The sequence below is a fragment of the Lithobates pipiens genome, unplaced genomic scaffold (genome assembly GCF_037356315.1).
Source record: "Lithobates pipiens isolate NorthernLeopardFrog02 unplaced genomic scaffold, aLitPip1_a1.2 Scaffold_22, whole genome shotgun sequence".
Taxonomy (NCBI): Eukaryota; Metazoa; Chordata; class Amphibia; order Anura; family Ranidae; genus Lithobates; species Lithobates pipiens.
This window is the reverse complement of record NW_027507784.1, coordinates 138,926,720-139,070,898: the sequence shown is the minus strand read 5'-3', so window position 1 is coordinate 139,070,898 and position 144,179 is coordinate 138,926,720. Positions and strand designations below refer to the sequence as shown.

Here is a 144,179-nt window from a genome sequence, read left to right as displayed (position 1 = left end):
ATAGCAACATAGGAATTGCTCCAAGGACTGATTGGCTTGTTCTGTGGCCCCATTAGACTGTGGGTGATATGCAGAGGAGAAAGCAAGCTGAATTCCCACCTGTGCACAAAAGGCTCGCCAGAACCGGTACACAAACTGACTACCCCTGTCCAAGACAATCACCTTAGCCCATGTAAGCAAAAGATCTCCCAAGCAAAAATGGATGCCAGTTCCTTAGAAGTGGGCAACTTCTTAAGTGGAATACAGAATCAGTCTACCACCATGAGGATAACTGTGTTGCCCTGGGAGTTGGGTGATTCCACAATGAAATCCATAGACAGGAGGGTCCAGGGCCTCTCTCCATTGGGTATGGGCTGTAGAGTGCCAACTCCAGTCTCAGAAGCATCAACCTCAAGGATAAAAGGTAACGTAGGATCAGAATGTGCCAACACAGGAACAGAAATACAGGCAGCCTTGAGACTCTCAAAAGCCTTAATGGATTCCGGAGAGCAACTCTGTGGTTTACCATCCTTTCTTGTCATCTCAGTCTGAGGCTTAACCAGAGATAAGAAGTTACGAATAAACTTCCGATAATAGTTGTCAAAGCCAAGAAAACGCTGCAGAGGGTGTAAACCCATGGGTCTAAGCCACTGTAGTACTGCTGAAAGTTTTTCTGGGTCCATCAAAAAAACAGCAGTGGAAATTACATTCATAATGGAATTCGCATTTCTTCAATTTACAATAGAGATTCTTCTCTCTTATTTTCGACAGACATGTGGTGGCTCTCCAGAGACTTGGAAAATATGAGGATATTGTCAAAATAAACCACCACATATAACTGCAACAAATCTCGGAGGACATCGTTAATAAATTCCTGGAAAACTGCCAGTGCGTTACAAAGGCCAAAAGGCATTACGAGGTACTCATAATGGCCTGTTCTGGTATTAAACGCAGTTTTCCACTTGTCGCCCTCCTTAAACCTCACGAGATTGTATGTCCCTCTCAAATCAAGCTTCGTAAAAACCGTTGCGCCCTTGAGGCGGTCAAATAACTCCATAACCAATGGAATCGGGTAGGCATTCTTAGTTGTGAAATGATTGAGACCCCTATAATCAATACAAGGTCTCAGTTCATCACTCTTCTTCTTCACAAAGAAGAAAGCAGTACCAGCAGGAGACGAGGATTTGCAGATGAAACCTCGAGAAAGTGCGTCTGCAACATACTCCTCCATGGCCTTATCCTCCCAGACCGACAAAGGGTAAACTCGGCCACGAGGGGGTATGGCACCAGGTTGAAGGTCAATTGCACAATCATACAACCCGTGTGGAGACAAACTACTGGCTCTAGGAAGACGTAAGGTATTACAAAACATGTTGAGTGTAATATGTTGATTCCATCACGCTTCATGTGACCCTCATGCATGGGTGTTATATGTTTTATTTTTGCTTGATTTTACTTTGTAACCGTTTTTTAAATATGTGCTTTCTGGGTAATATCATCATGTAATGTGGCCGCTAGTGGGTTAAACCATCGGTCCTTTTTTCTATAAAATTGTATTTTTTGATATCAACGGTAATTCACTATTGGAGTCCGTTTTCTTTTTTTCCCCCTTTCTACCCACACTCGTGGCCGGTCGGTCCAAGTGTGTGTGTGTGTTTTTTCTTCTCAGATCAAGCTGATTTACCAGCTGACAAGCTGTCTTTCGTTCGGCTGAGCAAGTTGGATCCCTTCCCGGTGAATCACGCTGGATTGCAGTGGAGATTGGTGAGTCCGTCTGTCCATCATTCAGCACACCGCCCACCGTCGTTCGTGTCCCCTCGTTCATTTCCAGATTCTGTTAGCGGAATTTGTGCCTTCAGAAGCTCCAAGTGTCCCCGCAGAGGACTATGTCTGCCTGCCCAGTTTACTCCACTCATACAGGAGTCCAACCGATCCGGTAAGGACCCTCAGATACTACTATTGAAAGGATTTGTTTCCTGCTGATTACCGCTGCCAGGGTTCACCTGCATATCTCTCCCATCTGCAGTGTTTCTATCAAGGACATTGTAATCTCTTTGGGCTTATTGCACGTTAATCAGAAAGGACAATTTAACTGATGGGTTTATTTTGATTTTCTTTATTGTTATTCATTTTTTTCACTGTGACTTTCACTTACACATTTAGTAGTGTAACTTTATTTTTATATTAAACTACTGGCTTGACCTTTGTCAAAGACATCGCTAAAATTGCAAAACTTCCCAGGCAGGGAGGAGAGTAAAGAGGTGCACAAGACCTTGACTACTTTATGAAAGCATGTCTTACTGCATTGTGGCGACCAGTAGAGAACCTTGGCACAGAGCCATTTAAAAGAGGGGTTGATCCTCTGTAACCAAGGATAACCAATAAGCAGCAGAAACTTAGGTGAAGAAATTACTTGGAATTGGATTATCTCATGAGTCTCAGTCTCATGAGTCACATGGGCAGGCTATAGAGGTCTCCCATCAAGAGCCTATGCCAATGGCAAGTGGGATGTCACGCAGCTGCAGCGGAATCAAGTGCTTCGATAGAAAGGCACCTGAACAGGCCTGCAGCCCCAGAGTCAATTAGAGCCTGTATCTCGACAGATGACTTAGCCCAAGATAGGGCAACCAAAAACAGGGATTATCCTATTGGATAACTGGGAACGAAACAATGCCACCTAAGGTCTGTCCATGACAGGACCTCAAGGTTTGGGCGTTCCCTGGATAGGTAGGACAAGACTTCAAAAAGTGACCTGCCTGGCCACAATAAAAGCACAATCTCTCCCTCCTCCTAAGGGTTCGCTCAAATGTACAGGAGTCTTCCGCAAGCGCTCCTTAAAAGACAGTCTTTCTCTGAATCTGGAGTCAGTGAGGATGGCAAAGGTGATCAACTGCTCCAGCTCAGTGGTTATATCTCGGGCTGCTATATCATCCTTGATGGTTTCTATGAGACCATGAGTAAAAGCAGCCACGAAGGCCTCATTGTTACAGGCAGCCTCTGTTGCCAGAGTACAGAATTCAATGGCATAATCGGCAACAGTTCTCGTACTCTGATGGACATGAGGCAGCAGAAGTGGAGCGTGCAGGAACCTCAAATACCCTTTTAAAAGAAGCCACAAACTCAGGGTAACTCAAGACAACAGACGTCTCCCATAAAGGGTTTGCCCAGGCCAAGGCTCTCTCAGAAAGTAAAAAAAAATGAGAAAAAAATATATTTTTTTCTTAAATTTCTAAAAAATAGTGGCAAAAAATGTAAACTTATAAAAAAAATTCATATCTCTTACTAAACACCCCAGACTGTCTACTTTCCAAAAAAGGGTAATTTCGGGGGTGTTTGTATTGTCCTGCCATTTTTGAGCCTCAAGAAATTATCCTCTTCGGCCCCTGAAGGTTTACCCCCCTTCATGACCAGGCCATTTTTTGCAATTCGGCACTGCATTACTTTAACTGACAATTGTGCGGTCGTGCGACGATATACTAAATAAAATTTATGTCTTTTTATTCCCACAAATAGAGTTTTATTTTGGTATTTGATCACCTCTGCTGACATATAATAAAATACTGACATTTTTGAAAAAAAAAAAACAATATTGTTTACTTTATGATATACTGTAAAACAGTATATACCCAATACCCAGTATATACCCAATACCCAATAAAAAATTTAAATAAATCTAATTTATTCATCAACTTAGGCCAATATGTATTCTGCTACATATTTTTGGTAAAAAAAATCCCAATAAACGTATATTGATTGGTTTGTACAAAAGTTATAGCATTTACAAACTATGGGATACATTTATGGAATTTTTATTTATTTATTTTTTTACTAGTAATGATCAGCGATTTGATTTTTTTTTTACATTTTTTTTTAGCAGGACTGTGACATTGTGGTGGACAAATCAGACACCTGACTAACTCTTTGGGGGCCAGTGACTCTTTTGGGGACCAGTGACATCAATGTAGTGTTAAACAAATGCACTGTCACTGTACTATTGACACTGGCAGGGAAGGGGTTAACACCAGGGGTGATCAAAGGGCTAAGTGTGTCCCTAGGGGGTGCTTTCTAACTGTGAGGGGGATGCTTTGGCTGAGGGAAGACAGAGATCAGCTAGCAGAAACACAAGATCTCCATCTCCCCCTCTGGCAGAATGGCGATCTGCCTTGTTTACATTCTGCCTCTCCTGAGAATGATCTGCAGGTCCCGCAGGACATCGAGTTCACCGTACCTGCTGTGTCCCGCTTGGACACCGTGGGTGGCACAAGTGCGCCCCATACCCCATGCACAAAATCATTTACAGGTACATGATTTCGTGCAGGAGGGCTGCCCTGCCACAGTATATCTGTGTGGGTCTGTCCAGAAGGGGTTAGATAGGCTGTCAGTACATCAGGATTGATTGATAATTTTTCTGATATACAGTATATTTTATTTACTATAGTTTGTGGACTTTTTGTTAATTTAGCAAAAAATAGAAAATCCAGCGGTAAATAAAAGAAAGCTCTATTTGTCTGTGTGAAAAAAATTATAAAAATGTCATATGGGTACAGTGTTGCATGACCATTCATTCAAAATGCGACAGCGCTGAAACCATAAAATTGGCCTGGGCAGAAAGGGGTAAACGTGCCCTGTATTGCAGTGGTTCAAAACACTTTAAACGCCATAGGTGCATTTGTGTTGCATTTCAATAGAAGTGAATGGAGGCAAACTCTGCAGGCAGCTCTTATTTTTGCCTCCCCGCAACCAGGGCTGCTGTTAGAAAACATGGGGCCCATACAGCCTACACGACAGGGCCCCCTCCCTTTTTCTTTTTTTATTACATTATTTGAACAGCCTTGCTGGAGGGCCTTTGGTAAAATATCAAGGGTCTAATCCCTTGATGGCTCACATTTGAGACAGAGAAAACAACTGAGAACAGAGATTTCCCATTCCCGTTCTCTGCAGCCTCAGCTTCACTGGGGAGTGAATAAATGGGAAGCGCTCTGAGGCTCCCTGTTCATTCACAAACTGAAGCATAGTAAACACAATTCACTATGCTTCAGTGATAAATGGACAAAATTTGTGATTGGTGCCAATCGCTCACTGTGTCAATTCAGGAGGGGAAGAAGTTGGTAAATAGGACGTATTTACTGCGCAAACCCTCTCTCTATCCTCAAATATCTCCCTGTGCACTCTCAGCAGCTGGTGGTGGTGGAAAGGAGGTAAGCTGGCAATGATGCAGGAGAGGGGGCCACACAGGAGGGGGCCTGGACAGCAGGGGGGTAGGGATGCAGATACCAATCCTCCTGCATTGCATTCAAAAGAAGAAAAGGAGGAGAATCTGGCAAAGCTGCAGGGGGAGCCACAAGAGTTGGCAATAAGGCAGTACAGCAGTCGCTCCTGCTCAGCAGGTGCCTGGACCACCCTTTTGAACTGATGGGGCCTGAGTCCGGTCCAGGGCTGGCTGTACTGCTTTAACAGTGGCCCTGACTGCAATGCAAAGCAACACTAATGCTGCAGTGTGAACACCTCCATCCACTCCCTATTTTAACAATTTTAAGTGGCATTGATAGGTGTTTGGGAAGCGTTAAAAATGCGACCTAACTGTGATGTTCAATGTGTGAAAGAACCCGTACTGTGGCTTCCGTGGGTCATTGTGTAGCCACTTGCCCTGTCAAGCCAAGAAGCCAGGGTCTACAGGAAGAAGCTGTTGTTTCCTTATTGAACCCTGACACGGCCAGTAATTTCATGGACCTAAAACTAGAATGGCCTTTTTTTCTTTTATACTGCAATATTTTTATTGAGTTTCAAATGGCACAGACGGCCTTCCTAGTGGGGAGTAGAAGGCAAATCATACACCTGGGTATAGTCAAAAACAGTGTTACAACAGATTGTCCTATTGGAGCAGTTTGCTTAAGTAGAGTACAAGAAAAGTGTGCTTAGATGACTTGAAAACAGACAAAATCCAATATATACATATCACATATTCGATATTCTTGTCTGGAGACTTTTTCCTTTCCTACACCAAGTCTATATAGGAATTCAAGGCATAAAATAGATGTGAGAGGTAACATTGTCGCCAGAAGAGAAAAAAAAAGGAGGGAGGTACTGTAAGTGTAGCGAGAAAGAGAGATAGTTCCCAGTCTGCACTACACCCCTTTGAGATATCAGAGCCATGGCTGCCAGGTTTTGTTTGAATTTTGACTGGGTGTTATTGAAGGTACACTGGCTTGTAATTAATCATTATCCAATTCAATGTTCATGTAATGTAACCAAATTAATTCACCAACTCTTTCCAACATCTAGTTATGGCAATTCTAGCAACCAGAATAATAAAAGATAGCAATTGTTTTAGGTGTTTAGAAGTCTCAATGTCCAGTTTTTGGAACAGAGCTATTTCTGCAATCCAATCTGCGAATGAGTGGAAGACAGTATTTAATATCTGCAAGGCACACTAAGAATACTTAGTGATGCCTTGTGGACTATAAAATGTCCATGGAGACGTCCAAGAGCTCAAATATATATTGCATCAGTACCTGCTAAGATTCTGTAGTGACATCCTTATATATTCCTTCTCCTACTCAAAACATGATCATGTCTGCTTGGCCCACACTGCAGGAGCATTTCCTCTATGCTAAACATTCTACATGTTCCTTTCACCAGACTCAAGTTGACTTCTTTGAATACCTTATTTTGACACTGGCATCTCCATGGATCCAGACGAGGTACAGGCAGTTCTTCAATGGACACTACCACAAATCCAGACTCTACTGCCTTTAAATTTGAAGTTTGATGCCTCCAATATCTCTGTGGAGGCAGTACTTTCCCAGCATTCCCCATCTTCTAGCCTAATTCGTGTGCCTACTTCTCCAGGAAATTTCCTTCTGTAGAGAAAAATTATGCCATGGGCAACCAGCAACTACTGCCTGTTAAGTGGGCCCTGAGGAAAGGTGAAACTGGCTAGAAGGGGCTAGGCATCCATTTGCCATATACACTGATTACAAAAACATGAAATACATTGGAGCAGTTAAGCACCTGAATTCCAGACAAGCTCCTTGGTCTGTTTTTTACTTGTTTTGATTTTCAAATCATCTACAGATCTGCTCCAGAAAACAAAGCCAATGCTCTTTCGTGCAGTTTTCTTCCTTCCATAGAGAGCCCTACAGAACCACAGAGCATACTGGCCCCCACTCAGGTTGTGAGAACCCTTTCTCCAGACCCTACTTCTTCTTTCAGCAAAGCACAAAGACAACTCTAGGAAACTTACCTGACGGTAAAATGTTTGTACCATCTGACCTCAGATCTGGAGCTCCAAAACCACAGGGCATCCTGGCATGTTAAAGATGATCTTCATCATTTCCCATGACCTATGGTGGCTAACTCTGAGAAAAGATTTGACCAAGCATGTTCAATCCTGAAATTTGCACTGGAGCCAGGTCCCCTAGAACCAACTGTGTGTGCTTATTAATGCCACTCAGCACCCCAGCTCGACTCAATAGATTTCATTGTAGAACTCACAAACTTTCTGGTGTGTACAGTTATATGGGTCACTGTAGACCAGTTTGGTAAAATGGCCCACTTACCCAAGTTACTATCTACTAAACAGTAAGCTCCCTTATTTGTATAACATATCTTTGTTGCCTCATTCACACTTTGGGCCATTTGTGATTACCAATGGCAGACAGTCTGTGTCCAGGGCGATCCTCCGCAGGTAATCACTGGGTTACATTCGAGCTTCCGGGATCAGCTGCAGGTGCTGCCAGGCTCCCATTGCTTTCGATGGGGCATCCTGCACAAAAATCTCCACTGATTCTCCAATGAGAATCGCAAATGGGCCAATTTGCAAGTATGAATGGGGCCTAAGTTACACTAAATCCATCTGGAAATCATCCATGTCCATGTTAATTTCGACGATGACCAGCTCATATTTTCAAGGTGAGTCACCTAGTATGACTGTCCACTTAAACGTTTTCACTGAAGGTACCCTCACAAAAATATGCTTCTAGATTCATCTGGCCATATCGAATTGTTAGATCTTGTAAGATCAAGCCTGTTTTGCTTTACCTCAGATTACTGCCTTCATGTTTCCTTATTGCATCTGGTGCATCCTTTGACTTCTGTGACCTCTCAACCTCTGGCACTTGTTGCGGTCAGGGAGAATATGAAGTGAAAAAAGGGTTTGACTCCTGGCAGGTTGGGAACTCTCTCCATTAATCAATCCATCTGAAGAGTTATGGCTCTCAGGAATGTTTCTGGATTCCACTTCTTCAGTTCACGCTCAACATTTGATTAGAATTTCCACCAATCTCAGCCTGAGAAACCATCTCATATGGGTCCAAAGACCCCTCCTCAAAGGGTTTAAAGGGTTATGTTAGACAGTCTGTATTGCTAGCTGCAACCATGTCTTAATTAATTAATTTGGCTACACCATTTAGCAGCCTGTGCTGCTGGCTACAGCCCTGTCTTTCTGAATTGTGGGGTAGTAATTCTGGCCACATGGCTCAAGTTCTGGGAATAGTCTATGGCTCAGGAGCCAACCTATTTAAGTCTTTTCTGTTTGTGCCTCAGTGCTTGTGATAGCATTTCTTGGCTGATCAAATGCGTGCCTGGGTTACCGTTTTTTGGACAAACCATCATCTATGTTTATAGGACTAATCTCTTGTCTGCTGGTCCCCTGACCAATGGCTACATTCATCAGATTTGTCTCTTATCTACTGCCTGTCTTGATTCTTGGCTACATTTATCACACTTTTTTCTCCACTTCTTTAGCTTCAAACACTTAACGCTGCCCTACATTCTCCTGCAGACCTGTAGCAGCACCCATGGCCAGGGTACATAGTCTGAGTCTTGGGCCATCCAAGTACCAGTAGATGAACTACTGTTAAGGTAAAGGTAGCTGCTAAAGTGAAAATAAGGGTCAATATATTCTTGGACCAGGATGTTTTCATACACAGCCTTGCAGGTATAGAGAAGTCTAGCATTTGCTTTCTTTGCCGCCAGTAAAAGCCAAGTGGAGAATACACTACAAGCAGTTAGAAAAACAATCAGTGCAACAAATATCCCAGATAACTATTCAGAAAAAAAAAACGAACTATCAGGGCCTAAGTACACTTTTCTGATCCTGACTAAACACTGGCCAGTGGATGCTAGAGGTTCCTTGAGCAGTGAGAAGTGGCAAAAAATCTGCCTTATGTTGCCTGGACACAGTGGACTGTTACAGAATTAATGTCACTTGACAGAGCAACTAGTGTGGGACCAAAGGTGCATCTCCAATTGTCTCTCCAGTAAGTAACCACTAATACAAATGATTTATTTTAGCTGTTTGGAAGGGGGAAATTCTTCCCATTGACCCCTATGGGAAAGGGGAATTCTTTCCTTTGACCACAAATGTGGGGTTCGTTTGAGGCCCTAAAACATGTCATATGATTTTACGAGTAAGAAATCTCTTTGTGCCCATTTCTGAACATGGGTCCTTTCTTCTTCTGCCCCCCCCCCCCCCTTTCTTTGAGCACCCCTTGCAGGCTTTACTTAGAAAAAGTTAATTATATGGTAACCTCTTGTACAGGTGTCTTTGGTCTGGTTCATTCCTCTTCTTTTTGCTGCCCAGAGCTTCGCCAGAGCTCACAGAAAGCAGATTGAATGATGCTGGGCTGGGTGCAACCCCAAAAAAGTTGCACCACATTGCTGGATTGCTGGATCTGTGGGGGACAGAAATGGAAATCGGGTACGTTTTAACACCGGAGCAGTTTTTTTTATTTTTAACATTCCTTTAACTTTAACAAGGTAGAACTGGACTTTAAATGAAGAGGAGTGACGTGTTAGTGATTTATTGATTGTCACCGCCTTAATTTTGGCACAGCATAAGACCTCTTTCTATTAGGTCCATTAGCTGTAAGACTACATAACAGCTCACAGTGACACTTATGCAGAAATGCACCCCAGATACTTTAATTTAGCATAAAGTTAACATGTTCTTTCTGCTAACAAACAACACCATACTGTAACAGAAATTGTTTCCCCATCTATTTGTCAGTATCAGAGGTCCCTGAGTATGGTTTAGTCATCTACTTTGGCATGAACCCTTTGCTGTACATCTTAAATTCCATGGAAGCATCTCTACAGCTATTTATGGGCCCTGCTCCAAAAAGCCTTTGAGCTTGATGACCAAATCCCATATTAAATTACTGCTAAGCAACACTGGCCCCCCTCTGTGTAACTGCATGGGCTGCGACAAAATCCATTGACTGCAAAACGACAGAAGTAGACCAATCACAGGCCACTAAGAAATAGAATTACCAAACAGCCCACCATCAGTTAGGGAATGCCACCCCTACTCTTTAGAGGAGTAAATGCAGTCCAAGTCATTAACCTATTCAGTGAAAGGCAGGACCTGCAAACATTTAATTAACTAAGTTAGGAAGTCTTGAATAACACTCACTAAATAAAAACAGCAGTTCAATGTTTTAAATGCATAAGAAAGGAAATATTTGAACATATTTCAAGTGTTAAAGAAAATGTAAGACTGATTTTTTTTTCCAGTTTGCTAAAGTTTTTATTGCAAACTTAAGATTTATTTTTGTTTCAGGTTAAAGTATTAATTTTTACAGTGTTTTGTATTTAAAAACAAATTTAACATGTTGCATGAGTATTTACTCCTTAAACTATACGTTTATTTTATTTTAGGTGTGTGTATGTATATATATATATATATATATATATATATATATATATATCCCTCTTCGGGGTAGGTAGATAAATGGCCAAACTTAAATTACTCTAAACTCGTAGGTAAATAAAAGGACCAGAATCTTCGCTAAGTGGAAGAGTGGGTTTGATACTAAAGTTGCAGTGCCTCCACCCAGGACTGGGCCTCTGTGAAAAGAAGAGATTCCCTTCTTGGGAAAATAACCAGTAATGTAATCAAAGTACTTGGGAACAGAGGAACTACTGCAACGAGCATGTAACATTAACCATAAGCATATAGATGCATGCCAGTATGGAAAGAATGCAAGCTTTATATAAGAAACGATTAATAATAATAATACATGCATACAAAGTGCAAAACGGTATTATCAACAAAAGTCCTGATGGAATTGTGCACATATGTTGCAGCAAAGCTCAGTTGTAGGGGTCCCTGAGGATAAACGTAATGCAGTCACAGTGTCCATCTTGGTGTTGGAGACCTGAAGATCAGTGGTGGTGGGGAGATCCTCCAACCCTTAATCAACCAGCCTGGAACTCAGAATGTCGCCAGCATAAACCAAAGTGTGGCACTGGAACTCAGTCAGCCTATCTACTCTGTGTCTTAGTCCCTATATTTTGTAATCTGTCATGCACCTACTAATCAACTGAAAGGTGACTACTACATACTCACAGTAGCACAGACCTAGTTACCTGACACTGTGCCTATGATAAAATAATAGGACAGAAATGCTTCTGGTCACCAGTCTCTAAATATATGATATATATATATATATATATATACACACACACACACACACAGAGTATCTCAAAAAAGTGAGTACACCCCTCACATTTTTGTTTTTTTATTATATATCTTTTCATCTGACAACACTGAAGAAATTACACTTTGCTGCGATATAAAGTAGTTTGTGTACAGCTTGTATAACCATGTAAATTGGCTGTCTCCTCCAAATAACTCAACACACAGACATTAATGTCTAAACTGCTTGCAACAAAAGTACACCCTTAAATGAAAATGTCCAAATTGGGCCCAATTAGCCATTTTCCCTCCCCGGTGTCATGTGACTTGTTAGTGTTACAAGGTCTCAGGTGTGAATGGGGAGCAGGTGTGTCAAATTCGGTATTATTGCTCTCCCTCTCTCATACTGGTCACTAAAAGTTCAACATGGCATTTCATGGCAAACAACTCTCTGAGGATCTGAAAAAAAGAATTGCTGCTCTACATAAAGATGGCCTAGGCTATAAAAAGATTACTAAGACCCTTAAACTGAGCTGCAGCACCATGGCCAAGACCATACTGCGATTTAACAGGACAGGTTCCACTCAGAACAGGCCTCCCCACGGTCGATCAAAGAAGTTGAGTGGCCATGCTCAGCGTCATATCAAGAGGCTGTCTTTGGGAAATAGACGTAGGAGTGCTGCCAGCATTGTTGCAGAGGTTGAAGGTGTGGGGGGGCAGCCTGTCAGTGCTCTGACCATACACTGCACACTGCATCAAATTGGTCTGCATGGCTGTCGTCCCAGAAGGAAGTCTCTTCTAAAGATGATGCACAAGAAAGCTTGCAAACAGTTTTCTAAAGACAAGTAGACTAAGGACATAGGTTACTGGTACCATGTCCTGTGGTCTGATGAGACCAAGATAAACTTATTTGGTTCAGATGGTGTCAAGTGTGGCAGCAAGCAGGTGAGGAGTACACAGACAAGTGTGTCTTGCCTACAGTCAAGCATGGTGGTGGGAGTGTCATGGTCTGGGGCTGCATGAGTACTGCCAGCACTAGGGAGCTACAGTTCATTGAGGGAACCATGAATGCCAGCATGTACTGTGACATACTGAAGCAGAGCAAGATCCCTTCCCTTTGCAGACTGGGCCACAGGGCAGTATTTCAACATGTTAACAACCCCAAACACACCTCCAAGATGACCACTGCCTTGCTAAAAAAGCAGAGGGTAAAGATTATGGACTGGCCAAGCATGTCTCCAGATCGAAACCCTATTGAGCATCTGTGGGGCATCCTCAAATGGAAGGTGGAGGAGCGCAAGGTCTCTAACATCCACCAGCTGCGTGATGTCGTCATGGATGAGTAGCAGAGGACTGCAGTGGCAATCTGTGAAGCTCTGGTGAACTCCATGCCCAAGGGGACTAAGGCAGTGCTGGAAAATAATGGTGGCTACCCAAAATATTGACACATTGTGTCTAATTTGGAAATTTTCACTTAGGGATGTACTCCCCCAGAACCTATGGGCAACAATATTAAACTATTGAACTTAGGACCACTTCATATATTCTAGTCTGGGTTCAACAACTCTCCCATGGACATGCCATGTGCCTCAGACTTTCTCAGTCTCTCTCCACTTCCTTATCGGTGAGTGACAGTCATGACTCTCTGCTCAGAGCAGAGGGGGGGAACTGAGTAATCAGTGGTGTTTGAACACTCCGTTCTCACTGCAAAGCCGACAAGGACAGATGCAGCATCGGATTGATGCTGCATCCACCTATGTAAGTAAAAACCTCCATCACAGCTGCTTACTTACTGCTACTTACGTCAGGAAGACAGCTACATCCTACTCTGAAAGCATACTTGTATAGAGATGTCTCTCGAGTGTCTTCTGTATTGGAAGATGACCCTATTCAAGTATATAACTGCTCAGTGCACAAGTATGGTCAGCACTGATAGATTTGCAGCCAGATCGTGTAAAAAAGCTTTCTTGAAGTAAATAAGCAGGTGGGGGCTTATAGTTTGAATAATTTAGGAGGACTGTTATGGGGTATTAGTGGTCCTTTTAAGCAAACATGGTCAATGCTCCATAATAAACTGTAGCCACCAGGAGCAAAGCAAGGACCTGGTACTTCCAGGTATGGAACTTGATTTTCTTCATCTCACATGATGAGGCTGGTATTTGCTGAGTGATAAGAATTCAGATAGGATAGGACCAAGAGGTAAAAGGTAAACGGCAGGACTGGAATTCCAGTGTTGTAGAAGGATACCTGCAGCTGAATCTCACTTTCAGAGTCAGAGTGGTCCTCACTGTACCAGTTCTAAACTTCTGAAATTCAGACAAAATATACCACAAAAGCTGAATTCACCTTTGTAATGAAATTCACTATGCAGTCAGTCTAGTACTTTAAAAAAATGCTGTATAACTTTAAAATGTGTAATTTAATTTAAATGCCATGCCTGTAAGTTCATCGGGACATGTCCACAGCCTGGCTGAAAAAAAGAGTTATAGGAGAATAAGTCGTTTTTCAGCCAAGTATGTTGGGCATCACTGGAAAAAAAGTGTTCTCCCTCTGTCAAGTTTTGCACATGTGCAGTGTACTCTCCTGCTCTTTTTGTAGTAGCATTAAGGAGGAAGGGGGTAGGTTGCACTGCAGATGCTCGCGCCTCGAATGTTGTCGATGAGCCCAACACATGGGGCATCCCAGTTTACAGGCAGGATGGCAAAGAATTACTTGCAGGTATGTGAAAAGCCAGGACAAATGCAAGCAGTGATGGATAAGAAAGGGGCAGTTCTCAGTAGGTAGCACATAACAGCGCTTATCTCTTGCAGCGATGCCAGTGTTCTCCAGGTCCAAGTCATTGGTACAGCTGTCCTGTTCCATTTTAGCGCCAGAAGCAGAGAAGCAGTAGCACATTTGTTTATGGCCTACAGTGTCAAAATCTACCAGACACTAAAATCCTGCCTGGTAATTGCAAGCAGCATCCACCCAATCATAAAACAGTATTCTCCCTAAGCCCTAGTGGCACCCTGCTGAACTGAAGGGGCCCAGGCCTGGTATGGAAGTACTACCTATAGCTCCTGACTTTCAGAAATGATAAAGAGGGACACCTTTTACTACACAGCGTGTAAGCAAAGCACACGTCTCTGCCACAGCCAGCTGATTACACAGATCACATAGATCTAGTATGCTAAAATGATTGACTAAACCACACGAGCATTTCTGACATCACTTTTACCTTTATATTGGCTTTTAAAAGTAACAATTGCTGTTATATAGAGGTTTGCTAAAAAGTTTAATGCCGAATAAGACTTTTGGTAGAGAAATAGTACATTTGGTATAGAGATGTACACATCAGACCAAAAAGAGGAGAAATAAGACTGCGCAAAAGGACCATCCCTTCAAATAATGCACAGTTGAAAGCTATACATACATGATGGTTTTTACACTATGGTGCCCTCATGTAATCATTGAAGATCACACATTTCTGGAATAATGACTCCAGACAATACACTGTGTAAAGCAGAATGCACATCTGGTGCCTTTCTTTTTCCCTTTAATACATTTTTAGTGAACAATTTTAAGGAATACAGTGGGTAACTGTGATTAGATATACATATACAAGTGTATTATCAATGACTTGCAAGTCAGTAGAAGTTGTATGTCAAACTGAGAAATTATAGCCGATAACAAAACATTTACCTTGCCAAAGAGTGCATTAATTATGTCATAACAGAAGAACAATGTGGATAAAATTAAATGGAATCTGTGTGCCTTTACCAGAAAACTAGGCGCTGGCAAATGAAATGCTTATATATTGGGTTCACTATACAAGAAACAAAGGGATACATAAATAGAGATCATCCCCGTGGAAGAGCCTAAGTAAATAGAAGAAAGAGAAAAGACGGGGGGGGGGGGGGTGTGGAGGGGTTTTCGAAAAGAGGAAAGTGAAAAAGAATACCAGAAGCACCCCAACTGGAGCCCTGGGGTCTCAGTGCTCATAACAATGCATAACTGGCCTTTGGTATAGTAGGGTGAGAATGTTGGATCCACAGAGTCCATATTTTAATAAATTACTTGTGCATATCTAGAATACTGGAGAGCTTCTCATGTAAGAAAGAAGTCTAAGTGGTGGCAAAAAATTGTTATTTACAAACTCTTGCTATTGTTTGTTTTGCCACCAGTAGTACATAAATGGCCAATTCGAACTGAAATTTGGTAAGGCCCTGGAGGTTTCAGGTGTAACAGGACATACCATCAGTCTTTTTGGCAGGGGTAAGTTAATAATGATCCTAAAAGTTTAAGGACTTTTGTTCAGAACCGGAAGAGCATAGGGCATGTCCACGATATGTAGAGGGCATCTCCTGGAGCGGAGCAACCCCTGAAAGAGATGCCAGGAGCAAATGGGTGAAGATGTACCAAACAAGATGGGACCACGTACCACCTCAAAACAGTTTTAAAAGCTGATACGATTGTGAGGATATCATTGCAACAGGAAGTTAGTGTGGTGCGAATTTGTGACCAGCTTCCCCTGTCTTTAGTGCTTTTAAGGTCCCTTTCCCTTCTGGAAACATAAGCATGGTTGTTAAGGTTTTGGAGGTTATTCAACTGTGAGTAGAAAGTAGATATAAGTTTGCTAGAGAGAGATGTCTGATGACAGATGTGTTCAAAAAATGACAGGTTGTCAGGTCTCTATTAATGAGCATCAAAGTTAGCCAATGTTTGATTTGTAGAAATCAAAAGCGTTCAGTGTGGAGGGCTTGATATGTGTCTCTGATTTCAGTCCAGGTATAAACAGAACAACCAGTGAGGAATGAATGGACGCAGTGAAACTTGTGGGAAACCCACCAATGAAAGGCCCTAGGGGACTCCAAACCTGGAGAAAACAGCCAGCTGTCTAAAAGGGGAAGGAGTGGCAGATGTGGGGAGATTAGACCAATAGAGTATTTAGTGGAGTCCCATACTTAGAGGAAATGGGAGCGAATGAATGCGGGTCTAGATTTTGCAGGAAGCCACAGAAGTGAACAGAGAGAAACCAGAGATCAAAAAAGCATTTCCAAAGTGACCCATAGGGGTGCATGATGTGCAGTATAAAGGGTGATCAAAGAGACGATTAGAGCAGCTACAAAATATTTAGAAAAGTTTGGGACCTCCAAGCCTCTTTTGTTCCTGTGTATGAGCATAGTGTGTTTTTCGAGACCTGTTTTTTTTTTTTTGTTGGCCCAAACAAATCTCAGACATAGTTTGGGAATTATTTGAGAGCATAAGAAGAGATAGGGATGGGACGGGTGTGGAATAGGTATAAGAGCTTTGGGAGAATTGTCAATTTTTACAGCATTTATTGTTCCTATCCCTGAAAGATGGAGGTGAGACCATGATGAGTAGAGCTTTTAGGGAGCAGAAGGTTGGAATGTAGTTAGCTACGTAGAGTGTGTGATTTGGTGATGCAGATTCCTACATAATTGAGATGGGCACTAGGCCAGGCGAAATTATAGTTTTGTTTTAATAAGCTAAGCTTGGCCAGGGGGAGGGAGATATTAAGGGCAAAAGATTTGTCTTCATTCCTCAGCAGGCTGGATACAGAAGAGAATTGTGTAAGAGTGGAAAAAAGGACTGGCAACATGGTGTGAGTATGAGTCAGAGTTAAGAGCAGATCGCTGGCAAACAAGCTGAATTTGAATGATTGTTGGCCAACCATGACCCTTTTGATGTCAGGGTTGGATCTAATAGGGTGTAATAGAGGCTCAAGGGCCAATATAAAGAGGACATAGGGGGCACTCCTGGCATGTACCCCTATGGATCGGGAAAGAAGTAGATTGGCAAGAAAGGTAACGAACCGTGGCCGAGGGTTTATGGTACAAGACCTGTAACCAAGATGTGAAGGCAGCCGGGAGCTCCCATTTGTCCAGGGAATAATAAATATACTCCCAAGAGAGGAAGTCATATATCCAGTCCGAGGACCACATCGGGAGCTCCAGCTCCATGTGCCTTTTTCCTGTCTACAGACATGTGATCTCTACACTGTAGTTACATTCATACAAGGGATGCCTGCTAAAATATTACTGTCAGTGGAAATTGCTCATAACTAATCTATTCAAATGAATGTGAAGTATTTTGGGCTAAAGTTCTTGCTGTTGATTGATTTCAATTTTTTTGCCAATCATTTGCATGGCAGTTGATGTTATGTTGTCAAAAAGGTATACACTCACTGGCCACTTTATTAGGTACATCTGTTCAATTGCTTGGTAACACAAATTGCCAATCACATGGCAGCAACTCAATGCATTTAGGCATCTAGACACGGTGAAGACAACTTGCTGAGCACCAGAATGGGGAAGAAAGGGGATTTAAGTGACTTTGAACATGGCATGGTTGTTGGTGCCAGACAGGCTGGTCTGAGTATTTCAAAAACTGCTGATCTACTGGGATTTTCACGTAAAACCATATCTGGGGTTTGCAGAGAATGGTCCGAAAAAGAGAAAGTGGTGGCTGCATTTGATGGGTTTTTTTTAGTTTGTTTTTTTCAGTTTGTTTGTGCCCCCCCCCCCCCTCATAAATTTTGAGCACCAGCCACCACTGGTGTCTATGTGTATATGTGTATATATGTATAATGTGTGTGTGTGTGTGTGTATGTATACTGTATGTTTCATTTGTGCCTACTGCCAATAAACAGAAGTCGATCTAACAATCCTATGCCCCTGAAAAATCCACAGCCATTCGGAGGCAGCTGAATGGTGAACTGCTGAGCCCGGCCTCGGATCAGGCAGTAGGGCAGGTCTGGGTGCGTGCCGTGATTTGGCACACATCAAGTATGGCTTTTATTCACACGCCCCACTGCCAGATCTGAGGCCAACCACAGCCGTTCACTATTTCGCTGGCTCTAAGACTCACTTGCACAGTTCAAAGATGGAACAGTGGATTTTTTTTTCTAATTTAAAGGCCTTTAAATTAAGGTGCAAAGGTGTGTGTAAGGGGACACTGATAGAAAGTGACACACTGGGGGGGGGGGGGCTCTGCCATAAGGTAGGACTCTGTGGACTGTGATATATAGGGAGAATGTTAGGACTATGGTGTAAGGTAGGGTTGATGTGAGCGTGGCGTTCATCCTGACTGTACTTGTTGTTTTGTATGTTACTTACTCCTGGCATAGCGGCCACCTGTAAGCCTGGGGGCCCTATAATCTTCTATTGCCCGGGGGCCCCATGAGTTGTCAGTCCGCCCCTGAGTGTACCCATCTTCTGATGGCTACTTCCAACAAGATAATGCACCATGTCACAAAGCTCAAATCATCTCATCACTGGTTTCTTAACCACTTGCTTACTGGGCACTTAAACCCCCCTCCTGCCCAGACCAATTTTTAGCTTTCAGCGCTGTCACACTTTGAATGCCAATTGCGCGTTCATGCAACACTGTACTCAAATTATATTTTTATAATTTTTCACACAAATAGAGCTTTCTTTTGGTGGTATTCAATCACCTCTTGGGTTTTTATTTTTTGCTAAACAAACAAAAAAAGACAGAAATTTTAAAAAAAAACATTTCATAGTTTGTTATAAAACTTTGCAAACAGGTAATATTTCTCCTTCATTGATATTCGCTGATGAGGCTGCACTGATGGGCAGTGATAGGCTGTACTGATGGTCCCTGATGGGCTGTACTGATAGGCACAGATAAGGTGACACTGATAGGCACTGATAAGATGTCACTGATGGACCCTGATAGGTGGCACTGATAGATGTCACTGATGAACCCTGATAGGTGGCACTTATAGATGTCACTGATGGGTGGCCCTGGTAGTTGGCATTGATAGATGTCACTGATGGGTGGCCCTGGTAGTTGGCATTGATAGGCAGCACTGGTGATGAGGCACTGATTGGTGACATTAATAGGTGGCACTGTGGGCACTAATGGGTGGCACTGTGGGCACTGGTGGGTGGTGCTGGTAGGCACTGGTAGGTGGCACTGGCAGGTGGCACAAGTGGGCACAGATGACTCTGCAGAGCTTCTCCACGATCAGGACTGATGTCCCTCTCACAGCCGCCGGTGATTGGCTTTTTTTTCTCTTCACACTATCAGTGTGAGAAAAAAATTGCTGATTACTGTGCTCTGTTTACATCACATGATCAGCCGTCATTGGCTGACAGCTGATCATGTGGTAAGGGGTTAGGATCGACTCCTGACTTTGATCTGTGATCAGCCGAGTCTCATAGACTTGCTGATCACAGAGTGCATCGCATGCGCCCTGCAGGGGGCACGCAGGCCGCTCGAGCACAGGAGGACGTCTACTGATGCCCTCCTGGCAAAGAAGGTCCACGCTGTAGCCGTCATTCGGCTATAGCATGGATGGGAAGAGGTTAAACATGACAATTAGTTCACTGTACTCCAATGGCCTCCACATTCACCAGATCTCAATCCAATAGAGCAACTTTGGGATGTGGTGGAATGGGAGATTTGCATCATGGATGTGCAGTCGACAAATCTCCATGTCAATATGGAGCAAAATCTCTGAGGAATATTTCCAACACCTTGTTGAATCTACGCCACAAAGAATTAAGGCAGTTTTGAAGACAAAAAGGGGTCAAACTCAGTACTAGGTGTACCAGGTATACCTAATAAAGTGACCAGTGAGTGTATTTAAATGGAATGACAATCACCAATGTAGTTTGCCTAGACAATGAATATCGGCAAGCAAATAAAGCCAGCTTACATGGATTGAAATTCAGCCAGTTCAGCCGGGAGTGACCAAACTCCAATCCATGTATGGAGACAGTGGTTGGATAGAAATCGATCTACAAATCGACTTTGGTACAACTAGTCTGTGAGATAAAATGCTGCTTGATCAGTGCTGCAGGCTATAGCCATCAGTGTCGATCACTGTATTCTGATGGTGAGGAAGTCTCCTCGCTGCCAGAACACAATAGCTCAGTGGGAGTGATTCACCCACCCACATCACATGTGGATGGGTGAATTGGGTCATTTTTTTTCCATTCAACCTGCTGGCTGAATGAATAAAACTGAATCATTTATGGCAGGGATCTCAATCTGGTGGCCCTCCAGCTGTTACAAAACTACAAGTCCCATGAAGTATTGCAAGGCTGACAGTTACAAGCATGACTCCCACAGGCAGAGGCATGATGGGAATTGTAGTTTTGCAACAGCTGGAGGGCTGCCAGTTTGAGACCCCTGATTTATGGGCTGATTTATTATTAAATGCCACCGTCAGCAAGGAGTCAATTTATGTGAGAATATATCTGACTCAAACAATGTAAGGCTTTTTTTTCAGTCCCCTATACTTTATTGCTGGTAGAATGAAAAGGAATGTATTTTTGGTTACTACTAGCAACGTAGAATAAGACCAATTTTTTCTCAGACACACTAATATAGGCTAAAGTACGTCAAGGGTTGTGAAGCTCTTACAGTGAGAATAATTCCAGGAACACACTGTCACAAATTGTCATTAATGCTAAACTAAGCAATAAAATCATCACACCATCATCAATCATCCAATGCATCTGTGATGCGCGTGTTAAAGTAAACTGTAATGACAGAAATATGAGTTTGGAATTGCTGACCTGCTTCTGACTATGGTGCTAGTTTGGCTTTTATCCTGTTCACCAGCTTCAGTACTTTCCTAGTCATTGATGAGCAACAAGTAAGGAGAAATAAGCTTTATCTTCATGCTTGTTCTGGGTCAGTAATTTGGGAAGTGTGAATGCGGGTGGACAGGATAACGGCCAAACAACTACCTTTTATGAAGCAAAAGGTTTATCGCACCAACTAGCAGAAGTAAACCCATAGATTAATGCCCTGTATGCACGATCAGACTTTCCGACAACAAAACCGTGGATTTTTGTTCGAAGGATGTTGGTTCCAATTTGTCTTGCATACACACAGTTACACAAATGTTGGCCAACAATTACGAACATAGTGACATACAAGATGTACGTGATATCTCCATTATGAGAGCTAGTTATATCTCCTGCCCGCACTTGATTCCGAGCATGAGTGGACTTTTGTCAGATGGACTTGTGTACACACGATGGGAAAGTCCGACAACAAACATTTGTTGGCGGAAAATTTGAGAACCTGTGATGCCGCGTACACATGACCGGACTTTCTGGCAGACTAAATCTGATCATGTGTGGGCTTAATCCGATCGTTTTTCATTAACAAAATATGACGGACCTAGAAATAGAACAGGTTTCAAATCTGTCAGACGGACTCCATTCCTATCGGAATAACCGTTTGGATACTGGCTATTGAACTTCCTTTTTTAGTCCTGTCTTACATCATCACATTCAAAACGAACAGACTTTTTCGAACGGACTTAGTCTGTTCGTGTGTGGCCAAGTCCGTTAGTTCGGAAAGTCCGTCAGAACTCCGCCGAAAGTCCGTCGGGAAGATCGTCGGACCTAGTCAGCCAGAAAGTCAGGTCGTGTGTACGCAGCATTAGCCAACATTTGTTGGTGGAAAGTCTGACAACAAATGTCCACACAAAAGTCCACACAGTTGGACTTTCCGCCAACAAGCTCACATTCAACATTTGTTGTCTGCAAAAATCTGATCGTGTGTACGGGGCATAACCAGTTTCAAAAAACAGATACATTTCCTGCACATGCTGAAATGATATTGTCACATTGGTTGTGCTCTCTACCAAACTGTCAAACCATGAATTGGCTGGTGTCATAACTGACCACATGTGCAGCATCATGGCAGTTGAAGATTAAACAGAGGCCAAGGTGGCAGCTTCCTTAGCTGAAAATGATAGGAGGGTTTACTTCCACTTTAAAGCGGAGTGCCACCCATTTTTTAGTTTATTAAAAGTCAGCAGCTAAAAAAAGTGTAGCTGCTGACTTTTAATAAACAGACACTTACCTGTCCTACGGTCCAGCCAAATTGGGTGCCCAGAACTTCGCTCCTCTCCCCTCCTCTCTGCGGTGCCATCATAGCAACTGTGTGCACCCGGAGAGGGGCCACCTAGGGCGGGAGGAGGAATTGCCTAGGCGGCTGTAAAGAGGTGAAGGAAGTGGGACAGGAAGTGCCACTAAAAAGAAGGTACCCACTCCCCTCCCCAAAAAAATGACATGCCAAATGTGGCATGTAAGGGGGCGAGGAGTGCTTAAAGTGGAAGTTCCACTTTTGGGTGGAACTCCGCTTTAAGTAGCAGTCGTCAGTTGGGTGACATTGATATTTCCCTTCAGACAGGTTTTCCTTTAAAGTTAAAGTTAAACCCGAAAATTCTTCCTTTGTAGTGAGGCTGTATCTACACTGCAAGGATCAATTGATTGTTTAGTCTAGGGAAGGTAAAAAATAGGATTTTTATATACAGCTTACCTGTAAAATCCTTTTCTTGAGAGTACATCACGGGACACAGGAGCTTCATTACATAGTGGGTTATATAGGCACCTCTGGTGATTGGACACTGGTTAACCCCCAATTAAGGAGAATTCCTCCCCTATATAACCCCTTCCAAATGGGAGGCATCTCAGTTTTGTAGCAAAGCAATAAGAAACCATGTGAAACCCAAGAGGGGCAGGAGCACTGTGTCCCGTGATGTACTCTCAAGAAAAGGATTTTACAGGTAAGCTGTATATAAAAATCCTATTTTCTTGATCATACATCACGGGACACAGGAGCTTCATTACATAGTGGGATGTCCCAAAGCAATGCTCAGTTTGAGGGGAGGGAGACACAGATCAGAATTATAGACCGCCAAGGACCGGAGGATCTAAACTGCAGCCTGCAGTACACTGCGCCCAAAGGCGATATCCTCTTGCCCTCTGACATCCACTTGATAAAATCTGGTGAATGGGTGGACTGATGACCAAGTTGCAGCCTTACAGATCTGAGCCAGGGAGGCCTGGTGATGCACTGCCCAAGAAGCACTTATAGCCCTCTTTGAGTGCGTTTTCACTTGAAAAGGAGGACTCTTCCCCCTTACACTATAGGCCTGAAAAATAACCTCTCTAATCCACCTTGAGAGAGTGGATTTTGATGCCGCCTGGCCCTTCCTAGGGCCTCCCGGCAAAATAAATAAACAATCAGTTTTTCTTATCTAAGCAGTTGCCTGAAGATAGATACTGATTGCCCTTACCACATCTAAAGTGTGCAAAGATTCTTCTTCTGTGGACTGTGGGTCCGGAAAAAAGGATGGTAGGATTACATCTTGATTCAAATGGAATCCTGAAACCACCTTAGGCAGAAAGGACCTGTTGGGACGCATTACCACCCGGTCCTTATGAATAATTAGATGCGGTTCCTTGCTGGAGAGAGCTGCTAGTTCTGACACTCTTCTAGCCGAGGATCTGGCTACCAAGAAAACCAATTTTTTTGTCAAAAGAACTAATGAAGCCTGATGCAAAGGTTCAAATGGTTGCCTCTGCAAAGCCGAGAGAACCAAATTCAGATCCCATGGGCATACCGGAGGTTTGACTGGCGGCCTTATCCGCATAGCCCCCTGGATGAAAGCCCGCACAAGGGAATGTGATGCAAGTGGCTTCTGGAAAAACACTGACAGGGCCAAAATCTGCACCTTGCGGCCAAATTAATTTCTAGGCCTGACTGGAGGAAAGCCAAGATCCTGCTAGTGACATACTTTCTAGGATGCCATCCCCTGGGTTCACACCAGGAAACATATGCCTTCCAGATTTTGTAGTGAATAAGCCTGGAGGCCGGCTTTCTGGCATTGACCAGAGTAGAAAGGACTGGCCCCGAAAGCCCACGATCCCTCAGAATGTGGGTCTCAGCAGCCAAACCGTTAAACTCAGACTGTGTAAAGCAGGATGGTAAATTGAACCCTGTGAGAGCAGATCTGGCCAGAGAGGGAGGATCCATGGCCTGCCTACTGCCAACATGATCTCTGCATACCAAGGTCGCCTGGGCCAAGCCGGTGCTACCAAAAGAACTGACTTTGTTTCCCTCTTGACTCTTCCCAGGAACCGTGACAGAAGCGGGTACGGTGGGAAGGCATAAATTAGATTGTACTGATCCTAGGGAACTGTCAGAGCATCTGACCCCTGAGCAAGTGCATCTCTTGTCCCTGACACGAATTTGTCCAGCTTTCTGTTGAATCTGGACACAAACAGATCTACGTCTGGAGTGCCCCACTTGCGACATATGTTCCGAAACACGTCGGGGTACAGAGCCCATTCTCCTGGGCACAACTGCTGGCGGCTCAGAAAATGCGCCTGCCAATTTTCCACTCCTGGAATGAAGACTGCAGAAAGGCATGGAACATGCCTTTCTGCCCAGGCAAGTATGCGATTCACCTCTCTTTGTGCAACCAGACTCCTGGTGCCACCCTGGTGATTGATATAGGCCACTGCTGTGGCATTGTCGGACTAAACCCGAACAGGGAGACCCCGTAGTCTGTAAGACCAGTTTATGAGAGCCATATAAACTGCCCGGATCTCCAAGACATTTATGGGCAATAGCTTCTCGATCGCAGACCATTTCCCCTGCGAGCACGTCTCTTCCAACACTGCTCCCCAGCTTGTCAGGCTGGCATCTGTAGTTATAATCTTCCATGGAAGAGGAAGAAAAGTTTTGCCTTTCAGCAGATTCTTGGTTTGTAACCACCAAACGAGACTCTTGCATGTCCCTGGGGATAGACACATAGGAAGATCCAAGGCCTGGGGCTTCCTGTTCCAAGCCGCAAGGATGCATCTTTGCAGAGGCCTTGAGTGGAACTGGGCGAATGGAACGGCCTCGAAGGAGGTGACCATTTTCCCTAACAGTCTCATGCACAACCGAATGGGGGGAAGATCTTCTGCCCAGAATTAGGAGCACCAGACCCCCTATAGCCAAGGCTTTTGGCCTTGGTAGAAACACCCCGCCCTGAGCTGTGTTGATGACCATGCCCAGATACTCCAAACTGGTAGCAGGCTGTAGGGACAACTTTTCTAGGTTTATAATCCAACCTAGGCGTTCCAGGTGTTCTAGCGTCCTGGTAACACTGTGGTTCAGGAACGCTACTGTTTTCTCTGAGAAGCAAATCGTCTAGATAAGCCATGACAGTTATACCATGAGCTCTTAGGTTTGCCAAGAGAGGGTCTAGAATCTTTGTGAAGACTCGAGGAGCCGTAGTGAGACCGAACGGCAGGGCCACAAATTGAAAATGGCGCTGATCTACCGCGAACCTTAGATACTTTTGGTGTGCGGAAAAATTGGCACATGGATATGCATCCTTGCTATCTATCGATGCCATAAACTCTCCCCCTTGCAGGGAGGAGACCACAGAGCGTATTGACTGCATTCGGAAAGACCGGATGCGTAAAAACAGGTTCAGATCCTTTAGATCTAGGATAGGTCTGACACCTCCATTTGGCTTTGGAATGGTGAAGAGATTCGGGTAAAAGCCTGAACCCTGTTCTTTTGGGTCCACTTCCACTATCACCCCCTGGGATAGTAAGTGATCTAAGGCCAGAAATGGCGGTCTTTGCTTTACTGGATCCCTGGGGATCCTTGACCTTAGGAAGTGAGAAGGTGGAATCTCCTGAAACTCTAGCTTGTAGCCCAGCGATACCGAGGAGGTTACCCACTTGTCCCGGATCTCTTCCTGCCAGGCTTCTGCAAACTGCAGGAGCCTTCCCCCCACTCGGCCGAGCGGGGGAGCCCCCTCACAAGGAAGCTTATGGGCTCTGCTTGGCAGGCTTGCGCCCCCAAGTCTTTTTCTGCCCCTGGGCATGGCCTTGAGCCTTTCCTATAGAGGGAGGTTGGGAAGGCCGTCGCCACTGCTTAGAGCTTGATGCCCTGGGAGAAAGAGAACGCCTAAATGATGGACGTTTGCTCTTTTTGATTGGAAGGAGAGTAGATTTACCCCATGAAATTTTTTTGGACGAACTTGTCTAATTCTTCTCCAAATAAACATTCCCCCTTAAACAGGAACCCAATCAAATGCTTCTTACATGATAGCTCAGCTGCCCAATTTTTTAGCCAAAGGGCCCTTCGCATGTGTACCAACAGGAGAGACAAACAAGATGCTTGTTGGACAGAATTCAAAATCGCATCAATCATAAAACACAGAATTTGAGGTATTTCTGCATAATTCTCCACTTCCTCACTGGGAAGAAGGCCAAGCATCTGCTTAACTTGTTCCTTGAGGAACTGACACAACCCCACGGCTGCGACTGTAGGTTGCACTACAGCGCCAGTCATGTAAAAAGAGGCTTTCAATAATGTTTCCAGCTTCTTATCAGTTGGATCCTTAAATACCTGAGCATTACCCAAAGGACAGGTCAGGTTTCTATTCACACAAGAAACAGCCACATCAACAGGTGGGACCCCCCATTTCTTGGTGAAACTTTCCTCCAGAGGATAAAGCATAGAAAACCTTTTAGGAGGAGCAAACAGTTTATCAGGATGTCCCCAATCCTCATACAACAATTTATCCATTAAGGGATGAATTGGAAAGGAAAAGGCAGTTGTGGGATTTTCCTGACCCCCAGGGAAGAAACAGAGGATGTGGCGACTTCAGCAGCGGGCATTCTGAATGTGGTACGCACCAACTCAGTATAATATTAAACCTGTTTTCTGAGTGCCTGGGAGGAGGGGACTCTCTCCTCTTCCTCTGACTCATCCGACTGCTCTTGATCCCTGTCCCAAATAGGGATCTCTCCTCATTGTCAGAGGTGTCATCTGGAATCTCAGCAGAGGGAGGGGATCTACCCCTTTTTCTGCTATCTTTTAGGGAAGCTGAAATAAAATTCATGATTCTCCCTTCAAAACCCTCCAATGTAGCTGAAACATTAGGAGAGGCTGCAAAACCTGACAGGGGCACTGACTAATCATGTGAGGCTGGCTCCAGTCTTGCAGGGGGGATGGTAATCTACAGGCATTTTTAGAACCCCTAGACCCTGGCAGTGATTTACCAGTGCCTTTGTTACCTCCCCCTGAGACCCTCTTACGAGGAGACATAGTCCTAAGCTACAAAGCAGATGTACTAGTACAAAAGTGCAATCACTGTTGTGCTCCAAGTCTCACAATAATGGGATTTTTATATACAGCTTACCTGTAAAATCCTTTTCTTGAGAGTACATCACGGGACACAGGAGCTTCATTACATAGTGGGTTATATAGGCACCTCTGGTGATTGGACACTGGTTGACCCCAATTAAGGAGAATTCCTCCCCTATATAACCCCTCCCATCTGGGAGGCACCTCAGTTTTGTAGCAAAGCAATAAGAAACCACGTAAAACCCAAGAGGGGCGGGAGCTCTGTGTCCCGTGATGTACTCTCAAGAAAAGGATTTTACAGGTAAGCTGTATATAAAAATCCCATTTTCTTGATCATACATCACGGGACACAGGAGCTTCATTACATAGTGGGATGTCCCATAGCAATGCTCAGATTGAGGGGAGGGAGACACAGATCATAGATATAGACCGCCAGGGACCGGAGGACCTAAACTGCAGCCTGCAGTACACTGCGCCCGAAGGCGATATCCTCTTGCCCTTGTCAAGATATGAAGACATATGTAACACATCTCTGTATATAACCCAGAGTTCCCCTTCAATATAAGAATGTATTTCTTTATATAATGTTTTTTAATTCTTCTTGGGTATTCTCAATATTGCAACACATATCTTGTTATTCACTTGTTATTGTTATTGTTATTACTTGTTATTTGCTTCACATGAGATTACTGCCAGTAAAATGATAAAGCATATTATTCCCAGAAATGATGTTCAAATGTTTTTATGGAAAGACCCTGTTTATAACATAACTTACCAAAAAGTCAGAATGACCTTTAAAGTTGTTATTGTGTTATGGCGAAAATGACCATGTGAAATATGAAATAGATTATCTTGGAATGTATTGTGTATTTTCTATTTTCACTCTTTCCCACACATAGACTGTAATGTTATAATTTTCTTATAAAAACGCTGTTACAAATTGAGTAATTTCATCACTTTCCCTTTGGAAAGGAAGTGACGTGATCCTCTGTACGGAGATTGATTTTCTGAGTAAATATACATTGAGACGAATGCAACTTCGTAAGATGTCCTTTATTTCAAGGCTGTACATAACACCCTCTGACATCCACCTGATAGAATCTGGTGAATGTGTGGACTGATGACCAAGTTGCAGCCTTACAGATCTGAGCCAGGGAGGCCTGGTGATGCACTGCCCAAAAAGCACTAACAGCCCTAGTAGAGTGCGCTTTCACTTGAAAAGGAGGAATCTTCCCCTTTAAACCATAGGCCTGAGAAATAACTTGTCTGATCCACCTTGAGAGAGTGGATTTTGACGCTGCCTGGCCCTTTCTAGGGCCTTCCGGCAGAATAAATAAGCAATCAGTCTTCCTTATCTGAGTAGTTGCCTGAAGATAAATACTGATTGCTCTAACCACATCCAAAGTGTGTAAAGATTCTTCTTCTGTGGACTGAGGGTCCGGAAAAAAGGATGGTAGGATTACATCCTGATTCAAATGGAAACCCGAAACCACCTTAGGTAGAAAGGACCTGTTGGGACGCATGACCACCCGGCCCTTATGGATAATTAAATACGGCTCCTTGCTGGAAAGAGCTGCCAACTCTGATACTCTTCTAGCCATAGATATGGCTACTAAGAAGGCCAGCTTTTTAGTCAGGAGAACTAAAGAAGCCAGATGCAAAGGTTCAAATGGTTGCCCCTGTAAGGCCGAGAGAACCAAATTCAGATCCCATGGGCATACCGGAGGTTTAACTGGCGGTTTTGTCCGCATGGCCCCCTGGATAAAAGCCCGTACTAGGGAATGTGATGCAAGCGGCTTTTGAAAAAATACTGACAGGGCCAAAATCTGCACCTTGATAGTGCTTATGGCCAAATTAATTTCTAGGCCTGACTGGAGAAAGGCCAAGATTCTGTTAATGACATACTTTCATCTCCTGAGTTCACACCAGGAAACATATGTCCTCCAGACCTTGTAATAAATAAGCCTGGAGGCTGGCTTTCTGGCATTGACCAGAGTAGAAAGGACTGGCCCTGAAAGGCCACGGTCTCTCAGAATGTGGGTCTCAGCAGCCAAACCGTCAAATTCAGACTGCGTAAAGCAGGATGGTAGATTGGACCCTGTGAGAGCAGATCTGGCCGGAGAGGGAGGGTCCATGGCCTGCCTACTGCCAACTTCATGATTTCCGCGTACCATGGTCGCCTGGGCCAAGCCGAGGCCACCAAAAGGACCGACTGTCTCCCCCTTTGTCTTCCCAGGAACCGCGACAGAAGCGGGCTCGGGGGGAAGGCATAGATCAGATTGTACTGATCCCAGGGAACTGTCAAAGCATCTGACCCCTGAGCAAGTGCATCTCTTGTCCTTGACACAAACTTGTCCAGTTTCCTGTTGAAGCTGGATGCAAACAGATCTACGTCCGGAGTACCCCACTTGTGACATATGTTCTGAAACACGTCGGGGTGCAGAGCCCATTCTCCTGGGCACAACTGCTGGCGGCTGAGAAAATCCGCCTGCCAATTTCCCACTCCTGGAATGAAGACTGCAGAAAGACATGGAACATGCTTTTCTGCCCAGACAAGTATGCGATTCACCTCTTTTTGGGCCACCAGACTTCTGGCACCGCCCTGGTGATTGATATAAGCCACTGCTGTGGCATTGTCGGACTGAACCCAAACCGGGAAACCTCGCAGTCTGTAAGACCACTCTATGAGCGCCATGTAAACTGCCCGGATCTCCAAGATATTTATGGGCAGTAGTCTCTCGGTCGTAGACCATTTCCCCTGCGAGCATGTTTCCTCCAATACAGCTCCCCAGCCTGTCAGGCTGGCATCTGTTGTGATAATCTTCCATGGAAGAGGAAGAAAAGTTTTGCCCTTCAGCAAATTCTTGGTTTGTAACCACCAGACAAGACTCTTGCGCGTCCCTGGGGATAGACGCATAGGAAGATCCAAGGATTGGGGCTTCCTGTTCCAAGCCGCAAGGATGCATCTTTGCAGAGGCCTTGAGTGGAACTGGGCGAATGGGACGGCCTCGAAGGAGGCGACCATTTTCCCTAACAGTCTCATGCACAACCGAATGGGGGAAGATCTTCTGCCCAGAATCAGGCGCACCAGATCCCCAATGGCCAAGGCTTTTAGCCTTGGAAGAAACACCCTGCCCTGAGCGGTGTCGATGATCATACCCAGGTATTCCAACCTGGTGGCCGGTTGTAGGGAAGACTTTTCTAGGTTTATGATCCAACCTAGGCGTTCTAGGTGTTCTAGCGTTTTGGTGACGCTGTGACTTAGGAACGCTGCTGTTTTCTCCATGAGAAGCAAGTCGTCTAGATAAGCCATGACGGCTATGCCCTGAGCTCTTAGGTTTGCTAAGAGAGGGTCCAGAATCTTTGTGAAGACTCGAGGGGCCGTAGCAAGCCCGAACGGCAAGGCCACAAATTGAAAATGGCACCACTCTACCGCGAACCTTAGAAATTTTTGGTGTGGGGAAAAAATTGGCACATGGAGATATGCATCCTTGATATCTATTGATGCCATAAATTCTCCCCCTTGCAGGGAGGAGACCACAGTGCGGATTGACTGCATTCGGAAGGACGATGTGTAAAAACCGGTTCAGATCCTTCAGATCCAGGATAGGTCTGACACTTCCATTCGGTTTTGGAACGGTGAAGAGATTTGAGTAAAACCCCGAACCCTGTTCTTTCGGGTTCACTTCTACTATCACCCCCTGGGATAGCAACTGATCTAAAGCCAGAAATAGCGGTTTTTGCTTTACTGGATCCCTGGGGATCCTTGACCTTAGGAAACGAGAAGGTGGAATCTCCTGAAACTCTAGCTTGTAGCCCAGAGATACTGAAGAGATCACCCACTTGTCCTGGATCTCTTCCCGCCAGGCTCCTGCAAACTGCAGGAGCCTTCCCCCCACTCTGCCGAGCGGGGGCGCCCCTTCACAAGGAAGCTTTTGGGCTCTGCTTGGCAGGCTTTTGCCCCCAAGTCTTTTTCTGCCCCTGAGCTCGGCCTTGAGCCTTTCTAGTAGAGGAGGACTGAGAAGGCCGTCGCCACTGCTTAGAGCTTGATGCTTCGGGAGAGAGAGCACGCCAGAAGGAAGGACGCTTGCTACTTTTGACTGGAAGGAGAGTAGATTTACCCCCTGAAATATTTTGGACGAATTTATCTAATTCTTCTCCAAACAAACGTTCCCCTTTAAACGGGAACCCAGTCAAATGCTTCTTGCATGACAGCTCAGCTGCCCAATTCTTTAGCCATAGGGCCCTTCGCATGTGAACCAACATGAGAGACAAACGTGATGCTTGTTGGACGGAATCCAAAATCGCATCAATTATGAAACACAGAATGTGAGGCAATTCTGCATAATTTTCTACTTCCTCACTGGGAAGGAGCCCAAGCATCAGCTTAACCTGTTCCTTGAGGAACTGACACAACCCCACGGCTGCGACTGTAGGTTGTACCACAGTGCCAGCCATGGAAAAGGAGGCTTTTAATAAGGTTTCCAGCTTTTTATCAGTTGGATCCTTGAATACCTGCGCATTATCCAATGGACAAGTTAGGTTTTTATTCACACAAGAAACAGCCGCATCGACAGATGGGACCCCCCACTTCTTGGTGAAACTTTCCTCCACAGGATAATGCATAGAAAACCTTTTAGGAGGAGCAAACAGTTTATCGGGATGTCCCCAATCCTCATACATCAATTCATCCATTAAGGGATGAATTGGGAAGGAATAGGCAGTCTGTGGGGCTTTCCTGACTCCCAGGGAAGAAACAGAGGATGTGGCGACTTCAGCAGCAGGCATTCTGAATGTGGTACGCACCAATTCAGTATAATACTGCACCTGCTTTCTGAGTGCCTGGGAGGAGGGGACTATCTCCTCTTCCTCTGACTCATCCGACTGCTCATGATCCCTATCCCGAGATAGGGATCCCTCCTCATTTTCAGAAGAATCATCTGAGAGAGGGATTTCAGCAGAGGGAGGGGATCTACCCCTTTTCCTGCTATCTTTCAGGGAAGCAGAAATAAAATTCATGATTCTCCCTTCAAAACCCTCCAATGTAGCCCTAAGGGAGTCCTCAGTGACATAAACCGGGGCTGCGACATTAGAAGAGGCTGCAAAACCTGACAGGGGCACTGACTCGTCTTGAGAGGCTGGCTCCAGTCTTGCAGGGGGGGATGGTAACTTACAGGCACTTTTGGAACCCCTGGACCTAGGCGGTGATTTACCAGTGCCTTTGCTACCTCCCCCTGAGACCCTCTTACGAGGAGACATAGTCCTAAGCTACAAAGCAGAGGTACTAGTACAAGTGCAATCACTGTTGTGCTTAAAGTCTCACAATAATATATATGCTTAAACTGCACAACCTGATGCCGAGTAGGTGTCTAAGGTTTGCCTGGATCCAATCCCCACGGATGCTTACTGCCCACAGCTCCTGTGTCTCCAATTACAGCCCCCTGACGCTCTGGGCTTTTTAAAATTGCCGCCTGGCGCCTGCGCAGTGTAGCGCCGTGCACACTGACGTGCACGGCTCGCAACCACACCCCCCCTCCTCCATTAGGCCGGGAATGCGCCCGGCGTGCGTGCACGCGCCCGCGCGCGTGCACGAGGACCGCGGGATCCAGGGGGGGGGAGGAGAACCCAAACAGAGCTGTGTGGGACCCCCGAACTGCGTGGGACCCCTGTTTACCTTGTTGTGGCAGGGACTGCAATGGAGACGTGAGTCAGCTGGAGAACCAGGCTTCACTGAGCGTGTGTATTGAAAGGCATGTAAGTATGCATCAGGCTGCTCTTACTCCCTCTAGTGGTGGAAACCAGGTAAGACATACAACTACTCATAATGAAGAAATCCATTCATATATTTATATATACAGGATTAACTTCCCTTACCTGTCCCCGCCGCAGGAATTGCTGAACCAGACAAATTCCAGCCTTCACCCATCACGGCGGGTATTGTTAGCCAACCTTCAGGTTTATCTGGGGCTCTTTCTCGGAAGAACCTCCTACCTGGGCCATGTAGAAAGCTCTGCCAGAAACTTTCGTGCGCTCTGTATAAACAGTACACCAAGTCTGGTTTTCCCAGAGCCCAGTCTTCCAATGGAGAGGACTTACAGGCAAAACCTCGCTTCTTCGGCTGACGAGGCCCGGGTACCATACCATCTTGGGAGTCAAATATCGGCCCGAGGTATGGATCCGGTTTGTTGTAGCCCTTAGGCCCTCGCAGGGACCTGCATAGAGCTAAAGTTTTACGTGACCACCACCATAGACACTGGCGAAAAAACTGAGGTGCCTCCCAGATGGGAGGGGTTATATAAGGGAGGAATTCTCCTTAATTGGGGTCAACCAGTGTCCAATCACCAGAGGTGCCTATATAACCCACTATGTAATGAAGCTCCTGTGTCCCGTGATGTATGATCAAGAAAAATATATATGCTTAAACTGCACAACCTGATGCTGAGTAGGTGTCTTAGGTTTGCCTGGATCCAATCCCTTAGGATGCTTACTGCCCACAGCTCCTGTGTCTTCCACTTACAGCCCCCTGGCGCTCTTGGCTTTTTAAAATTGCCACTTGGCGCCTGCGCAGTAAAGCGACGTGCACGCCAACGTACACGGCTCACAACCACACACCCCCCTCCATTAGCATGGGAGCGCGCTCAGGCCACGTGCACGAGGACTGACGGTCGTCCAGGGGGGAAGGGGATTACCTACGGAGCCGCGCGGGACCCCTAGACCATGTGGGACCCCTCTTTTACCTGTATTGTGGCAGAGAATGCAGTGGAGACGTGAGTCATCTGGAAGAACCAGGCTTCACTGAGCGTGTGTATCTGAAAGGCATGTAAGTATGCATTAGGCTGCTCTTACTTCCTCTAGTGGTGGAAACCAGGTAAGACATACAACTATTCAAATGAAGAAATCCATAATATATAATTTATATAGGATTAACTTCTCTTACCTGTCCTCGCCGCAGGAATTGCTGAAAACAGACAGATTCCAGCCTTCACCCATCACAGCGGGCAGAGTTGTGCCAACCTTCAGGATTTTTTGGGTTCCTTCTCAGAGGAACCTCTTACCTGGACCTTGTAAAAGACTCTGCCCATGACTGTCTTTACCGCAGGCCAAAAGGGGCATCTGCCCAGGGCCCTGTCATTGTTGGGGGGCCCTGCGCTGCCCGCCGAGTTCGGCCACCTCTGGTGCTGGTCGCATGCTGGCTCCTAATATACACGCGCTCCTCTTTCATCCCTCTGGTACACACATTGCTCTATGAGAGAAAAGGAGGAAGGGGGCGGGGACTCCACACAGAGGAAGCTGCTTCTGGGACTGGCACTCTGTACGGACATCAGAGGACAACATGCTGTGTCTGTGAGTAGCACTTGGGACAAAGGAAAACTCTGTACTGGAATGGGGGGGCTTTGTGGGAGGACAGCCTTGGAGAGGAGCTCTGTCCTGGAACCTGGGTGGGAGGAGAGCTGTGAACCCACCCGACTCTGCACCCACCTCACTCTGCACCCACCCCCCTCTGCACCCACCCCCCTCTGCACCCACCCCGCTCTGCACCCACCTCAGTCCTGCACCCACCTCAGTCCTGCACCCACCTCAGTCCTGCACTCTGCACCCACCCCGCTCTGCACCCACCTCAGTCCTGCACCCACCTCAGTCCTGCACTCTGCACCCACCCCACTCTTGCAATCTGCACCCACCTCCCTCTGCCCCCACCCCAAGCTTCATCAACCTCAGTCCTGCACTCTGCACCCACCCCACTCTGCACCCACCCCACTCTTGCAATCTGCACCCACCCCACTCTTGCAATCTGCACCCACCTCACTCTGCACCCACCCCACTCTTGCAATCTGCACCCACTCCACTCTTGCAATCTGCACCCACCTCACTCTGCACCCACCCCACTCTTGCAATCTGCACCCACCTCACTCTGCACCCACCCCTCACTCTTGCACTCTGCACCCACCCCTCACTCTTGCACTCTGCACCCACCCCTCACTCTTGCACTCCGCACCCACCTCAGTCCTGCCATCTGCACCTTCCTCAGTCATGCCATCTGCACCTTCCTCAGTCATGCCATCTGCACCCACCTCAGACCTGCCATCTGCACCCACCTCAGACCTGCCATCTGCACCCACCTCAGACCTGCCATCTGCACCCACCTCAGTCCTGCCATCTGCACCCACCTCACCCCTGTACTCTGCACAAAGTGCACCCCTCAATGCTAGCGCAGTTTGGCCACACCCGCAATTTGCACTGTAGTAACCTCTAGAAACTAATCAGTGAGCAATAATGATATGCAGTAACCTCTAGAGTCCAATTAGTGAGATTAATGATGTTCTGTAACCTCTAGCAACTAATCTGTGAGCTGTAATGATGTGTTGTAATCTCTGGCAGCCAATCACAATCACTGCCTGATCTGCTGCCGTAAGCTAATTTTGAGTCTAGCTGGGGGGGGGGGGGTCCCAATTAAAATCTTTGCCCCGGGTCCAATCAATATTAAAGACGGCCCTGACTCTGCCAGAAACTTTCGTGCCACTATATAAATAGTACACCAAGTCTGGTTTTCCCAGAGCCCAGTCTTCCAATAGGAGAGGACTTACAGGCAAAACCTTGTTTCTTCGGCTGACGAGGCCTGGGTACCATACCATCTTGGGAGTCAAAATATCGGCCCGAGATATGGATCCGGTTATCATAGCCCTTAGGCCCCCGCAGGGACCTGCACAGAGCTTTCTTCATAGCACATGTTTTACGTGACCAACCACCTTAGACACTGGCGAAAAAACTGAGGTGCCTCCCATATGGGAGGGGTTATATAGGGGAGGAATTCTCCTTAATTGGGGCTTAACCAGTGTCCAATCACCAGAGGTGCCTATATAACCACTATGTAATGAAGCTTCTGTGTCCCGTGATGTATGATCAAGAAATGTATTTACCTGATCCTCCTCTTCCCTATGCTCTGGTGGTGATGTCCCTCTGCATCCTCAAGTTCAATGCAAGGCAAAGGGACCCTACGTCATCTTGATGACACCGGGACCATAGACCACGTTCTAGCAGTGTGGGTCAAGTGAGGATTGGGTAAGTGAATCTACTTTTCCTAGACCTAAACAAGAATTTCAAGTTTCTCAGAGTTTTGCTTTAACTATTACAGACAGTGGAGGCCAGTCCATTAGGGTGCCCGGGCGCTGCCCACTCTCTCCCCCCCCCCCCCCCCCCCATATGAAGTGGATAGATTCAAGTATAGCATGAATCTATCCACGGCCACCCCCTATTCATGTGTCCAGCCCCTTTCGAGTCACTGGGCACATGAATTACAGCGGCCAGGTTTTTTTCTTTGAAGCACCTGATTAGAGCCATAGGCTCTAATAGGCTTCAAAATAGCGTGGGTTCAGGTCGGAGAGCATGCATCCTGAGCCCACCCAGGTGTGTTGCAACAGCGAATGAAGATTCACTGTTGCAACACTGATCCTCCTCCCGGCCAATCGGGAAGTGGGTCTGGTACCTGTCACCCAATTGGCTAACAGTCCAAGGGATCCTATTGGGTGCCTTACAAGGAGGAGAGAAGAGACACATGGCGTCTCTATGAGAGTAAACAGAGCCACTACCGGGACACATCTTGCTGCCATTCACCCGCTGCCTGACCCACCACTAAGATGGGGTAAGTGCCGGGCACACAGCGGGTGGGTATGCTGGATGAATGATTGCCTCGGTTATCCTTAGGGTCCTCCTAGTGGGCATTGAAATCAATGGGGCAGCACGGCTATACCGCCGGCATATTGCTGCTGCAGCAGCGCTTGGCTGTGGTTTTAACCCTTTTTCGGCCGCTAGCGGGGGTAAAAGCGCCATGAAATTGGCAGTAAGGCGCTGCTAAAAATAGCAACATTTTACCACTGATGCTGCTCCCTGCCCCAGTGTGAAAGGGGCCTAAATATTATGGCACTTACATGTCCAGGGAGCCCGTGATGGCGGCACCCAACCGATCTTCGAATCGACTCCCGGGTGTTGCCACTGCCATTCCTGGTAAGGGAACATGGTAGTGAACCCTTTCGGCTTTACTGCTGGTTCCCTGCTGTGCATGCACGAAGTGCGTCACACTTTACAATCGTCCCAGCAGTGGGGGAAGGGGGAAGGAGGAGGGGGCCGAACTTATGGGAGATTGGGCAGCAGCCCATCTTCCAGAAGTGGGGAAGGGGACCTGTCATAAACAGGTCCCTTTCCCCCCTCCCCCCTGAAAAGTGGCAAATGGGACGAAGGGGGGGGGGGGGGGAAGCATATAAGCAGAAGTTCCACTTTTGGCACTTTAAGCAGACGTCTGAGGGTGCCAGGAGGGGAGAGCGGTAAAATCGAATCCTCACAAGTAGTTGAACCCAGTATCTCAACCTTGAAGGCCAATGGCGAGGCTCCAGTGACTTGCCTGGCAGGGGCACTGGTGTGGGCACAAGTGACACCTGACTCGTGGCTTGTGCGGGTGGTTTCAGGTGGTTTTAGTTCCACATGGCAGCCAGCATCTCTCCCCTCCCCCCTGCTTCACACTAGCATGGCACAGTAAGCACACAGTGCAGAGCGCATTAAAGCCCCTCCCTCTCCTCGGCTCTGCTGTTTTCCTGTACAGTACACAAAGACAGGAGGAGGATGGACACAGCTTTTCATGTCCCGCACTAATCTGAAGTCTGTACTGATTGCAATATACATGAGACTTGCAGGGGAGGGGACACAGGGAAGGAGAGCAGGTTTGCATAGAAAAAAATGAATACTTGCAGTGAATTGGGGGGGGGGGGGGGGGTTTGATAGGGTGACCAGATGTACCCGGTTTCAGGGGACAGTCCCCGGATTGAGGACACTGTCCCTGGACCAAGTCTGTCCTCGGTTTTGTCCCCGGATTTGACTTCAACAGAAGCTGGGGCAATTTTCAAAGACAGTCAGTGCAGAATAATAAAAAAAAAAATCAGAATTACCCACCCCCACTCCTACTAGCTTAGGGGGTGTATTTTTTCCATTATCTGTGTCCCTTTCTGATGATGATGTGCTGGTCAGAGCGGACTATGTAGTCAGTTTCTGGCAGATGCCCATTCAGCTCTGCTCACATGTTCTTCTGCCTTGGCTCAAATCCCGGCCAGCCGTCTGCCTGCGGGTAATCCTGGCCTTCCCTGGCAAAGTCATTTTCCTCCGCTCCCTACCCAGTAGTAGCCGGGGTCCGGAGAGCGAGACCTGAGAGACTGTGAGGCAGGTGGCGGCGGCGATGGGCAGAGAGAGGCAGCTGAGCTCAGCTGTCGATGTCCAGCAGCAGGAATAGAGGGGAAGCAGATCCAATCATGGGGCTGCCAGTGCCTTCAACACAGGTGTGCTTTGGGGGTGTCTAAATAGACTACATTGCACTGTGTCTGTCTCTCTGGCATAATGGATGCTATCAGAACTCACAGACAGCAGGCACTTATTGGTCAGAAGTTAACAAAATCAGCACCCAGCAGCCATGTTATGTGACACACTGTGACAGAGCCAGCCAGAGCCATGATAGAGTGCCCGCTGCCTGTGAGTTATCATAATGCTGATGATTTTAACCAGTTGCCCGATCGCCTGATAGCAGATTTACTGCTACAGGGCAGTCACGCTGCGCAGGATCACTTATATACGTGATCCTGCATTTCTGGATATCAGAGCCAATCAGCGGGTCTGGCAGACTCGCCTAGTGGTCTGCCTATGTAAACAAGGCAGTTCGCCATTCTGTCAGTGTGGAAGACATTGATCCTGTGTTCCTGCAAAGCAGGTACAGGGATCTATGTCTTCCCTTAGTAAAAAGCACCTGCCCCACAGTGAGAAAACACTTGTTAGGTACACATTTAACCCATTGATGTTATCCCCTTCCCAGACATTGTCATTAGTACAGTGACAGTGCATATTTTTAGCACTGATCACTGTATTAGTGTCACTGGACCCCACAAAGTGTCAAAAGTGTCACTAATACTGTGTACACACGAGCATAATTTCCGACAGAAAAAGTATTTTCATTGGATATTCCGATGGTGTGTGGGCCTCATCTGACTTTTTTTTTTGAAAATTCTGATGGACCTAGAAATAGAACATGTTATAAATATTTCCAACGGAACCAATTCCTATTGGGAAATCCGCTCGTCTGTATGCTGTTCTGATGGACCAAAAACGAAGCATGCTCTGAAGAAAGTACGAGAGGGCAGCTATTGGCTACTGGCTATTGAACTTCCTTTTTCTAGTCCCATCGTACGTGTTGTACGTCACCGCGTTCTTGACAATCGGACTTTGGTGTGATCGTGTGTAGGCAAGACAGTTTCAGCAGAACACCGTCGGAAAAACCTTCGGTTTATTCCGACGGGAAGAGCGGTCGTGTGTACGCGGCATTAGTGCCCGATTTGTCCACCACAATATCGCAGTCCCGCTATGAGTCACTTATTGCTGCCATTACTAGTAAAAAAAATAAAAAATGTCCCCGGATTTCATTTTAAAAATCTGGTCACCTTACTCATGAGACCACAGGACATGGTTCCAGTAATCCATGTGTTTGTCTGCTTGTCTTCAACATACTGTTTGCCAGCATTCTTGTGCATCATCTTTAAAAATGGCTTCCTTCTGGGATGACAACCATGCTGACCAATTTGATGCAGTGTGCGGCGTATGACAGGCTGACCTCCCACCCCTTCAACCTTTGCAGCAATGCTGGCAGGACTCATATGTCCATTTCCCAAAGACAACCTCTGTATATGACGCTGAGCACGTGCACTCAACTTCTTTGGTCGACCATGGCGAGGCCTGTTTTGAGTGGAATCTGTCCTGTTAAACCGATGTATGGTCTTGGCCACCAGGCTGCAGCTCGGTTTCAGGGTCTTGGCAATCTTCTTATAGCCTAGGCCATCTTTTTGTAGAACAACAATTCTTAATTTCAGATCCTCAGAGAGTTCTTTGCAATGAGGGGCCATGTTGAATTTCCAGCGGCCATTATGAGAGAGTGAGAGTGATAACACCAATTTTAACACACCTGCTCCCCATTCACACCTGAGACCTTGTAACACTAACAAGTCACATGACACCAGGGAGGGAAATGGCTAATTGGTCCAACTTGGACATTTTCACTTAGGGGTGTACTCACTTTTGTTGCTGTGTGGTGAGTTCTTTTGAGGGGACAGCAAATGTACACTGTTATACAAGCTGTACACTCACTACATTACATTGCAGCAAAGTGTAATTTCTTCAGTGTTGTCACATGGAAAGATAGAATAAAATATTTACAAAAATGTGAGGGGTGTACTCACTTTTGTGAGATACTGTATGTGCATGAGCCCAGAGCTGGACTTGCTAAGCATGTCCTTGTGCACATAATGCTTGTTATGCCCCATTCTAGTTTGTGAGGTGTAATGAGGAGTCCTATCAGTGCTGAGAGCCTACACCCGGGGAATGTATTCCTTACCTCTTGCTGCTCATCTTATACAAAAGATTTAATACTTATGGTGTGGAAGAGGAAGGGGCATCCATGAGGTATCTGGGACATTTTCTTATAAAGGAAACAGTGAACCCGAATCTGCCTGCAGCACCACCTTCCATAGGATGGGGTGAAGTATATTCTTGTGCTGTGTACTTGTGTGGGGAACTGGTTGTCTCTATACACTGTATCACCCCCTAGTATTTGTTGGGTGACCGGGTCAGTGGGACTTCCGCTTTACCTCCTGAATGCATTCGTGAAGCAATAATTGTGCTCTACTGCTTTGTTTCACAAAGCTAGTATGGGAGTATGTGGGGTATAATTTGCCTCAGAAGTTAAAGCAGAGTAATAACACTGATCCGCTGAGGGCTCCCCCTAGTGTCTAAACTGCAAAATGCTCTAAGATGTGTTGGGCTTCAGCGGACAGTTTCAGCGGACAGTCTGACGAACAAAGTTTTTCGGAATTCCCGTAAGACAGTCCGCCGAAACTTGGTTTGAGCGGACAGTCCGCTCGTGTGTAGGCTTGTTCGACAAACTAAGTTTCGCGCATGCTCAGAAAGGATTTACACGGCGAAGGTTGCATTGCAGTGTATTGGACGTCGTATTTTTCGTCCCGTCGTACGTGCCGTTCACGTCATCGCGCACGCTTTCAGCGGACTGTTCGTTCATCGTGTGTGGTCAAGTCCGTTCATGCAAATTTTGAGCGGACTGTTTGTCGGATTGTTTGACGAACAAAGTTGGGCGAACAGTCCGCCCGTGTGTACGCGGCCTTACACAGACATAGTCTGCTCTATGACCCCTTTCGCACTGGGGCGCTTTGCAGGCGCTACAGCGCTAAAAATATCGCCTGCAAAGCACCCTGAAACAGCTGCTGCTGTGTCTCCAGTGTGAAAGCCCCGAGGTCTTTCAGACTGGAGCGGTGCACTTGCAGGACGTTAAAAAAAAAACTCCTGCTAGCAGCATCTTTTTTGGAGCGGTGAAAGAGCAGCTCCTGCCTATTTAAATCAATGGGGCAGCGTGGCTATAGCGCCGGCAAAGCGCCGCTGCACCGGCACTTTGTGGGCGGTTTTAACCCTTTTTCGTCTGCTAGCGAGGGTTAAAACGTCCTGCTAGTGGCCGAATAGCGACGCTAAAACAACGGTAAAGTGGTGCTAAAAAATAGCGCAGTTTTACCACCCGGCGCCCGCACCGCACCAGTGTGAAAGGGGCCTGTGGACGGTCAAATGTAAACGGACCGACTGTCTGTCTAACCCGACTGTTATCTGATCCGCCAGATGGACGGGGAACGGATCCCGCCTGTTTTTAGCAGATGCCCATAGAGCAGATTGGAGGGTCCAATTGGGTCTGCCCGATAAATTGACAGGTGGTCCTGACTGGTGTGAAAGGAGCCTTAAAATATCCTACCTACTTTCTGGATGAAATGTCAGAGATCCCGACAAAAAAAAATCTGCAAATGTGTGCTCAAAAAAAAGCCACAAAAATAAACACATGGCAAAAAGTCCCATCTTTCATGCGTGAAACCCAACGTAATATTGTGCTATAATTATCCACTTAAGCCCCGGACCAATTTGCAGCCAAAGGACCAGGCCCCTTTTTGCGATTCGGCACTGACAATTGCGCAGTCGTGCGACGTGGCTCCCAAACAAAATTGGCATCCTTTTTCTCCCACAAATAGAGCTTTCTTTTGGTGGTATTTGATCACCTCGGCGGTTTTTATTTTTTGCGCTATAAACAAAAATAGAGCGACAATTTTGAAAAAAATTCAATATTTTTTACTTTTTGCTATAATAAATATCCCCAAAAAACATGTAAAAAAACATTTTTTTTCCTCAGTCTAGGCCGATACGTATTCTTATACATATTTTTGGTAAAAAAAAATTAAAAAAATCGCAATTAGTGATTATTGATTGGTTTGCGCAAAAGTTATAGCCTTTACAATATAGGGGGTAGTTTTATAGCATTTTTATTAATATTTTTGTTTTACTAGTAACGGCGGCGATCAGCGATTTTTGCTGTGACTGCGACATTATGGCGGACACATCGGACATTTTTGGGACCATTGTCATTTATACAGCAATCAATGCTATTTAAATGCATTGATTCCTGTGTAAATGACACTGGCAGTGAAGGTGTTAACCACTAGGGGGCAGTGTAGTGTTATGTATGACGTTATGTGTGTTTTTTTATTGTAGGTGGCATGGCCTGGCATGTGACGTCACTGATCGTCCTTCCCTATAAAAGGAAAGAGACAATCAGTGACAGCCACACAGGGAAGCACAGGGAGAGGTTTGTTTACACAGACCTCTCCTCGTTCTTCAGCTCTGTGACCCGATCGCGGGACACCAGCGGCGATCGGGTCTGCTGGTCCCACGGCCACGGTCCCGGAGCACAGGGCGCTTCCGACCCACGGCTGAGCACTTAAAGAATCATGTACCGGTACGTGATTGTGCCCTGCTGTGCCATTCTGCCGACGTATATCGGCGTGAGGCGGTCCTTAAGTGGTTAAATTATATATATATATCATGAATGTAACAAGCATTTCAAGCATTTGCCCATCCTTCACAGATTCTGACTGTATTTTGCTTAATTTAGTGACCTCAGCGGCTCCATCTAGCAGCTATAATGCCGTATTTTCCAGATTGGAGTATTCCAGGAAAATGATCACATTATGGGCACTAGATGGTGCTGATGCTCATAGAAATCAACGTATTAAAGTGATACTAAAGTCTCGTTTTTTGTTTTTTTTCTTTAAAAAAAAACAAACATGTTAAACCTACCTGCTCTGTGCAGTGATTTGGCAGCCCAGATCCTCCTCTTCTTGGGTCCCTTGCCGACACTTCTGGCCCCTCCCTGCTATTGAGTGACCCCACAACAAGCAGCTTGCTATGGAGGCTCCTGAGCCGCTGCTTTGTGTGTCCATTCAGACACAGAGCCACGGTTCAGCCCCGCCCCCTCTCTCTCTTCAAGTACCACTGTAGCCAAATAAATATATCCTTTTATAGATTTTACTTATAATTGACCACTATCACCCCCTTCCTGCCTAGGCCATTTTTCAGCTTTCATTGTGGTCACACTTTGAATGACAATTGCGCGGTCATGCTACACTGTAACCATATGAAATTTTTTATAATTTTCTTTACACAAATAGTTTTCTTTTGGTGGTATTTAACCACTTCAGCCCTGGACCATTTTGCTGGTCAATGACCAGAGGTCTTTTTACAATTTGACACTGCGCTGCTTTAACTGGTAATTGCGCGGTCATGCAATGTTGTACCCAAACAAAATTTGCGTCCTTTTTTTCCCACAAATAGAGCTTTCTTTTAAAGGTATTTGATTGACTCTGCGATTTTTATTTTTTGCGATATAAACGTAAAAAGACAGTTTTAAAAAAAAAAAAATGATATTTTCTACTTTTTGTTATTAGAACAATCCAATAAACTCAATTTTAGTCATACATTTAGGCAAAAATGTATTCAGCCACATGTCTTTTGTAAAAAAAAGTTAATAAGTGTATATTTATTGGTTTGCGCAAAACTTGTCACGTCTACAAACTAAGGTACATTTTCTGGAATTTACGCAGCTTTTAGTTTATGACTGCCTATCTCATTTCTTGAGGTGCTAAAATGGCAGGACAGTACAAACCCCCTCCAAATTACCCCATTTTGGAAAGTAGACACCCTAAGGAAATTGATAAGAGGCATGTTGAGCCCATTGAATATATTATTTTTTGCCCCAAGCGAATAATGACAAAAAGTTGTCACTAAATGATATATTGCTCACACATGCCATGGTTATATGTGGAATTGTACCCCAAAATACATTCTGCTGCTTCTCCTGAGTACAGGGATACCACATGTGGTTGACTTTTTGGGAGCCTAGCCGCGTACAGTGCCCCGAAATCCAAGCACCGCCTTCAGGAGTTCTAAGGGCATACATTTGTAATTTCACTCCTCACTACCTATCACAATTTTGAAGGCCATAAAATGCCAAGATGGCACAAAACCCCCACAAGTGACCCCATTTTAGAAAGTAGACACCCCAAGCTATTTGCTGAGAGGCATGTTGAGTCCAAAGAATATTTTATATTTTGCCGCAAGTTGCGGGAAAATTATAAACTTTTTTTTTTTTCACAAAGTTGTCACTAAATGCTATATTGCTCACACATGCCATGGGCATATGTGAAATTACACCCCAAAATAAATTTTGCTGCTTCTCCTGAGTACGGGGGCCCCGAAATCCAAGCACCACCTTCAGGATTTCTAAGGGTGTAAATTTTTGATTTCATGCCTCACTACCTATCACAGTTTTGAAGGCCACAAGCTGACCCTATTTTGAAAAGTAGACACCCCAAGCTATTTGCCGAGCGGCATGGTGAGTATTTTGCAGCTCTCATTTGTTTTTGAAAATGAAGAAAAAAAAAGAAAAAATTATATATTTTTTATTTTTTTCAATTTTCAAAACTTTGTGACAAAAATCAAGGTCTGAAAAATACTCACCATACCTCTCGGCAAATAGCTTGGGGTGTCTCCTTTCCAAAATGGGGTCACTTGTGGGGATTTTGTGCTATCTGGGTATTCCATGGCCTCCGAAACTGTGATAGGCAGTGAGGAATGAAATCAAAAATTTACACCCTTAGAGCCCATTCACACTGAGGCAGCACGACTTGCAGCGCGACTGCCTCAGGCGACTGGGATCCGACTTTAACGGCGGCTTGTGAAATGACTCCTGTATAGAAGTCAATGCAAGTCGCCCCAAAAGTCGTACAGGAACCTTTTTCTAAGTCGGAGCGACTTGTGTCGCTCCGATTAGAACGGTTCCATTGCATAGAGCGGGACGCGACTTGTCAGGCGGCTAAGTCGCCTGACGGGTCGCCCCTGTGTGAACCGACCCTTAGAAAGCCTGAAGGTGGTGCTTGGATTTTGGGGTACCGTACGCGGCTAGGCTCCCAAAAGGTCTCACACTTGTGGTATCCCCGTACTCAGGAGAAGCAACAGAATGCATTTTGGGGTGTAATTTCACATATAACCATGGCATGTTTGCGCAATATATCATTTAATGACAACTTTGTGCAAAAATAAATAAATAAATAAATAATAATGGCTTTTTTCCGCAACTTGTGTCAAAATATAAAATATTCCATGGACTCGACATGCCTCTCAGCAAATAGCTTGGGGTGTATACTTTCTAAAATGGGGTCATTTGGGGGGGGGGGGGTTGAACTGTCCTGGCATTTTATGCACAACATTTAGAAGCTTATGTCACACATCACCCACTCTTCTAACCACTTGAAGACAAAGCCCTTTCTGACAATTTTTGTTTACATGAAAAAAATATTTTTTTTTGCAAGAAAATTACTTTGAGCCCCCAAACATTAAGGGCCGGTTCACACTGCGAGCCGCGGCGAGGCGTCTCCGACTTCCTCGCCGCGACTTGCAGGGGGGGTCAGCGGCGACTTGCAGAGGACTTCTGCATAGAAGTCAATGCAAGTCGCCCCGAAGTAGTACAGGAACCTTTTTTCTGAGTCGGAGCGACTCGAGTCGCTCCTCTCAGAACGGTTCCATAGCACTGTATGGGGGCGACTTGCGGGAGCGAGGCGAGGCGAGCCGTGTCGCCTCGCCTCGCGTCGCAGTGTGAACCGGCCCTAAGTATTTTAAAGCAAAGGCCCTACAGATTAAAATGGTGGGTGTTTCATTTTTTTTTTCACACGGTATTTGCGCAGCGATTTTTCTAACGCATTTTTGGGGGAAAAAAACACACTTTTTTTTATTTTAATGCACTAAAAATCCCTATATTGCCCAAATGTTTGATGAAATAAAAAAGATGATCTTAGGCCGAGTACATGGATACCAAACACAAATGCTTTAAAATTGTGCAGAAACGTGCAGCGGCGACAAACTACATACATTTTTAAAAGCCTTTAAACTCCTTGACCACTTTAGATTTACAGAGGAGGTCTACTGCTAATATTAGTACCCTCGATCTGACCTTCACGGTGATACCTCACATGCATGGTGCAATTGCTGTTTACATATGACGCCAGACCGACGCTTGCGTTCGACGTTGTGCCTTAGCAGGGGGGGGGGGGGGCAGGGGTGTTTTTTCTTTTTTATTATTATTTATTTTGCTTTTTTATTTTATTTTTAAACTGTTCCTTTCATTTATATATTTTTTTATCATTTTTATTGTTATCTCAGGGAATGTAAATATCCCCTATGATTGCAAAAGGTAGTGACAGGTACTCTTTTTTGAAAAAATGAGGGTCTATCAGCCCCTAGATCTCTCCTCTGCCCTCAAAGCATCTGACCATGCCAAGATCGGTGTGATAAAATGCTTTCCCAATTTCCCAATGGCGCTGTTTACATCCCGTGAAATATAAGTCATGAAATGCTCGTAGCTTCCAGTTTCTTAGGCCATAGAGATGATTGGAGCCATTCTGGTCTCTGATCAGCTCTATGGTAAGCTGGCGGAACCACCGGCTGCATTCTCAGGTTCCCTGTTGGGACAGGAGAGCCTGAGAAAACCATGGAAGACGGGGGGGGGGGACATTCCCTCCCACTGCTTGTAAAAGCAGTCTAGAGGCTAATTAGCCGCTAGCATTGCTTTGACATGATAGCAGACCGCTGGCTGAAAAGAACGATACCAAGATGATACCTAAACCTGCAGGCATCATTCTGGTATAAGCACTCAAAGTCCAGCAACATACCAGTACGTTGCTGGAACTGGTTGGGCATATATTGTAATTTTTTTTTCATGCAGCCTGTGGGCTGAACGAAAAAAATATATTGATCGGTGGGTATGCCTACCATTAAAATACGTCCCTTCATCCACCCACTTCTAATGGTGGGCATACATGCACCATTTATATATGCCGAAGCACGGGGGCATCCTCCCGCAAAAGTTAGGAGCAAATCGCTCCTCCACCCCTTCTGCCCCCATGCTTCGGCATATATGCTCTTTTTTTTAACTGTGGTGGTGAAATCACCTCCAACAGTGCTGGAGTCACAGCTTTATGTATCGTGGGAGCAAACTCTGTTGCTGTAAAGATGAATAAATCTGCGCTGCAGCTGAATGGCGTACCTGCTAAGCAAATGATGGTTAACAATAAAACAAAGTAACATTACAGTATAACAGTAGGACTAACCATACCTGCAAAGCAAATACAAAAAAAAAAATAAAAAAAAACATTTAACGCAACCTGTGCCTAAAATATATATATATGTCGAAGCACGGGGGCATCCTCCCGCAAAAGGTAGGAGCAAATTGCTCCTCCACCCCTACTGCCCCCATGCTTCGGCATATATGCTCTTTTTTTTAACTGTTGTGGTGAAATCACCTCCAACAGCGCTGGAGTCAAGGCTTTATGTATCGTGGGAGCAAATGTTGTTGCTGTCAAGATAAATAAATCCACGCTACAGCTGAATGGCGCACCTGAAAACAAAAAAATGGTTAACAATAAAACATTGCAGAATAGAATACAGTACAAAGGAGCAGAACAATAGAGAGAGAATAGTGAGAGAGAGAACAATAAAACGACAACTATTTTTGTTTTTTTTGTTTTTTACTTTTTTTTTTACACTTTTTTATGTAACTTTAACAGTTCTGTTGTAACGGTTTCAGAGGTTTGGGTCTCTCAAAATGCGATGGCATCTTGGGAGACCCTGTGAACGCGTGCCTAGCCTGTGCAATGCTGTACCCTACTCTAAAACTCAACTAGTTCATGGTAGTGTTCAAAACACTCACCAATGCAAAGAACAGGATTGTCAGGACAGAGGGGACAATAATGACGGGTGTCATGCCTATATCCGCGCTTTCTGCAGACACTAAATTTTCCTTGGGGGGCTCGTTGGGTAGGGGTACGCGGGAGGACATAAGGATAATGCCTCTCATGCAGCCGGCTTACTGCATTTGGTTGGGGAAGGTGAGGTGGAGCACCATCTGGATACAGAAGGGCTCTGACCATATCCTCCTGGAATTTAAGGAAGGATCCAGTCTGTCCTGAAGCTCTGTGTAGCACATAAGCATTCAGCATAGCCAATTGGAATAAATAAACCAGCGTCTGGCCTTACGGGCAACTAGGTACGGCGACAACAACTGGTCATTGAGGTCCACCCCTCCCATATTAAGGTTATATTTGTGGACACAGAGGGGTTTCTCCACAATACCAGTCACCGTATGAATTTGGACCGTCGTGTCTGCATGAAGGGAGGCAAGAACAAAAACATTCTTATTATCCCTCCACTTCATATCGAGCAAATTATTACTCCGCAAGCAGGCGCTCTCCCCCAGCCTAAGACGGGAATCTACAAGCCGCTGGGGAAAGCCCCGGCGATTAGGTCACACGGTGCCACATGTTCCAATCTGCTGATCAAACAAATGACTAAACCAGGGGTGTCCAAACTACGGCCCTCCAGTTGTTCAGGAACTACAATCCCCATCATGCCTAGTCATGTCTTTGAATGTCAGAGTTTTACAATGCCTCATGGGATGTGTAGTTCTGCAACAGCTGGAGGGCCGTAGTTTGGACACCCCTGGACTAAACAGTGGCACGCTCATGTAATAATTGTCCACATATAAATGGTACCCCTTTCCGAATAAGGGTGACACCATGTTCCACACTATCTTGCCAGTGCTTCCTATGTAGTCAGGGCAGTTCTCCGGCTCTACGTGACTATTTTTACCCTCATAAACCATAAAACTATGTGTATAGCCTGTGGCCCTGTCACGGAGCTTATACACCTTGACCCCGTATCTGGAGCGCTTGTTGGGAATGTACTGTTTGAATGACAAGTGACCAGAAAACTTAATCAGGGACTCATCAACGCAGACAACTTGATGGGGAGTAAACAAGTCTGCAAAACGTTGGTTGAAGTGGTTTATGAGGGGCCGAATTTTGTAGAGCCGATCGTATGCAGGGTCTCCACGAGGACGATAGAGTTAATTGTCGTTGAAGTGCATGAACCGCAAAATCTGCTCGTATCGTGCCCTAGACATGGAAGCAGAGAACACGTGCATATGGTGAATTGGGTCAGTGGACCAATATGACAGCAACTCACTCTTTTTGGATATGCCCATGTTGAGGGAAAGGCCCAGAAAGATCTTAAATTCGGAAACCGTGATTGGTTTCCAATGTCTGGCATGGGCGGACTGGGGAATAATGGCGATGTGTTGACCAGCGTACAAATTGCTTTGATCCGCAATAGATCAATAGAGATCTTCGGTGAAAAACAGTGGGTAAAAATCAAGTGGCGTAAAATTAACGGTTTCCACGTTAATTCCCGGGTTGGCCAGTGAATGGGGGAAGTATGGGTTCTGCAGAAGTGGTGGGCACCCAATCACTTGGCGAATTCTGCAGGAAGGGCACTATGGGCACGACGGGCCTGCCTTTGTCTTCTTCTTGGTGGCACCGGGACACTATTTGTGCTTGCCACCTCGCCAGCTTGAACTGCACTTATGGGACTCGCCGCGTCACCACGTGCTACTGCAGTGCTGGATGTACATCCAGGGTGTACTAGGCCCCTGGTGCTTACCAGTTCACCAGAAGGATGAGCAGCACTAGTACTTCTCTGCTCCATACGAGGGACCTGCGATTTTGGGAAACCCAAACTGCTGGGGACGCTAGTATAGATCAGATCAGATATTGATACGTTCAGATACTATATTACTAAGGGAGGTGCATGCTTTGCGTGTGGGTGTTAGCGGTACTGGCACTAACTTGACGCTGCCTGGGGCGACGCAGACCCTATCTGACCCTAAAACCTAACTGATATCACCCGCCGGGTGATCAGGGGGTAAACCTTTATTAGGTAATAAATGGTGGGTGTCCTGAAACAATAAAAAAATAACTAACTAACTAGCGTCACCAGGGCCGTCTTTAATATAGATTGGGCCCTGGGCAAAAATTTTCTTGGGCCCCCCCCCCCCATGCAATTTCCCTCTCCACCTACTCTGAGACATACTATAAATAGTACCTAAAATCAGTTTTCTGTATCAGATCAGGCAGCAATTGCGGTTGGTTGCCAGCAGTTACAGCTTATCAGTACTGCTTAATGACTAGTTACTAGAGGTTACAGCACACATTACGGCTCACTGATTAGTTGCTAGAGGTTACAGCACATCACCTCCTCACAGCAAGGGAGCATGATATATATATAGGAATGCCACTTTTATTTACATATCAATGCCGCCAGCCGCAGCTATTTACTTAGTATTGTTGCTAGGGGGGATCGATGAGAAGAACGGAGGAACCCCAAATGGGAGATTAGTATTAACAGGCTCCCCACATAGTACCCTGGTCGAGACCCTGGAAGCGGACTCATTCCAGTGTAGATGCCCTACAGTAAAAATGATGTTAAAGCTATGGGGTACAGTTAAAAAAAAAAAGGGATATAGCGAAATAACAAAGTATACGCCTCTATGGAACAACAAGAAGCTACAGGAAATATGGCGGGTTGGAAAAATTGCAGATTGGGAAAAATGTGGCATTGTAAGGCTAAGCCATCTATATGGCGGCAGGGGTATTAAATCTTTCGACCAGCTGCAAAGAGAATTTAAGATATCACAAAATTCATTCTATGCCTATATACAAGTGAGGCATGCTTTAAGGACCCAGTTTGGAAACCTGTTATTAACATGGGAGGAAATGCCCTTGCTATACCCAGTAGCACAAGCAGGACCCACTAAAGGATTAATATCTAAATTCTATGCCCAGCTGGGTGAACAGATTAATAGTGAGAGGAAAGGGAGGGTTGAGAAAGGGAAATGGGAGCAGGACCTAGGTAATATAACACGAGTACAGTGGAAAAATATCCTAGCGGCATGCCCAAAGGTCTCGGTCTCTCCTCCTCAGAGGATTTCCCATTTAATGGTAATTAATAGAGCATACTATACTCCCCAGAAATTATTTAAATTTGGTAAGAGAACAGATGACTTTTGCCCCAGGTGTGGGGGGTCAGGGAATTTAATGCACATGCTTTGGAAATGTCCCAAATTATTTAGATACTGGGAAGGAGTGGTAAAGATAATAAGCAGGGTTTTTGGGACGGTAATAGAGTTAAATCCCATAGTGTGCATTTTAGGCTACAGAGAGGAGGAAGTAGAAAGGAAGGGAATAACAACGGCAATCCTAAGATGTTTATTTCAAGCTAGAAGGATGATAGCTAGGAGATGGCAATCAAAGCTACCCCCTACAGTAGAGGATTGGACAAGGGCGGTAAATGACTATCTATGTAAGGAGAGGGCAGTATATGCAAAACGAAATAACCTAAAGGAGTTTAATAGGAACTGGCGAAAGTGGATAGAAGTGATGCATACCCCAGTTTAAACCATGATAGGAAAGGGAAGAGGGGAGGGGGAGGGGGGATGGGTAATGGGAAGGAGTAGGGTAGGGTACATTAAAGGTTTGGGAATCATTATAACACATTTATGCTATACTGTAGGATAAAAGCACCAATATATATATAAGAGGGGAGGGGAGGGGGGGCGGGGTTGATAGAAAGGATGGGAGGGAGGGGTGGGGTTATAACAATAGGAAAAATGTAGGAATTGCAAAAATAGTGATGGTAGGAGAAGGGGGGATATGGTTCTGTTTAGATAATGTGCTTTTGTTTTTTTTGTTTTGTTTTTTTGCTAATTATATGTGATGTATGGATGTATCTTCATGTCCCCCTTCCCTTCCTAGAGCTCTAAAACTCAGATCTCGGAAGGGAAGAAAGAGGTATTTGAACCCTGGTAATGTTATTTTAAAATGTGGTCTGTATAAATGTGAAAATTTAATAAAGATTAATAATTAAAAAAAAGAAAAAAAAAAAAAAAAAAGAGGTTACAGCACATCACCTCCTCACAGCAAGGGAGCATGATATATATATAGGAATGCCACTTTTATTTACATATCAATGCCGCCAGCCGCAGCTATTTACTTAGTATTGTTGCTGCTATTTACATATGAATGCTGGTTATTTATATGTAAACACGGGGCCTGCAGGTGAATCACCTGTACACAACAATAGGGCAGAGCTGGGCAGCATTAGTAGCAGCACTTCACACAGATATAAGGACACAACACAGGAATAAAATTTCAAAGGACAAGGGAATTTAAACTGGGATAGTTGGCAAGTATGAGGCAGCTGTTTTGGTCCCCACAACAATGACAGGACCCAGGGCAGCTGCCCCTTTTGCCCTGTCTTAAAGATGGCCATGTGCGTCACCCGTAACAGTTATATGGTGATCACTGGTGAAAGGGTTAACTAGGGGGCAATCAGGGGGTTAAAACCTTTATGCGGTAGTATATGGGGGTCCCTGACACTATAAAAAGCTGCGGCAAGCCTAAATACCTACCTGCCTAACTAGCATCACCTGTGACACTAATACAGCGATCAGAAAAACGATCGCTTAGTGACACTGGTGACGGGGGGTGATCACAGGCTTTATTGGGGGGGTTAGGGGGTACCCTAGACCTAAAGGGGGCTAACCCTAACTGCCCTAACAGTTATTGCAGTCACAAATGATACCAATGCAATAATAAAAAATAAAATAAATGCAATTGGTGTCACTGTGACTGGGGGTGCAGGGGGTGATGGGGGGTGAAAAGTGTGCCCGGCGTGTTCTACTGTTAGTGTAGTGTGTTGGTGCAACTTACAGATCCTCTCTCCTCGGTGCCGGAATGAAAAAGACCGACACCGAGGAGAGATTACTTCACTTCCTCTGCCTGTGTTTACATTACAGGAGAGGAAGTGATATAGTGGAAGCATTTCATTTGTCAGGAGCGATTGCGAGGGGGTGGCCATGAATGAATTTGCCCATTTGCCTGCCCGTGCCATTCTGACGACGTACATCGGCGTGCAGCGGTCGGCAACTGGTTAAAAAAACAAAAATGTTAAAAAAAAAAAGTTTTTCTTTCTGTCAGTAAAGGAGCGCTGATGAGGCGGCACTGATGGGCACTAATAGGCTGCACTGATGAGGAGGCACTATTATTCTCCACTTATGGGCACTGATAGGTGGCATTCATAGGTGGCACTGGTGGGCATTGATCGGTGGGCACTGATAGGCAGCATGGATAAGCGGCACTAATGGGCATCACTGAAAGCCAACACTGACTGGCATCACTAATGGGCACTGATTTCTGGCTGTGGTGGGCACTGATTGTTGGCACTGGTGGGCATTGATTGCTGGCACTGGTTAGTACTGGTTGGCATGGGTTGCTGGCACTAGTGGCGCTCTAATGTAACATCTCTCACTGTCCCCTGCAAGGAAATGCCGCAGATCGGCTCTCCTCGTCACACACACTGTGAGTGTGAGGTGAGGAGAGCGGATTACCGGCACTTCCTTGTGGTTGGACACAGCCGATCACATGATTAAAGACCCGCGTCTACTTGACTGCATCTCCCCCCCCCCGACCAATTTTAAGTGCTGATGCACTTTGAATGATAATTGCGCTGTCATACAACACTGTACCCAAATGATCTTTTTTTCACACAAATAGAGCTTTCTTTTAGTGGTATTTAATCACAGCTGGGATTTTTATTTTTTGCTAAACAAACAGAAAAAATTAAAAAAAAAGTTAAAAAAATAAAAATAAAAATCATGTTTCATAGTTTGTTATAAAATGTTGCAAAAGGGTAATTTTTTTCCTTCATTGATATGCGCTGATAGGCTGCACTGGTGGGCACTGATGGGTACAGATAAGGTGGTACTGATGGGTGGCACTAGTGGGTGACACTGATGTGCAGCACTATTGATGAGGCAATGATAGGTGGCACTGATGGGCACTAGTAGGTGACACTGTTGTCTACTGCTAGGTGGCACTGGCAGGTGGTACAGGTGGGGACTGAGGAGCTGGCAGCAGCTCTCCGTGATTGTTCCTCTCACAGCCGCCGGTGATCAGCTTTTTTTTTTCTCCTCCCGCTGTCAGTGCGAGGAGAAAAATAGCCGATTACCAGCTCTGTTTACATCACGTGATCAATTGTCATTGGCTGGCAGCTGATCACGTGATAAAGGGTCGGGATCGACTCCATACTCCGATCTGTGATCCAGCGAGTCTCATAGACTTGCTGATCACAGAACGCACCCTGCAGGAGGCACGCAGGCCGCCCGGGAACAGGAGGACGTCAATAGACACCCTCCCAGCAAAGTAGATCCGTGCTGTAGCCGTCATTCGGCTATAGCGCGGATCTGAAGAAGTTAAACCGGTAGGGTGTTCGGGAGGCCCCCTGTCGGGTAGGGTGTTTGAGGGCCCCCTGTCGGGTAGGGTGTTCGGGGGGCCCCCTGTCGGGTAGGGTGTTCGGGGGGGCCCTCTGTCGGGTAGGGTGTTCGGGGGGGCCCCCTGTCTGGTAGGGTGTTCGGGGGGCCCTGTCATCTCTAATGACAGCTCTGATCCTGAGTGTGAAAAGTGATCTCTCTTCCCTCAAACCAGAAAGGAGGAGAGAAGAGAAAACACTGACAGGTCATCACAGCACAAGCCGGGTCCAGCTGTCTATTCCCCTCCTCCACACACACACATGGATCCAGCCGAAATTTTGGGGCTCCTTACACAACTTTAGGTCTGGGGCAGGAGAGGGGCCCCTGTGATGAGGACAAAGAGGGGCCCCTGTGATGAGGACACAGAGGGAACCTTCTGACATGTCCTACGCCCATTGGTTCTCTGTGGCAGACTGAATATCTTTGATTCCGTCTGCACAAATCCCCTCCCCTCCCCCAATGGCAGCTGGTGAAGTTTTAGGATGGGGAAGCAAGACCCCGCCCTTCCAGATTTGGTCCCTCCCACTTCTAACAAGCCACACCCCTTGTAGAATCCACATCATATACCAGGCTGCACATTATACACGGGCTCTGCACATCATATACCGGGCTGCACATTACACACAGGGCTCTAGTAAAGCAACCTGTAAATCGCACATATCAGCATTCTGCAACCTGTAAATCACACATATCTGCATTCTGTAAATTGCACATATCTGTATTCTGCAACCTGTAAGTCGCACATAACTGCATTCTGCAACCTGTAAATCCTACATATCTGCATTCTGCAACCTGTAAATTGCACATATCTGCATTGTGCAAACTGTAAATTGCACATAACTGCATTCAGCAACCTGTAAATTGCACATATCTGCATTCTGCAAGTTGCACATATCTGCATTCTTCAACCTGCAAGTCGCACATATCTGCATCCTGCAACCTTTACATCACACATGTCTGCATTCTGCAACCTGTACATCGCACATATCTACATTCGTGGGGCGGTGGGGGGGCATGTGCTGCCTTTGACCACCACAAAAGTTTAAACAGGTAGTTAAACTGGGGGGGTGGGTGGGTGCTGCCGACGACAACTAAAAATGTGAAAACAAGTTATTAAGCGGACCACCATAAATGTGAAAAAAAGATAAGTGAGTGGGGGGGTTGCTTGTGCTGACGCCGACCACCGAAAATGTGAAAACAAGTTGATTAGCCGGTCTGGGGTGCTGCCGCCGACCACCTACATTTTTTTTTTAAAGGGACACTGAGATATATATATTTTTTACATTAGCCACCGATACAAAATTTGCATACACACCCATGTGCCCCTTTAAACCAAAAAAGAATGTAAAAACGAATTGATAAGCGGGGTGGGGGGGGGGTGGATGTTGTGGTGGGTCGGAGTGATGGCTGCTGTGCCGCCGACCTCCAAATATGATAAATTAGGTTGTTGAGCGGGTGGGGTGTGCCGCCAACCCCCGAATAATAAAAAAAAAAAAACCCACACAAGTTGCTGAGCAGGGGGGGGGGGGGGTTCCACCTACCTCCGAATATGAAGGGGGGGGGGGGTGAGCTGTCCTGCCGCCATCCAGCGAAAATTTACACACGCTGAAAAGCATGCCTTAACCGCTCCTCTCAGGCGGGAGGTTCCACTGAACAGCAGAGTGCGAACGTCATTTCCTGGAGTGACGTCAGAAGCACCGCCCATTAGAACTGCAAGACTATGCACTCACCCGGCCAGGACACCGCGCTGGAAGCTGTGGCGCAATCGACCACGCCACAGAGCCAGTTTTTTGGGGCAAATGAAGCGCCGCATCTGCAATCTTGTGATTGCATAGACGTGAGCGCTTCCCATATTGCACTGCGCCCAGCGCCAGGACACAGTGCACATAAAGACATTTATTTATTTTTTAAAAGGGACATGCTTAAATTTTTCGGTCTGGTCCCGGAGCTCAGTGTCAGGACTCGTACTGGGCTCCGGACTTTATTCCAGTGTAGCAGTAATATTGGCATCCCATGAAAATCAATATCCCTTACTGCTACTGCACATACGTCGGTTTCAGACACCGAGCGCAGAGCTACTGACGAACAACACCTCTGACTTCTATTAACTCCTCACACGCCGATGGATCGGCTGCATTATTATATTAACTCCTCGCACGCCGATGCATCGGCTGCAAGATGAACACACGTCTGATTTTTATTAACTCCTCACATGCCATTAACTCCTCACACGCCATTAGCTCCTCACACACAATGTATCGGCTGCACGATGAACACAGACACATCTGACTTTTATTAACTCCTCATTAGGGATGAGTTCAGGCGTGTTCGCATGGAACACATGCAGAGCCCGCCAGGAAGTGGGCGCAGCGCTAATCACAGGCAGTGAGATATTGCCCCGATGTGCGGCTGCAGAGATCGGGAAATTGTCTCACTGCCTGTGATTAGCGCAGCGCTGCGCCGACTTCCTGGCGGGCTCTGCACATGTTCCATGCGAACACGCCTGAGCTCATCTTTACTCCTCACACGCCAATGTATCAGCAGCATGATGAATACACATCTGCCTCCATCTGGATGACAGCGAGGGATACGACGAGGAGTATCATCAGGGGGGGGGGGGTCGGTTGCATAATGAAGACACACGGGGGGGTCGGCTGCATTATGAAGACACACGGGGGGGGGGGGGCGGCTGCATTATGAAGACACACAGGGGATCGGCTGCATTATGAAGACACACGGGGGGTCGGCTGCATTATGAAGACACACAGAGGGGTCGGCTGCATTATGAAGACACACGGGGGGATCGGCTTCATTATGAAGGCACACGGGGGGTCGGCTGCATTATGAAGGCACACGGGGGGTCAGCTGCATTATGAAGGCACACGGGGGGTCGGCTGCATTATGAAGGCACACGGGGGGTCGGCTGCATTATGAAGACACACGGGGGGGTCGGCTGCATTATGAAGACACACGGGGGGGGGGGGTCGGCTGCATTATGAAGACACGCGGGGGAGGCGGCTGCATTATGAAGACACATGGGGGTCGACTGCATTATGAAGACACACGGGGAGTCGGCTGCATTCTGAAGACACATGGGGGGTCAGCTGCATTCTGAAGACACATGGGGGGGTTGGCTGCATTAAGAACACACACAGGGGGTCGGCTGCATTAAGAACACACACAGGGGGTCGGCTGCATTATGAAGACACACGGGGGGTCGACTGCATTATGAAGACACACGGGGGGGTCGGCTGCATTCTGAAGACACACAGGGGGTCGGCTGCATTATGAAGACACACGGGGGATCGGCTGCATTATGAAGACACACAGGGGATCGGCTGCATTATGAAGACACACAACGGGGGATACGATGAGGGGTATCATCATGGAGGGGGGGGGCAGTCTGCATATCACGGGGGGGGGCACACGATGGTTGCCACAGGCTGGCTGGATATCAAAGGGGGCCCCAGGCAGGCACAGGCTGTGCTTGCTGGATGTCACGTAGGGGGCACAGGCTGGATGTCACCGGGGGCACACAATGGTTGCATGGCACAGGGGCAACATGACGGTTGGCACAGGCTGCCTGCATGTCACAGAGAGGCACAGGCAGTCTGCATTATTAGAGGGGGGTGGGGTACCAATTTTCATGGCCTGCATTACTAGAGTGGGATACCGATTTTCATGGCCTGCATTACTAGAGTGGGGTACCGATTTTCATGGCTTGCATTACTACAGTGGGGTACCGATTTTCATGGCTTGCATTACTAGAGTGGGATACGGATTTTCTGGGGGCAGCATTACTAGAGTGGGGTACCGATTTTCATGGATAGCATTACTAGAGTGGGATACTGATTTTCATGACCTGCATTACTAGAGTGGGGTACTGATTTCATAGTTACCAACTGTCCAGAATTTTCTGGGACATTCCCGGGATTAGGTCTTTTGTCCCGAATTAATTTTGTCCCGGGAAATGTCCCGGGAAATTGAATTTCCCGTTTTTTTGCCGCCGGCCGGTAGAGGTCCGCTGCCGACGGAGACAATGTCTCCGCCGGCCGCCATTTTTAAGAAGACCAGAAGCTGGTCTTAAATAGAGAACCTGTGGCGCTGCCCACCCCCGCTGCCAGTGTGTGTGAAGAGCAGTGGGCGATGCCACACTTCAAAGTCAGTGCGGCAACGATGGCTGCCACTTGGAGGCCAGGGGATGTAATGTCCTGTCGGCAGAGTCCGTGCAGTGATTATGTGGGGGCCAGTGTGTGGATGTGGGGGCCAGTGTGTGGATGTGGGGGCCAGTGTGTGGATGCGGGGGCCAGTGTGTGGAGGCTGGTCAGTCTGGATGTCAGAGGGGCACCAGATGTAAGGAGGAGCTCCACTGATGGACACAGATGTGAGGAAGGTACCTCTGATGGGGCACCTGATGTAAGGACAGACTCCGCTTGGGACACCTGATGGCATCTGGTGGCAGGCAACGTGACTAGTGAAGCGCTCATGGCTCCCACTGATTCTGCATTATGGTGAGTTGAATGATTTAATTTCATATTACAATGTAATAATAGAAATAATGTGCTTCAATCATCCTGACACCATAACAATCATGGCGCCGGGATGATTGAAGCACTAACACCAGGTATTTGGAGTATCTTTATCTGCTGATTGTCAAACTCTGACAAACACATGTTGCTATTGTGGTGTAGGATCGAGGGATTGCTGTCTCTCCTTTCCCTCCCCCCCTTATCTCAGACACTAACCACACCCCATTGAGCCCCCCCCGTGTAAGCCGCACCCACTATTTTCATGGCCTGCATTACTAGAGTGGGGTACCGATTTTCATGGCCTGCATTACTAGAGTGGGGTACCGAATTTCATGGCTTGCATTACTAGAGTGGGGTACCGATTTTCAAGGGCAGGTTTACTAGAGTGGGGTACCGATTTTCATGGCCTGCATTACGAGAGTGGGGTACTGATTTTCATGGCTTGCATTACTATAGTGGGATACCGATTTTCATGGCTTGCATTACTAGAGTGGGATACCGATTTTCATGGCCTGCATTACTAGAGTGGGGTACCGATTTTCATGGCTTGCATTACTAGAGTGGGGTACCGATTTTCATGGCTTGCATTACTAGAGTGGGGTACCGATTTTCAAGGGCAGCATTACTAGATTGATGTATAGGCGTCATGTGTCATTATGCAGTGTTGGGGTCTGGCTTATTTATGATTTAATTAATGTTCTTTGCCATTATCAGATTATGCTTTTTATTAGATAGACCATGGTAGTGGATTAAGGAAGATACCCGTGTGTCTTCATAATGCAGCCGATCCCCCGTGTGTCTTCATAATGCAGCCGATCCCCCGTGTGTCTTCATAATGCAGCCGATCCCCCTGTGTGTCTTCATAATGCAGCCGACCCCTCTGTGTGTCTTCATAATGCATGCTGAGCGGACATTCTTGAAGGCGAGCATGAGAGAAGGTAACAAGGGAGCTAGAAAGCAGGAGGTCGTCGGAGGAGCGGAGGGGACAATTTGGGCGAAATCTGCAGATGAAGTTGGGATGTAGATGGGGGCGAGGTTGTGGATTGCTTTGTATGTTATGGTTAGCATTTTGAATTTTACACGGTGGGGTAGGGGAAGCCAGTGAAGGCATTGGCAGAGAGGGGCAGCAGTCACGGAGCGATTAGTGAGGTATATTAGTCTAGCAGCAGCATTCATAATAGACTGAAGGGGTGATAGCCTGCTTAAGGGTCGGCCAATAAGGAGAGAGTTGCAGTAGTCAAGGCGGGAAATAATCAAGGAGTGAAAGAGTTGCTTTGTGGTGTCATTAGTCTGGAAGGGTCGAATTCTGGAGATATTGAGGAGGTGAAGGCGGCATGATTTAGCCAGTGATTGGATATGGGGGCTGAAGGAGAGATCAGAGTCAAGGATTACACCCAGGACTCTGGCATGAGTGGAGGCACCAATGGTTGTGTTGTTGATATTAATGGTGAAGTCACGGGGGGGGGGGGGTCGTGAAGGAGGAACTATAACAAACACGGTTTTAGAAAGATTGAGTTTAAGAAAGTGGTGTGACATCCATATTGATATGTCATTCAGTAAGTTGGAGATCTGTGAGGAGATTGAGGGGATGAGTTGAGGAGTGGAGAGATAGATCTGGGTGTCGTCGGCATAGAGGTGCTATTGGAAACCATGGGAGCTCATCAACTGGTCCAGGGAAGAGGTATAGAGTGAGAATAGGAGGGGCCCAAGGACAGAATCTTGGGGTACCCCAACAGAAAGAGGAAGGGGAGCAGAGGAGATGGAGTTGTAAGCGACACTGAAAGTGCGCTGAGATAGGTAGGAGGAAAACCAGGATAAAGCAGAATCGCAGAGGCCAAGGGAGCGTAATTTGCTGAGGAGAAGCAGGTGGTCAACTGTGTCAAAGAGTAGTGATGGACAAACTTCAGGCGGGACGTTTCGCGAACGCGGCCGATAGTTTGCGAACCGTAACGTTCGCGGCGGGCCCCATTGACTTCAATGGGAGGCGAACTTTACAAACCTACAGGTCATATTTGCAGCTACAAAATAATTACTAGCTGTGCACACATAGTCCCATCACATGGCCAATGACATAACACATGTATGAGGTGAATCTGGGATCGACAACTACAAGCATTATTTTTTTATATGTGAAATTCTGAAACTTCAGGACTCATGAGGCAATGGAGGCGAGGGAAGGTCAGGGTAGGCAAAGAAGAGGGTGCAGGAGATGATCATCACCAGCACCGTGATATAGAGCACTGACCCCTGCACCGTGATAGAATGATCTGACACCAGCACCGTGATAGAGAGCACTGACATCAGCAGCGTGACATAAAGCACTGACACCAGCACCGTGATATACAGCACTGACACCAGCACCGAGATAGAGAGCACTAACAGCAGCACTGATACCAGCAACTTGCTGCTGGGCCCCAAAAATATGACACCGCTCAACCTCTTCAAACAGGAGGGTACGGTGTGCTTTTTTTGGACAAGGAAGTGAGCCAAATTAAGAAAGAAGGTCTGTGTGCTCGATTAAAAAAAAATCGTTTCTAGACATATACATGGTCTACTGGTCACATGTGTTGAATTCCTCCGAGATCCATGCCTCATTCATTTTTAGAAATGTGAGGTAGTTAACACTGTCGTGAGCTAGGCGAGTACGCTTATCGGTCACGATCCCCCCTGCTGCGCTGAAAGTCCTTTCGGACAGGACACTGGACGAGGGGCAAGCCAACAGTTCGATTGCAAATTGGGAAAGCTCTGGCCAGAGGTCAAGCCTGCCCACCCAGTAGTCCAGGGGTTCATCACTCCTCAGAGCATCCACAACTGCCGTTAACCCGATGTAGTCGGACACCTGTTGGTCTAGGCGTTCCCTGATGCTGGATCCGGATGACACCTGTCGATGGGTCGGCTGAAAGAATGACCTCATATCAGAAGTCACCAACACATCTTCAAACTTGCCTCTTCTTGCAGGCGCTGTTGGATTGGTACCCGCAACTCCTTTTCTGGGAGTGGGAATTGCTCCTCTGCCAGCGCACGCAAAAGCACAATGCAGCATTTCTCGAACCAAGGCCTGGAAGTGCTCCATTCTGACAGCCCTCTGTGACGGCGGTAACATTTGTGTTTGTACCGGGGGTCTAAGTACGTTGCCACCCAGTACTGGTCCTTGACCCTTATGCTTTTTATACGGGGGTCCCTGTTAAAACACTGGAGCATGAAGGCCCCCATTTGCACTAAACTGGAAGCGGTGTGGTGGCCTGGCTCCTGCTCATCATCCAGGATAATGTCGTCCTCTTCATTCTCCTCTCCCCATCCACGCACAACAACAGGGATCCCAGAAAGGTTTAAAGCATGCTCTTCTTGCTCCTCCTCATCCGCCCCGGCACCATCCTCCTCTGACTCCTCTTCAGACTCCTGTTGTTGACTTGCCTCAGAGTAGCCCCGCCTCTGAATTCATCCAGCATTGCGACTTCCTCATCTTCCCACTCCTGCTCCTCCACAGCTTGATCAATGACACGACGCAATGCACGCTCCATAAAGAAGGCATAAGGTACCATGTCACTGATGGCGCCATGGCTGCGACTGACCAGTTTGGTGATCTCCTCAAATGGCCGCAGAAGTCTGCATGCGTCGCGCATGAGCAGCCACTGGCGCGGTGAAAAAAAACCCAGCTCCCCAGAACCTGTTCTGCCGCAGAGTTCATACAGGTAAACATTAACGGCACGTTTCTGCTGGAGCAGCCTATCAAGCATATAGAAGGTTGAGTTCCATCGCGCCGGGCAATCGCAAATAAGACGTCTGACCGGCAGATTGTGTCGCCGCTGAATGTCAGCAAGGCGAGCCATGGCCGTGTAAGGTCTTCTGAAATGGGCCAAGGTTTTCCTTGCCTGCCGCAAGATGTCCTGGACCCCAGGGTATTTGACAACAAATCACTGCACGACCAAGTTTAAGACGTGTGCCATGCATGGCACGTGCGTAATTTTGCCCTGTTTCAATGCGCTAAGCAGATTGGCACTGTTGTCACACACCACTTTACCAACTGTCAAATTGAGCGGTGTTAGCCACTGATCTGCCTGTGAACGTAAAACTGAAAGGAGTGCCAGGCCAGTGTGGCTCTTGGCTTCCAGGCACAACAGACGCAGCACGGCATGGCAACGTCTTACCTGGCATGTCGAATAGGTTCTGGGGAGCTTGGGCGGCGCAGCGGAAGAGACGCTAGCAGCGGAAAAGGAGGAGTCAGCCGAGGAGGAGAGGGAGGAGGATGGAGTAGGAGGAGGAGGAGAAGAAGAGCCAGGCCTGCATGCAATCCGTGGCGGTAAAACCAAATCTACACAAGTGCCACGGGTTACATGCTTGACGGCCGTCAGAAGGTTCACCCAGTGGGCAGTAAAAGTGATATACCTTCCCTGCCCGTGTTTGCTAGACCACGTGTCTGTGGTCAGATGTATCTTGGCACCGACACTGCGTGCCAGAGATACATTCACTTTCCGCTGAACATGGCCATATAGCTCTGGGATGCCCTTCTGTGAGAAATACTTCCTTCCTGGGACCTTCCTTTGTGGTGTTCCAATGGCCACAAATTTTCGAAAGGCCTCCGAGTCCACCAGTTTATATGGCAGTAGTTGGCGGGCTATGAGTTCTGACAAGCCAGCCGTCAACCGTTAGGCAAGAGGGTTATCCGGCGTCATCATTTTTTACACTCGAACATTAGGCCCACGGAAGCCTGCCTTTTGGCAGAAAAACGTGAGCTTGGCGTGATGGAAGGTGGAGTGGAGGACAATTGTGAGGAAAGAGGAGAAGTAGAAGAAGAGGCTGGACGGTGAGAGCCTGGAGTGTGGCTTTGTGTGTTTCGTTGCTCCCACTGGGCTCGGTGATGGCAGCTCATGTGCCTTCTTAAGGCGGTCGTCCCTAGGTGAGTGTTGGGCTTACCGCTAATGCGTTGACTGCAAAGATTGCAGATGGCAACACTATTGTCAGCAGCGGACACGTTAAAAAAAGCCCACACTGCAGAGCCATGTGCCGGTGTCCTGGGAGCGCCAGATGTGACCGTACATGGTTGATGACTCGCTCCTGATACATTAGTAGTCTGCTTTGTCCCTCCTGTGCAATGCAAGTTATTCCTGCTTCTCCTCCCTATCTGCTGGTCCATATCTCCCTCTGAACTCCCCTCCTCTTCCTCTCTTGTGGGCACCCACGTGACATCACTAGACACGTCATCATCAACGTCACCTTCCCCACCGCTAGAATTAGAGATCTCGGAGTAGGCAGCAATACCAGTGACCAACCTCCTCCTTGGGCTGATCTGGGTACAGACTGCTGAGTGGCAGTTGTTGCTACCTCCTCTTCCTGATCCAATGCCAAGAGTGCCTGCACATCAGAAATGTCTTGATATGGATCGGAAAATAATTCCTGTGACTCAAGCGGAAGGTATGTGGTGGTGGTGGTGGTGGTGTTATTGGTAGTGTCTTTGGGGGTGCACATAGCAGAGAGTGAAGAAGAGGGTGCAGATCGAGAGGATGAGGAGGGTGCAGAAGAGTAAGGCTGAGTGAGCTAGTCAACCAAATCTGGTGCTTCCTTTGACGCAATCGCACGCACCTTCTGCAATTTCCCACTTTGGCTCAAGCCTGTTGCTCCTGCCCTACCCCTACCACCCCTGCGGAAAGGCCTGCCTCTTTCTCTGCCTGTCATTTTTTAAATGACCCTGTGACAAAACTCTCTACAGAAGTGCAGTATGTATGTGGAAGAAGGTATATAACACCCCGCTTCAATCTGTTGTTTTTGGGGGCCACTGGTCTATCACACCAGTTACAAAACTTTTTTTTTTTGGATTGCGTTTGTCACTCTTTGTAGTATCGCTGCAAAACCGCTCAGCAGTCACAATGCTGCACAGTGGAAATGCACTATACTATGCTTGCTATATGTGCAAGTATTTTATACGTGTATTACACAACTATATACTGCACACCAAATAGTACACCTATACCAGTCCTTAACCACTTCCCACCCAGCCAATGCATATATACGGCCGGGTGGGAGCCGTCTACTCCTGATAGGACGTTCAGGAACGTCATTCAGGAGTAGCGGGATCGCGCGCGCGCGCCCGCGCAGCGGCGCGATCCCGATGTGCTTGTGTCACCCGGACACGGCACATCTCAGATCGGCAGGAGGGCTCTGTGATTGGCCCTCCTGATCACATGACGGCCGTGTCCAATCACGGCCGTCATGTGATGTAAACAAACAGCCGGTTGCTAGGCAATCGGCTCTCCTCTCCTCACACGGAAGTCACCGCTGAGGAGAGGAGAGCAGAACGCTGCAGCCGGCTGATGATCAGTGAGTATGGGCTGCTTTTTACAGCTTTTTACTCACTGATCATCAGTGTAGTGTAAACACACAACACACCACACAGTACAAACACAGTCCCCACATATGTCCCCAAAACACACATGTCCCCAAAACATACATGTCCCCAAATAATAAAAACATATGTCCCTAATAATAAAAACATGTCCCCCACATATGTCCCACTAAAATCACATGTCCCAATGATTATCTGCACACATATGTACGTGATCACCTGCACACATATGTACATGATCATTTGCGTACATATGTCCGTGATCACACAAACCAATTATTATACACTTAACGGAATTTTTTTTACCAAAAACATGTAGCAGAATACATTTTGGCTTAAATTTATGACAAAATTTGATTTTATTGGATTTCTTTTCAAATAGAAAAAAGAAAATATTGTTTTTTTTTCAAATTTCCGCTATTTTTGCGCTTATATCGCAAAAAAAAAAAAACGGAGTCGTGAATAAATAACACCAAAATAAAGCTCTATTTGTGCGAACAAAATGATAACAATTTCATTTGGGTACAGTGTAGCATGACCGCGCAATTGTCACTGAAAGTGCTAGAGCGATGAAAGCTGAAAATTGGGCTGGGAAGGAAGGGGATGAAAGTGCCCTGTATTGTAGTGGTTAAGGACCTTTGTGGAACTAGTAGGTTGTGATTAGCAGACTGTACCTCAGTCCCTATACTCATAAAGGACTACTGCAGCAGAAGGGCAGCAGTCAGCAGTAGTGCACCTCAACCCTATATATTGTGGACCTATACCAGTCCTTAAGGATTAGCAGACTGTACCTCACTCAACCCTATATACTGTAGTACGCTATACCTTACCAGTCCTTAGAAGGACCTTTGTGGAACTAGTAGGTTGTGATTAGCAGACTGTGCCTCACTCAACCCTATATACCAGGGGTGTCCAAACTACGGCCCTCCAGTTGTTCAGGAACTACAATCCCCATCATGCCTAGTCATGTCTTTGAATGTCAGAGTTTTACAATGCCTCATGGGATGTGTAGTTCTGCAACAGCTGGAGGGCCGTAGTTTGGACACCCCTGCTATATACTGTAGTACGCTATACCTTACCAGTCCTTAGAAGGACCTTTGTGGAACTAGTAGGTTGTGATTAGCAGACTGTACCTCAGTCCCTATACTGATAAAGGACTACTGCAGCAGAAGGGCAGCAGTCAGCAGTAGTGCACCTCAACCCTATATATTGTGGACCTATACCAGTCCTTAAGGATTAGCAGACTGTACCTCACTCAACCCTATATACTGTAGTATGCTATACCTTACCAGTCCTTAGAAGGACCTTTGTGGAACTAGTGGGTTGTGATTAGCAGACTGTACCTCACTCAGCCCTATATACTGTAGTACGCTATACCTTACCAGTCCTTAGAAGGACCTTTGTGGAACTAGTAGGTTGTGATTAGCAGACTGTACCTCAGTCCCTATACTCATAAAGGACTACTGCAGCAGAAGGGCAACAGTCAAGTATAATTTTCTTTCTATATTTGGAAGAAAGAATATTATACGTGTACAACCCTATTACCATACCAGTCCTGAAAAGGACCTTTGTGGACCTAATAGTAACAGCCAATGATTAAACTGACTGTCCCTCACTGCTACACACAGCTTCCTGTCTGTCCCTGTTTAAACTGACAAAACAGAGGCTGCTGCAACAATAACTTGAATAGCACTGCACTCAAAACTATATCCTGTACTACTACACCATACCAGTCCTGAAAAGGACTTTTGTGGACCGAATAGTAACAGCTAATGATTAAACTGACTGTCCCTGCTACACACAGCATCCTGTCCCTCCCTGCACTCACTAAAGACAGGCTGCTGGATTTACAAGCACAAATCCTATATACTGTACTACTCCTATACCATACCAGTCCTTAAAAGGACTTTTGTGGACCTAATAGCTAGCGATTTGTGTCACTGCAGTCTCTCCCTGCTCCACACAGCAACCTCTCCCTATAGTGACAGTAGAAAGAATGTAAAATGGCCACCGGATCGGGTCTATTTATAAGTTAGGGGGAATGTCCAAGTGTCCATGTGCTGTAATGTCTAAATTGGCTGTCCTGTACCACATGATGGATGTGTCATCATAGGTCAACGTTCTTTTACACAGTAAACACGTAAGTCCGCCGGGCGAACAGCGGCAATAGTCCGCTGATCGGGCAGACCGCGAACAGCCGAAATTTGCCGTGAACCGACCGCCGGGCGAACAGTTCGGCCATCCCTATTTGGGACCTGGTAGAGAGACCAGCGGCGTGTCTGCTCCTGCATCGGCTGCCAATTTAAGTTGGTGGCATGTGAGGAGGGCAGACAAGGGAGAACTCTACCTATAAGCAAGGCAATACTGGACTCCATGACTATGGAAATATTTTTGCATATAGGGACAGGTGATAGGGATTTAAACTTTCCTCTTTAACACACAGTTGATGGGGTGCAGCTACACTATATTATCAAAAGTATTGGGACACCTTCCTTTACACGCACATGAATATTGATGCCATCCCAGTCTTAGTCCATAGGGTTCAATATTGCGTTGGCGCACCCTTTGCAGCTATAACAGCCTCAACTCTTCTGGGAAGCCTGTCCAAAAGGTTCAGTAGCATGTCTATAGGAATGTTTGACCATTCTTCCAGAAGTGCATTTGTGAGGGCAGGCACTGAAGTTGGACGAGAAGGCCTGGCTCACAGTCCCTGCTCTAATTCATTCCAAAGGTGTTGAAGTCAGGACTCTGTGTAGGCCAATCAAGTTCCTCCACCCCAAACTTGCGCATCCATGTCTTTATGGACCTTGCTATGTGCACTGGTGCGCAGTCATGTTGGAACAGGAAGGTGCCATCTCCAAACTGTTCCCACAAAGTTGGGAGCATAAAATAGGGGATGCCTAAGAGCTCCCTTCACTGAAACTAAGGGGGCAAGCCCAACCCCTGAAAAACAAATCATTTGGACCAGTGCACAAGCAAGGTCCACAAAGACATGGATGAGCATGTTTGAGGTGGAGGAACTTGACTGGGCTGCACCAAGTCCTGACCTCAACCCAAAAGAACACCTTTGGTATGAATTCGAGAGGAGACTAGGAACCAGGCCTTCTCGTCCAACATCAATGCCTGACCTCACAAATGTGCTTCTGGAAGAACGGTCAAACATTCCCATAGACACACTCCTAAACCTTGTGGACAGCCTTCCCAGAACAGTTGAAGCTGTTACAGCTTCAAAGGGTGGGCCAACTCAATATTGAACCCTATGGACTAAGACTGGGATGCCATTACCAGTTAATGTGTGTGTAAAGGTGTCCCAATACCTTTGACAATATAGTGTATGCCATTTGTAGGCAGTACACAGATCTCGAGCTTTAGGCACTGGAGCAAAGAACACAGTGACAGAAATCATGGAGCAGGCTAGTCATGCCCAGACTGTAATAAGGGTATGTAGGCATTTTGTGCATGCACCTATGATGTGCAGCACCAGGATTTACACACATCGCTCACAATGATCTACATGAGCGAACATAGGGGTGGGGTGGTAAAAAAAAAAAAAAAAAAAAAAGGTGGCTGAGCCAACCCCCACTTCCCATCTAAATATTAACAATACAGCCTGACAGGCACTGTGGCGTGATGCTTGGCACTGCCTGCCAAACTTGCTCATGGAGGTGAAAAAGGCCACACCACAACCACAAGTAAAATGCTTGGCTTGCAGTAGCGGCACAATTCTGTAATGTAAAATTGCCATTCGCCAAATAAGGTGTTCCTGCTGGCTTTACATATGCATGTGGCCTCTGGGTGGGCTTTAATATATGCATCCACAGGGAAGCATTTTCTGTGGTGAGCACACATCGGCAGATTCCAATCATGTGACTGCTTCTGTCAGCCAGTCACAGAGGTCACATCATTGGAATACCCATCTCCTGTCATTTAGGTTCTCTTAACCCTTTAAAGTCCACATTTTTCAATGAGTTAGCATGACTCAAAATGTGCTCTACCAAACGGTGGAGCAGAACATTAAAGGGTTAAAGTGGTTAACCCACTATTGTATAAGCGTGCCATCCCCTCTGTTATATAACGCTATTAGTTCCTGTGCTGTATAAAAACATTGGCGATTATACCTTATATCAGAGCATCTCCCGACGCTCACGCGACTCCTGGGCTCTCTCTGGCTGACGGCTATAGTGGGCGGGGCCAAGCACTGCCACTGACTTCAGGCACGAGGAGGGGAGGAGAGAGATCCGAGGAGTCATGTGAGCGCCAGAAGACACTCTGATATACAGTATAATCTGCATTTTTTTTTACACAGCACAGGCACTGGGGCATATAGCATTATATAACAGAGGAGATGGCATCCTTATACAATAGATATGAGAGCAGCAGGAAGGGAGGATTGCGGAGTGGACGGAGCTGACAGGCAGGGAGGGGAGGGGGACAGAGGAGAGCAGAGAGGAGAGCTGCAGATGACAGAGACACATAAACTGACCACGGTGTCAGAGCTCAGCAGCCATGATAAACCGTGGTCAGTTTATGGAGGCAAGAGCATAGCCAGGCAGGATCAGACCGGTATTGCAGGTGATACAGGGAGGGGCCAAATTACATAGCACATGCACTGTGCTGTATAACGTGCTTTAAAGTGGTTGTAAACCCTTACAATCCACTTTTTACTACAGGTAAGTAAGCCCATAATAAGGTATCAGCATGTACCGACGTCATCGGCACATGCGCACTGAAGCAACGGCTCGTTCGTGCCATTGCTTCAGCTGATGTGCCGCTACCGGCGGCTCCTGCGCGGGAGTGACGACGGCCAATCACAGCGCTGGAGCCTGCGATACCCAGAAATAACTCCGGGTGATATGTCGCCAGACAGACCAGTGTACGGGGGCCGCTGCGAGGACTTCGATCTAAACGTGAGTATTTCATAATGAGCTTGTATGCTATGCATACTAGCTCATTATGACTTTGTCTTGCGGGTTTATTTGTGGAGTGGGTTTACAGTCACTTTAAGGGGACAGGATCCATTTTTTTAAAGATCCGGGGGTGGTGGCAAGAAGGGGTGAAAGAAAAAAAAAAAAAACAGGTGTCAGTACTGCCTCCTGAGTGTGTCTATGCTGTCCTCTGAAAAGCGACCCACAACAGATCTCTTTTCAGATGGAAGTAAGCATTACCACTTGTCTGAAATAACATTAGTACATTCAGAAGTTCCGCTTTCGAACAAAATCTAGAACGTCTATATTTCACAGATCTCAGTCTAAAGACCACTATGACACACTTCTCACTGGATGAATAAGTGCATTATACATTTTTCTTTTGTATTTAGCTTATTATTTTAATGGTTGTCACTTAATTGTACAATAGACGCTTCACTTGCTCAGTGCTCCTCTCTCCGATCTGCGATCTGCAGGACTCCCTCCATCGTCTGCCAGCAGGAGGCGGGAACGTTCTGCCACCGGAACTTTTGTTGCAGCTCAGTAAGCGGGGAAGACTTTATCCATATGGACAGGAAGTGATTTTGACGGAAAAGGAGCCGTTTATGGGAATGGAGGTGAGTGCCAGTGAAGGGAGTTACAGAGATTTTGTTTTGAAAGTTGTGAATGACTGGATTGTGGTGGCTGCAGTTTGAGTTGTGAGTCCGGGGAGTGTACTAAGGATGTTTTCGTGGCCTAAACATGGTATTTCTGGTAAGATAAACGGATGTTTTCTCTGCTTGTTGAAAAACGGCCGCTGACTACGTGATTGCTCCGTCAAATGACGGAGTGATCACTTGTAAACAAACCGGCGTCATATGACGCCGGTTTCTCCCTCCCCCTCTCTGTACCGATCGGTACAGCGGAGGGGGGAAGAGATCGGTGCAGCAGCGTTGTGGGCTGCATCTACAGTGCCCACATCGCTGCTCACAGGGTCGGACTGGCCTACCGGGATACCGGGAGATTTCCAGGTAGGCCGCCTACTGCGGTCAAGCCAGCCGTGGTTTGCAAATGCACGATCTAGCTAGCCGCCAAAAAACGGTGTGTGCTCCTATTACGATGAGTACGGTAGTGACAAAACACACCGCCCCGAGTTTACGGGGTGGGGCTGCGAGGCCATTCGGCACAATCCCTTCACGGCTCAGATCACTCTCACTTTCTACAGCGGCTGTCACAGCCGAGCACAGTGAAGCCGCCTCCCCCCCTCCCCCTGCATGCAGGATCCTTGTGCCGGTGTCTTGTCATATAACGTCCTCCATCCGATAGTGTCCGCTGCGTACTGCGCATGCGCAGTACACAGCAACACAGATTCCGAAAATTGCAGAGGATGAACGGCGCCTGCGCCGTGAGTCCAGGTTCTATCCCCACTATCCAAGTGGACACAGAGTAGGAATATAAAAGAGCCGAGCGCAGCGAGGCCGAGGGGGGCCCTTTAATATTCACAACCCTATGTCCGCTTGGATGGTGGGGCTACCACCTCCACTCACGGCGCAGGCACCGTGAAGCTTCGGAGATTTTTCGAAGCTTGGTCTGCTCCGTACTGCGCATGCGCAGTACGGCCCGGACTCTATTTGATGGCCGGATATTATACGGCAGAACACCGAGTCCCGGGTGTGCAGACTGGCTCGAATGCGAAGCCATTACCTTGGGCTCTCCGTGTGTGTTCTGAACGGGGGGGTCTGTGCACTGTAGGGAGGTTGTGTACTGGGGGGGGGTCTGTGTAACATGCAGGGAGTCCAGAACTGTTAGGGGGTGTCTGTAAGGGGGGTCCAGAGGTGCAGCAGGGTGCTGTGTAATGTAAAGGGGTCCAGAGGTACAAGGGCTGTGTAATGTAAATGGGTCCAGAGGTGTAGGCTGCTGTGTAATGTGAAGGAATCCAGGAATCCAGAGGTGCAGGGTGCCGTATAATGTACAGGGGTCCAGAGGTACAAGGGCTGTGTAATGTAAAGGGGTCCAGAGGTGCAGGGTGCTGTGTAATGTAAAGGGGTCCAGAGGTACAAGGGCTGTGTAATGTAAATGGGTCTAGAGGTGTAGGCTGCTGTGTAATGTGAAGGGGTCCAGAGTGCCATATAATGTTAAGGAGTCCAAAGGTACAAGGGCTGTGTAATGTAAAGGGGTCAAAAGGTGCAGGGTGCAGTGTAATGCAAAGGGGTCCAGAGGTGCAGGGTGCCATATAATGTAAAGGGGACCAGAGGTACAAGGGCTGTGTAATGTAAAGGGGTCAAGAGGTGCAGGGTGCAGTGTAATGCAAAGGGGTCCAGAGGTACAAGGGCTGTGTAATGTAAAGGGGTCCAGAGGTACAAGGGCTATGTAATGTAAAGGGGTCCAGAGGTGCATGGTGCCGTGTAATGTGAAGGGGTCCAGAGGTGCAGGGTGCCGTGTAATGTGAAGGGGGCCAGAGGTGCAGGGTGCCGTGTAATGTGAAGGGGGCCAGAGGTGCAGGGTGCCGTGTAATGTGAAGGGGGCCAGAGGTGCAGGGTGCCGTGTAATGTGAAGGGGGCCAGAGGTGCAGGGTGCCGTGTAATGTGAAGGGGGCCAGAGGTGCAGGGTGCCGTGTAATGTGAAGGGGGCCAGAGGTGCAGGGTGCCGTGTAATGTGAAGGGGGCCAGAGGTGCAGGGTGCCGTGTAATGTGAAGGGGGCCAGAGGTGCAGGGTGCCGTGTAATGTGAAGGGGGCCAGAGGTGCAGGGTGCCGTGTAATGTGAAGGGGGCCAGAGGTGCAGGGTGCCGTGTAATGTGAAGGGGGCCAGAGGTGCAGGGTGCCGTGTAATGTGAAGGGGGCCAGAGGTGCAGGGTGCCGTGTAATGTGAAGGGGGCCAGAGGTGCAGGGTGCCGTGTAATGTGAAGGGGGCCAGAGGTGCAGGGTGCCGTGTAATGTAAAGGGGTCCAGAGGTGCAGTTGTGGAGAGGGTGTACACAGTAGTGACAAAAAGATATTGAAGGATGCATGGGGGCACAATGTGATGTTTTTACATTTCAAGGTGGGGGTGTCAGATATAGGATCCGCCCCGGGTGCCAAATGCTCTAGGTACGCCCCTGCGGTAATTTCAGTAACAGCAGAGAGAGAACTCGCTTTTAGAGTGCTTGAGTTGCCCCTGTCTGTCTGTCTTTATTTCTCTCTCTCTCTCTTTCTCTTTCTCTTGAATTCTTAATTATTCTTATTATTTCTCTCCCGCTCTCGTGCTTTCATTCTTTATTTTTTTTATTCTGTTTCTTTCTTTTTTCTCTTTCTCACTCTCTCTCTTTCAATCTTTATTTATGTCTCTTTCATTGTTTTATGAAAACGTTTACAGCACAAGCGTTTATTTTTTTTTATTATCTTTCTCTTTTCTATCTTTATCGTTTTTTAACCACTTCCTTACTGGGCACTTAACCCCTTGCTGCCAAGCGTACGCAGATGTGCGTACTCGGCTTCCGGGGGTTATACCGGGATGATGCCCGCACCTGCAGGCATCATCCCTGTAACGTTTTTCTGAGCGGGCGATTGGCTTTCCAGCCATAACAACCGATGCGGCTAAAAGCTGCTCGACTGTTATGCGGGAGGGGACCTCCCGCTGCTCTTAACGGTGCTCCCGTTCAATCGGGAGCACTGATCTCACATCTGCCGCTTCCAGCGGCTAGGGAGGGACTGGAATGACGCCGTAAGCGGCGTCATTCCAGTCTCCTAATTGTAAACACGGAAGCGACGTCATGACGTCACTTCCCCTTTACTCGGCTGCCAATGGCGCGGGATTTAAAAAAATATACAGTATTCAGAATCGCCGTTTTCGGCGATCTGAATACTTTGAAGTGTAAAGGAGGGATCGGGGATCTTTCAGACCCCCGATCCCTCCTTAACCACATCAATACAGTGCACTTACACCCCCTTCCTGACCAGACCAATTTTCAGCTTTCAGCGCTCTCACAGTTTGACAATTACTCAGTCACCCAACACTGTATCCATATGAAACTTGCTTCCTTTTTTCCCACACAAATAGAGCTTTCTTTTAGTGGTATTTAATCGCTAGTGGGTTTTTTATTTTTTGTGCTATAAATAAAATAAAACGTAAATTTTGTGAAAAAAAAATGCCTTTTTCTTTGTTTCTGTCATCAATTTTTGCTAATTAGTCATTTTTCTTCATAAATTTTGGCCAAAATTTATACTGCTACCTATCTTTGGTAAAAATAACCCACATTAGTGTATATTATTTGGTCTTTGTGAAAGTTATAGAGTGTACAAACTATGGTGCCAGTCGCTGAAAATTGATCACATCTGATCAGGCCTTCAGTACATCAGGTGAGTCTCATTTCTTGAGACACTTACAAGTCAGAAAAGTACAAATACCCCCCAAATGACCCCTTTTTACAAAGTAGACATTCCAAGGTATTAAGTAAGTAGCATGGTGAGTTTTTTTAAGTTGTCATTTTTTCCCACAATTCTTTGCAAAATGAAGATTATCTTTTTATTATTATTTTTTTTTACAAGATTGTCATATTATCAGGTTATTTCTCACACACAGCATATGCATACAACAAATTACACCCCAAAATACATTCTGCTACTCTTCCTGAGTACGGCAATACCACATGTGTGAGACTTTTACACAGCCTGGCCACATACAGAGCACCAACATTGATGTAGTACTTTCAGACGTTCTATGAGCAAAAATGACGCATCTCATTTCTCAACTACCTATTATGTTTTTGAAGTCCCTGGAGTACCAGGACAATGGAATTTCCCATAAAATGACCCCATTTTGGAAAGCAAACACCCCAACGTATAATCTGTGAGGCATAATGAGTCTTTTGAACAGTTAATTTTTTTCCAGAAGTTTTTGGAATATGTGAAAAAAAAATTAAAACACAATTTTTGTTTACACAAAATTGTCAATTTATAAGATATTTCTAACACATAGCATGTACATAGCAAAAATGACACCCCAAAATACATTCTGCTACTCTTCCCGAGTATGGCGATACCACATGTGTAGGACTTTTACACAGCGTGGTCACATAGAGAGGCCGAACATTGAAGTAGTACGTTCGGATATTCTAGGAGCATAAATGACACATCTCATTTCATTCCTACCCATCACACTTTTGAAGGTCCTGGACCACAGGACAGTGAAATTCCCCACAAAATGACCCCATTTTGGAAAGCAAACACCCCAATGTATATTCTATGAGACATTGGCTGCAAATAGGTACTCGGTTACTCTGATGGCCTGGTGACAGGTACTCGGTTACTCTGATGGCCTGGTGGCAGGTACTTGGGTATTCTGATGGCCTGGTGACAGGTACTCGGGTACTCTGATGGCCTGGTGACGGGTACTCTGATGGCCTGGTGACGGGTACTCGGGTACTCTGATGGCCTGGTGACAGGTACTCGGTTACTCTGATGGCCTGGTGACAGGTACTCGGGTACTCTGATGGCCTGGTGACAGGTACTCGGGTTCTCTGATGGCCTGGTGACAGGTACTCTGATGGCTTGGTGACTGGTATTTGGGTACTCTGAAGGGCAGTGACAGGTACTCATATGGACTGTGACAGGTACTCGGATGGACTGTGACAGGTACTCGGGTACTCGGATGGACTGGGGCAGGTACTCGGGTACTCGGATGGACTGGGGCAGGTACTCGGGTACTCGGATGGACTGGGGCAGGTACTCGGGTACTCGGATGGACTGGGGCAGGTACTCGGGTACTCGGATGGACTGGGGCAGGTACTCGGGTACTCGGATGGACTGGGGCAGGTACTCGGGTACTCGGATGGACTGGGGCAGGTACTCGGATGGACTGGGGCAGGTACTCGGATGGACTGGGGCAGGTACTCGGATGGACTGGGGCAGGTACTCGGATGGACTGGGGCGGGTACTCGGATGGACTGGGGCGGGTACTCGGATGGACTGGGGCGGGTACTCGGATGGACTGGGACGGGTACTCGGATGGACTGGGGCGGGTACTCGGATGGACTGGGGCGGGTACTCGGATGGACTGGGACAGGTACTCGGATGGACTGGGACAGGTACTCGGATGGACTGGGACAGGTACTCGGATGGACTGGGACAGGTACTCGGATGGACTGGGACAGGTACTCGGATGGACTGGGACAGGTACTCGGATGGACTGGGACAGGTACTCGGATGGACTGGGACAGGTACTCGGATGGACTGGGACAGGTACTCGGATGGACTGGGACAGGTACTCGGATGGACTGGGACAGGTACTCGGATGGACTGGGACAGGTACTCGGATGGACTGGGACAGGTACTCGGATGGACTGGGACAGGTACTCGGGTACTCGGATGGACTGCGACAGGTACTTTGATGGGCTGTAACAGGTACTCGGGTACTTTGATGGACCGTGACAGATACTGGGGTACCCTGATGTGCCGCGACGGGTACTCGGGTACCCTGATGTGCCGCGACGGGTACTCGGGTACCCTGATGTGCCGCGACGGGTACTCGGGTACCCTGATGTGCCGCGACGGGTACTCGGGTACCCTGATGTGCCGCGACGGGTACTCGGGTACCCTGATGTGCCGCGACGGGTACTCGGGTACCCTGATGTGCCGCGACGGGTACTCTGATGGACTGTGATTGACAGGTACTATGAGGGGTGGTGACAGGTCCTCTTTATTTGGGGGGGGGGGGGGCAATCAGTGTGCTTGATGTACACTGTAGGTGGTAACGAGATGTTACCGCAATCTCCTCCTCACACACGATTGGTGTGTGAGGAGGAGAACAACCCGGTAACATCTCGTTACCGCGGTTTGTTTACATTTTAGTGATCGGCTGTGAAAGGATCACAGCCGATCACGTGGGTAAACAGCCGGCCAATGGCTGTTTACCAGCATCGGTGACGAGCAGTGTTCCCGGGGAACACGCTGCCACTGACGCGCACACGATCGCACGCATGCGCCGTGCTCAGTCGGGTGTGACTATTAGGGTTAGTCATGAAAGGGTTAAACTTCCCTCCTGCACAGACCAATTTTCAGCTTTCAGTGGTGACACACTTTGAATGACAATTGCGCGGTCATACAACACTGTACTCAAATGAAATTTTAGCATTTTTTTTTCCACACAAATAGAGCTTTCTTTTTGTGGTATTTAATCACAGCTGGGGGTTTTTTTTTTTTTTGCTAAAACAACAAAAAAATAAAAATAAATAATGTTTCATAGTTTTAAAATTCATAGTTATAACATTTTGCAAACGGGTAATTTTTCTCCTTCATTGATATGCGCTTATGAGAAGGCACTTATAGGCACTGATAGGTCACACTGATGGGCACTGGCAGGTGATACTTATGAGCACTGGTAGTGGACACCGATAGGTGGCACTGTGGGCTCTGATGGATGGTGCTCGTGGTCACTGGCAGGCAGCACTGTTGTGCAAGGACAGGTGGCACAGAAGAGCATTGACTCGCTGATCAGAGTGCGCCCTGCAGGGGGCGCGCAGGCCGCTCGAGCACGTGGGGACGTCCTGGGACGCTCTCCCGGCAGTTCAGGTCTGCACTGTAGCCATCTTTCGGCTATAGCATGAGTCTGTAGAGGTTAAAACTCACATTGTCTTTGACTAATGCTTTTTCTTTATAGGTCACATCTCAATACATTGTTTTATGTAAATGTTTACAGCACAAGCAGAAAAAATAAAGTCTCTTTCTAAATACATTTACTGCATATGTTTTAAAAAAAAAAATTTTCTTATTTATTTTAAAATTAACAAATTGTTTTAAAAAAAATAAAAAATAAAATTTGATCACTTTTATTGCTGTCACAAGGAATGTAAACATCCCTTGTGACAGTAATAGGTGGTGACAGGTTCTTTTTATGGAGGGATCGGTGGTCTAAAAGACCCCCCACCCCTCCTTTACACTTCAAAGTATTCAGATCGCCGAAAACGGCGATGCTGTATATTTTTTTAAATCCCGCGCCATTGGCAGCCGAGTAAAGGGGAAGTGACGTCATGACGTCGCTTTCGTGTTTACAATTAGGAGACTGGAATGATGCCGCTTACGGCGTCATTCCAGTCCCTCCCTAGCCGCTGGAAGCGGCAGATGTGAGATCAGTGCTCCCGATTGAACGGGAGCACCGTTAAGAGCAGCGGGAGGTCCCCTCCCGCATAACAGTCGAGCGGCTTTTAACAGCATCGGTTGTTATGGCTGGAAAGCCAATCGCCCGCTCAGAAAAACGTTACTGGGATGATGCCTGCAGGTGCGGGTTGTGCCGACTGGCCTCGCAGCCCCACCCCCTTAAACTCGGGGCGGGGTGTGTGTGTCTGTGTGTGTTTTGTCACTACCGTACTCATCGTAATAGGCGCACACACCACACACCTTTTTTTTGGCGGCTGGCTAGACCGTGCATTTGCAAACCACAGCTGGCTTGACCGCAGTGGCCGCCTGCCATGGGGCCGTTTTCGGCTGCACCGCTCCTCTCTCCTTATGTGTATCACAGAGCTGGCTGGCTCTGTTCGGCGGCCGTGCTATAACACGGCCCCGCCCCCCTAGACCTGATTGTGTGATAGGTGGAGTATTGATTCTATCTACTATCACACAATCAGGTCTGGGGGGGCGGGGCTGTGTTATAGCATGGCCGCCGAACACAGCCAGCCAGCTCTGTGATACACAGTAAGAGATGCCGCCCTGTGTGCCTGGATAGGAGGAGAAGCAGGACATATAGAGGAGATGAGCTCTTTATATTTCTCCATGCAGCTGCTGCTTCTCCTCCTATCCAGTCCAACTTTTTACTGCCCCCTCCAGTTATCCTTGTGCTCCCTGCCCCCCCTCCTGCTCTCCTCCCTCACCACGCTCTCCAGCCCCCCCCCCCCCCCACAGTGCTGCCCAGCCCGCCCCCCCACAGTGCTGCCCAGCCCGCCCCCCCACAGTGCTGCCCAGCCCGCCCCCCCACAGTGCTGCCCAGCCCGCCCCCCACAGTGCTGCCCAGCCCGCCCCCCACAGTGCTGCCCAGCCCGCCCCCCACAGTGCTGCCCAGCCCGCCCCCCACAGTGCTGCCCAGCCCGCCCCCTACAGTGCTCTCCACCCACCCCCTTACAGTGCTCTCCACCCACCCCCCTTACAGTGCTCTCCACCTCCCCCCCTTACAGTGCTCTCCACCTCTCCCCCCACAGTGCTCTCCACCTCTCCCCCCACAGTGCTCTCCACCTCTCCCCCCACAGTGCTCTCCACCTCTCCCCCCACAGTGCTCTCCACCTCTCCCCCCACAGTGCTCTCCACCTCTCCCCCCACAGTGCTCTCCACCTCTCCCCCCACAGTGCTCTCCACCTCTCCCCCCACAGTGCTCTCCACCTCTCCCCCCACAGTGCTCTCCACCTCCCCCCCCCACAGTGCTCTCCACCTCCCCCCCCACAGTGCTCTCCACCTCCCCCCCCCACAGTGCTCTCCACCTCCCCCCCCACAGTGCTCTCCACCTCCCCCCCCCCCCACAGTGCTCTCCACCTCCCCCCCCCCCCCACAGTGCTCTCCACCTCCCCCCCCCCCCCCCACAGTGCTCTCCACCTCCCCCCCCCCCACAGTGCTCTCCACCTCCCCCCCCCCCCCACAGTGCTCTCCACCTCCCCCCCCCCCCCACAGTGCTCTCCACCTCCCCCCCCCCCCACAGTGCTCTCCACCTCCCCCCCACAGTGCTCTCCAACCTCCACAGTGCTCTCCAGCCCACCATGCTCCCCACCCCTGTTCTTTCTGCACCCAGCACTCTCTGCCTCCGTGCTCTCCAACCCTGTTCTTTTTGGCTCCCCCAGCACTCTCCGCTCCCCACCCCTGTACTCTCCACTCCCCCCTGCATTTTGCCCCCACCCATGTGCTCTCCAACTCTGCCAGTCCTCTCCGCCCCCCATAGCGCTCTCCAGTCCCCCGTGCTTTCCACCCCTGTTATATCTGGCCCCCACTGGTGCTCTCAAGCTCCCCCCATTTCTCTCCACTCCTCCCTGCTCTTTGTACCCCTCAGTGCTCCCTTCACCACCCCACACTCTTAGCCCCCCAGTGCTCTCAGCCTCCCATGCTCTCCACCCCTGTTCTTTTTGGCCCCCACCATTGCTCTCAAGTTCCCCCCCAGCACACTCCGCTCCCCACCCCTGTACTCTCTACTCCCCCTGAATTTTGCCCCCACCCATATGCTCTCCAACCCCGCAAGTGCTCTCCGTCCTCCATAGTGCTCGCCAGCCCCCCGTGCTTTCCACGCCTGTTCTTTCTGCCCCCCACTGGTGCTCTCAAGCTCCCCCAATTGCTCTCCACTCCACCCAGCTCTTTGTACCCCCCATTGGGCTAACTTTACTGTGTTTTTTTTTAAGCACAAAACTGTTTTTTTTTCCAAAAAAAAAAGCATTCGAAAAATTGCTGCGCAAATACTGTGCGAGATAAAAAGTTGCAACAACCATTGTATTCTCCAGGGTGTTTGCTAAAAAAACATATATAATGTTTTGGGATTCTATGTAATTTTCTAGCAAATAAATGATGATTTTTACATGTAGGAGCGAAATGTCAGAATTGTCATGGGTGCTGCAGAACGCCTTATGGCGCTCCCTGCATGTTAGGCCTCTGTATGTGGCCACACTGTGTAAAAGTCTCACACGTCTCGCCGTACTCGGGCGTAATAGCAGAATGTGTTTTGGGGTGTAATTTGTGGTATGCATATGCTGTGTGTGAGAAATAAACTGATAATATGACAATTTTGTGAAAAAAAAAAAAAGTAAAAAAAATCTTGATTTTGCAAAGAATTGTGGGAAAAAATGACAACTTAAAAAAACTCATCATGCCTCTTACTAAATACATTGGAATGTCTTCTTTCCAAAAAGGGGTGATTTGGGGGGTATTTGTACTTTTCTGGCATGTTAGGGTCTCAAGAATTGAAATAGGCCATCAGTACTTCAGGTGTGATCAATTTTCAGATATTGGCACCAAAGCTTGTGGACTCTATAACTTTCACATGGACAAAATAATATCCACCGATTTGTACTTATTTTTACCAAAGATATGTAGTGGTATAAATTTTGGACAAAATTTATGATGAAAAAATTACTAATCTGCTAAATTTTATAACAGAAACAAAGAAAAATTCATTTTTTTACAGGATTTTCGGTATTTTTTCTTTTTATAGCACAAAAAATAAAAAAACGAGCGGTGATTAAATACCACCAAAAGAAAGCTCTATTTGTGTGAAAAAAAGGACAAAAATTTCATATAGGTCCAGTGTTGCATGGCTGAGTAATTGTCATTCAAAATGCGAGAGCACCGAAAAGCTCAAAATTGGTCTGGTTATTAAGGGTGTTTAAGTGCCCAGTGGTTAAGAATGCTGGCAGCAACCTCCCCGGTAGCGGGAGTTTAAGTTGATACCCCTGACCTGAGATACGGTCGGGAGAAGGCTGTGACATGCCGCTCCTCTTTGCCCTTTCCTGCTCCCTCCTGGAGCATGGGGGCTCATACCATATGTTCCTTCTTCCCCTTTTTGGATCATTTTCACTGATGGGACAAACTAAATTTTCTTTATCCTCCCAGATCCATGTCCCTGTCAGCCTCCTTCATAGAGCAGGCTGTTGCCTCACGCCTAGTGAGCCGCTCACTTGCTTACCTAAACCCCCCCAGGATGTCTGTGGGTGGAACTTGCCTCCTGCACGGACCCCCAGTTGCAGCCAGCGAGCTGATACACTTTGGGATGAATACCCTCCCCAGTTTAAGGGGGTTGGGTGGGGTGGAGGGTGGGGACTGTTCCCCTAACGGGGCCAGAAATTTTTGTTTCCCTTTTTCTTTTTTCATGTATGGTTATTGGGGTTATCTGTTTGTTCTCTGTTTAGTTTTGTTGTACTTGTTTAGAGCCCATTCACACAGGGGCAACACGACTTGTAGGCGACTTGAGTCAGGCAACTTGGACACGACTTGAGTTAAGATCACAGCGCGACTTCAAAACGACTTGTGATGACTTCAAGCCCGACTTGGGACGACTTACAAGTCGCCCCAGGCCAGGCGACTTTTGCCGAGGCCAAGCAGAGAATGAGCTCAAGGGGGAACTCCACGGCAAATTTCTGAAAAAAATTTGGCGTGGGTTCCCCCTCCGAGAGCATACCAGGCCCTTAGGTCTGGTATGGATTCCAAGGGGAACCCCCTACGCCGAAAAAACGGCGTGGGGGTCCCCCCCAGATCCACACCAGACCCTTATCCGAGCACGCTACCCGGCCGGCCAGGAAAGGGGGTGGGGACGAGCGGGCGCCCCCCCCCCTCCTGAGCCGTACCAGGCCGCGTGCCCTCAACATGGGGGGGTGCCTTGGGGGAGGAGGGGCGTGCGGCCCCCCCACCCCAAAGCACCTTGTCCCCATGTCGATGAGGACAAGGGCCTCTTCCCGACAACCCTGGCCGTTGGTTGTCGGGGTCTGCGGGCGGGGGGCTTATCGGAATCCGGGAGCCCCCTTTAATAAGGGGGCCCCCGGATACCGGCCCCCCACCCTATGTGAATGAGTATGGGGTACAATGTACCCCTACCCATTCACCTGTGGAAAAAAAGTACAAAAAAAAAACACAACACAGGGAAAAAATATTTTATTGCACAGCTCCGGGGGTCTTCCGTCTTCGGGGGTCTTCTCGCCGGACTCCTCCGCTATCTTCTTGTAGCTCTTTTACTAGCGGAGGAGTCCGGCTTTCTTCCTCCCCGCCGCCGGCCTCTTCTCCCGACTTCGGGGGTCTTGTCCCCCCTCTTCGGTTCTTCTGCCGGGCCACCGCGCCTTCTTATAGCTCTTTTACAGGCGGTGGCCCGGTCTTCTGTCGTCGCCGTCGCCGCCGCCGCCGCCGTCGCCGTCGCCGCCGCCGCCTTCCGTTCTTCTTCTTCTTCTTCTCCAGGAGATGTTGACACGACGCTCTCTCCGGCCGGAATGCCAGAGCCGCCCTGCGCTGCTACTTATATAGGGACAATGGGGCGGTGTCACATGGGTTGATGTCACATGGGTTGGTCACATGGGTTGATGTCACATGGTAAGGGGGCGGGGTCACCATGTGACATCAACCCATGTGACCAACCCATGTGACACCGCCCCATTGTCCCTATATAAGTGGCAGCGCAGGGCGGCTCTGGCATTCCGGCCGGAGAGAGCGTCGTGTCAACATCTCCTGGAGAAGAAGAAGAAGAAGAAGAAGAACGGAAGGCGGCGGCGGCGGCGGCGGCGGCGACGACAGAAGACCGGGCCACCGCCTGTAAAAGAGCTATAAGAAGGCGCGGTGGCCCGGCAGAAGAACCGAAGAGGGGGACAAGACCCCCGAAGTCGGGAGAAGAGGCCGGCGGCGGGGAGGAAGAAAGCCGGACTCCTCCGCTAGTAAAAGAGCTACAAGAAGATAGCGGAGGAGTCCGGCGAGAAGACCCCCGAAGACGGAAGACCCCCGGAGCTGTGCAATAAAATATTTTTTCCCTGTGTTGTGTTTTTTTTTTGTACTTTTTTTCCACAGGTGAATGGGTAGGGGTACATTGTACCCCATACTCATTCACATAGGGTGGGGGGCCGGTATCCGGGGGCCCCCTTATTAAAGGGGGCTCCCGGATTCCGATAAGCCCCCCGCCCGCAGACCCCGACAACCAACGGCCAGGGTTGTCGGGAAGAGGCCCTTGTCCTCATCGACATGGGGACAAGGTGCTTTGGGGTGGGGGGGCCGCACGCCCCCCCTCCCCCAAGGCACCCCCCCATGTTGAGGGCACGCGGCCTGGTACGGCTCAGGAGGGGGGGGGGCGCCCGCTCGTCCCCACCCCCTTTCCTGGCCGGCCGGGTAGCGTGCTCGGATAAGGGTCTGGTGTGGATCTGGGGGGGACCCCCACGCCGTTTTTTCGGCGTAGGGGGTTCCCCTTGGAATCCATACCAGACCTAAGGGCCTGGTATGCTCTCGGAGGGGGAACCCACGCCAAATTTTTTTCAGAAATTTGCCGTGGAGTTCCCCCTTGAGAGCTGATAATTCTGTCAAAGTCGCCTCCGTATAAACGGAGATCCGACTTGGAGGCGATCTCCATTGAAATCAATGGGTACCGGTCGCCTACAAGTCGGATAGAAGTAGTACAGGAACCTTTTCTGAAGTCGGAGCGACTTCAGTAGTGTGCATTAAGACGGCTCTCATTCACTTACATTGCTTTTTAAATGTTGTCCGACCTGAGGCGACCTGAGGCGACTAGGGGCGACCTGAAGTCGGATCAGGAGTTGCCCCTGTGTGAATGGGCTCTTACTAAAAATATTGATATTTCAGTGTTGCATTGTCCTCGGATATGTATGTCCCGGGTCCAGCGGTCCAATCCGGGAGCTGGGTTCCACAATGATCCTGATCCTTCCACTGCCCCCAGAATCCGTCTACACTTAACATTGTATCCTGGAACACCAGGGGATTGAACTCCCCGGTTAAGCGATCCCTGGTGTTCCAATTTCTTAAAAGTTATAACCCACATATATGCGTACTCCAGGAGACGCACTTCATCGGCAGTAGACTTCTTTCCCTAAAAAAACCTTGGGTGGGGTACCATTACCACTCCACCCACTCTAGTTTTGCCAGGGGGGTAAGTGTCCTAGTATTGAAGTCCCTCCCATTTCGGCTCCTGGATCTGGCCTTGGACCCGGACGGCAGGTATGTCATTATTCATGCGACAATTTACTCAATGACCTGGACGATTGTGGGATTATACTTGCCCCCGCCGGCCTCATTGCTGGTGTTGAACCAAATCACTAGCAAGATGGCTGAGTTTGCCTCTGATAATGCTCTTATCCTGGGTGATTTTAATCTAGTTCCTGATCCAGACATGGACAGACTCACTCCGGGGGGACACCATGGACCTGGACTGGCTGCCTGGCAGACACATATGGCCTGACGGATGCCTGGAGATGGAGACACCCCGGGTCTCGGGCATTTACATGTCACTCTGCCACCCATAAAACATTCTCCCGCATTGACTTGGTCTTTGTGCGGAGCCCAGTTCTCCCAAGGGTCGTAGACATACAAATATTGCCCAGGGGCATATCGGACCATGCACCTCTGTTTCTGACATTGGATCTTTCCCTGGGACCAGTGGTTGGACTATGGAGGCTTTCCAGGTTCTGGATCTCAAATGCCGCTGTGGATGCTCATTTTAGGACCGAATTGAACAGCTATTGGGAGGAGAATGCAGGTTCGGCTGAGGCCACGGTAGTGTAGGATGCCTTTAAGGCTACCACAAGGGTGCACTATCTGACTATCATTGCCAAAATACGCAGGGAACGTAGAGCAGAGCTAAAAAGAGCTGAGGGAGAGGTGGTCTGCGCGGAGGCTCTTTTTGTCCGCACTCGGGACCCCCAACATTATCTGCAACTGCAAATCCTGACCAGGGAGGCTGTTGATCTCCGTACCTCTCTCACCCAGAAGAGAATGCTGGCTCAGTCCCAGCGGATCTTTGAGCAGGGGGAGAGGTTGGGGAGGATGCTGGCCTGGCTCTCCAGGGAACAGGCAGGGGGGTTGAGCATTTCACATATCAGGGACAAATCCGGTCAGTTGCTTCACACCCCAGACGGGATTAATAACTGTTTTGCGGAGTTTTATACATCTCTCTACACTTCTAGGTCGGATTACAGTAAGGAAGAGCTAACGACCTACTTGGCCGACATAGATATACCAATCCTCACGGAAATGTACTGAAATAGGCTGGACGCCCCCTATCACGGTTCTGGAGATTCTCCAGGCGCTTAAATCTATGCAGGCGGGTAAGACGCTGGGACCGGACGGAATCCTGGTGGAATTCTATAAGCTCTACGCTACGGAGCTCTCTGAAAGACTCCACCATCTATTCTCTGCGTCGTTGCATATTGATAAACTTCCCGACACCATGAGCGAGGGGATCATAGTGGTGATCCCCAAGCCAGGGAAAGACCCCACCTTGTGTTTGTCATACCGCACTATATCACTGTTAAATGTGGACGCGAAAATACCGGCCAAAATCCTGGCCAACAGACTAAGCTTAGTCATCACGGCCCTTGTCCATAGTGACCAAACAGGTTTTATGCCGGGCAGAGGCACAGACATTAATATCAGACGCCTACTCACGCACAAAGATCGGGCGGCCGGAGGGAGACGGGTGTAGTGGCCTCGCTCGACACGGAGATGGCTTTCTACTATCGAGTGGGGTTACCTATGGGAGGTGCTCTCGCGTTTCGGATTTGGCCCGGGATTTACGAATTGGATCCGCATGCTGTACCACAGCCCCTCTGCTAGAATCCGTACCAATGGCTGTCTCTCCGGGCAGTTTCAGCTGGCACGAGGTACGAGACTGGTGCCCCCTCTCACCAGCCTTATTCGCCCTCGCGATGGAGCCCTTGGCTATTTTGCTGGGAGCGGATACTGGGATAAAGGGAATAAAAGTAGGGCCCATCGAGGAAAAGCTGTCCTGTTATGCAGATGACGCTCTGCTTTATTTAGCGGACGCGTCGTTTTCTTTGGGCACTTCACTGGAACTGATTAATTGATTCGGTCGGTACTCAGGTATCCGCATCAATTGGGACAAATCAGTTCTTTTCCCACTCCACTCCTCGACCCCTCGCGTGCCTCATCCACAGCTTAAATGGGTGGAAAGTTTTATATACCTGGGGATTAAGGTCAGTAGTAGAGTTCAGAACCATCTGGAGGACAATATACAGCCACTCATGACACAATTAGGGGCTAGGTGCACGGCATGGCGATCTCTCCCTTTATCCGCAGTGGGCAGAGTCAATTTGCTAAAAATGATCCAAGTACCTGTACTTCTTTCGTAATACCCCCATCCACATCCCCAGGACTTTTTTCCAGAGACTGGAAAGTCTGTTGATATCCTTTGTCTGGGCTGGGAGACCCCCCAGGGTAGCTAAGCAGATACTATATCTCCCACTATCGGGGGGGGGGGCCTGGTGCTCCCAAACTTTCAGATCTACTACTCGGCGGCCATTTTGGTCACAATTCGGTGGTGATTCTCCCAGCCCACACAGAACCCGGCGGTCACCCTGGAGGCAGCCATCCTTGGCTCCTATGCAGCTCTGAGTAACCTACCATTTCGGGGGCTTAGGGCGAGCTCCTCCATGACGGGCTTGATGCGTATCACGGTGTGGGTCTGGCGGGAGGCAAGGATGAGCTATGGGAAGCCCAACCACATCTCCCCACATATGCCCCTATGGGGGAACACCATACTTTCTCACCTGAATAGTATCCCAGACCAGGGCTCGACAAAACCCGGGCGCCAGGTCGCATTGGCCACTAGAAATAGCGACCTCGCGCCTGGGGCAGCACAGCTGGGGGTATCCTGTCTCTGTGGACCCCCCCAGCGTGATCGCGTCGGGCCGTTCCGCCGGCGGCCGAAAATTTAGGCCGCGGCTTTGAGGCCTTCTGCGGTCCTATGATTCCTTATGGAATCTGGCGCCCTCTTGTGGTCGCCGTTGGTATGACAAACCAGCAATGCTAATGACTGTTTTATATTACCTGCCTCCTCTTCCCTTTATTTAGAACCCCCTAAACATTATATATATTTTTTATTCTAACACCCTAGAGAATAAAATGGTGGTTGTTGCAATACTGTCTGTCACACCGTATTTGAGCAGCGGACTTACAAGCGCACTTTTGTTGGGAAAAATAATTTAGTTAATAAAAAAAATAAGACAACAATAAAGTTAGCCCAATTATTTTTTATATTGTGAAAATGGAAAATTGTATACTTACCTTTCCGTAATTTTCCTTTCCTGTCGCATCTTCATGGCAGCATACACTCTGGGTTGTGACTCCGCCCCCACAACCTGATAGGACCACATAGCTATAAGATGAAGATACGCCCCCCGCCCCGGTATTCTCTGTATATATGAATCACCTTTGTGGGTGGGATATTGTATGCTGCCATGAAGATGCGACAGGAAAGGAAAATTACGGAAAGGTAAGTATACAATTTTCCATTTTCCTGTCGCATCATGGCAGCATACACTCTGGGGATTAACTCGCAGACTGGGTGGGAGATGCAAAGGTAAACGTTTATTAGCAAGGAATAGAAGAGTTGGCTTGAATAATGGACTTTCCCAATTCTACTGTTGATAGCTGAGCTGAGTCCACCTTGTAGTGAGAGATAAAGGTGTGCTTGGAGGACCAAGTGGCCGCTCTGCAGATGGTTTCCACTGAGACCCTACAATACGCTGCCCAGGAGGTGGCCACTGCTCTGGTGGAATGAGCCCTAAGGTCTTCAGGAATTTGCGACTCACTCAGCAAGTAGGCCTTCACCAACCAGGAGGCAATGGTTCGGGCCGAAGCTGCTTGACCTCTCCTAAGGCCATAGGGAATGATGAAGAGGTTCTCCGATCTTTTAAAGGATTTGGACAGGGAAAGATATTTTATGATTTTGCACCTTACATCCAGAGGATGAGGGCCACCCTGGTCTGTGTTAAGAGCTGGCAAGTTGATTTCCTGGTTGAAGTGAAAAGAGGATGCCACCTTTGGGATAAAGTGATCTAAGGGCCTAGAACTACCCTGTCCGGATGAATGATCAGATACGGCTCCTTAATCAGTAATGCTTGCATCTCTGAAACTCTCTTCGCTGATGTGATGCGACCAGGAATGGTGACTTTTAGTGTCAGGTGCCAGAGGGAGATGTTTTCCAGCGGAAAACAGGGTTCTTTGGATAGTACCTCTAAGATGACTGATGGGTCCCATGTTGGAAAGGAAGGCCTTCTAGGTGGTCTTAGTTTAAGACAGGCCTTCTGAAATTGCATAACAAGGGGATCGTGAGCCCATTTAACCCCTGTCATGGCGGATAGAGCTGACACCTGAACTTTCAGAGTACCAGAGCTAAGACCTTTGTCTAAGCCTGATTGCAGGAACTCTAGGATCAGAGGAGCCGAAAGGGAGGACAGATCCCGGCCAAGGTCCTGAGAGAAGACAACAAACTTCTCCCAGACCCTGCGGTAGGTGCAGTTGGTGGTAGGTTTTCTGGCCTGGAGCAGGGTATCAGCTAACTTCTGGGAGCAGCCCTGACATAGATACCTAGCCCTCTCAGCCCCCAAGCCATCAAGTACAGCTTCCCCGAATCTGGATGTAGTAGCTGGCCCTGGGAGAGCAAGTCGGCTGACAGGGAAGAGCAAGAGGGTCTGCCGTGCTCAGTTGTAGGAGGGTGGTGAACCATGGCCTTCTGGGCCAAAAAGGAATCACCGCTATCACCAATGCCGTTGATCTCTTGAGCCTTAAGAGAAATCTCGCATCAGGGGAGTCAGAGGGCAGATATACCCGAGATGGAAGTTCCAGGGATGCTGGAGGCAGTCTGTCCCCTCCGCTAAGTGAAAGGGAAACCTCGACAGGAACCTTCGGCATTTGGAGTTTGCCGGAGTCGCAGCAAGGTCTATGTCTGGTTGACCTCAGGTCTGGCAGATGAGGGAGAAGGCCTGAGGGCTCAGGGACCACTCTTTGTTGAAGGCGAACTCCCTGCTGAGCGTGTCAGCTAAGATGTTCTCGAACCCCTGGATGTAAGTCACCCTCAGGTCTGACAGGTTCAACTATGCCCATTCAATCACAGGGAGAACTTCCCGCATCATGGAGGGACTCCTGGTCCCCCCCTGTCTGTTTATGTAGGCAACAGCAACCTTGTTGTCCATCCTTAAGAGGACCTGCTTCCCCCTTAAAAGGGAGCTGAAGGCCAGGAAAGCCTGTAGAGCCGCCCTTATCTCCAGCACATTCGATACCGAGTCCCGTACTTCGAAAGGCCAACGGCCCTGCGCTGCATGGGACTGGTAGTGGGCTCCCAAACCTTCTAGACTGGAATCCATGGTCACTACCTCCTGAGGAGGGATGACTATGTGTTTGCAATTGTTTAAGTTGTGGGGACCACAACGCAATGAGCGCCTGACTGTCTCCGAGATCCGGATCGTCTGGGTCATGGATGAACCATCCCACTGATGTAGGAAGGAGTTCTGCAGAGGTCTGGTGTGCCACTGAGCCCAACGGACCATAGGAATTGTCGCTGATAGAAGCCTAGAAGGCTGAGGCATACTCTGGCCGACAGGGATCTTGCTAGAATGGCCTTCTTCACCTTCCGGACCAACAGGGAAGACTTCTCCAGAGGCAGCTGCACTGTATTCAACTGGGCTCCTAAGAAGATCATTCTCTGGGTGGGCCGAGTCTGGCTCTTCCCCCAGTTTATGTGCCATCCCAGATTCTGCAGAGTGGAGACGAGGATCTTTCGATGCTGTAACAGCGACTCCCGGCTGTCTGAGAGAAGGAGAATATCGTCCAGATAATGGTGGACTCGCAGCCCCCTCTCCCTCAGATGCGCGATAACGGGAAGAAGGACCTTTGTAAAGGTCCTGGGAGCCGCAGAAATTCCAAACGGAATACTTCAGAACTGAAAGTGTCTGTGGTTTAGTGAAAAACTGAGGAACTTTTGGAGTTCTGAATGGATAGGGATATGGAGGTAGGCGCCCTGTAGATCTATGGAGAGCATCCAGTCCCCCAGAATTATGGCCTGGAGGATAGACTGTAGGCCCTCCATTTTGAATGCTTCTACCTGGATAGAGCGGTTTACGTTTAGATCCAGGACCGGACGTAGGTCCCCTGATTTCTTTTTTTACTAGAAATAGAGGGGAATAGAACCCCCGACCTCTTTGGGATAGGGGCACCTCGGTAATTGCTTCCTTTTGGAGCAGATCCTGAACGTATCGGGTCAAGGCTAACCTCTTTGCCGGGATGACGGGAGGTTTGTTGGGCAAAAATGGTCCCCCGGGGGAAGTCACCTGAATGACCATCTGTGCCCGACGCGAACGGTGGTTAACGCTTATTGTTTTCCCCCAGACCAGCGTGAACTTTGAGAGTCTGGCCCCCAGCACTGCTGGCTGGGCGGACGCACCTTCCACAGGACTTCTGGTCAGTAGATGCTGGGGTCCTGGGCTTCTGGGACGTCAGGAAGGACGTTTGAGGGGCCTTCCAGTTCCTTCTGTACTCCCTACCAGGCCTGTAGGACTTGGCATCCCTGTACCTGTCCGGGAGGTTACGCTTAAAGGGAGGAGGCCTCTGAAGCTTTGGCTTTCTATCCGAGGGGATAAGCCCTGATTTTCCGGCAGTGACCTTAGAAATAGCAGAGTCCAATTTTGCGCCGAAAAGGTTCTCACCATCATACGGGATGCAGCACCAATTGGGCTTGGAAGCAGGATCTGCTGCCCAGGGTTTGAGCCAGAGAGCCCGCCTGGCCATTACCAAGGACAATATAGCCCTAGATGCGGACTTAATAGCATCCACAGATGCCTCTGCCACAAAATCCCCTGCAAGGCTTAGTTCTTGCAGGGCCCATACTATCTGGTCCTGATCAGCGCCTTGGATACAAGCTTTTCTGTGCTTGCTGACCAACTGGCAATAGCCTTACCCACAGCTCCAAGAACCATTGCTGGCCTGCATACGCCTCCTGCTGCTGAGTAAGCTCTTTTGAGATCAGTATCGATCTTCCTATCCAGGACATCCTTGAATGACACAGCGTCCTCGATAGGGAGCGTAACGTGTCTGGCCACACGCATGAGGGATGCATCCACCACTGGCGGGGACAGGAGAGATTTAATTTTAGCCTCCTTTAGAGGATATAGTTTGGCAAGCCGATTGTTAAGGCTTGCTTTCTTCTCGGGTCTCTGCCACTCGTCTCTGATAAGTTCCTCCAACTCATCAATGAAGGGGAAGGCTTCGGGTTCTCTCATCAGGTTCGGGAAATATTTTCTCCTTTTGGGTTGGGCCTCCTGTGGTTCCTCCCAGCTAATGGCCCCCTTCACTGACCTCACAAAAGGCTCTATTAGGGAGAAGTCAAAGCCCGCTGAAGCCTCTAGTTCCTCCTCATCTGAAGGAGAATCATTCTCTCTGGAAGTACTTGGGGGAGCCAGCGAAGCACCCCGTGGAGATAACTCCGTGTCGGGAGCGACACGTGGGGCAGAAGACTCTGTGAGCTCTCTGTGTTCTTGCCCTTTCTCTCTGGTGGCTTCTTCAAAGCACCGGCAGCATGCCAACATATCTGGAAGGGCTATGGCCCCGCATACCCAGCAGGTATTTTCATAAGGATGGGAGTGACGTGCTGGTGAATGGCGCCTCCGGTCAGGGGATCTTCTTCGGCGGGAATGGCTGCGCCTTGAACAAGACCTGGAGCGACTCCTTCTGCGACTCCCTTTCCCTGAGCGACTTCCTCCACCCGAATGGCTCCGCCTATGGCCAGAGCGGCTTCTTCTATGCGAGGAATCTCTGCGAGATGATCTTGCGGACCTGATGGGGCTAACCATTTAGGTAGCGCTAGTGCGTCCTGCTCTCTTTTTTGATCTTCTCTACTTACCAAACTCCTCCCCTCTTACCTATTATGCTGGTGGTGATCTGCTGGAGCAGTGGTCTCCATGGATAGGGAAACAGAGAAAGCCTGAAGACACAGGTAACACAAAAAGGTAAGGAAGATAAAGCCATAACAGAACCAAGAGGGGAATAGAGAGAAGAAAAATACAGGGAAGATACTTACCAAACAGAGAGGCAACACTGGGGTAGAAAAAAACAGAAATGCAGCAGTCATGAAATTCAGCTGAGCACAAAAAACAGGCAAAAAAAGACATCTGCGTTAAAAAAGGCATCTTCCCCTTTTAAAATTGGAGCCGGGGTCATGTCCCGCCCGCACATGCTCAGTAGTGCCATGCGGCCGCCGGCGCCATCTTGGAAAAGGGAAAAGACATAGATAGACATACACAGGCTGCCCAAAGTGCACAGTGAGCATGTGCAAAGCGGCAGAGTGACCAGGAAGAGAGCTAAGGAAAAGGAAGTAAAATATGGCAGAAAGGCAACACTGGGGTAAAAGCACCAGACAACCTAAGGTGACAAGAGATACTGAAGGCAGAGAGTATGCTGTCAGGTTGCAGACAGAGTGACACCAGGGAGGAAGAGGAAACCGGAGACCACCGCAGGTACTAAGCCTGTTTAAGGCTTAAAGACCAATCTTTTTATTATATGCCTTCAGCCTATTTAAGGCTTACTTCCAACGGCTATAGAGGCAATGCTCTGTTTGCAGAGAAAAAGCATTCATACCCCTGAGATCACCAGAGTGGGGTTCCTTCCATTTAGCTTCCTTTAGAGGCTGTACCGGTAAGGACTTCCACCCAGGAGAGGCTAGAACCTGGCTGGGGCGAAGCGGTAAGAGGGTGATGATCCGTGCGGTCCCAACAGGTGAGGAAAAATAAGAGAATACCGGGGCGGGGTCGTATCTTCATCTTATAGCTATGTGGTCCTATCAGGTTGTGGGGGCGGAGTCACAACCCAGAGTGTATGCTGCCATGATGCGACAGGAAAGATAATGTTACGCCGAGTAAATTGATACCCAACATGTCACGCTTCAAAATTGCACCCGCTCATGGAATGGCGACAAACTTTTACCCTTTAAAATCTCCATAGGCAACGTTTAAAAAAATTCTACAGGTTGCACGTTTTGAGTTACAGAGGAGGTCTGGGGCTAGAATTATTGCTCTCGCTCTACCGATCACGGCGCTACCTCCTATGTGTGGTTCGAACACCGATTTTATATGCGGGCAGGACAGGGCGCATTTAAAAATTATTATTTTTTCTGCTTATTTTAACTTTTTTTTTTTTCCACTGTTCTTTTAAAAAAAAATGTTGTGTCACTTTTATTCTTATTACAAGGAATGTAAAAATCCCTTGTAATAGAAAAAGCATGACAGGTCCTCTTAAATATGAGATCTGGGGTCAGAGAGACCTCGAATCTCATATTTACACTAAAATGCAATTGAAAAAAAAATTGTCATTTGAAAAAAATAAATAAAATGTCCCTCTAAGAGCTATGGGCAATGACTTGGAGACGGGGGGGGGCGGCGACAGCGCTGCTATCTTCCCCTCACTCGTCTCCATGTCAGGCCAGGGACAGGTCCGGATCGCCGTCACGGACCTGGCTCCTAACTTTTTAAGCTGGCTCCTAGATTCCAAGCAAATTTGTCAACCCCTGTCCCAGACCCTTCTCTGTGGGCGAAAAGAGGAATCGTCATTTTAAAGCACATAGTTTATCAGGGTAGGCTAATGATTTTCCAAGAACTGAGACGTACATATGAGCTTCCAATCTCTTTCCAGTTCAGATATTGGCAACTGAAGCACGCCTTTGGGGCTCAGTTTCCTGCCCCTCTGACTCTGGAATCGGACTCCATTGAACGTCTACTGACTTCCAGGGTGATGGGGAGAACCCTGTCGACCTTATATCTTTACCTCACGGTGGAACATGACACTAATTTCACCAAATCCCGGGAGAAGTGGAGTTCGGACATTCCGTCCCTAGGGGAGGAGGAATGGGAGGAGTGCCTGACTTCTTACATTCCATCGATGATAGCTGCGAAAGACAGGTTTATACAATTTAAATTCCTGCATAGGGCCTACTTCACCCCGCAGAGGCTGGCGCGTATTTACCCCCAAAGGGACCCTAATTGTCAAAGGTGTAAACAGGAGGTGGGCACTTTCTGTCACATGGTCTGGTCATGTCCCAAAATCCAGCCCTACTGGGAGGAAGTGGTTTCTACGCTAAATGCTGTGACCGGGTCGACCCTCAAACCCTACTATTGAGCCATTTGGCAGACGTTGAGGGGGACAGGTACTGCAAACTGTGCCTTACCTTCGCATTGTATTATGGCAGACGCGAGATTCTATTGAGATGGAAACTCGTAGACCCCCCTACCCCTGCCTCGTGGAGGAGATCAGTGAACCTGGTGCTACCCCTGTATAAGTTGACCTATGAAAGTAGACAATTCCCAGGGAAATTTGATAAAATTTGGTCCTCCTGGATAGACGCATCTGCTGATCTTGGTTCCCCCTCCCCCTAACGTTGAGTTGAACTGAGACGGTGGTGGATCTACACCCCCCCCCCCCCCCCGGTTGACCGCCCTGTTCTCTCTCTCCCGACCATTTCCTCCCTGGCCCCCCTCCCCCCCCTTCCGCGGGCTCGCACAAATGTCAGGTACCTGCATGATGACTGTGAAGTTCCGCTGGGGATGTCCTGCATTTATGATAGAGTAATGGCTACTCCTGTTATCTGTACTGCTGGATTATTAATTTAAGAATGATTACTGGATGAAGGTGTTTTTTTCCTTTCTACAACTGTGTAATATCGGATTTACTGTACTTTGCAATGTAATGCTGATTTGTCTAATAAAATTTTCTGTTAAAAAAAAAAAGAAGGTTTCAGAAATAGAAGTGTTACAGTTTTATCAGTTAACAAAATGAAGAGCAATCCAAATCAAATTGATATTTGTTGTGTCCACCCCTTACCCTTAAAACTGCATGGGTTCTGTTTTTGACCACCATTCTAACATCAAAAACACTTCTGGGTGTATCTGAGTCTCACTGCTTTCTGCCAGTTCTGTGCTGATGGCACGGTTGGATATCTTCTGATGTTGAAGGGAATTAGGCAATGATGTGTCATCTGCTACATTAACCCGTTCCGGACCACCCACCGCACATTTACTGCTGCAGGGCAGCTCAGCTGAGCGGAACAGTGTACCTAAATCTTTCAATAAGTATGCTAGAAAATGATATATAACCCACCCTATTAGCACACTGCTCTGCTCTTTTGAATTAAATAAATAAATAAAATAAAACTGGTCAATTGATCTATTTAAAATTACAAATCATTTAAATCAATTATATAACAGAAGCTGCTGCTTTTGTGTCAAGCATTGTCTTTAAAAAATATATGAAAAATTAAATCTTAATAAAAAGAGTCCACTTTTCATATATAGCAGCACTTCAACAGTTATTCACTTAGAGGAAAGTGTTAATTTCTTTCTGCATTTTCAAAGATGGTGCTCAATACTGATTAGACAGTTCTTATTGTGATTAATAGAGAAACAGCTTCCACCACACGATTCACCACTCGTGGTTCAAATGATCCCCCTTTGGGGATGCACTCACCAAAACGCCTGAAAAAATAAGCCTTCAATGTACCATTAATGAACTCTTCTTTGGCCACTATGTCTCTGTTATTGGCATGGGGCTCCTCACTCCTGTTTCACCAGGTCAGAAAAAGCAGGTTCCCTCTCTGGGATACAAACCTTTGTTGAAGCACCTTTTTTGATTTTATTACAGCACAAGTCTTTTTGGGTATAAGTCTATCAGCATGGCACTCTTCTTTGCAAAAACACTCAGAATCTGCCAGATTTCAAGGGCATCTCCAGTGCACAGCCCTCTTCAGATCAACCCACAGATTTTCAAATGGATTCAGGTCTGGGCTCTGGCTGGGCCATTCCATAGCCCAGACAGAAGAATACGGGAGATTGTTGTCACATGTACCACACAGCAAGTACTTGCCAGCTATGCCTGCAGCTCCTTTAATGTTGCTGCAGGCCTCTTGGCAGCCTCCCTGACCAGTTTTCTTGTCTTTTTCATAATTTTGGAGGGACGTCCAGTTCATGATAATGTCACTGTTGTGCCATATTTTCTCCACTTGATAAATGCATTGTATATCTGATGCCTTGAAAATCCTTTTGTACTCTTTCCTGACTGATACCTTTTTAACAATGAGATCCCACTGATGCTTTGGAAGCTCTCTGTGGACCATGGCTTTTCCCGTAGGATGCGACTAAGAAAATGTCAGGAAAGACCTACTAGAACAGCTGAACTTTTATTTGGGGTTAATCAGAAACCTGACATCTTAAAGCGGTTTGGTACCTAAAAATTTAACTTCATCTTATTAAAATCACCAGATTGAATACTTACCTAAATGAACCCTGAAAAAAAAAATTATTCTTTACTTACCTTTTATTTCAGATGTTTCTGCTGACTTCCGGGTTGTCCTCCCGTGGGAGTAGGCGTGGTTATCGTCCTCGCAATGGTCCCTGGGAAATTTCTAAGCTATTTCCCAGGAATCCATGGGGGGACAATGAAATTGCGAAATCTCGCGAGATTTCGTTAGGACGCCGGTCACATGACGAGGGCGTGTTCGAATTTGCCATTTTTAAAGTGGGCAGGCAGCTGTATCTGCCATTACCACTATTGCACACTGAGCATGCGCGAGATGGAGCGGAGCATGCTGGGAGCCGAGCGTCATCGATACACAGGAAGTAAATGCCTGAGGGCTTCAGACGCCCACACTTAAAATGGAAAACGCCAGAGCACTTTTTTAAAAGTCATCCTGAGGAAAAGAATCGTCGCGCCGGGGGTCAAAAAAACGCCGGACGTGGATGCTAAGCGAAGGTAGCAGTCGCCCACCTGTAACACAGGTAAGAAAAAAAAAAAGAGCGGAATCCCGCTTTAACAGGGGTGTGTAGACTTTTTATAGCCACTGTAAGTGTTAGTCAGTGTCCCTTACAGCCAGTGTCAGTTAGTGGCAGATTTCTCACCCAAACTATCAGTCACACTAAACGCTGCTCACCGCCATAACTATTATAGTCTTTGTACAGATCCGTATCTTGATCACGATCAAAACTATACTAGTGTCCTCAAAAATGTTGACGTGGGATTTTCTTTTTCCGTTTTCACCATAGACATGTTGCAGACTACATATTGGCACAAATTTCGGGGGAAAAAATGTTTGCATGTGTTTTCTAAAAAAAAAAAAAAAAAAAAAGTAAAAAATATTGTGGTGTGTGTGTGTGTTTTTTTTTTTTGCATTTTTAATGTAATAAAAATAAAAAAATGGTGATTTACTACCACCAAAAGAGAGCCCTATTTGTACAAAAATATATATTTCCTATACGTACAGTGTTGTATGACTGAGCAATTGCTCAGTCAACTGGTTAATAATGAACCAGTCACTCCCATTCTGAAGGAGTATGCAATGATCTGGTGAAACGGAGAGCTATATCTTCGCAGGAAAAGGTAGGGATCTGCTACAAACACTGTTAAAATTCATGCAATTGGGTTTGTTCTTTTCTCAACAAAAGTAAAAAAAAATCATTATTTTATTGCACCTTACCAATCCTTAAATGTGGAGACTGTTTATCTGTTGTGGCTATTTTATTATTCCTGACAAGGTAGCTTAAAGTATATATTATTAGTTTTTTTTTTTTTTGCCAGTTTAATTTGGACATTCAAATTCTTATATTTTTTTCAATTTCTTTATTTTTTCTCCTTTTTTTTCATATAAACAGGCTTTCTAAATGTCATACATCAAATTTCCATATTCATACATAATAAAAAAAACATAACAATTCATTCTATTTCCTTTGCCTCTTGCTTCCCTTTTATAGTATAATATGTAAATCCAAGGAAAAAAACTAAGTTGGTGGTAATGTATGGGGACAACGCCGAGGAAACTCCTCCCTCTGAGTTCTGTCCCACATAACCTGGGTTGGCGCTATTCCCAGCCAGGCCACAGTTTTATTGTTATCTTATTATTTCTCATCTCCCCCCCCCCTTTATTCCATCCTTGTTATTCCCCAAAAACAAAAAACAAACAAAAAAAAACAACCCCCCTCAACACCCCCACAGACCAAGAAGGGGAGGTGGAGAGGGGAAGTTCTCATCTCCTTCCCCTATATCTCCCCCTCCTCCCCCTTAAATCGCATCAATCTGTCTCCTTCCCTCCTCCGAAGAGATATAAAGATTCCATGGTGTCCATATTTTTAAGTAGGTTTTTCTTTTCCTAGCTCTCCATATTAGGTCTTCCATCCTGTTCACCTCCTCAACTTTCTTAAGCCACATGCTCACACTAGGAGGTTGTGTCTGTTTCCACCTAAGTGTTATACATGCCTCGGCTGAGTTTACCAAGTGACACAGGATGGAATTCCTATATATTTTCCCCGTAATCTGACAAATGCAAGAGGAATACCGCTGGGTCCTCCCGTATTTCTACTTCACTAAATTTTTGAATAATCTCTCGTACGTCCTTCCAATATTTCTCAATTTTTGGGCATGACCAAAATATATGTAGAAAATTTCCCACTTCTTTCTGACACCTCCAACACTTGATGTATAGGGGAAATATTTTTGAAGTCTTTCTGGTGTTCTGTACCATTGTGAAATGATTTTATAATTAGTTTCTTGTAATTTTGTACATGTCGCTGTTTTAAAGCTAGATTGTATCATGTTTTTCTCCTGCTCCTCAGAAAAAAGTCCTTCCTAGGTCTATTTCCCACTTCCGAAAGAAGGGTAGCTGAAAAATTTCTAATGGTTTAGTCAACAACGCGTACATTTTAGAAATTACATGCGTAATTGGCTCCTTTTCCATACAGAGTTTCTCAAATGGCGTCTAACCACGATCTAATAACTCTGGCGCTATCTCTGTACTTAAATGTCCTAGTTGTGCCGCCTGCCAGAAATCTAATTGGAAGGGACCTTTTCTATCCATCATCTCCAGCATTGTTGGCCATTTGCCCATTTTTATGAAATGCAAGGCTTGATATATTCCTTTTTTAATCAGTTTGTCGAAAGGTCCCTTCTGTATACCTGGTATGAATCGGGGATTACCTAATATAGGGACTAGGGGGGAATTCTGTGTCGATATCTTATTCTTAACTAAGATTGTAACATGTCTGTAGTGTGGGTCCTATTGTAGGATGTAACTTCGTATCCGATGTCAGGTTTCTATAGCACCAAGGTGCTCTATGTAAAAGCTCCCTACATTGTGCTTGCTCTAAATTTACCCATATTTTCTGGTCTCCATGTCGACACCAGTCCAACAGTCGGCCTAAATGTATTGCCTGATAATATTTATATATGTCCGGTGTTGCCAGTCCCCTCGTATTGTTTCGGTAATGTTAATAGTGTCCTCCTTATCCTTGGTTGTTTATCTGCCCATATAAATTTCATGAATAATGTTTGTATAGTTCTAAAAAATTTCCATGGCATTAGAATTGCTATAGAAGTTTTCCCCTTAAAAAAGGCGGGACTTTTTAGGCATAGACTGTGACACCAATTAATTTGGTAAAAATATATAAAAAAATAATTTTATTTCAACATAGAAAGAAGAAACAAAGAATAATATATTAACATACATTTCCGAACAGGAGAAAGGGACACGTTACTTCCTCCATGTGCATATATTTATAGAACCAGAAAACATTTGCTTCCTACATCTTATTCCGAAGGAACAGACTTCTATGACATTGTATATTAGGTGTATTCAAGGCATTCTACAAACAAGGTCAAATTGCGTTAATACTGTGCATCCAATGTAACCTACGCGTTACAGAGTTATCTTACTCCTTCTTCAGGGATGATCCATTTTAGCAACTTAAATTTACAAAATAGTAGAATCTATAAAAAAACATAAGAAATAATTATATATACGTACAATTAAAAAAAAAAAAAAAAAAAAAAACACAACGCACCACTAAAACGCACCACCTATATATACGATCTTCACTCCAAGATGCAGGTCTAGGCTCATAATGAGGGGGAGATGTTTTACCACCTTCTTGGATGGGAACCGGGACCGCAGTGATAGGCGGACTGTAAGGGAGAAGGTGTACAAGTAAAGTAAATGCATGTCAAATTTTCACATGCCTAGATTTTAAATGAGTATTGCATGTATTTTACTGCAGCGCCAATAATGGCAGATAGAGGTTCTATATGTTAACCCTCTTGTATGACATCCGTCATTACATTTGTACTAAGAGGGAAACACCCCTAGGGAAAGGGGGGAACTTTATCTAAAAAAAGCTATCTCATAGTAATCATTCCTAAAGATAATAATATTGCAAAATCTTTTAAAAATCTTACCCAAAAGCGTTTCATAGAGTAGTCTGCTGTGTCCCGAAGAGAAAACACCTGAGATTCCTATGTTAGAATTGTTAAAATGAGATGCCCAAATGTTGCAACTCTTTTAGATGTTTAAGGCAATCTATTTGGCTTAAAGTCGCCACAATCTCTCTGTAGTCCAAGGGTTTTGGTGCTATGGGAGAAAAAAATTCTCCCCAGAGACGTGTCAGGTCCAGCCTAAAATGGGAAGGGGAAGGACAGTTATATCCGTTAATTCCCCTTCATTTTTCCATAAGGCTGCATTACAGACCGACATAAAAAAAATATATATATTTCCTTACCTTCAATTGTATCTCTCAGCAAGTCACCTCCTCCATGGCCATTGCAGACTGGTAACAGACTGCTCCTGGCCCATTTAAGTATCTCACCGCCCCACCTCCTTCCCTCCCCTTCCAGGTGAAGTAAATATTACTCACCTGTGAGTCCTATCACCTAAGCGCGGTCCCCTGGGTGTGCGGCGCACGACGTCGCCCCATGCCCACATCCAAAATGTCGCCGTGGGAGGAGTGACGTCATGCGTCACGCTCCCACCGACACGCATGCGCAGAGTTGGCCAGACAGTGTTGTTCACTAAACTACATCCCCCAGGAAGCACAGCGCCAGCAACAGTGTCAGCAACTGCACATTCATGTAGGATGTGTAAACCCATTTAACCTCACGTTCGTCCGAGATGTCTATAGGGTGAACGTGGGTGGAAAACCTAGGGAGACAGAGAAACGGGAAGCTGGGGGGATCAGACCCACATCCCATTTCTGTTACAGGTATACCGATGAGCGAGAAAAAAGGCCATCAGGGGGGAAAAACAAAAGGTACCTGCCAACCAAGGGCAGGCTTATCCCCTCCATAGTGGCCTTAGCGTGATCCCATCCAGAAGAGCCCCATGGTGTTCAAAGAGCCAAAATTCACCTAATCGAGGGGGGAGGAACAGTACATAAAAAAAAAGGGGGGGGGGGAGAAAAGGAAAAGAGCTGTTATATTTTAATATTCTCATATATCACTTTTCTATGTTATTGCAGAGAGAACTAAAATGGATTTTTCAGTTACAAGCTGGCCTCAATGAAGTGACAAACTTCACTTTCCTGGCCTCAATGAAAGTGACAAACTATAGACCATTTCTGGAAGGTTTGGTATCAGGGGGTATAGAAAGGTGATATATGAGAATATTAAAATATAACCGCTTTTTCTTTTCCTTTTCTTCCCCCCCCCCCCTTTTTTTTTTTTTTAAATTGTACGTATATATAATTATTTCTTATGTTTTTTTTTTTATAGATTCTACTATTTTGTAAATTTAAGTGTGCTAAAATGGATCATCCCTGAAAAAGGAGTAAGATAACTCCGTAACGCGTAGGTTACATTGGATGCACACTATTAATGCAATTTGACCTTGTTTGTAGAATGCTTTGAATACGCCTATATACAATGTCATAGAAGTCTGTTCCTTCGGAATTAGATGTAGGAAGCAAATGTTTTCTGGTTCTATAAATATATGCACATGGAGGAAGTAATGTGTCCCTTTCTCCTGTTCGGAAATGTATGTTAATATATTATTCTTTGTTTCTTCTTTCTATGTTGAAATAAAATAATTTTTTAAATATATTTTTACCAAATTAATTGGTGTCAGTCTATGCCTAAAAAGTCCCGCCTTTTTTAAGGGGAAAACTTCTATAGTATTTCATGTTGGGATGTTGGCTATTAAGCGGATCTTAATTTATACCCCGCACAATTCTGATTTTTATCTTTTTGGGCAGCAAATGCCAATCCTTTCCCCGGATAATTGAGGTATACCGCTTATAATATATATTTTTTGTAACATAAAATTATAATTTAATACTTGAGTTATATATTATAAGAAATATTAAGCCCCTATTTTTGGGCTATATGCGTACATTTTTCAATGCAAGGAGGAGATGGAGGGTAGGAGGGATAGAATTATAGTCCCTTCCTCCTTCTTTCCCCCTCCCCCCCCCCCCCTTTTTTTTTTTTTTTTTTTTTTTCCTCTTCCATAAGATGGCGAACTTTAGGGGCAAAGACTGGGACACGCGAATGGCAGGCTATTTGACAAATTTTGGTCAAACTGAACGGCTTGAGTCCGATCTTACCACCTTATTTTTTCGTTTAAATAAGTTGTTAGAAAAAAAGTCATCACTGCATTGGCATATAGACTCTTTTGAAAACTACATTAGAGAGGATATAAATCCGTTCGGACTTCGAGTCCAGATATTCCCCTCCTTTGAAGTAAAAGACATTAATTAGACAAAGACACCACTAAGACCCACAAGATCAATCAGTAAATAAATCACTACGAGGACACAACACACATCCAACACCGATCTCACAGACTTCGGGCACATCTAATCTTTCGGTGACAGGTAATTTACAGAGAGAGATCTCTGTAGAACTTTCTTCTATTTCCCCCTGTGAAGAGGCACAAGATTGCACTAACTTACGACAATACACTGATCGCAGAGACACGAACTCCACCCCTATGGCACCTATCTTTTTCTCTTCTTCTTTTCCAAGCCGCCCGAGCTCAAATATAATCAAAGGGAACAAAATGGCGTATGTGCCGACAACCACATAAATCACTCTATGATTCCTTTGAACACACAGATGAATATAATTAATTTATCTTCTTACACTTTAACCAATCTAGAAACAGAAGTACTTCTGAAGGGTCTGGGATTCTGCCCAAATGAAAATTTGAATAAATTTGAGGTAATAAGGGACCTCAACCTCTTTATAAGAAAACTTCTTTTAAAAAATATGTATAACAAGACATCTGATTCAGATAAACAATTGAGTAAGGAGGAGGAAAATGCGATCAACTTACTGGTCTCTCTCCTCGATGAAAACGATGATCAGGCTGACTTAATTGACAGCCTTGATATTGAAAAACTTTTATTCATACAAGAGGGCAATTTAGAAGAAAGGGCGAAAAAACCTAAATCCCTATTCACACATGGAGTATGAAAAAAGCTATTCCAGATCTACCCCTGGGAAGGCATGTTATCTCCTTATATGGAGGCACCCCTCCCAGGGTTAGATTTATGGCGTTGGATAGAGTGTACCCCAATGAAAGAGGGGGAGATTGGAATAAGGTGTTATTGCAGAGAGAACTAAAATGGATTTTTCAGTTACAAGCTACTAAGTTTCCCGGCCTCAATGAAGCGACAAACTATAGACCATTTCTGGAAGGTTTTGTATCAGGGGGTATAGAAAAGTGATATATGAGAATATTAAAATATAACAGCTTTTTCTTTTCCTTTTCTTCCCCCTTTTTTTTATTTTTATGTACTGTTCCTCCCCCCTTGATTAGGTGAATTTTGGCTCTTTGAACACCATGGGGCTCTTCTGGATGGGATCCCGGCACGCTAAGGCCACTATGGAGGGGAGAAGCCTGCCCTTGGTTGGCAGGTACCTTTTGTTTTTCCCCCATGGTGGCCTTTTTTCTCGCTCATCAGTATACCTGTAACAGAAATGGGATGTGGGTCTGATCACCCCAGCTTCCCGTTTCTCTGTCTCCCTAGGTTTTCCACCCACGTTCGCCCTATAGACATCTCGGACAAACGTGAGGTTAAATGCGTTTACACATCCTACATGAATGTGCAGTTGCTGACACTGTTGCTGGCGCTGTGCTTCCTGGGGGATGTAGTTTAGTGAACAACACTGTCTGGCCAACTCCAGGGCTAAGGTACGATCTGCGCATGCGTGTCGGTGGGAGCGTGACGCATGACGTCACTCCTCCCACGGCGCCATTTTGGATGTGGGCATGGGGCAACATCGTGCGCCGCACACCCAGGGGACCGCGCTTGGGTGATAGGACTCACAGGTGAGTAATATTTACTTCACCTGGAAGGGGAGGGAAGGAGGTGGGGCGGTGAGATACTTAAATGGGCCAGGAGCAGTCTGTTACCAGTCTGCAATGGCCATGGAGGAGGTGACTTATGGAAAAATGAAGGGGAATTAACGGATATAACTGTCCTTCCCATTTTAGGCTGGACCTGACACGTCTCTGGGGGGAATTTTTTTCTCCCATAGCACCAAAACCCTTGGACTACAGAGAGATTGTGGCGACTTTAAGCCAAATAGATTGCCTTAAACATCTAAAAGAGTTGCAACATTTGGGCATCTCATTTTAACAATTCTAACATAGGAATCTCGGGTGTTTTCTCTTCGGGACACAGCAGACTACTCTATGAAACGCTTTTGGGTAAGATTTTTAAAAGATTTTGCAATATTATTATCTTTAGGAATGATTACTATGAAATAGCTTTTTTTAGATAAAGTTCCCCCCTTTCCCTAGGGGTGTTTCCCTCTTAGTACAAATGTAATGACGGATGTCATACAAGAGGGTTAACATATAGAACCTCTATCTGCCATTATTGGTGCTGCAGTAAAATACATGCAATACTCATTTAAAATATAGGCATGTGAAAATTTGACATGCATTTACTTTTAATTGTACACCTCCTCCCTTACAGTCCGCCTATCACTGCGGTCCCGGTTCCCATCCAAGAAGGTGGTAAAACATCTCCCCCTCATTATGAGCCTAGACCTGCATCTTGGAGTGAAGATCGTATATATAGGTTTATACGTTTTAGTGGTGCGTTGTGTTTTTTTGTTTTTTTGAAATTGTACGTATATATAATAGAGGTCGACCGATATGGGTTTTTCTCTGGCCGATGCCGATGCCGATATTTAGAAATCATGGCGGCCGATAGCCGATATATGATGCCGATTTTTTTTGGGCCGATATGTTAGGCCGATTTTATTTTATTTAATAATTTTTTTCCTTTTTTATTTTATTTTTTAATCCCCCTTGATCTAACACACCTTTCCCACTGGGGCGTTTTTCAGGCGCTTTTGGGCTAAAAATAGCGCCTGTAAAATGGCTCCCCTGCAGTCTGTGTGAAAGACAGAGTGCTTTCACACTGAGGCGATGCGCTGGCAGGATCTTAAAAAAAAAGTCCTGCAAGCAGCACATTTGGAGTGGTGTATACCGCTCCTCCACCACTCCTGCCCATTGATATGAATGGGCACCACTGCTGAAGCGCATGCAATGCGATTTGGCAGCAGTGCTTCATGGGCGCATTTAACCTCTTCCTTGGCCGCTAGCTGGGTTATATGTGCCCCACTAGCAGCCAAATAGCAAAATGATGGTAAAGAGCCGCTAAAACTTGCGTTTTACCATCAACGCCTGCCCGCTCCACTGTGAAAGCAGCCTTCATAAGTGATATAGAAAATTTCTTACATTTAAACATTTATTAAACAAAACAAACCTCCAATCAGTTACTTGTATGTATGATTTAGATAAAAAAAAAAAAAACCTATATATTAAATAAAAACAGGTAGTCAAAACTTTTGGACGAAAAAAAAAATGGGCTAACTTTACTGTTTTTATTTTATTTTTATTTTTTAAATAGTGTATTTTTTTCCTAAAAAAAAATGCATTTGAAAGACCTCTGTGCAAATGCCGTGTGACATAAAATATTGCAACAACCGCTATTTTTATTCCCTAGGATCTCTGCTAAAAAAATATATATAATTTTTGGGGGGGTCTAAGTGATTTTCTGGCAGAAAATACAGGATTTTTACTTGTAAGCAACAAGTGTCAGAAAAGATTTAGTCTTTAAATGGTTAAACTGAGAACTTCTACACACAGAGATGACTTCATTCATTCAAGTGTAAACATTGTATCTTTCTGTTCTTTTCTTGGCAGTCTGCCCAGAGAGGAGGAAAGGGTTTCTATGACGACTCAGGCAACTTACACTGACTGAAATGACTTCTGTAATAGAAAAGTCCCGCTGTAGTTCTAAATCGGCTTTTTATCAGCTCAAATCGGCCGATGCCGATTATTTAAAAAACGGCAAATATCGGCCGATATATCGGCCGGCCGATATATCGGTCGACCTCTAATATATAATTATTTCTTATGTTTTTTTTATAGATTCTACTATTTTGTAAATTTAAGTGTGCTAAAATGGATCATCCCTGAAGAAGGAGCAAGATAACTCCGTAACGCGTAGGTTACATTGGATGCACAGTATTAACGCAATTTGACCTTGTTTGTAGAATGCTTTGAATACGCCTATATACAATGTCATAGAAGTCTGTTCCTTCGGAATAAGATGTAGGAAGCAAATGTTTTCTGGTTCTATAAATATATGCACATGGAGGAAGTAATGTGTCCCTTTCTCCTGTTCGGAAATGTATGTTAATGTATTATTCTTTGTTTCTTCTTTCTATGTTGAAATAAAATTATTTTTTTATATATTTTTACCAAATTAATTGGTGTCACAGTCTATGCCTAAAAAGTCCCGCCTTTTTTAAGGGGAAAACTTCTATAGTATTTCATGTTGGGATGTTGGCTATTATTAAGCGGATCTTAATTTATACCTCGCACAATTCTGATTTTTGGCATTAGAATTGGGATTGCCTGGAGGAGGTACAGGAGTTTTGGCAGAATATTCATCTTAATTATATTATTTCTTCCAAACCAGGAGTGTATTCCCCTATGCCATCTCTCCAGGCATCCACGTACCATCTTCAATGCTGGCACAAAATGTAATTCATATATTTTATTGGGGTCTTTTGCAATCATTATTCCTAAATATTTCAGGCCTTGATCCGTCCATTTAAATTTATAATGAAATTTTATTAATCTCATCATTTTCTCTGGGACTGCTATCATCAAGGCTTCTGACTTGGAACAGTTTCTTTTAAAGTAGGATAGTATACTGTATGCCTCAATTTCCTTAAATAGATTTGGGAGCGAAATTGTTGTATTCGTCACTGTAAAAAGCATATCATCTGCATATGCTGCCACTTTATTATGGATTCCTCCTATAGTTATTCCTTGGATATCCCTGTTAAGCTTTACTCTGCATAACAGTGGTTCGAGGGTCAACGCGATTAACAAAGAGGACAGTGGACATCCCTGTCTGGTCCCATTTGTTATCGGAAAAGATGAAGATACCACTCCATTTACTCTTACTTGAGCTGTTGGTTTTTCATACAAACTTGCTATCCAGCCTATCATTTTCCCCCCTAACTTTATATGTCGGAGTACCGAGAACATGAACCCCACCCTACCCGGTCAAAAGCCTTCTCTGCATCTGTTCCTAAAAATATGCAGGGGGTCTCGGTGGAGTTGGCTGTATGCATTAAGTTTAAGGCCTTGATAGTATTGTCTCTTGATTCTCTTGTTGGAACAAATTCCACTTGGTCTTGGTGAATCAAAGAAGGGAAATACTGTTGTATCCTCAAGGCTATTATTTTACTGAATATTTTCAGATCCGCATTCAGCAGAGATATTGTCCTATAACTTCCACATTGTTTCGGGTCTTTGCCTTCTTTCTGTATAACTGTAATTCTAGCATTAGCTGTTTATGAGTGGAAAGTCGATATGTCTCCTATTTCATTGAACAATTTAACCATATATGGGCATAATTCCGGCATAAGCATCTTATAATACTGGGCTGAAAATCCATCTGGGCCAGGTGCTTTCCCACTTTTTACCTGTTTTATCGTATTTTGTACCTCATCTAGTGCGATTGGCGATTCCATCTCCTCCCATGCAGTGCTTATCAGGCACGGCATTCCACTTGAGCTTATATATTCATTTATCTTTGCCTGATCTGATGCCCTCAAATTCAAATTATACAGTGAGGAGTAAAAATCGCCAAACACATCAGCAATCTGTTCTGGCAACCAGACTTCCTCCCCATCTTTTTTCCTAAATGGTATTTGATTGCCTCTGCGATTTTTATTTTTTTCTGTGCAGATCGTGATAGGAGAAAGGGAGAGATTGTTTGCAGTGCTTTGGGCACTACAGATCCAACCCACAGCACTGCTCACTGCCCATATTCTGCCAGTACTATGCAATGCTCTGCCAATACTCTGCAATAAATTTTAACAGAATTTTTTTTTTTTTTTTTTTACTGAATTTGTCTTTATTTATTTATTTATTTTTTGATTTATAGCACAAAAAATAATGATTAAATACCACCAAAAAAGGAAATCTCTGTTTGTGTGAAAAAAAGGACAAACATTTCATATGGGTACAGTGTTGCATGACTAATTGTCATTCAAATTGTGAGAGCACCGAAAGCTGAAAATTGGTCTGGTTAGGAAGGGGGTTTAAGTGCCCGGTGGTTAAGCTATTTTTTGTGTAGAATGGTGAAAATGCATGTCTATTTTGGGATAGAGCAGACCCTCTGGGATGTTAACCCGTTCCTAAAAATCTCACCTGGGACTTGCAGTGGGGCAAAAAAGTATTTAGTCAGCCACCAATTGTGCAAGTTCTCCCACTTAAAAAAGATGAGAGGCCTGTAATTGTCGTCATAGGTATACCTCAACTATAAGAGACAAAATGTGGAAACAAATCCAGACAATCACATTGTCTGATTTTTGAAATAATTTATTTGCAAATTATGCTGGGAGAATAAGTATTTGCTCAATATCAAAAGTTCATCTCAATATTTTGTTATATATCCTTTGTTGGCAATGACCGAGATCAAACGTTTTATGTAAGTCTTCACAAGGTTGTCGCACACTGTTGCTGGTGTGTTGGCCCATTCCTCCATGCAGATCTCCTAGAGCAGTGATGTTTTGGGGCTGTCGCTGGGCAACACGGACTTTCAACTCCCTCCAAAGATTTTCTATGGGGTTGAGATCTGGAGACTGGCTAGACCACTCCAGGACCTTGAAATTCTTCTTACAAAGCCACTCCTTTGTTGCCCGGGCTGTGTGTTTGGGATCATTGTCATGCTGAAAGATCCAGCCACGTTTCATCTTCAATGCCCTTGCTGATGGGAGGAGGTTTGCACTAAAAATCTCAAGAGATATGGCCCCATTCATTCTTTCATGTACACAGATCAGTCGTCCTGTTCCCTTTGCAGAGAATCAGCCCCAAAGCCTGATGTTCCCACCCCCATGCTTCACAGTAGGTATGGTTTTCTTTGCAACTCAGAATTCTCTCTCCTCCAAACACGATGAGTCATACACTAGGTTCTCCCGTGTGGTTCTGGGATTTATGCCCACCATTCTTGTGATCATTTTGACCCCATGGGGTGAGATCTTGCGTGGAGCCCCAGATCGAGGGAGATCATCAGTGGTCTTGTATGTCTTCCATTTTATAATTATTGCTCCCACAGTTGATTTCTTCACACCAAGCTGCTTGCCTATTGCATATTTAGTCTTCCCAGCCTGATGCAGGTCTACAATTTTTTGTTTCTGGTGTCCTTCGACAGCTCTTTGGTCTTCACCATAGTGGAGTTTGGAGTGTGACTGTTTGAGGTTGTGGACAAGTGTCTTTTATACTGATAACCAGTTCAAACAGGTAATGAGTGGAGGACAGAGAAGCCTCTTAAAGAAGAAGATACGGGTCTGTGAGAGCCAGAAAACTTGCTTGTTTGTAGGTGACCAAATACTTATTTTTCACCAGAATTTGAAAAAAAATTCTTAAAAAAATTCAGACAATGTGATTTTTCTGGATTTGTTTCCACATTTTGTCTCTCATAGTTAAGGTAAACCTATGATGACAATTACAGGCCTCTCTCATCCTTTTAAGTGGGAGAACTTGCACAATTGGTGGCTGACTAAATAGTTTTTTGCCCCACTGTATCTGACAGGAAGCAGACCCCACAGATGCAGTTTTTGTCCTATGAGATAAATAATTTAACTCTTTGCCACACTTATTATTCTTACTATACACGGGAAAAATGAAAAACATTTAAACCGTTTCAAAAAGTCTCCTTGTTACAAGACAGGTCAAGAATTGTTTTATTCCATTTGTAAACACTTGTATGTTGTTTTGTTTTTTGTTTTTTTGTAGCTAGAGTGAAGAGGACAGAGCTTGATCAAGCAAACGTGTTTGTAGGAACCTGTCCAGATATGTGCCCTTAAAAAGAAAGATTCAAGGGAGACGCACCACCAGCATATACTTTATGGGACTTGGGAGAAGTATTCAAGTACATAGGGTTGTGCTTCTCCTTTTCACTTGCTAACAAAAGCTGTGGTTCAGTATAACTACTCCCCAGCATTCCTCAGTGTCCTTGGGTAAACAGATGTATTCTTTCTGCTATGTGAGAAGCAACTCCTTTCCGGTTTCTCTTTTGCAGGTGTGTTTTTTTTTGTTTTGTTTTTTCTAGCAAGCTTTAGTTGCTGCAGTGCCACTGAGGCATGTTTTTGTGGCTTCCAGGATTGGCTACTTCTTGGTTTTGCCCTGAAGGGCTGTACCTGGATCCATCTAGGCCAGTGATGGCGAACCTTTTTGAACCCGAGTGCCCAAACCGCGACGCAAAACCAACTTATTTCTTTCAAAGTGCCAACACAGAATTAAACCTGCCAGCTTTGAATGAGCCCTAAGGGACCAAAAAGAATGCAGAATGCACTGTGCAACATACACTGACCTACCTGACCATTGCATTCACCTACATGACACATGCACTTACCTACATGACACATGCACTCACCTACCTGACCATTACACTCACCTACATGACCATTACACTCACCTAAATGACACATGCACTCACCTACATGACACATGCACTCACCTACATGACCATTACACTCACCTACCTGACCATTACACTCACCTACCTGACCATTACACTCACCTACCTGACCATTACACTCACCTACATGACACATGCACTCACCTACCTGACCATTACACTCACCTACTGTACATGACACATGCTTCCTGCACTACTAACATGCCCCCACACAGTACAATGTAGATCGGAGGATCCACCCTCCTCCTTACCTTTCTATTGCCTCATCGTCCAGCTCTCCCCAGACAGCATTGAAGGAATCCCCGACATCCAGCCACTCCTCGATATCCCCGCCGCCTGGATGCCAGCTAGCAGCCATTGCACCTCTCCCCATGGAAAATCAGCTCCCAGCACCGCCCCTCCCCCTTCTCTTTTTCACAGGCTGCACTAGGACAGACTGAACCAAAGTCGTCCTGGAGCAGGGGGAGCTGGTACCTGCAGAAAGGAATGAAGCAAGGAAGAGAGCCGGCTCCTCCCTGCCTGCAACGTCAGTGCAAGTGACTGCCTGGCTGGGGGATTCCCCTGGCGTGCCGACAGGGAGGGCTTGACGTGCCAGCTGTGGCACGCATGCCATAGGTTTGCCATCACTGATCTAGGTAGAAGCAGGGCTGGCATGTAATGTTAACCACTGAACTCTTCTTTAAGGGCTTACCTAGGCACATGGCCGGGTGCTGTACAGGCCCAGGACTATGGTCCACCAATCTGGAGGAGCCATGTCCCTGAAAATCCCTTAGAGCATGGGTCTTCAAACTATGGCCCTCCAGATGTTCAGGAACTACAATTCCCATCATGCCTAGTCATGTCTGTGAATGTCAGTTTTACAATGCCTCATGGGATGTGTAGTTTGGCAACAGCTGGGGGGCCGTAGTTTAAGGATCCCTGCCTTAGAGCGTCAAGATTGCAGGATGGGAGTGGAACATGTCCCCTATGCTTTTCTCTTCTACCTGGCTTGGACCACAGTAAGTCTTAGGTCCACCACTATGGAAAGTCAAGGCCGTGGCTGTTCTGGGAGCTTAGAGGTGCTGAGCTGAGTCCCCTAATGATTACTCTCAGTTGCTCCAGCTGTTTAATTTGGTAACCTGTCAAGCAGTGTTACCGAACCACTGCCATTTTGATTTTGACACCACTTTTTGGATTGTCTACATAGTTGCATAGTTTGAAAAAATAAATTGAGTCCTTCTAATTCTGTGATAGTGAACCTTGGCACCCCAGATGTTTTAAAACACCATTTCCCATGGTGTTCATGCACCATCATGGGAAATGTAGTTCCAAAACATCTGGGGTGCCAAGGTTCACCATCACTGTTCTAGTTCAACCAAGAACACACGGACAGAGAAAATCCATATATATACCATCCTATATACACAGTTGATCCATGGGAAAAACCCAATAAAGCATGATTCAACTTGCTCCAAGAGCAGTGAACAAATTCCTTTCTGATTCCCCAGAAGGTGATCTGATAGATATACATATAAACTGGCAGCTCTGCTGCAAAATTCACTAATGGGTGGAGCAACCTGATGACTGGAGCATGGTGGGAGTCAGGGGAATTGTCAGACGGGGAAGCCAGTGCCCTGTGTGTATTTTTTATGATTTTTTTTTTCTTTTTTTAATAAGGAACTTGTCAAAAACGTATTTACCCTACATTTATTATTTTTAGTTTTTTTCCCCCTGTGAATGAGTAGGGGTGCTATGTACACTTATACTTATTCACATATGGGGGGGGGGTGGAGTTTGTGAGATGGGATCTGCGGGACCCCACACCGTTTGTTTTTTTGATGTGGGGTTCACCCTTTAAAACCCATTTACTTGTGGGATTTTTATGTTCCAGAGTGGGGCCAATTGCTTTAGGGGAAGGTATGGTTGAAATAATATTGGCAGTTACAGAGGTCTGTTGGTGGTTTTATGATAAAAGGAGTTAGTTTCTATATTAGGATTATGTGGTGTTGAAATCAGGGAGGTTAACTAATCTGAAGTAGAAATAAATGGCTAAAGCTTCATGCACAACTGTATAGGGGCTGTGTAATGATTGTCCTGTTACCCGCTGCTGCCACATGCATCTGCCTGTTAAAAAGCCTTAGATCAGGTGGCTATATGCAGTTGTGTATCAAGGGTTGTGTGAAGCATCCACATAGGCACTGACATATGTTCTGAATGAAGGTAGTGTGCATTCGGAGCATATATCATACATGTAAGTGCTTAATGCAAACCCTGGCACACAATTGCGGACAGCCACCTCTTCTATAGCATCTCAATAGACGGCTGTATGTGGTGACAGCAGGTACTAGGAACGTCATTACGTAGACTCTGTGCATTGTATGGCTGTGTGCACAAAGCCTAACTGGTTTAGTTATGTTTAAAAGTTGAACTTGGTACTAAATAAAGGTATAACTTGCATACTGTGCACATTTTTATTTCCTTAGATTGACCACACTACTGCCATTAAAGTGTATAGTCGTTCTTCAGCTGGACAGGAGGAACCACTCCCGCATGAACTCCGCCCTTTGCCTGTGCTGTGCATGACAATGAATTATCTGGTTACTTATATCATGGATAAGGGGGAGAACAATTACAGAGATTGGTATGATTTTGTGTGGAACCGAACATGAGGAATTCGAAAGCTAAGAATGGACTAAGATTTTCAGAGAACACGTTGTGACCGCATAAGTAAATATCACCAACTCCATTTTTTTCAGATCAATAGGGTCTTGACTGTCATAAAAAATCCTACCTATAAGCATTTTTATAGGTTTAATTCTATTTTTCATTACATGTTTCCTTTGAGGATTTTGGAACATAGAAAAATCTCTTGATGATTTAGATGGTATGTTTTCTTATAGGACATCACACAGCAGCACTTGTGTGACCCTGTGACTATGTAATGGAAAAGTGTATGCGATTTCACATCCATTGTGCATATGAACTGTGAAGAGCCTATGTCAACCTTTGAACCATGGATCAACAATGATAACTTGACAAAATGTCTGTAGAGCTTGAAGGAGATGTACCAAGACCTGCTTAATCGTGGGGAGACTTGTCCCTGTGAGCCAGAGTTCAGGGGTTACAGTGTTCTCCTCAACCTAACAAGGGAGATATTCTCAGGTAAATCACTGCCATATTTACTGCTTCTAAAGTAGATTTAATCTTTGGCTGAATAGCATTTTCTTTTGCTAAAAACTTTGCCTTAAAGTATACCTGAAGGTAGAGGTGCATCGAAATTTCGGCAGAAAGAAACAAAGGTGCCGATAATGGCACTGAAATGGGGAAAGTCTGCCCCGGGTGCTGCACATTGCGGGGATGTCATCCTTGCACGCCCCAGTCAAAGTCTTCCCCTCCCTCCTCCTCTACCTTGTGACACAAAGCAGTGTTCTCCCTGTGCCAGAGCTGAATTGTTCAGCAGCTGCTATAACAAAGTCCCGCCTTATGTGATAGACGGCACACTGATCCAATGCTGGAAAATTGAATCGGGGTGATGTTTATTATAGGAAGCAGGACTTTGTTTCTGCGGTTGTCTGGCCCAGGCAATTTAAATCCAGTTCCGTGACACAGTGGGAGGTCACTGCTCTGCGTGATCTAGGCACTGGTGAGGCTGCATCTGATGGGCACTGGTGAAGCTGCATTGATCTCTTGTATCATGCCTGTAGTCTCTGACCATTTCCTGTACTATGTCTGCAGTCTCTGAACATCACTTGTATCATGTCTGCTAGAGGTGCACCAAATTGAAATTCTGCTAATACTATTAGCAATGTGTTAAAGTTTAAGAAAGAGATTGCACACATGATACAAGAGCTGGTCAGAGACTGCAGACTGCATTTTTCTTGCACTAAAGGTGCCAATAATGGCCAACAATAAATTCATATTAATTTAAATTGATGAGATTAATTAAAAAGTCGAATATAATACAATTTTTTTTTTTTTTTTTTAAACTGTCATTTTCGGCTTTTGGCTAGGTGCATCCCGTATTTTCTATTTCGGCACCAACATATTCCTTCGGTACACCTCCATCAAAAGTTGAACAGCCTCCATGACTGCAAACCACCCACCACATTCTAATGTAACTCAATAAGGTTCAGCGCTCCTACATCACAAAGACTACTGCTGGTGAGTAATCGCACTCAACTCAACATGTCCTAATCTCTGAATATTCCATTACTACTCCTGCCACCGAAGTCAACAGTGTAGTTTAGCTGTCAAATGTTACTTATTGTAGTGTTTAACCACCTCAGTACAGTGCAGTTACACCCCCTTCCTGACCAGACCAATTTTCAGCTTTCAGCGCTCTCACACTTTGAATGACAATTACTCAGTCATCCAACACAGTATCCATATGAAACTTGCGTCCTTTTTTCCACACAAATAGAGCTTTCTTTTAGTGGTATTTAATCACTAGTGGGCTTTTTATTTTTTGTGCTATAAATAAAATAAAACATAAATTTTGTGAAAAAAATGCCTTTTTCTTCGTTTCTGTCATAAATTTTTGCTAATTAGTAATTTTTCTTCATAAATTTTGGCCAAAATTTATACTGCTACATATCTTTGGTAAAAATAACCCACATTAGTATATATTATTTGGTCTTTGTGAAAGTTATAGAGTCTACAATCTATGGTGCCAATCACTAAAAATTCATCACTTCTGATCAGGCCTTCAGTACATCAGGTGTACCTCATTTCTTAAGACTCTAACTAGTCAGGAAAGTACAAATACCCCCCAAATGACCCCTTTTTACAAAGTAGACATCCCAAGGTATTAAGTAAGTAGCATGGTGAGTTTTTTTAAGTTGTCATTTTTTCCCACAATTCTTTGCAAAATGAAGATTTTTTATTTTTTTTTATTTTTTTTTACTAAATTGTCATATTATCAGGTTATTTCTCACACACAGCATATGTATACAACAAATTACCCCCCAAAATACATTCTGCTACTCTTCCCGAGTACGGCGATACCACATGTGTGAGACTTTTACACAGCCTGGCCACATACAGAGCACCAACATCGATGTAGTACCTTCAGACGTTCTACGAGCAAAAATGACGCATCTCATTTCTCAACCACCTATTACACTTTTGAAGGCCCTGGAGTACCAGGGCAATGGAATTTCCCATAAAATCACCCCATTTTGGAAAGCTAACACCCCAACGTATAATCTGTGAGGCATAATGAGTCTTTTGAATGGTTAATTTTTTTCCAGAAGTTTTTGGAATATGTGGAAAAAAATTAAAACGCATTTTTTTTACACAAAATTGTCAATTTATAAGATATTTCTAACACATAGCATGTATATAGCAAAAATTACACCCCAAAATACATTCTGCTACTCTTCCCGAGTACGGCGATACCACGTGTGTGAGACTTTTACACAGCCTGGCCACATACAGAGCACTAACATTGATGTAGTACCTTCAGACGTTCTATGAGCAAAAATTACGCATCTCATTTCTCAACCACCTATTACACTTTTGAAGGCCCTGGAGTACCAGGACAATGGAATTTCCCATAAAATGACCCCATTTTGGAAAGCAAACACCCCAACGTATAATCTGTGAGGCATAATGAGTCTTTTGAACGGTTCATTTTTTTCCAGAAGTTTTTGGAATATGTGGAAAAAAATTAAAACGCATTTTTTTTTTACACAAAATTGTCAATTTATAAGATATTTCTAACACATAACATGTATATAGCAAAAATTACACCCCAAAATACATTCTGCTACTCCTCCCGAGTATGGCGATACCAGGGGTTGACAAATTTGCTTGGAATCTAGGAGCCAGCTAAAAAAGTTAGGAGCCGGGTCCGTGATGGCGATCCGGACCTGTCCCTGGCCTGACATGGAGACAAGTGAGGGGAAGATAGCCCCAAGCCCCCCACCTGTCTCCAAGTCATTGCCCCCCATAGCTCTTAGAGGGACATTTTATTTATTTTTTTCAAATGACAATTTTTTTTTTTAAATTGCATTTTAGTGTAAATATGAGATGTGAGGTCTCTCTGACCCCAGATCTCATATACAAGAGGACCTGTCATGCTTTTTTCTATTACAAGGGATTTTTACATTCCTTGTAATAGGAACAAAAGTGACACACATTTTTTTTTTTTTTTTTTTTAAAGAACAGTGAAAAAAATAAAAATAAAAGTTAAAATAAAAAAAAAATATTTTAAACGCGCCCTGTCCCGCCAAGCTTGCGTGCAGAAGCGAACGCATATATGAAAGCGGTGTTCAAACCACACATGTGAGGTATCGCTGCGATCGGTAGAGTGAGAGCAATAATTCTAGCCCCAGACCTCCTCTGTAACTTAAAAAGTGCAACCTGTAGAATTTTTTTAAATGTCGCCTATGGAGATTTTAAAGGGTAAAAGTTTGTCGCCATTCGATGAGCGGGCGCAATTTTGAAGCATGACATGTTTGGTATCGATTTACTCGACGCAACATTATCTTTCACAATATTAAAAAAAATTGGGCTAACTTTACTGTCTTATTTTTTTTTTTTTTTATTAAATACATTTTCCCCAAAAAAGTGCGCTTGTAAGTCCGCTGTGCAAATACGGTGTGACAAACAGTATTGCAACGACCACCATTTTATTCTCTAGGGTGTTAGAATAAAATATATATATAATTTTTAGGGGTTCTGAGTAAAGGGAAGAAAGATAGGCTGGCAGACAGGGAAAATTAGCATTACATCCATTAGCATTGCTGGTTGTAATTCCAACGGCCACCACAAGAGGGCGCCAGATTACAGAAAGAACCATAGGATCGTAGAAGGCCTCAAAGCCGGGGGCTAAATTACCGGCCGGCGGCGGCGCGGCCCGACGCGATCGCGCCGGGGGGGGCCACGGAGACAGCATACCCCCAGCTGTGCTGCCCCAGGCGCCAGGTCTGGAATTCTAGTCGCAAATGCGACCGGGCGCCCGGGTTTTGTCGAGCCCTGGGCGATACCACATGTGTAGGACTTTTACACAGCCTGGCCACATAGATGGGCCAAACATTGAAGTAGTACGTTCAGGCGTTCTAGGAGCATAAATGACACATCTTATTTCATTCCTACCCATCACACTTTTGAAGGTCCTGGACCACCAGGACAGTGAAATTACCCACAAAATGACCCCATTTTGGAAAGTAAACACCCCAACGTATATTCTATGAGACATGGGCTGCAAATAGGTACTCGGGTACTCTGATGGGCTGGAGATAGGTACTCGGGTACTCAGATGGACTGTGACAGGTACTCGGGTACTCTGATGGCCTGGTGACAGGTACTCGGGTACTCTGATGGCCTGGTGACAGGTACTCGGGTACTCTGATGGCCTGGTGACAGGTACTCGGGTACACTGATGGCCTGGTGACAGGTACTCGGGTACTCTAATGGCCTGGTGACAGGTACTCGGGTACTCTGATGGCCTGGTGACAGGTACACGGGTACTCTGATGGCCTGGTGACAGGTACTCGGGTACTCTGATGGCCTGGTGACAGGTACTCGGGTACTCTGATGGCCTGGTGACAGGTACTCGGGTACTCTGATGGCCTGGTGACAAGTACTCAGGTACTCTGATGGCCTGGTGACAGGTACTCTGATGGTTTGGTGACTGGTATTTGGGTACTCTGAAGGGCGGTGACAGGTACTCAGATGAACTGTGACAGGTACTCGGGTACTCAGATGGGCTGTGACAGGTACTCGGTACTCTAATGGACTGTGACAGGTACTCGGTACTCTAATGGACTGTGACAGGTACTCGGTTCACTAATGGACTCTGACAGGTACTCGGTACTCTAATGGACTGTGACAGGTACTCGGGTACCCTGATGGGCCGTGACAGGTACTCGGGTACCCTGATGGGCCGTGACAGGTACTCGGGTACCCTGATGGGCCGTGACAGGTACTCGGGTACCCTGATGGGCCGTGACAGGTACTCGGGTACTCTGATGTGCCGTGACAGGTACTCGGGTACTCTGATGTGCCGTGACAGGTACTCGGGTACTCTGATGTGCCGTGACAGGTACTCGGGTACTCTGATGGGCCGGGACAGGTACTCGGGTACTCTGATGGGCCGGGACAGGTACTCGGGTACTCAGATGAACTGTGACTGGTACTCGGGTACTCAGATGGGCTGGGACAGGTACTCGGGTACTCAGATGGGCTGGGACAGGTACTCGGGTACTCAGATGGGCTGGGACAGGTACTCGGGTACTCTGATGGGCTGGGACAGGTACTCGGGTACTCTGATGAGCTGGGACAGGTACTCGGGTACTCTGATGGGCTGGGACAGGTACTCGGGTACTCTGATGGGCTGGGACAGGTACTCGGGTACTCTGATGGGCTGGGACAGGTACTCGGGTACTCTGATGGGCTGGGACAGGTACTCGGGTACTCTGATGGGCTGGGACAGGTACTCGGGTACTCTGATGGGCTGGGACAGGTACTCTGATGGGCTGAGACAGGTACTCGGGTACTCTGATGGGCTGGGACAGGTACTCGGGTACTCTGATGGGCTGGGACAGGTACTCGGGTACTCTGATGGGCTGGGACAGGTACTCAGGTACTCGGGTACTCTGATGGGCTGGGACAGGTACTCAAATACTCTGATGGACTGTGACAGGTACTCTGATGGACTGTGATTGACAGGTACTATGAGGGGTGGTGACAGGTCCTCTTTATTGGGGGGGGGGCAATCAGTATGTTTGGTGTACACTGTATGCGGTAACGAGATGTTACCGCAATCTCCTCCTCACACACGATCGGTGTGTGAGGAGGAGAACCCGGTAACATCCCGTTACCGCGGTTTGTTTACATTTTAGTGATCGGCTGTGAAAGGATCACAGCCGATCACGTGGGTAAACAGCCAGCCAATGGCTGTTTACCAGTGTCGGTGACGAGCAGTGTTCCCGGGGAACACGCCGTCACCGACGTGCACGCGCAGCGCGATCGCGCGCATGCGCCGTGCACGTAGGGGGTGTGACCATCTGTGATCGGCCGTGACTTCATCACGGCCGATCACGTGGTAAACAGCCATAACGAATGGCTGTTCACCCCCTTCGGTGGCGAGCGGTGTCTCCGTGACACGCCGCCACTGAAGAAACAGGGATGCGTGCGCACGATCGCGCGCATCCCTGTTTAAACGGGAGGCCGTCATATGACGGCCTCCCGCCACAATAGCTGCGCCGCCTGGCCGTCATTTGACGGCCGGCGGTCAGCAACTAGTTAAACTGCCTTCATCAGAAAATTGTATATGTTGTAGAGCAGTAAATTATGATTTTGGCAAGAACTGTACATTCATTATCAAATGCATGGTCATGAAGTAAATTCCCTTGGCAAATCTGACAGCCAGAATAATTAGTTTTCCAGGTTCACAGGCTCCGCCTGCTTAAATGGTCGAGCCACGATTATGTCATTCCCACGCATATGTACGTGAGTCATGGTCGCAGCACAGCACTCTGGATTAATGGCACATGTACTGTGCCCTCAATTCAGCACGCAGTGTAACGGGGACATCTCCTGCTGCAAAACATGTGTATGTTTCCTAAACGGTGTACATTTAGGAGATAGTCATTTTACCTTCAGGTAAGCTTTACTTATATGAAAAAGTTATGCAGCAAAGTTTATTGCCACTTTAAGATCTTTGTAAAACAACCTAAATGAAGACTTGCCCTAATGTCTGTAATTTTGCAGAGATTCATATATTAAAATTAACATTGCATGAATGTGTGTAGGGGTGGGGTGAACATGGAATACTGATACTTCTACAGAACACCATCCCAAGAAGATATGCAACTATGTTAATACATTTAACATTTTACATTCAAAAAATGTGAAACAGGATGGGACTTTAGTTGTGCCTCTGAGAAGTGTAGACAAATAGGATACAAACATTTTGATTATAGAATTTTTTTTTATTATAAAACAGTTGAAAACACATTACAGTCTGTACAATTAATTTTGAATTCAGGGTGTGCAGATCTCCAACAATTAATAAAGATGTGGCCTGCGTGTTTCGCGGATAGTACCGCTTCGTCAGGTCCTTGAAGATTGCACAATATGACGTGTGAATTCTACAGATTAAACCTCAATTAGTACTGCATAAATTATGTGATTACGTAGGAAAAAAGATGGATGATATGTTACAGGCATTGATACATGGTACTTTTTTTGCATAAGTTTATATTGATAACCTGACGCTATACAAAATTATTAATAAAATCTAGATATTTATAAAACATTGACTGTACAAATGCAGTCAATTCAACACATGTTACCAGTAGACCATGTATATGTCTATAAACAATTTTTTTAATCAAGCACACAGACCTTCTTTCCTCATTTGGCTCACTTCCTTGTCCCAAAAAAGCACACCGTACTATATGCCCCTACCCTCCTCTTTGAAGAGGTTGAGCGGTGTCATATTTCTACTGGGGCTGCTTATGAGGGGATCACACCATCCCTGTGCTGTGCTGAGTTTCTCCTGAGCCTGCTTATTATGAGGGGATCACACCATCCCTGTGCTGTGCTGACTTCCTCCTGGGGGTTCTTATTATGAGGGGATCACACCATCCCTGTGCTGTGCTGACTTACTCCTGGGGGTTCTTATTATGAGGGGATCACACCATCCCTGGCTGTGCTGATTTTCTCCTGTGCCTGCTTATTATGAGGGGATCACACCATTCCTGGCTGTGCTGATTTTCTCCTGGGCCTGCTTATTATGAGGGGATCACACCATCCCTGTGCTGTGCTGACTTCCTCCTGGGGCTGCTGTCAGTGCTGTATATCACGGTGCTGGTGTGAGTGCTTAATGTCATGCTTCTGATGTCCGTGCTCTCTATCACGGTGCTGCTGTCAGTGCTGTATATCACGGTGCTGCTGTCAGTGCTGTATATCACGGTGCTGCTGTCAGTGCTGTATATCACGGTGCTGATGTCAGTGCTGTATGTCACGCTTCTGATGTCAGTGCTCTCTATCACGGTGCTGCTGTCAGTGCTGTATGTCACGCTTCTGATGTCAGTGCTCTCTATCACGGTGCTGCTGTCAGTGCTGTATATCACAGTGCTGGTGTGAGTGATTTATGTCACGCTGCTGATGTCAGTGCTCTCTATCACGGTGTTGCTGTCACTGCTGTATGTCACGGTGCTGGTGTTAATGCTTTATGTCACGCTGCTGATGTCAGTGCTCTCTATCATGGTGCTGTTGTCAGATGACTCTATCACGGTGCAGGTGTCATTGCTGTATGTCACGCTGCTGGTGATCATCTCCTGCACCCTCTTCTTTGCCTACCCTGGTCCCTGACCTTCCCTTTCCTCCATTGCCTTCATGCGCTCCACAGTCCTGATTTGTCAGAACAATTTCCCATATAAAAAAAGAATGCTTGTAGTTATCGATCCCAAATTCACCTCATACATGTGTTATGTCATTGGCCATGTGGTGGGACTATGTTTGCCCAGCTAATAATTATTTTGTGGCTGCAAATTTGACCTAAAGGTTTGCAAAGTTCGCCTCCCATTGAAGTCAATGGGGCCCGCCGCGAACGTTCGGTTTCGCGAACGATCGGCCTCGTTTGCGGTCCGCGTTCGCGAAACGTCCCGTCGGAAGTTCGTCCATCACTATCCAACACTACTTTTTTTCCTTTTCATTGCGACTTGCATAAACTGCAATGAAATTGGAGGTGCAATTCGCACTGCTCTGCAGCTTTGAAATCATGCTGAAGTATCGCGATTTCAAAGCTGCACCAATATGAACAAGGGCTTAAGGCTGTCGGCAGATTGGCCTCTACAAACTCTGCAGTGTTTAAAAAATGCCTAAAAATGGAGTGCAACTGAGTGTGTGCAGAGTGGGGTGAAACACAGTGTTTTACTGGATAAATAGTACAGACTTTTTTTAATGTTTTACGTAGCTATACCTGCAAAATGGGCCAGCCTAAAGTGATCTAGCAGGACTTAATTTTCTGACTAAAGTTCCCTTTTAATGGGGGGCACAGCAATTTAAAACTGACTGTTTTTAATGCCCTGTACACACGGTCGGACATTCCGACAACAAAATCCGTCGGATTTTGTCCTAAACTGATGTTGCATACACACGGTTGGACAAAGTTGTCGGAAAATCCGATCGTTTGGAACGTGATGACGTTCGTTTGTTAGGATGGGACTACATTGAGGCTACTAGCCAATAGCTTTGGTCTCGTAATTTGATCTGAGCATGCGTGGCACTAGGTCCGATCGGAATTCTCTACAAACGATCGTAAAAAGTCAGATTTGAATTTATTTTTTTTGGTCGGAAAATTTGAGATCCTGCTCTCAAATTTTTTTTAGTCTAAATTTCCGACGGAAAAAGTCCGATAGAGCCCACACATGATCGGATTTTCCAACAATATAATCCGATCGGACCTTTTCCTTCGGAATTTCCAACCGTGTGTACAGGGCATAAGTCTTCTTTACTATACTAAAACAATGTTAAACTAGTTTAACCGCTTACCGCCCGCCCACCGTCAAATGACGGAGGGACGATGTGGCTCTCGTTCTTGGAGGATGTCGTATGACGGCATCCCCGAATGGCTGCTATGGACGTGCAGCACGGCGATCGTGGCCATGTCGCGTTGCTATGACACAGCGCGGCCCTGATCTCTGTAAAGATCCACGGCTCTAACCAAGTGAAGTGCGTCAATCAGCTCTACTCACCTCACACTGACAGAGTGTGTGGCAAGGAGTGCTGATCAGCCACATCTCCTCGCAGGGGAGACCTGGGCAGATAATCGGCACTGATCATCAGTGCCCTGATTACAGGAAAGCCCCATCAGTGCACACCACTGCTGCCTATCCGTTCCCACCAGTGCCACCTTTAGTGCTGCATATCAGTGCGGAATATTAGTTCCGCCTCATCAGTGCCCATAAGTGCCGCCTTATCAGCGTACATCAGTGAAGGAGAAAAAGTACTTATTTACAAAATTTACTGACAGAAACTAAAGAACTTTTTTTTTTTTTTTTCAGTCCTTCTTTCTTTTTTTTTTTTTTCAGCCCTTCTTTCTTTTTTTTTTTTTTTTTAAACAATAAAAAAAATCCCAGCAATGATTAAATACCACCAAAAGAAAGCTCTATTCGTGTGCAAAAAGAGAATTCATTTGAGTACAGTGTTGCATGACCGCACAATTCTCATTCAAAGTGTGACAGCACTGAAAGCTTAAAAATGGCCTGGGCAGGAAGGGGTGAAAGTTGCCAGTATTGAGGTGGTTAAAGCAGTATTTGACTCAAAAACAAAAATGTAATATAATATATTGCACCTTACCAGTTAGATGTAGTAGCTGCAATTGTGTGTTTTTCTTTAGGCTTAAATATATATATATATTTTTTGATATGGCAATTAAGCCAGGATACACACTACAGTTTTTTTTTTTTTTTTTTCATGCAGCGGGTTGCATGAAAAAAAAAGGTTGGAACCGCTGTACTAACCATGCGAGGTTAGTTTGACACCGCCCCCCCCCCCCCCCCAGTACACTTAGATCAGCACGCTCTGCCATTGGCTGAGGGTGCTGATTGGGAGTCGGTTGGCTGCTTGTTTTCCATCATGCACATCCCGATAGAAGCTGGCTAGACCTACACACATGGGCAGAATGACAGACTTTTTTTTTTTGTTTGTTTACCGACAAATTTCTCCCAACATTCTGCTCATGTGTACGGGGCTTAAGTCTGGCACTCTCTTCTTCGGCACCATGGGAGATTTGTTAAACCGCATTTCTACTTAGAATTGGTCTTTTAAATAGAGATGGCGTTCAGTAAACTCAGTCATCTGCTGGCTTTTATATATCTGTGTAATAGAACATAAATACAAATATCAGGTGGGCAGACCTGTTAACACACGTGCATATCTTGTCACAAGAATGACCAGGAGTAATAAACTGTTGCTAAAGTGGTTGTAAACCGTAGACATCAAATATGAACAAAGCATATCCCTCTATAGTGTGTTCTTTGTCCCAATCCAGAGCACTGTCCTTTCTGTCAGCTGTTTTGTTCCTCGGGGAATGATCTCCAGCTGATTGACAGCCTCAACTCTGTTCCTGCGAAGGGGGAACAGAGTTCCTCCAATCAGCTCTCAGAGCTCTCTTTCAGCTCTCCGCCCCCTGCTTTTCAGAGTGCTGAGATTTTTTATAAATTCTTTACTTTGGATGTAGGGGAAAATGGCGGTAAATAGACAGGTACAACTTATGTGGGAGCATTTGTTTAATCTCTGTATCACCCAAGACTAGCCGCTTCACTTGGGTGTATGTAAGGTTTTACAACCAATTTAAATTTACCTCTCCAGCATCAGACAGAAATGAATTATCAGACCCTCTAAAGTCACATTTTCACATGTTTACTTTCTAACAGGTACGTCGAAGGGCTCTGCAGGTTATGAATATTGCTTATACGTCTAGTCCCCAAAGGCCCACCTTATTTCCATTAGAGAAAGTTGTATGTCTTCTGTTATTCCAAGATGCTGATCAGGCTGCAGAATTCCTCACAGCTTATGGCTTAAGCATGTCAGATGGGTAAGTAGATTAAATATACAGTACAAGTCATATGTTTTTTGACATGACGTAAACTGCCGGATTATAGAGAGCATCGTCTGTGTTACATCTCTGCCATTTAGAGAAGTCTTGTATATTTATCAATGAGTACAGGCTTCCCCTGATTGGCCAAGGTGGGCGGATGTAGTCATCAGTCTCTACCTCAGCCAATTGGAGGAAGTTTTATACTGCTAAAAATACAATCCTCCTCCTACGTGAGATGACTGTCTAAATCTGGCATTAGAAAGGAAGTTGTTGGTGCTACTGTCAGAACACAACACCGCTTACTGTATATGGCAAAAGCTACTACAGTAGGTTACAGTATAAGCATCAGCAAGTCCAGTCTGGCAAGCATATAATTCATTTTGTACAAGCTTGCTCAAACGAATTAAAGTGGCGGGAAACCTGGAATTCTCTCTTAACCACTTACGGACCACCCACTGATGATATACATCGATACTTTGATGTTAAATACTGTTATGGCAGTAGATAGCTGCCATAATCTGCTATTTTTTTATTTTTTTAAACGATGGGTGGTCCGCTTTAACCACTTCTCGACCGCCCACTGTGGATTTACTATTTTGATGTTCAATAACGTTGTTATGGCAGCAGATAGTGGGGTTTTGGCAGCTATTTTTTTCAAAGGCAGTCCGCTTTAAGACAAAAGTGCTCTCCATGGCAGATTTGCCACAAGATCACTTTTATGGGCAAGCATGAAAGGTGCCCACCCCCCCTCCCGCCACGTCCAGGTTGTCTCTGCCACTTACCATAGTGGTAGTGGCGGAGACGATCCAGAGCTGTCCCCTGAGAGGCAGGAAGTCGAGTGAGGGACTGATGGCCCCCACTTGACTCAATGCCATTGGATGATGGAAGTGTCCAATGGGACATTTTTTTTATTGAAGTGTAAATGTGAGATCTGAGGTCTTTTGACAACTGAAAAAAACACCTTGTCTGGAGAAGAAAAGGTGAGCGTTACCATCAGTCCTGTGTGTCACGCCAACTGTAAAGAATCCTGAGACCATTCATGTGTGGCGTTGTTTCTCAGCCAAGGGAGTGGGCTCGCTCACAATTTTGCCAACAATGAATAAAGAACGGTGCAAAAACATCCTCTTAAAGCAACTTCTCCCAACCATCCAAGAACAGTTTGATGAACAATGCCTTTTCCATAAGGCAAAAGTGATAACTAAGTGACTTAGGGAACAAAACATCAACATTTTGGGTCCATGGCCAGGAAAATTCCCAGACCTTAATTCCATTAAGAACTTTTGGTCAATCCTCAAGAGGCAGGTGAACAAAAATAAAACCCCCACAGATTCTGACAAACGATGCAAAAATGGGCTGCCATCAGTCAGGATGTGGCCCAAAAGTTGATTGACAGCATATTTATATTCTATATATTTTTTTTTCATTATTATTATACACGATTTATATAGCGATTACAATTTACGCAGCGCTTTACTATATATATATATATATATATATATATATATATATATCATCTTTTTTTTTTGGATTTAAATTTATTTAAAAAAAACTCATACTCTACATTTTTTTTAAATGAAATAAATGTAAACTTTATTGGAATAAATCGTATCTTCTTGTATAATTACATTTTTTTGATTACATATAAAAAAATATATATATATATATATATATATATATATATATATATATATATATATATATATATATATATATATATATATATATATATATATATATATGTAATCAAAAAATGTAATTATACTGTATAATCTTCTTTTACACTTATTATGGTTTGCTGCTGCTTCATTTATCTGATTGTGTTCTAAAAAAATTTTTCTCTATATCTTTATTCCTCTGCATTCTTTATTATTACTCTGTTTGTTTATGGATGCCCATAGTCGCCGCGTAGAAACATCCTCAATGCTTTTCAATTGTCCCCCTTTGTAAGAACACCGTCCCTCAGGTCCTAGGTGTGTTTTTTGGAAATTAGTCAACGTTTTCCTGGGTAACTCGGGGAGAGGGAGCCTCTCCAATTTTAGTGAACTCAACTTTCAATTTTCCTTTTTTTTTTTTTTTCTCTCTCTTCCTTTTTCTTTCTCTCCTTTAGAATTCTATATGGCAGCAATTTTTTCCTCTCCAGCGTCACTGAAACGTTGTACTTACAATGTTAAAGGCCTCAATAATAAATCAAAAAGAGGCCAGATTCTATATAATTTACACAAAGCTAAGGTAGATATTATACTCCTTCAAAAGACCCACTTTCGAAGTGGTAATATCCCAGTGTGTTCACGTAAACATTATTCACAATGGTTTCATAGCACTATGTCGAATTCAAAAGCGAGAGGGGTTTCTATTGCTTTCCATAAACACTTACCACTACAGAATTTGGAATATAAAGCTGATTTAAATGGAAGATATTTGTTTCTTAAAATTTAGATTGTGGGACAAAATCTTCACAATTGCAAACTTTTATATTCCAAATCATGATCAAACTATGACAATCGAGCGTTATCTTAGTCTCTTAGCGGACTTTGCAGAAGGCACTGTTTTGGTGGGAGGAGATTTTAATCTAGCCTTGGATCCTATATTAGATACCTCAGCTCAACGATCGAATATTCCATACTCTCGTTTGAGGGCACTCAAGAATAAACTTTTTGAACATAGGTTGATTGATCTATGGTGGACCCTAAACCCTAAAGATCGCAATTATACATATTTTTCATCAGCACATAAAACATATAGTAGAATAGATTTTTTTTTTAACTGGCCTGAAGGTGTTGGAATGGAACCCTTCTATAGAAATTGGATCATTTATTTGGTCCGACCATTCACCAGTATTTTTGACCATAACGCCCCCCCAGATTCAGGGTACAAATTGGTCGTGGCGTCTTAATGACACACTTATGTTAGATCCAATCTGTCATAAAGCAATTGTAGAGGCGATTGTTAATTTTATTTCTGATCATGAACGGGATGAAACTGCCCTACCCTTAAAATGGGAAGCCTTAAAGGCGGTAGTAAGAGGGGTGTTCATCCAACACGGTTCAAGTCTTAAAAAGAAAAATTTAAAATTATTGAAAATACCTTATTAAAACTTCATACTTTGGAAACTCTACATAAAGCCCATTGTTCTCCAGAAATATCAGCCAATATTTTCTCTACAAGGGTATCATTATTACAGTTTTTCAAATCATCCCAGAGTTTATATCAACAAAGACGAGAAGTGGGTAGATATAGATCTGAGAATAAGTGTGGGAAAATGTTGGCTGATATACTACATCCACGTTCATCACAGACTTTTATACCAAGTATAAAAAAAACATCGGGAGAATTGACATCAGATCCACATGTGCTTCAACAAACCTTTAGGGAATAATTTTCGGCTCTTTATAACCTGACCCCTCCATCAATATTGGAGGATAAGGGAGCTGGAGAAAATATTATTAAAGAATATGTGCGGAAAAACGCCATTCCAACAGTAGATGAAGTCACTAAGGAATCTTTGGATTCTCACTTGAATAATTACTGGAAGTAATCGCCAATATTCCGACAAATAAGAGTCCGGGCCCAGATGGATTTACATCTAAATTTTATAAAACTTTTAAGGAACTTATAGCCCCGTTTATGCTTCAAGTGTTTAATTCAATCTCTTCTAGTAATCAAATTTCAACACAGACTTTAGAATCCCAAATCACTTTGATTCCTGAACCAGAAAAAGATTTAACACTCTGCTCTAGTTACCGACCTATATCTCTGATTGGGGTAGATTTAAAGATATATGCTAAAATGATTGCGCTTAGTCTCCAATCACCTCTCCCAAGCTTAATACATACGGATCAGGTAGGATTTGTGCAAAGTAGAGAAGCATGTGATAACACGATCAAAACTTTCTTATTAATGAATTATGCACAAAGGGCTAAAATACCAGTATGCCTTCTCTCAGTTGATGCGGAAAAGGCATTTGACCGGGTGGGATGGCTCTTTCTCAAACATTCCCTAATGCAAATAGGACTAGGGCCTAATATACTCCATAAGATCATGGCACTATACACTAAACCGACAGGTAGAATAAAGTTTAATGGCTCACTGACAGCGAATTTTAATATACAAAACGGTACCCGGCAGGGATGTCCGCTATCCCCTATGCTTTATGTTATAGTAATGGAATATTTAGGAACAGCTATTAGACGGAATTCTTCCATTACTGGTATACAGATAAAACAAAGGGAAATAAAATTGGCCCTGTTTGCTGATGATCTATTACTTTATATCACTAATCCACATATTGCATCTTCTATATTCTCAGAATTTCAGCGGTTTGGTATACTGAGCAACTTCAAAGTAAACGTATCAAAATCGGAAATCCTTAACGTGTCGCTTATACCCGAACAAGTTGCAATGCTGAGAGCTAATTTTTCGTTTAAGATTTGCTCTACAGCATTAAAATATTTAGGTGTTAAAATTCCCCCAGACCCAAACCACTTATATAAAATGAATTACGTTCCTCTCCTGCAACGTACTCTACAAGACTTAAAAAAATATGATGTCAAGCAACATTCATGGTTTGGGAGGATCAATATATTAAAAATGGATATAATAGCGCGATTTTTTTGTATTTTTTTTCAAACTATTCCTGTCTGTGTCCCTAGATAATTTTTTTCTACTTTACAATCGGCCTTTACAAAATTTATCTGGGGCCATAAAAAACCAAGACTACAAAAGAAATTATAATTCCCAAAAACGAAAGGAGGTGCGGGTGCACCTGACTTGTATTATTACTATGTTTCGGCAGTCTTGACTAGACTGGTGGATTAGTTTTATTGTTCGGAAACTAAATAGTGGGTAAAATTAGAACAAGGGTTGAACCAATTAGATTTAAAGGTGTTATTAGAGAATATGCCCTCTCTTACATCCCATCTGTTGAATATATGGGTTAAAACAGTTATACAATTGGAACTTTCTTCGTATGTCCCGGCATTAAATGGGACAAGTTTTCTTATATGGAATAGGGAATCTCATTATAGACTGAGCAATATTTTATGTCAGAGAACAGTTCCGTCTTTACTAAACCTATTTCCTATACAGCGACCATCTTTCATGCAAATGTTGGAACACCGGCAGTTACTGTCGTTTTCGTCTTCTATTCGTTCGAGTAAGTCCCCGGGTAGAGATTTAACTCAACTTGAAATTCTTCTGACACAAGATCAAAAACCAAAACACGTTCTATCAGTGCTTTACAAGATGTTTATAATTAAAAATCATCTGGAGCCCCCGGAATATATAAATAAATGGGTTAATGAGATCAATGTTCAAATTGAGGTTGGGGAATGGGAGAAGGCATTTAAGCTATCCCACTGCTTATCACCGACAGTTAAAGCACAAGAGACAAACTACAAGTTGCTCTCAAGATGGTATTGGAGCCCAGTGACACTACATCGTATATACCCAGAAAAAACAGATATATGTTGGCGGTGCCATACAGAGAGGGGCTCACTGCTCCATATTTGGTGGAAATGTCCCCTAATTTTTTGTTTCTGGGAAAAGGTTATGCAACTATACACATTAGTTACTGGGGAGATAATCCCAAATACGCCGCAAATTACCCTTCTCTCTGTTACCAGGAACATATAAAAATATTAAAAAGAAGCTTCTTGGGCACTGGTTGACTGCAGCAAGAACTCAACTCAGTCTCCTTCGATAAACTAATGGGCCTTAGAAATGGATAATATAGAGAGGATGGAGATATTTATAGCACAAGAATTAGATTCGTACGAAAGGTGCCTCCTGGTTTGGAACACATGGAGGCAGTATAGGAAATTGGTAAAAAGCTGAAGGTAGGAGGAGGAAAGTAATGGTAGGAAAGACTATGCTGGAGGAGAGAAAAGGGGAAGAGAGGGAGGGGAGAGAGGAAGGGTGGGGGGGGTGGGGGCCCCCTTTTTTTCCCTTTTTTTTATTTTTCTTTGTTTTCTCTGTGTAAAGTAGTTAAGATATGTATTCATTATGTATGTAAGTAATGTATATGTTTGAAACTGTTTAAGTATGTGTAATGCTTTACAATAACTTGAAATAAAATTAGAATTATAAAAAAAAAAAATTATAATTATAACATATTATTATAACATATTATATATATATATATATATATTAATTATAACAGAAGATACGATGATTTATTCCAATAAAGTTTACATTTATTTCATAAAAAAAATGCATAGTATGAGTTTTTTAAAAATACATTTAAATACAGAAAAAAATGATTTTATATATATATATATATATATATATATATGTATATGTATGTGTGTGTGTGTGTGTGTATATATAGTAAATCGTGTATAATAATGAAAAAATATATATATATTTTGTAAAGTGCTGCGTAAATTGTAATCACTATATAAATCGTGTATAATAAAAATAATAAATATATATATATTATAACCCTAAATAGTTTAAAACTATTACAGTTTACTATTACTATTACAAATTATTTAGTGTTATAATATATATAAAATTATTATATATATATATATATATGTATGTTATAACACTAAATAGTTTGTACCTCTAAAATTTAACAAAATATGTGTATATAAAAACATCAATATTAATTAATACTAATTTAATACATTTCACAGGAATCAGAGAATATTGATGATATTGAGCAATCGATTGTTGAAGATGAATTATCTATTACCTCAAGCTCTCAGGTTGGTTTTATGTACAATTTTGATTATACAGGTTTAATCTATCTATTTCAAGAACATTTTATAATATGCACACTAACAATATTTAAATTTTTTTTTTCAAAGGACAACACTGAGAGTGTGCATTATGAGGATTCAGATGATGAGGAGAGTTATGCATCATCTGTAACAAGTGAAATTGATGAGGTAAACATTTTTATATAATTATTTAAAAATTAAAAATAATCTTTTTAAATAAAAAATTATTTTTTAAGGAATTACGTTTTTTATGTGAATCAGCTACCACAGCCACACAAAAATTTATTTTCCAAAGTTTGATATTCATTCTCGTGTAGCACACAGACCCCACTGACCTGCCATCCTCCATTTTTTTTGCAGTCGTGCCGACTTGCTACTTGCCCGGTATATCCCCTTGTATAGAGGCGTGAGTGGTTTTATTTGTCTGCGTCTTGCAGCAATTACCTCTCTTGAGTGGATCCCTTCCTCCATTGTCTTGGTAGAAGTCTCTCTGAATAAGGCCAATGTCCACAGAAATAAGGATGAGCTCAGGTGTGTTTGCATGGTCCACGTCATGAGCCCGCTAGGAAGTTGGCACAGCGCTGTGCTAATCGCAGGGAGACATTGCCCGATCTCTGCAGGCAAGCATCGGGGCAATGTCTCACTGTCTGGGATTAGCTGAATGGGCATGCACCTGAAACTGAAGAAATATTCCCTCCACTACGACCAGCACATGATCATCAGAAAGGGGCACAGATAATGGGAAAAAATACACCCCCTAAAAGCGTAGGTGTGTAATTCAGAATATTTCTTTTTAATTTTACACGGAGTGACTTTGAAATTGCTCCAGCCACTGTTCAAATGCAATCCGAGGACAAAATCGGGGACAGACTTGGTCCGGGGACAGTGGCCGCAATCCTGAAGCCGGGGATGTCTAGTCAACCTAGGTTAAGGGGTAGACCAGGTGCATGGGGTGAGGTGGTTGAAGAGTGCCGGGCGTGCCATGGGTGCAGAGTGCAGGGAGTGAGTGCAGAGTGCAGGAGATGATGTTAGTGCAAAGTGCAGAGTTGTGGTTGTTTCGGAGTGCATGGATGCACGGCTATCCTCCTCTCCAGAATCAAGTACAGAGCACCACACTACGCACTGCCCATAAGTACAAGGCAAAACTCTCCTACCTCAAAGACCCCGCCATTCCAGTACAGAGTTTTCCTCTGACACAAATGCTACTCACAGCACGGTGTTCAGTCCTCCAATGTCCCTGCAGCTTGCCAGTTCTAGGCCACTTCCCCTGTGCAGATTCCCAGACCCCTTCCTCTGCTGTCAAAGAGCGAGTGTACACCATAAAGATCACAACGACCGCCGGGAGAGGAGTGTTAAAGGGATTGTAAAGTACATTTTTTTTTTTTTTTAAATAACAAACATGTTATACTCACCTCCACTGTGCAGTTCGTTTTGCACAGAGTGGCCACGAACCTGGTCTTCTGGGGTTCCTCGGCGGCTGCCTCTGCTTCCTCCCGCAGGTACTTCTCACGTTCATGCGAGCTCCCTCGCATGGTGAGAAGCACCTGCGGGCTCGCTCCCGTGATACAGCCGGCGGCTATAGCAGCTCGCTGTATCACACGGCAACGCCCCGGGGCGCTGCGTCATTGGTTGTGATTGACAGCAGCGCGAGCCTATGACTGTGCTGCTTTCAATCCATCCACTCCAGCCAATCAGTGGCCAGGCTGAGCGGCGAAGAGGACGGCGGGGGCGAGCACGGGACTTTCGAGGGGTCAGGTAAGTAAAACTGGGGGCGTTGGCAGTGTGAGATGTTTTTTCACCTTAATGCATAGAATGCATTAAGGTGAAAAAACATTTACCTTTAACAACCCCTTCAACTTGCAAATACAGAATCAGTGTTTATGTATTTGCAAGTGACATTAGCGAGAAGCCACTATGCGATCATTGTAAGAGCTGGTCAAACTTAGATGGACAAGGCTGGGCTCAACAGGCAGGCAGCGCATGTCCCCCCCAAAAATGACAGTACCCGGGGTAGCTGACCCTCTTGCCACACATTAAATACGGCCCTCATCTCCACTTTACATCGCGTAGTGCCTAGAGTGGCCACTATCCTTGTCTTCTAGTGTCCCATTGACATCTAACTCCACTCTTTAACCACTTGCAGACCGGACCATTTTGCTGGTCAAAGACCAGACCACTTTTTGCGATTCGGCACTGCGTCGCTTTAACTGACAATTGCGCGGTCGTGCGACGTGGCTCCCAAACAAAATTGACGTCCTTTTTTCCCCACAAATAGAGCTTTCTTTTGGTGGTATTTGATCACCGCTGCGGTTTTTATTTTTTGCGCTATAAACAAAAATAGAGCGACAATTTTGAAAAAAACGCATTATTTTTTACTTTTTGTTATAATAAATATCCCCCAAAAATATATAAAAAAACATTTTTTCCCTCATTTTAGGCCGATACGTATTCTTCTACATATTTTTGGTAAAAAAAATAGCAATAAGCGATTATTGATTGGTTTGCGCAAAAGTTATAGCGTTTACAAAATAGGGATAGTTTTATAGCATTTTTATTAATAATTTTTTATTATTTTTTTTTTACTAGTAATGGTGGTGATCAGCGATTTTTATTGTGACTGCGACATTGTGGGGGACCGATCGGACATTTTTGACACATTTTTGGGACCATTGTCATTTATACAGTAATCACTGCTATATAAATGCAGTGATTCCTGTGTAAATGACACTGGCAGTGAAGGGGTTAACCAGTGGGTGGCAGTGTAGGGGTTAAGTGTTCCTAGGGGTGTGTTACTAACTGTAGGGGGGTTGGGCTTTAATTTAGTGAACACTGATCTCTGCTCCAATCACATGGAGCAGAGATCAGCGTCACTAGTTGCTAGGCAGAATGGAGAAATGCTGTTTACTCGGCATTTCCTCCATTCGGCCGCTCCGTGAGACGATCGAGGGGATGCCCGCGGCGATCGAGTCCGCGGGTCCCGCGACCGGACTCACTGGGGTTCCGACCAGCGCGGGAGCGCGCCGCTGGCGGCGCGCTCCCGATGGCAGGGCGGCATTGAATATTGGACGTACCTGTACGCCAATATGCCTGCCCGGGCCATTCTGTCGACGTACATCGTCGTGCGCTGGTCGGGAAGTGGTTAAGGCCCCTTTCACACTGGGGTGGTGCGGGCGTCAGTGGTAAAGTGCCGCTATTTTTAGTGGCGGTATGCGGCCGTTAGTGGGGCGTTTTTAACCCCCGCTAGCGGCTGAAAAAGGGTTAAAACCAAATGAAAATCGCCGCTGCAGTGGCGCTTTGCCGATGTTATAGCCGCACTGCCCCATTGATTTCAATGGGCAGGAGCGGTTTAGGAGATGGCAATACACCGCTCCTTCGCTGCTCCAAAGAAGCGGTCTAGCTGGAGTTTTTTCGCCATCCTGCTAGTGCACCGCTACAATGTGAATGCCCTCCGGCTTTCACATTGGAGTGAAAGGGGCCAGCTTTTTTCTGGCGCTATTTTTAGTGCTTTAGCGCCTGAAAAACGCCCCAGTGTGAATGGGGCCTAAAGCTTTTTATAACCCCCTCCGGTAAGCAATCTCCAAATTGTTTCAATTTACGGGTGTGCTCCTTAGTCCTTGATTTGGTATCTCTAGACATCCAGTATAAGACTAGGCCACTGATCACGGTCCTCTAGTCATTGAGGTAGATTCACAACAGCGCAAGCCAAATTCAAAAAGTGCAAGTTACATTTTGGGTGACAATGTGTGGGTGATTTACAAAGTATTTGCGCCATGAGTTGCGGCACACGCTGACGCTCAACGGCCGTTTTTCGTATTCACAAAGCATTTGCGCCTGTAACACAGACCAATTCCCCATTTACTATGAGCATGCCGGCGCATGGAGGCCCGCGATCTGTGTGCCGCTATAGACCTGGAGCACGGCCTATTCAATTCAGATTTAAAAGAAGCTGAAAGTGCCAATATTATGGGGGTGATGTGGGTGGTGTGAGGAAGTATAGTTATAACTGTCCAAGTAACAACTATGCCCAAAATAGAACGGAAAAGTAACTTTCTCTGAGCAAGCCTGCTGCGACTGCAAATACACTCGGAACTACACTAGGTCAATTTATGCACTGCTCACGCGGCATTTGCGCACATTCAAGTGATCTTGTTCACTGCACCGGCAAAATCTTAGTAAATGTCAAGCCACGTAGGTTAATTTGCATAACTTGAACAGGCATACCTCTTAACTTTATTAAAAATTTTTATTTTTCACTTCTATTTTTTTTTAAGGCTATTTGCACACAGGTCATTTTAGCTTTAAGAAAAAAAAAGAAGAAAAAAAAATGCATGTGGTCCCCCAAAATTCCATACCAGGCCCTTCAGGTCTGGAATGGTTATTAAGGGGAACCACACGCCAACATTTTTTTTTTTTTTTAATGGCATGGGGGTCACCCTAAAAATCCATACCAGGCCCTTCAAGTATGGCATGGATTTTAAGAGGAACCCCACGCCCAAAGATAAAAAAGGCATGTGGGTCCTCCTTAAAATCCATACCAGACCCTTATCTGAGCACGTAACCAGGCAGCCCGCAAAAAAAGAGGGGGGGACGAGAGAGTGCCCCCCCCTCCTGAACCGTACCAGGCCACATGCCCTCAACATTGGGAGGATGCTTTGGGGTTCCCCCCAAAGCACCTCGTCCCCATGTTGATGAGGACAAGGGCCTTATCTCCACAACCCTTGGCCGGTGGTTATGGGGGGGGGCTTCTCAGAATCTGGAAGCCCCATAAAAAAAGTGGACCCCCAGATCCCACCCTCTCCTCCTGTGTGAAATGTTAAGGGCCTACCATTTCACCAAAAAAGTGACAAAAGGGTTAAAAATGACAGGAGACGGTCTTTGACAATTCCTTTATTAAAGTGTTCTTCTTTCATCTTCTTTCTTCTGGTCTTCTTCATTCTTCTTTTCTTCATCCTTCGCTTTCTACATCTTCTTCCGCCGATCCACGTCTCCTTGCTCCGGTGTTCTCGTCCGGCATCTTCCTCCACGGTGTCTCTTCTTCCTTCTCGGGCCGTTCCAGTCAATGGGAGGCTCACGCTGTGTGACGCTTCTCGTCTTCTGACAGGTCTTATATAACGGAGGCCGGTGTTACACCACCTTTTATAGTGCCCAAAATCTGTCAGTCTGTGGCCAATAAAAAAACTGCCAACAGTGCCCTTCTAAATGACAATCAGTGCCCACTAGACTGACTGTAATTGGCCATCTCAGAGGTGATTAGTAAAACCTGTCAGTACCTCAACATGATTGATGCCCATTGCTGTCACCTGTCACGGTCAATCTGTACAGCTTAACTGCCAATCAGTGCCCCCTGTCAGTGCCCATGAGTGGCACCAGTCAGTGCCATCTATCATTGCCCATATGTGCCACCAATCATTGACCATGATTGCTGCATAACATTGTAGCCTATTGGTGCCTATCAGTGGCGACTATCAGCCCCTGAATTCTAAATATATGTATCACAATATCAGTGCCAACTCCTCGGTGCACAGCCTTTCCGCCTCATCATTCCCCATCAGTAACGGCTCATCAGTTCACAGTAGTGAACGTCAAATTATATTTATATCATTTAAAAAAAAAAAAAGTTTTTTTTGATTTTTCTAAAATATTATTTTAATAAAAAAAAAAAAAAATATATATATATATCTATATATATATATATATTTTATGATATTCTAGTACCATCGTTAAATTAAAAATTTGTGGTTAAAATAAATTCATGAATTTTTGGATTGTGAAAAGTGTTCAAGGAGTGAGCAATTATCATTCTAAATGTGACTGAGATAAAAACATAACAATGTGCTGTGTGGGAATGGGCTAAAGTAACTGCCATTGAAGTTTTTAAGCAACCAAAAAATATCATTTAACTTAACTGCATTTTCCATCAGCAAAAATCTTACCAAATTTTATTTTAGTTATATTTGTAAAATTCGAATATTTATAATATATTTTTTTAAGGTGCCTGAGAAGAGGAGCCTACAAATCCTACACAAATATGGTACATTGCTTTCTTGGAAAAAAACGTAGAATTCCCATACCCTCGTGTGTTGTCTGGGCCATAAGAGACATTTATCCATATTCCACAGGTGAATACACAGGATTTAAATAGTCTTCAGACTACAATGCCTGTGATATGGCCTTGGAATAAATGTCGATAATAAAGGAGAATTTGTAACATTTTTGATTTGTTGATTTCCACTAATGTAAAATGTTTTAAATGTTTTTATATTTTTTTCTAAAAAAAATTCAAATGTTTAAAAATGTTGTTAAATTTATTGTTTAAAATAAATCTTTATAAAAAAAAAAGGCAATACTGACTTACTATTTTATTTTAAATTGCTTTAAAAATAATGGAAAAAAAATGGTCTGTACACGTTGCCACTATATTTACTTACAGTGACCTCAGAAAAAGATTCTGTCTTGGCTATCCAGGTCATCCCCCCAATACATAAGCAACACAGGAAATGCACTCCATTATAGGGTTATCAGGCGTGTTGACTCCACAATAAATTATTTTTACTGTAAATCATAGGGTAAATTTGACTAAAAAATAAATAATAAAATTATTTTTTTAATTTGTTTGAAGGATAAAAACATTTGTCTTTACATTAATTAAAATTTTTTAACATTAAATGTATAGCAGCTGCAACTCAAAGTTCACCAATTGCACTTGCAGAGCACTTTGATGTACGGAGATGGGAGAAATAAGATAGACTGATATGTGATCGAGAGATGGGACGAATGGATGGATGGAGACGGGAGAAATAAGACAAAGTGATGCGTGAACGAGGGATGTGACGGATGTAATCACACGTTAAGTTCAGGAAACCACCTTCACAATCCTTTATAATGATCATTCTCATAATCAGAAATCTTAATATTTATAATCCAAAAGGTAAAGGTGCAAATAATAATAAAAAAAAAAACAACATATTGTAATCCAAATCAAATTTTCTATTATCGTTTAACATAAACTGTATTTACTGTATTTACTTGAATTCAATTTTTTATTGACTTTATTAAAGATATACAAAATGAACAATTGTATATTTAAACATTTTTTTTATATTAATATCCTCCAAAAAATCTTGTTCTTTCATTCAAAACGAGAGAGATATTTAGAGAGTAGGTCTTTTTTATCTGGACATGGAAATCCTGCAATGTTTAGAGAAAGATTGTCCTGTCTCGAATGCCAAGAACAATTTTTGATTCCGGAAGCATGGTCAATGACATCAGAGATGATCTCTTTCATGAATCCTTGACAAGTTGGTTCATACATTTTGCTTACAGCCCAGTCTTTTTTAGCCTTACTGAAGCCATAACGGTAACGCAAACATCCCATTTTTTCAGTATTTTTTGTGGTCTACGAACAACTGCTTGGAGCCTATTTATGTTTTGATTGTGGTCGAGGGCAGCAAGTTGGGTTCTTGCAACCATGCTGTCCATATAAAAGTGATGCCGCTTTGATCGATATTTTAGCACCATACTATGAAAAACTTCGACCTCACCTGTATGGTAAAAATCAGAAATATGTTCAAGGTCTTTTAACAGTCTCTGATTTTGAATTATGGCATTTAAGTTATGGAGAACTGCAGATCCTTGTTTCAGCCACTCATATTGCCTCTCTTCATCATTAGGTATTGGCGTATGCGAACACTGATGGTATAGGCTATTTCCATTCCATTCATGTACATTTGCTGTGTGACAACTCATTGAAAGCCGTTTTTCTTGTAGTAGAATAGGATTATCCTGACAAGTACTGGATGCCCACCATAAATGATTTTTGGCTAAAGTAACCCAGCCAGCCAATTCTCTACTATTACTTTTTTTACTTGCAGCCATAAGTTTAGCTCCAATTGATTTTGCCATATGCCATACATCAAATTCGTGCCTTATTTGTGGATATTTCTCCTTTATGATTTTTCTTATGGAGACATGTCGGTCGGTTGCAATGATTTTGACCTCAACCTGATCCCCTAAAACACGATCCAAGGCCTCAACAAACGCCAATTTTTCCAGAGACACAGAGGTACGACCAGTTTGCAGTTGCTCCACTTAAAAATCTAAGATGCAATCGGTTCCAGCATCCATAAATGTATAGGTGCAGTACTTTGCATTGAAGCCAGGTGAATCACATTGGCCGTCACCAATCAATGCGACACTGTTGTCACCAATTTTTTGATTGTTCTTTGTTCGTTTATTTAGCCAATGATGTTCAATAGTTGGGAATATGACATTTTTTTGGTTGTTATAATGTGTAGTCGCTGAAATACCATACATTTTGTAAAAGCTCCAAAAAAAATGTAATCTTCCAAAAATTAGACCCGCTGCATACTATTGCGGCTGAAATAAGCAAGTTTCCAGCTGGCCTTCGCCCTATTAAGGGTTGGTTGCTCCACATTTTAAATTTATGGTGTTTACTGCACTCTGCATGCACTATTAAAGCAGACCCTTTAATCATTTTTTTAAGTGCAATTATGCTCCCAGTGCAGTGTTTATCTTGTAAGCAATGAGATTGCATTAATAATTGATCAAGGCATTCTTCGAACACCAAACATTTTTTCTGATTGGCCACATTTGTATATTGTATTTTTTCTTGTACATCAATAAAGGAAAGGTTGGGTTGTTTTAAATCAAAATTTAAGTATTCTTCCTCCAATTCTTTAGAATACATTTCCTCTACTTCCTCTTCAGACGGACGATAAGATTCATCTTTATCTCTTTTATTTTTTATTTTTTTCTGGACTTAAGAAATTATCTACATCAACTTTTTCTGGGTCATCCAATGGTAGTTCTTCTGGTAAGCTATTTTTAATTGGTGATAATCCAAGAAGATAAAAATCAGGATCATGATGTATTGGAGGCACTTCATCTTTTTTCAATTGTTCTAATTCACTATTGGTAATAGTGGGTTATCCTTGCGCTACAATGGTAAATTAAAGAGAACTGGTATGGTTGCAGCAAACCACCGGCAGAGGTGCAAACCCTCCCCTCAAGTGATAATAGGTAAACAAAGAATGGTGTTGCGCTCCACACAAAATTAATTAAATCTAGTAACAAAATTAATAAATAATCGCATATAAAATCTAAAAGACGCACCTATGCGATTAAAATTACTTTAAATTATATCTACAGCCTATGTGCTAGAATTGATACAAAGTGATTAATGGGGTGTTCAGAATATACACTTATTCCTAGTGTTATTCATAATAGAGAAATATAAATGATCTATACAATCGTAATAAAGTGCAAGTGAAGTAATACAAATGAAAACGCAAATCCTGATAATATCAATTCAGAGAATCGTGAAATCAAACAAAAAGTGCATCCAAGTGCCAACGTGTATACAGAGAATTGTGTAAGGGAAAAAACCAACAAATAAATACACAATAGAGAATATATAAAGATATGTGAAAAATATATAAAAAAGTAAAAAGACAACAATTCAAAAGGGGTTCCTTAAAGTGTCTCTTAATTAACATAAAGGACTAGTAATCCATATCAGTTCATGCAAAAATAGAGTGAATCCATGCTGTGCTATGTGAATAAACACGGGATAGTACCACCGGTGATCTTACAGCTCCTCAAACGTGGGTGCTCACACACTGAGTGCAGTGGGTACCTTACCTCACTGCTGTCAGTTAGACAGCAATATGCTCCAATATATAAGGTATATCCTCGATTGGGGTGTGTGTCCTCAGTTGGTATAGGTACAGCAGTATACTCCAATGATTTGCGGTGTGTATCCTAAGTGTAATGCAAGGGCCCCAAATATTTTCCTCCAGGTACTCAATCATTAGATGTGGTATCTGCATTAGTATTCTTTTTAGGCTGTTTTCACCTAAAGATCTGGCCAACACACCTCCTGAATTAGAGTGCCTTCATTATACAAAAGGGTTGACGATTTTCAGAAAATAATGATCCACTAGACTGCAGTATATCTAGTGGCAGCTCTCACAGGCAGACTCCGAGCCGCCGCGCTTTGTGTCTTCGAGATGAAAATACTAATTATTAGCCGATAAAAACACAGAAAATTTTACAAAATTCCAGATAAATATGAAAGCTTATCCTGTATTGATTTACAAATATTTGTTATTTATTAAATTTTAAATTGCGCCTTTTTGTGAAATGGTGAAAATCGAACATATGCAAAAATGTAAATGTCCAAATTTCTCTTTAATCTAGGGTTTTCCTTTTTTCTCTTACAGCTTTCAGAATTTGTACAAGACCCCCCCCCCAAACCATATATTTTCTGAAAGCACATACACTGTAGAATTAAAAATGGGTGCTACTGATTTTTAAGGCCCTGCAATATTTGCGTAAATGTTTATGAAACTATTTTTTTGCAAAAAATACAATAAAATCATTATTAGCAGATATAAACACAGCACATTTTGCAAAATGTCTGTTAAATTCTTACTTAATAATTAAAGCTTAACCTGTGCTGAGTTAATAAATCACAAATATTTGTAAATTTTAAAATTGCGCCTTTTTTGAAATGGTGGAAATGGAACAGAGGCAAAAATGTCTCTAAAATTCTGGAGGTTTTAATTTTTCACTTACAGCTTTCAGAGTTTGTACAGGACCCCCCAAAAATCATATATTTTCTGAAAGCACATGACCAGTAGAATCAAAAGAAGGTTCTAATAATTTTTAAGGCAACGCAGTATTTGCGCAAACATATATAAAATCGCTCTTTTCACTATAAAAAAAAAAAACACTGAATACCCTATTCTCAAGTGAATGGTGGTGTTTCAAGCCCTTTGCCATAGGTGTGGGATGCAGGATGTAGTTCCTGGCGTTCTGATTCAAATACGAACTGGGCAGGTTTGCCACCAGGTCCGGTGAGTATGGGATTAGTACAGCCTAATCTGT

General features: G+C 45.3%; 1 protein-coding gene across 10 annotated transcripts; it reads left to right on the top strand.

The window, feature by feature from the left end:
- The first annotated feature begins 71,250 nt into the window (after positions 1 to 71,250).
- Positions 71,251 to 140,346, top strand: LOC143924202 (germinal-center associated nuclear protein-like). Of its 10 annotated transcripts, none has more exons than XR_013261843.1 (9): positions 71,255 to 71,403; positions 111,329 to 111,614; positions 114,476 to 114,719; positions 114,893 to 115,154; positions 116,003 to 116,153; positions 126,386 to 126,546; positions 133,185 to 133,256; positions 133,359 to 133,439; positions 139,981 to 140,346. XR_013261843.1 is itself a non-coding variant. In XM_077448355.1 (5 exons), exons 1-4 carry the CDS (start codon positions 71,392 to 71,394, stop codon positions 133,420 to 133,422), a joined length of 309 nt encoding a protein of 102 aa, XP_077304481.1. In that variant the 5' UTR covers positions 71,329 to 71,391; the 3' UTR covers positions 133,423 to 133,439; positions 139,945 to 140,346. The 10 variants fall into 10 exon arrangements, 3 of the variants coding, with proteins under 3 accessions (XP_077304481.1, XP_077304480.1, XP_077304479.1); XR_013261846.1 differs by lacking the exon at positions 71,255 to 71,403 and adding an exon at positions 98,587 to 98,610; XR_013261845.1 differs by lacking the exon at positions 71,255 to 71,403 and adding an exon at positions 107,116 to 107,515.
- The last annotated feature ends 3,833 nt before the right edge of the window (positions 140,347 to 144,179 follow it).

What these genes read in the sequence shown, in the direction of transcription:
- LOC143924202 (XM_077448355.1), top strand. An exon ending in GGCTTAAGCATGTCAGATGG is followed by an intron (nt 126,547 to 133,184) that starts GTAAGTAGATTA and finishes TACATTTCACAG; the next exon opens with GAATCAGAGAATATTGATGA. An exon ending in CTATTACCTCAAGCTCTCAG is followed by an intron (nt 133,257 to 133,358) that starts GTTGGTTTTATG and finishes TTTTTTTCAAAG; the next exon opens with GACAACACTGAGAGTGTGCA.